Source organism: Garra rufa, chromosome 7, assembly GCF_049309525.1.
Source record: "Garra rufa chromosome 7, GarRuf1.0, whole genome shotgun sequence".
Lineage (NCBI taxonomy): Eukaryota > Metazoa > Chordata > Actinopteri > Cypriniformes > Cyprinidae > Garra > Garra rufa.
Genome location: NC_133367.1, coordinates 31,883,437 through 32,027,615, shown reverse-complemented (window position 1 = coordinate 32,027,615; position 144,179 = coordinate 31,883,437). Strand labels below are relative to the sequence as shown.

General features: G+C 38.6%; 1 protein-coding gene across 6 annotated transcripts; it reads left to right on the top strand.

Moving 5' to 3' along the window:
- Positions 1 to 34,686: 34,686 nt before the first annotated feature.
- ptprc (protein tyrosine phosphatase receptor type C) lies at positions 34,687 to 94,011 on the top strand. Of its 6 annotated transcripts, none has more exons than XM_073843896.1 (35): positions 34,687 to 34,821; positions 34,907 to 35,001; positions 47,396 to 47,470; positions 47,938 to 47,952; positions 48,130 to 48,198; positions 56,881 to 56,901; positions 73,174 to 73,188; positions 73,311 to 73,358; positions 76,404 to 76,421; positions 76,532 to 76,774; positions 77,105 to 77,299; positions 77,816 to 77,923; positions 78,048 to 78,179; positions 78,764 to 78,910; positions 79,031 to 79,180; positions 79,768 to 79,985; positions 80,101 to 80,161; positions 80,561 to 80,663; positions 80,777 to 80,808; positions 85,087 to 85,187; positions 85,274 to 85,364; positions 85,471 to 85,538; positions 86,594 to 86,630; positions 86,851 to 86,948; positions 87,048 to 87,173; positions 87,256 to 87,413; positions 87,780 to 87,915; positions 89,308 to 89,454; positions 89,561 to 89,651; positions 89,745 to 89,875; positions 90,071 to 90,205; positions 92,196 to 92,318; positions 92,412 to 92,578; positions 92,667 to 92,802; positions 93,091 to 94,011. In XM_073843896.1, the coding sequence occupies exons 2-35, from the start codon at positions 34,947 to 34,949 to the stop codon at positions 93,391 to 93,393; spliced, it is 3,753 nt and encodes a 1,250-aa protein (XP_073699997.1). In that variant the 5' UTR covers positions 34,687 to 34,821; positions 34,907 to 34,946; the 3' UTR covers positions 93,394 to 94,011. The 6 variants fall into 6 exon arrangements, with proteins under 6 accessions (XP_073699997.1, XP_073699996.1, XP_073700000.1 ...); XM_073843895.1 differs by having other exon boundaries at positions 85,084 to 85,187; XM_073843899.1 differs by lacking the exon at positions 48,130 to 48,198 and having other exon boundaries at positions 85,084 to 85,187.
- The last annotated feature ends 50,168 nt before the right edge of the window (positions 94,012 to 144,179 follow it).

Genomic DNA, 144,179 nt, shown 5'->3' with positions numbered 1-144,179 from the left:
GAGCGTGGACGGGGACCTGCCCTTGTCCAGTAGCTCTTGTAGGAAGGAAAGTACATCTGTCACACCACAGTCTGTGGGTGTGGATCCGCGGGCTGTGCACCAGTCCGCAAATATCGACCACTTCGATGCATAGAGCCGTCTAGTAGATGGAGCTCTAGCCTGTGTGATCGTTGATATCACTCCTGTGGGGAGTTCATCATATATTCCCTGGTGACCCATACATGAAGGGACCACAGCTCGGGATGGGGGTGCCAGATCGCGCCGCCCGCCTGCGAGAGGAGGTCTCTCCTCACAGGTATTGGCCACGGTGCGATGCTCGTCATCTGCATCAGCGCTGGGAACCAAGTCTGGTTTCCCCAAAACGGCGCTATCAGCAGTATTGCACACCTTTCCTCTTTCACCCTCTCTATCACCTGAGGTAGGAGAGAGACTGGGGGAAAAGCATAAAGAGGACGGCGGGGCCACGTATGGGCTAGCGCGTCCTTGGCTTTGGAAAAGAATTCTGGGCAATGAGCGTTGTCCTGAGATGCAAATAGATCTATCTCCGCTCTGCCGAATGTTTTCCATAATAGCTGCACCGTCTGAGGGTGCAGCGACCATTCGTCCGCCGGTACATTGTTCCTGGACAGTCTGTCTGGTCCTACATTTAGGGTCCCCCGCACGTGCGCTGCCCTTAGCGAGCACAGGTTGCGATGAGCCCATACCAGAAGGCGTTCTGCGAGTGCATGTGGGTTTCTGGACCTGAGTCCGCCCTAGCGATTTATGTAAGCCACTACCGATGTGTTGTCGGAGCGGACTAAAACATGACTTCCCTTCAATAGGGGAAGAAAGTATGTCAGCGCATTCTCCACTGCTATCATTTCGAGGCAGTTGATGTGCAGTGACTTCTCTCGTTCTGACCATAGGCCGAACGCCGGTCTGCCCTCTAGCAGTGCCCCCCATCCCAAGGTGGACGCGTCCGTGGACACTACTTTCACCCTCGAGGGTCTCTCTAGAGTGACACCTTTTCGGTACCAGTCGGCTGCTCTCCACGGCATCAGGGCTGTAACGCAACTCTGATCGATCGTGAGACGGAGTCGACCGGACGCCCACGCTCGGCGCGGCACGCGCGCTTTCAGCCAGAGCTGCAGTGGGCGCATGCAAATCACCCCTAACTGTAGAACTGATGATGCTGAAGCCATAAGACCTAACACACTTTGAAAGGTCTTGAGCGGGGCAGACTTGCTGCGGCAGAGCGCGCTCACTGCGCTCTGAACGCTCAGCGCGCGCACTGACGAAAGCTTCGCTTTCATTGCCAGCGAGTCTAATTCTATGCCCAGGAAGGAGATATTCTGGCTGGGGTTCAGCGAGCTTTTCTCCCAGTTGACTTTCAAACCCAAGTTCTCGAGGTGATCGAGTAACATGGTCGTGTGTTCCCTGAGCATTGAGTGAGATTGCGCTAAAATCAGCCAGTCGTCCAAATAGTTCAGTATTCGCACGCCTTTCTGTCTGAGCGGGGCGAGCGCTGCATCCATGCACTTCGTAAATATACGGGGTGCTAGGGACAAACCGAATGGCAGGACTGTGTACTGATATGCTTGGCCCGCGAAGGCGAATCTCAAAAATCGCCTGTGACGCGACTCTATCTGTATTTGAAAATACGCGTCTTTCAGATCCACTGACACAAACCAGTCTCCTCGGCACACTTGCGCGAGGATTTTCCTGGTTGTGAGCATTCTGAACTTTCGCTTCACTAGAGCTTTGTTCAGTTGCCTTAGATCTAGTGGTCACTTCGGCTCGTAGCAGGTGTGCTGCATCTGCCTTTATCGTGGTCTCGACGCGCGCCGTGTAACGGCGAGGGCGTCGTCGAAACTGGAGCGAATAGCCTCTCTTTATAATGTCCAGCACCCATTTTGAGACCCCTGGGAGTTTTTCCCATGCATCTGCATGTAATGCGAGGGGGTAGGTGCGAAGCGCGCTCCGATCTGTTACTAACGGAGCCGCTTCGGTGTCTGTGACATGCAAGGCTTGGGGTACGCTGACCGCGGGGACTGCTTTCTCTGTGTGTATATGTGGTTGCGTGGTAACGGGCACATTTAACACACTCGATGCAGCTTTTAGCCGCGTAGACTGGGCGTCGTCCGGTTTACAGAAACCGTAAGACCTGCCTGATGTAATATGTGTGGGCACTCTGGGGTGGGCACATATACCACATGCGAAGTCGGTGAAACTGTAGCGAATAGCCTCCTTTAATAATGTCCAGCACCCATTGTGAAACCCCTGGGAGCTTTTCCCATGCATTTACCTGTAACGCAAGGGGGTAGGTGCGAAGCGCGCTCCGATCTGTCAATAACGGAGTCGCTTCGGTGCGTTGTGACGCACGAGTGACTGTGACATTCGAGGCTCGGGGTACACTGACCGCGGGGACTGCTATCTTTGTGTATATATGTGGTTGCGTAGTAACGGGCACATTCAACACACTCAGCGCAGCCTTTAGCCGTGTAGACGGGGCGTCGTCCGGTTCGTTTTTACAGAAACCGTAAGACCTGCCTGATGTGATATGTGTGGGCACTCTGGGGTGGGCACATTTATCACGTGTGAAGCGCAGCCGATTCGGGTCGACTTTATGTGCGCGGGTTTTGTATGACAGGATGTGCTCATGTGTATGCGCATGCGAGCTACACACAAAACACCTTCGGCTATGGCCGGAATACCCGAAAATACACTCCTTTGAGGATTTAATTGGGTAGCCGTGAGAACGGCTCTTGAGTGCAGACAAGCAGGCTGCAGCGCCGGCTTGATGACTGCGGATAACGCTGGAACAGCCACATTTCTTGGAGCTGAGCGAGCGAATACTTTCGGTGGGAGTCTGGCAGCCGCGGGACTCGCGCACCGGCGTTCAACACTCCAAACAGCGTTCGCCTGCATAGAGCGAACGCACTCCTGGTTTCGTTTTTACAGAAACCGGTTGACGTGCATAATGAGGTGTCTGTGAGCACTGTGAAGCGGGCACATTTAACACTCCAAAGCATAGAGTTAATGCACTGTTGGTTTCGTTTTTACAGAAACCAACAGTGCATAATGTGGTGTCTGTAGGCACTGTGAAGCGGGCACATTTACCACGTGTGACGCGCAATCGATCTGAGTCGATTTTATGTGCGCTGTGCTTGTGTGTAGAGATGAGCACTGGTTAGTGGGCATATTCTTACAACACGTGAAACACCATCGGCCGTGGCCGGGACACCAGATAATACACTTTATTGGGAGTTTATCTGTGTAGCCGTGGGAACGACTTTTGTGTGCAGGCAAACGGGCGACGGAGCCGGTTTGTTGGCTGCAGAAAACACTGGAACAGTCACATTTCCTGGGACTGGACGAGCGAATAACTTTGGTGGGGGACCGGCAACAGCGGGACTCGTACACCGTCGTTTTCCTAGTTGCTAGGATGATTTCGGAGGCTCAGGTTTCAACTCAATCCTGGGCCGCGGGCCGCGTCTGGCGGGGCGGCGGCCGGACGAGAAAAACATCAGAATCCGTTAACCACGGGTGCCTCTCAGCAACGGTGAGAGGCCATGGTACACAGCGCTGCGTCTGAGCAGAATGCGCGTTCCCGCTCTGGCGGGAAACGGAAATCCTCTTCCTCCTTCATGGCCCCCCTCGTCAGCGGCGTCGATGGAAGCGGTGGCATACAGCGGCCGCTTTACGTCCGGAACAGAGGCTGACGAGGTCGATGAAGCAGGCGGGCGAACCGGCGAGCTTTGTCGGCTGGAGGAAGGGTCCGGGGCCCGCTGGGCACAGCGCTTTTTACGGCGCGACACCGCGCGGGCGGGGGAGCAGTCTCAGTGAAGAAGGCAAGGCAAGTCCTCAGAGTCGCCATTGGCATCTGCACGAGCCGTATGAAAGCATCTTTAAAAAGACACTTTGCTCTCTTAGAGAAACAGTGTGTATCGCAGCGGCGACACACACTGTAGATTATAAAAGATTATAAAGGATATAGGCGCCGGAAAGCGCAGCAGGAAGGCACGGAAGGCGGCGTGGCCAGCAGCTCCAATGGCTCGTCCCGCTGAGATGCTTGCAGTCGACGGCGGCTTCTTCTCCGGCTCCAGCGATGCGTGAGCTTCGCTTGAAGGATGAAAAAATCAGAGTGTAGCTACCTGCGAGCGATATTTATAGGCTGGGATCACGCCACTTTCGGCGGGAGATGACGTATCAGGCGCGAAATGCTCTCATTGGAGCTGACATCGCGCCAAGCCTCGCTCGATAGGTGCTGCAGTTGCTGCGGAGCAGCCAATAGGCACGCAGTACGCCTCGCCTATGTCTGCTCACCGCGGCAACGCGTTTTACATTAATACAAAATTAAGGATAATTTTTCGGCTTCAATATCTCTCGCGGAAAGGATTTTCCCCTAGCGTAAGCTACGCAGTAGGAGAGACCTCTCGTAAGAGAACCTACTTTTTCGAACTCGTCCTAGACGGTTTGTATGATTTTCACCAAAATTGGCTCAGATCATCTTTACATCATGCTGGTAAAAAGTTATGGAATTCAAGTTCTCGAATTGTGAGACTTTATTTCCGCAACGATTTGGCGTATTAAGACCAAATTTGGTGTGTGCGATAGCAAGTATGACCTGAGGCTACCTACAGTGTTTCGGTGCAGTGCCACCTAGTGGTCAGGAGATATGAAAAATGGGTGTTTTTGCTTATAACTACTGAATGGTTTGGCCAAAAATCTTTGGTCTCAATACATTCAGAAGAGCATGTCGAGTTGAACAATACCAAATTTTCATGTCAGCCATTTTGGCCATCGGCCATTTTGAATTTTGTCAAAAAATGCTATATGTTATGAACGCATTGACGTATGGTTAATAACTTCTGATGAAAATTGCTTATTGTAATGAAAGTTATCTCAATATATTCAATGGGTCATGCAGAAAGCACTGATACCAATTATGCCAAAATTTGCCAAACTTTTTGTACGCCATTTTGATTTATGTTGAAAACCTACTTTTTCGAGCTCCTCCTAGACCAGGGGTCACCACACTCGGGCCTGGAGTTTAGCTCCAACCCTAATCAAACACTCCTGAACCAGCTAATCAAGGTCTTAATATGTATACTTGAAACGTCCAGGCAAGTGTGTTGAGGCAAGTTGGAGCTAAACTCTGCAGGACACCGGCCATCCAGGACCGAATTTGGTGTTCCCTGTCCTAGACCATTTGTCTGATTTTCACCAAATTTAACTCGGATCATCTTCAGACCATGCTGACAAAAAGTTATGGATTTCATATTGATAGATGAAACCGTTTTCATACAACGTCGATACAAATTTTAGGCTTGATGCCAAAAAGGCTCTGAGGCTTTATCTCTGCAAAGCTTTGACATAAGGACACCAAACTTTGTGTGTGCCATTGTCACCACACACTAAACACACCACATTCGTTTTACAACAGCGTCACCTGTTGGTCAAAAGTGATAAGCCATTAAATCATATTACTAGGAGTTCTACATAATTTTTCTGTCATTTTGACTAAAATTATTTTAAAATGGCTTCATTTACTCATTGTTGCATTTGGTCTGGTGCTACATGCCTCCTAATTTTGCCCTTGGTGTGCTTGGCACCGTAACTGCTGCTTGCAGCTATATTTATAATGGCATTTGGTTTCAATTGTGATTTTAGTGGTAATTCATTTAAAAGTTTTTGTTTTTGTAATAATGTATATTTTTACAATTTATTACAGACATTGCACTTGTTTGCTTGTGTTGTTGAGGACATGTAGTTAGCTTCTTATAAATTGTGAATGTTTATATCCACTTGCATACAGATCCGTGCAATCCTACGAAGAATGGAGACAAAACAACAGACCAGGGGGTGACTATGAATGGCTACAATTTTATGGAAAAATACTGTGTTAAAACCAGCACACCATCAGTATAGATGACTGCATATCTAAAGAAAGGACAACTTATAGTTGTGTTTTACCCTAGCAAAACATTTTTGCAAAAATAGAGGTCATTAACACAAAACTGCGGACAAAAATAAATTAAATAATAAAAATGTATATATAAATTTGTAGCAATTTGTAAGCGCAGACTGGACATTCTTTACAGCAAATGCAAAAAGTATTGTGATGCTTAAATCATACCTACAAATTACCAGTTTGTTCACACTTGATTTTGTTACATTATGTAATGATACTCATTGTTAAATGTGATTAAATACATCCAAATACTCTTTGGGGAGAGAAGAGAGGGTTTTAGGGTTTCTGCATCCTCTTTACATGTCTAATGAAATCTTTGGTTGTCTGAAAAGTTGAACAAGATTTGTTATGGATTGACACAAGTACAGAAATTACATTCAAAATCACAGTTTCCACATTGTTTGCATCAGTTCTATAGGTCAGTGGTTTTCAATCCTGGTCCTGGGGACCCACTGCTCTGCACATTTTGTGTGTCTCTCTTATTTAACACACCTGATACAGATCGTCAGCTCGTTAGGAGAGAGATCCATGTACTTAACTGAGTGTGTCAGATAAGGGATACATACAAAATGTGCAGAGCAGTGGGTCCCCAGGACCAGGATTGAAAACCACTGCTATAGGTATCTATATGTCAGGATCATGTCTGTGTTTTGTCCTGTTCTGTTGTGTTTCCCAAGTGTTTTTCCCCCCATGTTTCTAGTTCATTTGGTTTAGTCCTTGTTTTCCCCCTTTTGATTTAGTCCTTTTGGTTTGTTCTTGCCCATATTTGTATTTCCCCCTCGTTATCTTGTTAACTTGTTTATGACCATGCCCATGTCTCTGTGTATTTAAGTCTGCTTGTGATCACTCCCCGCTGTCCGTCGTTAACGTTACATGTCCTCGCTTTATGCTCCCGGTTTTGTTTATTTGTATCATTTTTCAAGTGTTTTATTTAATAAACTTATATGTTTTCATTTACTCCGGATCTCCTCCTCATTCTCCACTCCTCCACTCAGCCAGATTGTGACATATAGTAATATACATACTGTATTTCTTATTTGTATTAGTATGAATGTATTCAAAATCATACAAAGAAATAGATTTAGCAAGCATAATATAGGTCATATAGTCATATAGACCTGCATTATTTGTTTTCTTCCATGTAACAAAAATTTAGATGTCAGAGTGTCTAAATTAAAAAAATAATAATAATTTTTAGGTAGGTCTATTAATATAATCTGTTGACTTCCTTGTTGCATTATATGCCAAAGCCATTTTAGGCTTTTTTTCTCCAAAATTTGGAGAAAATGCATGCCTGTAATTAACGAAGTAATAACAATATCTTAATATCCATTACATTTTGGTCCTTAAACATTTATTTTTTGGTGTTTTCATTTTTTAAGGTTCTATATGGTCAATTTCCAGAGATATTGGGATCTCAACATGGCTCCATGATGAAAATTGTTGAATTGTACTCAATTTCAGTGGTCAAAAATCAAATGTGGATCACTTTGCATTGATATTGATATTTTTTTCTATTAAAGAACAATGTCTGAAAACTGTTGAACTAAAAATGTTAAAACTAGAATCTTATCTTGTTTCTCTCCATGAAAACAATGGCACAAGGCATTCAACAGTAATGTTTTTCCAAAGAATGTGTGCCTGTAACTCAAGTAACAAGTATTAAACATATCTCAAAATCCTGTTAGATTGCTCCAGAGTCTTAATCAATAACCTGGCTGTAAAAACTTATTGGATAGTTGTTCAGGAAGACTATGACTTCCTCAATGCAGAACTCATCAATTCAGAAGCGTAAGATACAGTTAACTCAGTGAAGGGTTGAAAGACCCCTGGGCCTGACTGATATCCCAGTCCAAGTGTTCGCTAATATAGCCTAGAATTGCAGAAAGCTGAATATTAAGACTAAGGGGGTAAAGACAGCAAGGCAAGAGACATGTTCGAGGCCCAGAAAAGTAGTAAGGGCTACGGTAGCTTCATAATATTATGATTAAACCACTGATTCCACATGGACTGTTATACCATTGTCCTTACCAAAGTAGTAGTTGAGTTGCTCTCAGATTTCATCAAGAAACGAAGGTTTTACAGCTTTGGAACGACATGAGGGTGAGTAATTAATGACAGAATTTATTTATTTATTTTTTAAATTGTGTAGTAGCATAAAATTAAAGCTATAGACTGAAATTAAACTTCTTTCATTCTTTCGTATCATAACTGCTGACTGATTTGTCTGTTTAGCCTCTACCTTGTATTGTTGTAATGAGCAAATGTGCTTGTAGATGAGAAACAGACTTCCGGAGGTGGTTGATCACCCTTTGAGACAGCCAGCTACCCACCAACTACTGTAGGTACAATGTCTGTTTGAGGTTTTATACCTTGTTTTACACTTTCATAGCATGCATTTCTTTAAGTTCTCATCAAAGCAGATGTATATAGTCTGTGCACTTTGACAGGTTTTGGCCGGAAGTTGGTTTTGTAGTCTCACGTCTTCTGAACATTTAAGTTATGCGGCTGATTAAAAAGGACACTATCTGTGCTACTTTCTTAAACAGATTGGAAACCAAAAAAGAGAGGAGAGAGAAAAAAAAGAACAGACAAGGAAGTGGTATCTTGCAGCGCTGCCTACATGCAAGACCTTGGCTAGTAGTTAGAAACAGTCAAGAAGCAAGAAGTTCAAGTTTAGTAGGCAATGCCAGAGTTGAATGACGTATTAATATTACAATGTCTTATGATTTGTCACATGATGATGTGAAGTGAATAGTGCAGCAGTTAAAAGTTTGTGGCAGCCTTATTGTCTTAGTTGTCTTGTGTTCCCCTTGCTACTTGGATTCACCCAGTGCTACACAGCAGACGGACTCACAATTATAAAAGACAACAAAACAGATCTTGGCAAGGTGGGTTGAATACTTTGAAGTCTTTCTTAACCAACATATATATAGGATATAGGTTTTCCAAAAAAAAAATAAAAAATTTGATAATTTTCTGATTTGAAGGACATGACACTGATGTGTGGTACAGTGTGTGGTATAGATGCAAATACAACTTCCTGATGAGAAAGGTCCTTAACACAAAGCCGAAAGGGGAGAGTGTCTCTGACACTGCTCTGCTGTCAGCTTAAGGATCTTTTTAAGGGTGGAATAGGACCGACTGACTAGACGCATAAGAACAGGTAACATTAAAGGGAAACTGAGCAAGAGAAACCAAAAAGTCTGTACACTTTCTGATGGTTAACCCAGATCTGTGTCTGTTTCAAATAGGTCATATACGGTGTCTTAGAAGCAGCGTTTGAACGCTTGGATATGGCAAGATATTTTACACTAGAACCCTTGGTCCTATGCTTGGTTTCCCACTTGGCCCTATGCTTGGTTTCATGTAAGTAAAGAATTTAACAGAATTTATTATTATTTTATTTTATATACAGATTTTTTGCAGATGAATTTGTGATTTTTGTATATATACTGTATGTCTTAAGAGAAAACACCAATATTTTAGGAATCTAAAAAAAACTAAAACTTGTATTGCCATTTATAGACAGCTTCATCTATAGAAATTTCCTAAAAGCTGTTCACTCTGTTGATTCTCAGAAATACTTTAGTGATTAAAAGTTTAGTTGTATAATGTACCATTCTGATGAAGGTAATATGGTTTTATCTCACACTTTCCACAGATGCAAAAGACAATGCTGCAGGTAAGTGTTGCTCTGTTTCTGTTGTGCTGTTTGTGATTTAAACATATTGGTCAGAGAATATATATCAGTGAAAACTTGATATGCTTACATATTGTTTCATGGTGTCGATCCATCATTATAGACTCTCAGTCTGACTCTTCCACTTCCACCACTTCACCAAATATATTTGCAGATACCTTCCAAGGTAAAGCTGAGCTCACCTCATCAGACAATATTATACAAAACAAAAACAAAAAAAAAAAATACAGTGCCAACGTGTGGTTCCCTCTTTTTCTCTTTTTGAGCAACTCGTTCTTCTCTCTTTTCACATTACATAACACTTTTAGAAAAGCATTTATATAAAAAAAAAAAAAAAAATTAAATGGAGGAAATAATTGAAAAGTGGAAAATAAAGTGACTCACGGGTGTTTATCAGGGTAGGGTTAGAGCTAGGGAAGACTTTATTGTCCCAATAAGGCAGCATCCATTAAATAAATTTATTAAATGATAATTTACACTCAATATGTTATTATTGTGTACTGTTTTATAATGTACTACAATACTGAGGTGCGGATATCTGCCACTATTTGCATTGAGAAGTATAAACTACTGTATAGTATAACTACTATCTCTGTAAAGAAAATACTCCTGTTTTTACATAAATATATCTATCACTATTTGCACTTACTTATATCACAAAAAATATTGACCCCCATATCACCAGGTCAAGATAACAATTTCTAGGTAACGATTGCCATCAAAATATGTTATTCAATCATTAATTGAGCTTTCGAGTACATCTGACGTCTGTTCAGCCAGATTTACCTCTTCTGTCATCAACTAGCAACTCAACCAAGTGCAAGGAATGACACCACCTCACCTCCAAACGCAACCATCACACCTCTTACCTTCACGCACCCCAGCTCAACCTTACATGCATTCACCAACACACCATTTGTGCTCTCTGAACAAATGATTAAAGTTTATTGGGACAATATGTCTTGATTTATGATTAACTTTTTAGTATGTGCTTTTCTCAGGTCCCCCAGAAAGCCCATGTGAGTATTTGTTTTTATCGTGCATGTTGTGTGAAGTCAACTTTGATTGTGTTGTTCAGCACAATTTGCTTCTTATACATTTATGAATGTTTATATGCACATACACACAGGTCAATACAACCTTATAGAGATTGGGAACGACAACAAAGCAACAACCCATGTGGTGAATATCATTGGCTCTGAGAGCCAAACATACACAATCAGGATAAAGGAGAAGCACAATGACATCCATGTCCAAGAAATATCTTACCAAACTGCCTTTAAAATACCATTTGAATGGTTAAGACCATGCACTGAGTACACCGTCAATGTGGATGACTGCACAACTAATGGAAACAACACCTTTACATCCAGTCGTAAGTGTTTTACCTCAACAGAAGATTTTTGTATGAATTAGAGCATACTCAAATAGACATACTTTACAGTTACCTTAAGAAATATTAAGATGCTTTAGAAGTCACACAATTTCCAGTTTGATATTTTGTTACATTTTGTTACATAATGCAATGTTAGTCATTAATTGATAGAGTGATTTTTAAGTCTCCAAATACTCTTTGGGGATCTTGTATTATTTCTTTTGACAGTATAGAGAGCAATAACTATTTACATATGTCATTTTTTGAGCTATGTATTTGTATTATGTTGCTGAATAGATATTGAAATGTAATATGTGTTTATATTTGTTTTTTAACTTTTGTACAGAAGGAGGAGGAACTGTTCCAAAAACTGTTGTGGAAAGCTTAACAGATAATGAAGTGTGTTTGAAAGGAGAATTCACTGATATTCAATGGAATCTGACTGAATGTGTTAAAATAACTGAGAAAAACTCTTGCACATCCACACACACCGTTAAACTGGACACATGTACCTATACAATGAATATTGATATGCCCCCAGGTTAGTATTTAATAACTTCAACAGATGTAATGATATTCAATTTCGTTTTTTTTTTTATTATTGCTCTTTAAACAAATGTATTTAGAATAATGCTTAATAAAATGCTGTTAAACTGACTTTTTTTAGTTCCCGAGTGTGAATTTGAATTGGTCACAACACACAGGAGGCAAAATTAGAATTTTAATGACATTAATTGCAAAATTAATGTATTAAATATAATGATATACATTAAAGGAGAACTCCGGTGTGATTTTGACCTAAAGTGTATTGAATCATGATACCGAGTGTGAACGTACCTTGCATATCTCATCTCGGTTTGTGTCCAGCTGTCCGAAATCTGGGGTCAGTTAGCCGATGCTCACAACAGGTTGTCAATGAAAGTCAACAGGGCATCGGAATAGCCATGTAAATAAATCACTGTTTTACGCCATTTACGAGGCACAAAGTAGCTCCACGCTTCATTGGTAGACTTCCAAGGCCCCTGACATTTAAAACGAGACATTGAGAACTCAGAAAAAGCACCGGTAGTTTATTTACAATAAGATTTATACAGACAGTACCTGGAAAAGAAAATCCGGTCGCCGCCATCCTGAACTTAGTCACGATAAGTCGAGTGTCGAGCACCAAGGAATTTATCAGGTTATCAACGTATCAGGTTGTAGTTTCCTTCGTGCTCGACACTCGACTTATCGTGACTACATTTAAGATGGCGGCGACCGGTCTGTTCCTGGTGGAAAATGTCTGTATAAATCTACTTGTAAATAAACTACCGGTGCTTTTTCTGAGTTCTCAATGTCTCGTTTTAAATGCCAGGGCCCTTGGAAGTCTACCAATGAAGTGTGGAGCTACTTTGTGCCTCGTAAATGGCGTAAAACAGTGATTTATTTACATGGCTTCTTCGATGCCCTATTGGCTCTCATTGACAACTTGTTGTGAGCATCGGCTAACTGACCCCAGATTTCGGACAGCAGGACACAAACCGAGATGAGATATGCAAGGTACGTTCACACTCGGTATCATGATTCAATACACTTTAGGTCAATATCACACCGGAGTTCTCCTTTAAATGTGTTGATTAGATGTTGATTTCAAACACTGGTCATTAGTATCTGTTTCTGGAAATCACATGTTTTCTGTGTGAAAAAAAAAAAAAAGATTAACAGAGCGGTTGAATTTCATGCCATTTTGACTTTACTTGATTTTGAATTCTGCATCCTATTTGCTACCTTAATTCAAATTAATTGTATTATTATTATTTTTCTGGAATGAAGTCTGTTATAATGTCCTAGCATTTGTTGTGTATGTATGCTGTGATTTGAGAAGTTTGACCTGTATTTTTTAGCAACTGAATGTTTCTGTTTCAGTCAAACCTGAAATACGGTTCAATGCAACTATTCCCAACTATTCTCAGTTTGAATGGACTAATAAACCAGCACAATGTAATGATACATTTAAAGTCATTTGCAGTAAGTAATGCAAATTTTCCCATGACACTGTAAATACATAATTAGATATTTTTTTCTTTTAAATTGCAGCCTCATAAATACATTGATGATTAAACAGATGATGAATGAGTTTTCTCTTTTTTTTTTCGCCAGATGGGAAAGAGACTTATCGTTTAAATGACAAAGTGTTATTATCACTCAACAAACAGTACACCTGCATTGGAGAATACCCTTATGAGAAACTACTCATTAAGAGTCATGTGCTCTCCTTTCAAATACCATGTGGTGAGTTGCAAAACAGGTTACATTATACTTTACATGTACAATACATTGATCAAAAAAAGCATTTAGACTATATTAAACACTTCAAAAATTGTAATCGTTATAATATTACTATATCATTGGTTTCGTCCCATTACCTTGTCACAACAGTTTATAAGTTCTATTCAGTTTTCTTTTCTTTTACGGAATTTATCACTCTTGTACAGCTTTGCAATCCAAATAAAACCACTGTAAAATGTTTGTGTTGTGGACAGGGTCTTGTAGACAATTGATTATGAATTGAAAAGATTTGTTTTGGATTGTTTGTAATTTCTCTTTTTCTTTCTTACAGATGGGCAAAAGAATGGAGGATTTCAGCAAAGCACCAGCACCTCACTTAAAATATCCTGGAATTCACTTGAGGGAGATCAATGCTCAGGGATTACATGGGACGAGTTTTCAGCAAACTGCAGACTTCATGATAGTGATGGAAACAGTCAATGTAAGAGCTCACACTTAACTGTTGTTTTACCTAAATAGCATGATTAAAATTAATAATCTGCACATTTTCTGTATAAATACTCCAAGGTATTTTATGATATTAGTAGGTATAGAAGTTTAAAGTCTTATTCAGGTATGTTTTGTCTTTTCAGTTGGGAATTGTGTAAAACACAGCGGCACTAGGACAGTCTGCAGTATTACAAACTTATTGCCATATAAAAATTATAAATGCAGGGTTATTGGAACAGTCAACAGGAGAGATTATGAAATTTACACTGGTGTGGATACAACACTTTCTGACAGTAAGTCTTTTTCTCTTTTTCAATTCTGATTTTTGCTGCCCCATTTCACAAGTGCCCTTCGCTCTGTTATTCTTCATTTTGAAGTTATTTTCTGAATATTAAGATTTTGTCCGAATCAGCTTTGGACTTTTTTACCCCCATGCATTTTCTATCCAAAATGTTTATTGTTAATAATATAATCTGTACAATCAATTAACAGTTAATTGCTGAATGTAATTTGTCATAAATGTCATTGTGTGTCTAAAATATGTTTTGTTTGATTCGGTTTGATAGAGCCTATTTTCAGATCACAAATTGAAGTAAATCACCCTTCTCACAATTCTCTTGAAATAAAATGTGAAAACAAGGAACCAAAGATAGAATGGAATGGAGGAAAGGGAACATTCAGGGCTGAAATCACGTACAATGGAGAAACTATCTCTAAAACCAGCCCCACATGCTCATTTACATTTTCAGATCTTTACTACCGTACAACATATGATGTGAAGGTATTTGAATCCCATAATATCTTTCAGCATCTGGTATTCATTAATACCAAAGAGTTGTGTGTGTTGGAATTACAATTTGGGTGAGATTGCAGTGTTTCATCATTTCAGATTACAGCCGAGAATACAGAAGGACATTCAGCTTTTCTTAAAAGCGAAGCTGCTACTAAATGTAAGAAAACCTTTTTCTTATTCTGGCCCAAGATATTATTTTGGTAAATAAACCACTTTTATTAGGCTGCTGACATGACATTAATTTCTTTGTGCAAACCTTTTTAATGAAGAAAACAACTGAAGATTGCTCTTTTAAATGTACAAATATACCAGTTTATATATACCAGAAGCAGTTTATTCACACTAGTTTCATGTGTTCCTTCCTTAGACAATGACAAGGCTGTCATTGGATCTCTAATCGGATTTTTTATCATTGTGACGTCAGTTGTGCTCCTCAAAATTTACCTTGTCAAAAGAAAGCGGTCAGTGTCACAGTTTCTCACAGCTGTCCCAACTCTTTAAACACAATGTTTTCTGTGAACGTTCATCAAATGTTCATCTATGTTTTCTCACCACAGGATTTCTCACCATAGGGATGACAAATGTGAAGGTGAAGATGAAGACTGTGTTGCTCAAGCCATATTCACTACTTCTGAATATGTGAATGTTCCTATGCACTTACACAGAATGAAGACAAAACAACAGACCAGTATGTGAATATGAATAAGTGCAGTTTTATAGACAAATATTGTGTTAAAACCAGTACACCATTAGTTTAGATGACTGCATATACAGAGGAAGCACACCTTTTACTTCTAGTTGTAAGTGTTTTACCCCAGCAGAACCTTTTTTGCAAGAAACAGAGGTCATTAAAGGGAACCCTGGGTATTAAGACTTGCATGGCTTTATATAACATAAAATATGTCTCTTACTAAAATAGTGTAACACGGACTCAGGGAAGCGTGTAAGATCCAAACGCTAGCTTTATTCAACAGATCGTAGTCAAGACAGGCAGGGCCAAAACACCAGCAAACAGGAACATCCAGGGCAAGGCAAAAGCCTAATCCAATAATACAGGCATGGGTCAAACTCCAAGAGGGCAGTCCAAAGTATCAAAATAAACAAGACAATGAAACAAGGAAAAACTATGGCAATGGCAAAATTACTATGACAATGACAATGACACAAAACCATGGCAAAAACAAGGCAATGAAACGAGAAAACGCTTAGTAGAGTCCGCACAGCAAAACAATACTTTGCGGGGCCTGTTTGGTGTAGGCCTCCTTAAATGGCCACAAAACAGGAAGTAACCAATGAGGCAACAGAGGGAGCAGCAACAGTCAGTGAGGGTAAGGGCTCCGTCTGCTGGCGTGGCGTTACAAATAGGTAGTAGAAAACCTATGAAAGATTTACTGTATTTTAAAACTCTACATAGTTTTATACATACAGTGGGGGGAAAAAAAGACCCCCTGCTGGACTGTGGGAAGCCCCATTATTTTAATTGGGTAAAACAGGTTCACTCGGTGAGCCATTGGCACTACCTGCTGCTATTTTTACCGCAACACAACTCGGAATAAACAACTTGGATACTTTACTTAACTTAAACACTGATACAATGCCACATTGTGTGGCTTTTGGTTGTAATTTTCAGTCGAAGGCCAACAAGAAAAGCGAAGAAAAGTCTTTACTGCTTTCCTAAAGAGGAGAAAAGAATGGGAAGTTGCCTGTGGATGAATAAAACTTCCTAAAGACCCGCGTCTTTGTACTTTCCACTTTAGCCCTGATGCCTTTGAGGCTTTTAGTAGACCACAGCTACTGAAAGAGCCTACAAACGGCAGAGACAAGAAACGCTAGATGCCATTCTGGCAGGATATACATTATACATATATATATATATTTTTTTGCATGGATTTCAAGTGATATCCAGGAGCATTTAGACTCTTTGTGGGTAAAATCGATGGCACAGCATGTGGTTTAAGTCTACGCTTATATCCATCCCCACCTGTAAGCTTTTTCAGTAGCTGTGGTCATCGTGTCAGTATTTTATTTTCCGAGTTGTGCTGCCGTAAAAATAGCAACAGATTTTACATAATTAAAATAATGGTGCCCCCATAGTCCAAAATATGTATACGATATGGATTTTTAAATAATGTAAATATTTAATGGATTTTCTACATATTTTAGTAAAATACATAATTTACGTTATATTAAGCCATACACGTCTTAATACCCAGGGTTCCCTTTATGTCTAATGACATTTTTGCTTGTCTAAAAAGTTGTACAAAATGTGTTATGGATTGACATCAGTACAGGAATTACATTACAACCATATTTGTTGTTCCATTATATGCCAAAGGCCTTTGCACGCCCTGTAACTGAAGAAGTAATAACAATATCTTAATCTCTATTTAGATTGTGTTTTTTGTGTGTGTGTGTGTGTGTGTGTGTTTTTGTTTTTGTTTTGTTTTTTGTATTTGGTCATTTTAAGGCTCTGTATAGTTCATCTCCAGAAATATGTAGATCTCAATGAGTAAATTGTTAAATTGTACACATTTATTAGTGGTCAAAAACCAAATGTGGGTCACTTTGTAACTGATATTTTTTCCTTTAAAAGCAATGTCTGAAAACATGTTAAAACTAGAATTGTATCTTCTTTCTCTCTATGACTCTATCAACAATATTGTTTTCCCAAACACTGTCCCTATAGTGAAAAAGTAATAGATTTTAAATGCATTTACTTTAAGTATAGTTTAAGTCTATTAACATTATTACTGACATATCACTCGAGACTTACATATATACAAATTGTAATTAAACCTTATTTGGAGTACTACTTGTTCACAATGCACATTTCTTAATATTAAGCCTAAAATATGTTTTAATGTCACTATTGATTAGGATTGTACAAACTTTAACTAATATTGGTCTTTAAATGCAAAACATTTAAAATGGAAGTATACTTGTAATAGTTCCACTTTAGCACATTCAAATATACTTTAGTATACCATCAGATGGACTTCCACACAATTAAACTGCATTAAGTTTAAAATCAGTTCAAATGTATCACTTTAAATATACTAGTTCAGTATACTAAAAGTACAATTGCAGGGTATTTTTATTAAGTACATAATAAGCAAATGTATTTGTAGTATATTCAGCATGAAATAAATGTATTTTAAATACATGTTAGTATATTTATTTTTCACTAGGGGTTTGCCTGTAACTCAGCAAGTATTAAACATATCTCAAAATAGTTAGAATAGTTTAAGATTCTGGTTGTATGATCACTTTGTTTCTGAACATTTCCTATTTTCCCTCTGAACAAACCAGACATCTCTCAATTTACATATTCAGGAACTGAGGATATAAAGACTTTTCAGTCATTATTCTAAGCTAACTTTCCCCCTCTAGTGGCCAAACTGCAACAAAGTATTCTATTTTGGAGATCCCCCTCCCCCCTATTTTCTTGTTATGAAGGGTTAATGTTTTTGAAAATTTTTATTTTTGCCTAATATATATTTTTTCCTAATAATTCCTTTTTGTGGGACTTTAGAGCCCACAAAATAAGTAAAACCCAATTTTGTAAATCTAAACCTGACTGTGAAATGGCTCTTCCAAAATTCTCTCATTATTATGCTTCTGCTCTTCATACTATTATAATGTGGTTAGTGGTTGTTCTAGGTTTCAGTAAAAGAGAATGACTCATCATTCACTGTAGAAATACTTTAAAAGGGATAGTACACCCAAAAAATAAAATAACCCCATGATTTACTCACTTTTGACTTTCCACTTTTAGACGAATACAATCAGAGTTATATTAAAAAATGTCTTGGCTCTTCCAAGATTTATAATAGCAGTGAATGGCTGTTGAGATTTTGAAATCCAATAAAGTGCATCCATACATCATAACAAGTGCTCCACAGTTAATAAAGGCCTTCTGAAGCGAATTGATGCGTTTGTGTAAGAAAAATATCCATATTTAAAACTTTAAAAATCAGCTCATTGAATTCTGGATTAGATTAAGTCTAGGACTATCAAAAACCATGACAGAGAATCCAGATTTCTGTTCAATGGTTTAAAAAAACATTTTATTCAAGGATTAGATTTCCTTGAATAAACTGCCCACAAAAGTTATAAATCATTTTATGAGATTAAAGTTTTAAAAATAAAGTTTTACTACAGTATACAGTTTAATAAACCTAAATTGCCAGTAGGTGGCAGAAAGTTTTAAGTGAATCATAGAATCATTCATTTAGCTGAGGTCCTTTATTTAGCATTGTGTGGATCAGTTTGAAGGGGAAGAGAGAAAAGTTACCTCTGATTGACATGACTCTGTAAAGTCATCAAACTTGCCGGTTAACATTTCACTGAATTTGGAAGATTAGGCCTTCAAAACTGTATGACTTTCATGCATAATGCAAGGGATGCTTTGCAGAATGGTGAGCCATCTAAAGTGTGAATCACTGTGCACTTTATTTGTTTTTAAAATATAGCATCTATCTACGTAACTAAACTACCCCATTGGCAGTTGTAGACCACAGTAGTGGCAGTTTTGTTTATAGATCATTGGTATCATAATCATGTATTTGTAAAAGCTGTATTATTTTGTATTTCCTTGCAAACACATCAAATTCTTTAAGATTTTGGATTCAATACTGAAAACACTCCTGTTGCTCACTCTCTCTCAAATGTTTTTTGACCAACTTAAGAGTGGAGAAGCTCCTTTTACAAGAAGCTGTACTGATTGGAATTGCAACAATGATTTTGCAAAGTTTAATACATGCAACGTCTAATATAAGCAGTAGTGGATATTTGGATAGTTTGATATTATTTCTTACAACATGAACATGACTGGAATTAAATATTTATGTCACCTGCATCTTTTTTTTGGTTCCTCTGATGAAGATGTGAAACTTTCTCTTTGAAGCACGTGGTCTTTGCAGAAGTCTCGCTTTGAGTAATTTCCTCTTGCCATAATTTTTTTTTTTTTTTTTTTTTTTGGCACAATTACTTTTTTCATCTGGACCACCACAGGACAAACATCGCATTGCACCCAAAATTTTTTGGGGGGAGGGGGGGCATCTCATGGGAAAAACACTGCAGTGTCATTAGAATGAAGTCGTTTCTGACTTGTTAGCTGTTGTGAAGTGAAATGAAAGTGACATGTAGCCAAGTATAGTGCTCTGCATTTAACCCATCCAAGTGAACACACAGCAGAGAGCAGTAAACACATACACAATTTTACAATGTGTTCTTCGTGAGCACACACCCAGAACAGTAGGCAGCCATTTTGTGCTACAGTGCAGGGAGCAATTGAGGGTTTAGTGTCTTGGTGTCAAGGATCTCACCTTAGTCATCTTATTAAAGGTGGAAGAGAGCGCTGTACATTTACTCCCTCCACCTACAATTCCTGCCAGTACCGAGACTTAAATCCGCTACCTTTGGGTGACAAGTCTAACTCTCTAACCATTAGGCCACGATTTGTTCAAATTAAAGCAGAGTTATGCGCTACCAGACAATTCATCTCAGGTTAAGTATGTAACCTGATTCCCTGAGAGGGGAATGAGATGCTGCATCATGGTATTGACACTATGGGAACGTTTCTATGTGACCTGGTGTCTGAAGCGCATGTCTAAACACACCAATTTGGTTGGCTGAAGGTATGGACTACATAATGTACCGTAGCACACACAAGGCAACCGAGCTTGCCCACAAGACTGGGTATAGGCACAGACACTTGTCGAGCACAGGCTGGACTTGGGCCAATGCTAAAGGACTCAGGATCTTGAAGTCCGACATGTTTCCAAACTATAAATCCTGACAAATGTGTGCAGAGAAGACCGGCCTGCTGCAGCACCGAGATCCTGTGAAGGTGTCTCGCCCCCTGCAAGAGCTTTGGAAGATGAAACACACCTGACCACTAGAGACAAAGTCATGCGCCTCATAGGACAGAGTGATAACAGCTGTAATCCCATGTGACATACACTGCTCTGTAACTGCGTTTTTGACCACTGAAGCATAGAAGCTGAGAAGCTGAGAGGGGTGGACATAGACCCTCAGATCATGGACATAACAATCTTGCTCCAGCGTTTCAGAAGGCATAGAAAAGAAAACCTGCAAAGTAACTGACCGAGGAACCACCAAAGGCACCTATGGGATAAAGTCCAGTCTGGGGTGTAAAATAACTCTTACATCACCAAGCAGGAGGAGGCTACTGAAAGGGCCTGGAGGTCTCCTACTCTCTTGATTGATGTAAACACTAACAACAAAAGTATTTTAAGGGAGCATTTTCTCTGAGACAGATTTAGAAAGGGGCTTCCGTTAAGGCATCTAGGACCAATGATAGGTTCCAGGAGGGAGCTCACAACTGCCAGACAGACCTCAGCTGTCTAGCACCTTGCAAGAACCGAGACACCAAGGGGAGTGTTTCCAACCAAGACTCCATCCAAAGGTATGTGGATAGCGGAAATAGCAGCCAAATATACGGTCAAGGTAGTTGGAGCCAGCCCTACTGAGAGACATTCTTGAGGGAACTCTAGCACTTGACTAATCGGGCATTTAACTGGGTTTACCTACTGCTGTCTACATCAGTGTTTCCCAAACTTTTTTTCTGGGGACCCACATTTTAAAGTCGATAAATCCTTGTGACCCAATAAACATTAGGCCCATATAGTTCATATATCACGAAGAGAATTTATGCATTAACAAAATATGTATGACCATTTTTAAGGTCATACTTCCACTTAACTATTTAAAAGAGATACAGATATTTGACAAAGCACATTTTTTTTATTTAAGTAAACTGCAGATTTGCAGAAAATGTTGTTTACCACAAACACAATATTTATCCGTTATTTTGATATCAAATCAAAAAGTGCTTTTTCAGCATTGTGATCCTCTTTTATCACAGTACACTAATACAATAACAGACATATTCACGTTTAAACTCAATAAAAACAACGTATTATTCAATGCACTTGACTTCTAGATTTGTATATTAAGTTGCTCAAGCAAGTTGCAACACATTTAAACACAACATAGGGAGGCTATAGCTTCCTTTTTTTAATTAAAAATTGGGCTATCAAAAAATATTTTAATTAAAACTTACAGACAGAAACAGTCGGCTCTCATGCTTTTCTTTCGCATTAAATCTTTATTAAAAACAATCCTTTTAAAGAACTTTTCTACCTGGACAAGTGCACGTATTATGTTCCCTTTTTCTTTAAAACTGCATTTTTGCTTATTTTAAACCTAGCCAAAAAGCCACGTGTTGACTGTGAAAAAGTGGATTTCATTTATATGCATTTATGGGACATTTTCGTGTCAATCCATGTTCATTTTTACAGCGAACAATGCACTGTCACTTTAATTCAGCGCTTGCAGCACAGCAAAAAAATATGGAACGCCGTTGGGGACAATACCTATTTTATACAACGCGTAAAATTTGGACGCATTAACACGCACAGTTTGTACGCGTTAATACGAAGTATATGTTCAGGTGTCACGTCAGGCCGCTCAACAGCCAATAGCGTTGCTCTATTTAGGATTTCATTTGCATTTGTGATGCAATGGCACGTTGCTGTATACATATATAAACATCAGACGACATTTCTTTTTGTGAAGGATGATGTGCTGTTAGGTAAGCAAATACCTATGCAAACGTCACACGTAACATTTGTTCGTGAATAAGACGTTGGTATGTACATAAGCAAGCGTAAAACTTTAGAGTCAGTGATGCATTTATACGTTGGTTGTGATGTCAGTGCTGTGTCATGCTGTGGCATCTCATCCCGTTTGTACTCATGCAGGGTTTTTTTGTCTCCGGTAACGTGAAAGGGTGAATTTATTATAATAACATATAACAATAATATAGCTGTATATGTCAGATAAAAATAATATAATAACAACAATATATTGTAACAATCACAAATTTAACAATTATATTATAACAACCAGGCAAATCCAAAAGCAGAAAACAAAGCACCATTAGCCTATGACAATTTACAAATCTTTATTCAACATTTAAACCCAGACACAATCATACGACACATAAACATTACAGAATCACTACAGCAGGCGGACCATAAAACGTAAACTGTGGGGCAGCCAGTCCAAGTCCAAGTGTAAATAGCAATAGTTGTGGATTCAGTAGACATTTAGATGCTATACTTATAAATAGTGACGTTACTATTTCCTCCTCAGTATTGTTGTGCATTAAACATCCTGCAATATAACTGACAGTAAATCATTATATTTATAAAACAGTATTAAAATCGTGGCAACTTATTGAAACATTAAAGACCTAGAGCTACCCCTAACCTTACCCTAAATGTAACTTTTATGAATTAAAATGAATTTTAAGTGAAATCATTTTTATTGAAAACAAATGCGTTTATTAAGTAATTAAAAAAAGCGCTGTCAGTGGGAATAGAACCCGGTCTCCCATGCACTTTTTCCACATGTAGGGTTATATTAATCAGAGGGGAAATCTTTGCTACTGACCCCCCCGACACATTCATTGTTATTTATTTATATTTGTGGCAAGTTTTAGCATATTGTGTGCGCTTGAAGATCTCTTCCAGCTGCGCTGCCAGAGCCAGTCTCCAAAATGAAAGCGAAAGTAAAGTCTCCTGTTGTTTCCAGTAGCGCGGCATTTTTTTTCTTCACCATAATTGATGGATGTCTAAAATATAAAAATAAGGAGAAGCCTAAAAGAGATAAAACCCATGCCCGCCCGCCTCTGAACTGATGTGAAAACTGGCCCGAAGCCCAGTCCTAGAGGTGTAAAAAAAAAAGTTGTGCCCGTCGGCCGAGGCTGAAATGCACTCTTAAAAATAAAGGTGCTTCAAAAGGTTCTTTAGGCGATGCCATAGAAGAACCATTTTTGGTTCCATTCAGTCAAAGGTTCTTTAAATAACCATTTCTTACGTTTTTATAATCTGAAGAACCTTATTTGCCACAAAGAACCTTTTGTGAAAAGGTTCTTCAGATGTTTAAGGTTCTTTATGGAACCATTTAGACAAAAAGGTTCTTCTATGGCATAATAACGTATCTTTATTTTTTAAGAGTTTAATTGACTGCTTGTTTTAATGCTTACAGCAGAAAAATTAATCTTTTTTTTCTTGTCCTGACTCAAGTCTCAGATGTTATGCTTAGTGCGATCTCACAAAGATAGACTACAAACAATGAAGTTCGAATCTCTCTTATTTACACCACGTCTTTGTTGTTATAATGAGATGATTCGTGCTTAACACAATAACATTACCTCAACAAAAACTCCGGCGATTTGAACGATGAGTGGATAACGCCGCTGATTCGAGAAATCAACAGATATGTGCGTGGTTGGCTACATTGCTTAACTCAGCAAAAACATAATAGAAATAGACCTCCAGAGCGCAAACCATAACGCACTGGATTGGTCTAAATCTGCAATAAAATGCCATTTATTACAGATGTAACTGAGGGTGCTATTGATTTCGTTTAAGAGTGCTTAGCACCCTCAAGCACCCCTGTAGAACCGGGCCTGCCTACGGGACACATTCCTTTAACGTTACAAAAGAATATAATTTTAATTATGGATTCATGCAGTCATTGAATGTATTTAAATTATCACCAGTTCAACTAAAACAGAAAACTTAAGATGTCGCAAATCAAATAAGACTCAGAAATATTACACATTCAAAAATGTCGTGTTTATACGACGAAAACATTCGTCTAGAAACACACGGTCAAAAATGTTGCGTTAAGGCGATACAAACTATCGTGTCATTAAATAACATGACAAAAAACTTCGCGTACAGACGTTCAAAGCGTTCGTGTTTACACGGACCAAAAAGACGCGTAAAAACTGTGCGTGTCAATGCGTCCAAATTTCACGCGTTTCATATAATAGGTATTGTCCCCAAGTGCGTTCCATAAAAAAATAGACTGCCGAAATGATCGCTGCTCTGCTGCAAACGCACTGCTGACGTACTGCTGGACAGCAACCGCGTGCAGTGTGAACGCTCCAATAACATGGGTGCGAAAAAAAATATGCAATGCAGACGGAGTATGTGTGAAACAGGCGATGCAGAGCGCGGCTAAAGAACAACAACAAAAAAAGAAAGCAGAAGAAGAAGAAAACGACGAGCTCCCTCGTGCGGCTAATAGGTGAACTACACATATAAATTTTAATCAAGAGTATATAGCGCACTGAAAAAGAGTGCTCGACTTGGCGACCCATACAAAATCTCCCGCGACCCACTTTGGGAATGACTGGTCTACATCATGACACAACTTCCTGACAGAAGGATTGTCCCACAAACATTGGTTGAAAGACCAGATACTATGAGCTGGTATTCCTCAGGGCCCACACCTAAAGCTTTCAGATCTTTGGATAGGGATGAAATATTGTTCCCTGCACTTGAGATATTGGGATTTCGCAAGGGATGCCATCCAGGATAGACAATAGGCACTTTTGCACCGCATAGTTCTAAGAACTTAGTTTTGAGAACTGGCCAGCATGGTGGTTTCTAGAGAACCAAATTCCCCCTTGGGACGTTTTCCTGGTGCATTCACAACGGCAGCCGGTTTTGTTGTGTGTCGTGGGTTTTGTGATAACAGAGATGAAATGTAAATGCACAATGTAAATGTAAAAGTTTGACTAGATCTCCTATCATAACTTGCAGTGTTATCATTGAGGCTGAGAAAGCCTAAGTGGTAGTTCCTATAGTTATCACAAATGGAGTTCCTAGAACTAAATATGTTCCTAGTTCTTCCAGCCATAGTTCTAGGAGCTATGAAAAGGTTCCTCAATTGCAAAAGTCCCTATTATGTCTGGAAACCAAACCTGGGAGAGCCAGAATAGACCCATTAGGAGAAGGTGAAGGTTCATCTGCTGTTGAACCGGAACTAAAAAGTTCTCATGTTGAGGATACTCAACATGGATTTTAATCTCCAATCTGTTATTTATCAGGTTAGATAGTTTGTTTATGCTTCGCAATCCAGCAGAAGACACTAATCGGTTTTAAATTCTAGTCGCACAGATGGGGAAAGTTGTAACATTGCGTTACAATGCACTATATTAAACTATGCTATTCTGTGATATTAGCGATATAATTAACACTATTTACTTTCATGGATTTTAATGATAAACCACAAGAATAAAGACTAACCATATATATTCAATGTTCACAAATTATTATTTCAAAAAATGTAAAGCATTTTAGTCTCGTGTTTTGAACTATACTGTATAGTTGTGTGATGTAATCAGGGATGTCCCAAGCATGGTTGCGATGTGTCCATTTTCAAACTCCAAAATTAGATTATTTTTAATTCTTTAAAAAGCCATTATTTTAATTGATCTTAATTTTTTTTTATTGACAAAATACTTTAGTTTGTTGTGGATATTTTTTCAGTCGATCAGATAACATTTTAAGCTGTCATATGGTCATGTTACAACATGCCCCTCACATGTTAGAATGTACCCCACCTATGGGGCATGTTGTCACACTACACTTATTTGTAAAGTGACAAAAAATTAATAATTATACTCTGAATTCCACGTGGATTTACACAAACTGAGAATTTAACAAGTTTAACAAGTGTTTGGTTGTGCCCTGCACTCCCCTACTCAACCTGATTTCAGAACCACCTTTGGTATTTGGTATTATGTCCCCAAACTAACAATTGGCAAAGCACAAACTTTCAGTGTGCATTGTAAGTATGGGTCATTAAATATCAGTGATGTCAAAACTAATCTATAGTGTATATAACCATTTCTCCCTTGTACTGTATGTCATGATCAGCTGATAATCTAAGGCACGCGAGCTTGGTTGTTCTTGTCAATCTATTTGAAGAAAGAACGAAAGTCTCAAGATCACTGGTGTGCCGTGGCTTATGAAGTCTCTATTTTTAAACTACCAAGCATTTAAGTATGCAAAACTTAAGAGGTGTGGCCTAAGCGTGCTGCAGCTGTAGTATGAGCGGGAGGGGCAAGTCTGAGAAACCACAAAATTAAGCAAAACTGTGCACTCTTCCTCTTTGCTCTGCTTCTCTATGGTGAAATCTTTGGATTTACACTGTGGAAAGTGAAAATGTGCAGTTGTTTTCTTAACAGCTTTTGGTTCACAAGTAATGACCCATTTATGCTGTCAGACTGAATCATTGACTGATTGGTTTTATTTTGTTTTATTTCATATCAGCTTCATTTCTTACGTTCCAAAGACATCTGGAAGTTCCTGACAATGCAGCTGGCATCATTATGAGGTCATGTGGAGAATCAAGGTCATGATGGGGCGTAAAAAACACGCTGGGCTGCCACCACAACCTGAGCGCCAAAAAGTCACAACAGCAATGCAGAAAACTTCAGTCGAAGGATGCAATATTAAGCTCTGAGGTACCTTAATCTTGCATGCCATAAAGTACAGAATTGGGATGCAGCCATCGGGAGCACATGGCGCTATGCCCCTGAGATGTTTATTTAAACAGGCTGTACAACATCATGTGGACCAGTGCCAGACAGCCACAAAACATGAGAAATATGGTTGCAAGTGCAACAAAGATTTCTTTTAGGTTTTTTCCTAAAGCAGTCCCTTGAAAGATGCTGGTGTAGGTTGAAAGGTCAGAGAAAAGCAGGGAATGTAACCAGCAGGATTAATTAGTACATGCGTATTTATTTTCTGTCCACAGACTGGCAACAGCTTTTCAGACCGAATACACCCATCAAATCTGCATTTTGATCAAACGCTACTTAGCTTAGCGCAATTTGTGTTAGCCTAAAATTGTTATTCTCCTTGCTGAAAAAAACAGCATATGCTGGTTAGGTAGGTTTTGGTGCTGGGATGCTGGTTTTAGCTGGTTTATGCTGGTCCTTTGCTGGTCCTTTGCAGGTTTATGCTGGCCATTTGCTGGTTTATGCTGGTCCTTTGCTGGTTAATGCTGGTCCTTGACCAGCAACATGACCAGCATAAACCAGCAAAGGACCAGCATTAAGCAGCAAAGGACCAGCATAAACCAGCTAAAACCAGCATCCCAGCACCAAAACCTACCTAACCAGCATATGCTGTTTTTTTCAGCAGGGCTCACTTATTTAAAAACTTAACAATACGATTATTTCTGTCAAAAAGTACTTAAACTAAAGACTAAAGGGTCTAGGGTCTTAGTTTATAATGTTGTACAGATAAAGTCTTGTTACACAACCAAAAAACAACGAAATGTCAACGTCAGTTGACTTCGGTATTGGACATAAATTTAATGTTGATATTAGACGTTAAATTGACATTGAATTTTAGTCACCCAACGTTGCAACTGAAATTTAACTAAATATCAACACCGGACATCCATATCATGTCAGCTTGATGTTGGACATCGGTTGAGAATGAAAACCAGGTTGACATCAGTATTTGGCATCAATTTGACATTGATGTTGGATTTTGGTTACACAACCTAAAAACAACAAAATATCAACATCAGTTGACGTTGAAATTGGAAATCAAAGTAACGTTGATATTAGACATTAAATTGAAATAAAATTTTAATCAACAAACGTTGCAACTGAAATTTAACCAAATATCAACACCGGACATCAATATAATGGCAGGTTGATGTTGGATGTTGGTTGAGAACGAAAACCGGGTTGACATCAGTGTTTGACGTCAATTTGACGTTGACGTTGGATTTTGGTTACACAACCAAAAAACAACAAAATGTCAACGTCAGTTGACTTCGGTATTGGACATAAAATTAACGTTGATATTAGACGTTAAATTGACATTGAATTTTGGTCACCTACAGTAACGTTGCAACGGAAATTTAATTAATATCAACACCGGACATCCATATAATGTCAGGTTGATGTTGGACATTGGTTGAGAATGATAACCAGGTTGACATCAGTATTTGGCATCAATTTGACATTGATGTTGGATTTTGGTTACACAACCTAAAAACAACAAAATGTCAACGTCAGTTACACATAAAATTAACGTTGACATTAGATGTTGAATTGACATTGAATTTTGGTCACCCGACGTTGCAACTGAAATTTAACCAAATATCAACACCGGAAATCAATATAATGTCAGGTTGATGTTGGATGTAGGTTGAGAATGAAAACTTTGATGTTGAAAATGAAAAATTTGATGTTGACATTGGATTTTGGTTACACAACCTAAAAACAACAAAATATCAATGTTAGTTGATGTCTGTATTGGAAATCAAATTAACGTTGACATTAGATGTTGTATTGACATAAAATTTTGGTCACCTGACGTCGCAACCCAAATTGAATCAAATATCAACACCGGACATCAATATAACAGGTTGACGTTGGAATTTGGTTGAGAATGAAAACCGGGTTGACATCAGTGTTTGATGTCCATTTGATGTTGGATTTTGGTTACACAACCTAAAAACAACAAAATATCAACATCAGTTGACGTTGAAATTGGAAATCAAAGTAACGTTGACATTAGACATTACATTTTTATTAAATTTTAATCAACGAAAACATCGGACATCGGTTGAGAACGAAAACTGGGATGACATCGGTGTTTGACGTCAATTTGACGTTGACGTTGGATTTTGGTTACACAACCTAAAAACAACAAAATGTCAACGTCAGTTACACATTAAATTAATGTTAACATTAGATGTTGAATTGACATTGAATTTTGGTCCAAATTGAACCAAATATCAACACCGGACATCAATATAACAGGTTGACGTTGGACTTTGGTTGAGAATGAAAACCGGGTTGACATCAGTGTTTGATGTCCATTTGATGTTGGATTTTGGTTACACAACCTAAAAACAACAAAATATCAGCAGCAGTTGACATCGGTATTGGATATCATATTAAGCTTGACATTAGACGTTGAATTGATATTAAATTTTGATCAACCAATGTTGCAACTGAAATTTAACCAAATATAAACACCGGCCATCAATGTAACGCTAGGTTGATGTTAGACGTTGGTCTAAAACAACAAAATATCAGTATTTTTGGTATTGGACATCAAATTAGTGTTGACATTTGATGTTGAATTCACATTGAATTTTGGTCACGAGGTGACACAACCGAGATTTAACCGAATATCAATGTCTTATGACATTGTGTGCCTGCTGGGTTATTTAAAAAATATTTTTTATGATATTTAGAGTGTTACATTTTTGTCCATATTATTTGTATTTGTTTCGTAAGGCATCGTAAGCGTAGTTTCTCCTGGAATAAACTGTACAGGGAATTAATTCTCCAAAACACTAGCGAGTTTTGCCAATTTAACCACTCCTATTTTCTTCCAAAATGTAAAATTATTCTTATGGTTTCTTGTTAAATACACAATCAGTGAAAAAATCAATTGACGGCGATCAAGTTGTTAGAATATGTTGCGTTATCCCTGCTGTAAAAAAAACCTCCTAAAATCAGCTGGTTGGCTGGTCTTAGCTGGTTAAAGATTGAAGTATCTGGTTTTAGCTGGTCTCCCAGCCTGACCAGTTAAAGTAATAGTCAAAACCCACCTAAAACCAGTATACAAACTGGCTAAGACCAGGCTGGGTAATGTGCCACTTTTACATAAATTTTACCAAGTAGATTAGTGGGTCGAAAGGTAAGTTTCTTTTTAAGGTGTCAAACTGCAGTACTAGAATTAGTCATCGGCTATTTTTTTTTTTTTTTTTTTTTTTTACAATGTGTGTGGAGTTTATGTGTCTGATTGTGCATTTGCTTGTGCAAAATTGCAAATGTGCCTTTGAGAGAGAGAACATATTTCCGGAAGTGGTTGATCACCCTTTGAGACAGCCGGCTACCCACCTACTATTTTATTGTAATGCCTGTTTGATTGTTTTATACCTCGTTTTACAGTTTAATAGCATACATTTTCTTTATTTTATTGTTTTGATGCGTGTAATGTGATGAAACCATTTAAAAACCTGAAGCTTATCATAGCAGATATACAGTATTAAGCCCAAGAAAGTTCACACTAATACTTGGTATCATCACCAAGTTTTGCCAGGAAGTTGATTTTATAGACACCACCATGCATCTTCTGAGTAGTGATGTGACTGACAAAAAAAGGGGAAAATAATGATTAATTTTGCTTACGGTTTCTCTTAAAATGCTAAAGAGAAGTAAGAAAAGAGGAATTCACATATGCGTGTACTTTTCACACCCTATATTTTTATACACAAGTAATTCTCATCTTGAATAATTAGTCTCTTTAAGCTATAATTAATCGATATTTGAAGTTCATTACTATCTCACTCTGTTATCTGTTCTCATACAGTCAGTAGGTTGTCACTTTGAGTTTTCATATCTGCATGCCTCTCTCTCTGTGCTATACTTCCTCAAACAGGCGGGAAACCAAAAAAAGAGAGGAGAGAAAAAAAAAGAACAGGCAAGGAAGTGGTATCTTGCAGCGCTGCCTACATGCAGAGTAGCTTGGAAAGTGAGAAATAGTCAAGAAGAAACCAAGTTTTGTAAGCCGGGCGAGAGAAGAACATGTTTAAGTTTGATGTTACCATCAAGTCATTTATGTAAAGTGAGGATAAGAAATCAGTATCACAATGTTTTACGAAACCGTTTTGTGTGTTCATGAGTGATGTTTAAATGACACTGAAAATGACACTTTTAACAAGACATTCAGAGATTAGTTTAGTGACATTAAGCATGCAAATCAATGCATTTAATATATCTATCAAACCTTTTGGCCATGATTGTTTTTTATGAAATTGTTAGTGTATATAACCACTGAAGTCACAATATGACATGTACATGTTAAGAAAATTTAAACATTCTTTCTTTCGGTAAAATATATGTTGGTATTAGTGGCCTTTAGTGGGTGTACAAAGCGAGGGAGCAAAGTCACTTCACTGGGTTTGGGGTTTTTTCATTTTTAACTTTTTAGACCATAAGTCAAATACTTGCAGGCACAGAGGTGTAGCTTTCATTTGAAAGTGCTCGCTAAAAACCTTCTCGCTCACAGATCATTTTATAGTTTGTATGCGTCTATTTTCACTCAAGCCATTCAGGCTAATTTGGATTTTCAACCTTCTCACAATTTTATGACAGGTTAAAATCTCATTGAGAACACAATGACTAAATTCTACCTGATCTCATGACAAAAACGTATCTGTGGGAACTTTTTTGCAAGATGTGAAATACATACTAACAGAACCAACAGAAATGAACTCTAGAGGCGGTAAAACAGCAAGCACTTGTAATCGTTTTCATACACAGGTATGATAGCTCCACATGTTTCACTTTCCGGATGTAACAACCTTGCTCGGTAGCTCAGCTTGCGATTGCGATTTACATCACATTCGTTTTTGTTCATACTCTCGAGTAGGTTTAGGGTTTGTGCAGATGTTTTTTTTCAAAATGTCACAGATCATAATGTACTATATGTACATTCATCTGTTCCGGTGAAAAAAAAAAAAAAGATGAACACTCTTTTAGTGAAACTCAGTGGACAATCCACATCATATATGTCACAAAACTTACATGGCGGTACGTATTTTGCATCTTGTGAAAACATTCCAACAGGTTCTTTTCCAACATGAGATCAGATTGACAAAAATTTGTTATCTAAACAGTATCTGTCATGATACGCTGTCTTAGGAAACACGCTGAAAGCATGGAGAAGCGTCAATTGTCTTTTAATAGGAAAACACAAGGGATAATCCACAATAAAGGCTTGAGTAGACACGTAGAGAAGGAGTAGACCTGACACACAAGTACACAAAGACAGAAACGTAAATACAAAGGCTAATTGGACGAACACAGGTGGGAGGAATAATCAATCAAACTAAACAAGGACAGGAACATGACCAAATAAGGGAAAAAACAGGAACAGAGACAGGGCCAAAAGCAAGGCAATACAGGTCCATGATCCTGACATATCTCCCCCATGTCCCATCAACAGAAGGAGAGGACGGACACCAAAGAGGGGGTTGGCAGGCAGAGTCAATGGAGGAGCCGAAGGAGGGAGGAGCCAAGAAAGAAACTGGAGGAGCCAGGGAGACATCAAGAGGAACCAGGGTGGACCAGACGGAGGGAGGAGCCAGGGAGATAACAGGAGGGACTTGGAACAGGAGAAGCCAGGTGAGACCCAGGCCACAGCCATGATGACAGCCCACGGTGGAGGAGCCCGGGGGAGATAGAGATCTGATGAGCCAGGGACGAGGAGGATCCGGAGGGCCAAGGCGTAACTGATGGCTCCGGTGACCGTTGCAGAGGCATGGATCTGGGAATCCAGAGGTGCAGGATGATTGACGCCAGACCAAGGCGATGCCGAATGGACGAGGGAGCCCGGTGGAGCCAGTTTACTTCCTGGCCATGGTGGAGAGGAGGGAGTTAGAAGCCATGGTGGAGCCGCTGGATTGATAGGCAGAGGCGGAGTCCTGGACTCCGAGGCTAGAGGTGGAGACAAGGGAATCCTTCAGCCACGATGCCGATGGAGACTGGCAGACCCGCATAGGGCTCACCACACTGATGTAGGGCTGAGGGTGAGCAGAGGGGCTGCCAGACGACAGCGAAGGAGGAGGCAAGTGCAGGTGGCAGGGTAGGCATTTGAAAGCCTCCTCAGGGCTGAACTCAGGCAAGGGAGCCCAATCAGGGCTGAGCTCGGGCATGGCAGTTCCAGTCAGTTCCAATGAAGAGGAAGTAAGTGAGGCAATTCCTTTTTAAAGTATTAAATGATAAAAAAAAATGTAGTACAAAATAAAACAATGCCAATATTAAAAAATAAAACATTAAAAAGTGTATACATCACTGAAACAGTGTTCCACAGCGACACCAGCATGTACAGCTGGAGTCTGCGTCTCTCTTCCCTCCCCTGAGTCCATTGAGTTTTAACAGACCAGATCTCATGGCAATTCATGCATAGTCAAATTTGTATGACTCGTATTTTAAAGTTTTTAAAATTTTAAAATTGTAAAGATTTTTGCTAAATTGAACAAATTTTCCGAGTTCCCCAACACCACCCCTAAACTTACCAGTCATTGGGGTGTAGACAAATCATAGAATATCTTACCACTGACGTCGTATGAATTAGCCACCTCATAAAATACATCTGAATTGGTTGTGAGATAGCGTTGGTTTGCCCCTAAACCTACTTGTCACTGAGGTCTAGACTCGTACAAAATCGTACAAGTGAGGTTTTACGAATTTATATGAATTAGCCACCCCATAAAATGCGTACAAATTGGTCGTAAGATAGCGTTGGTTTACCCCAACCCAGCCCCTAACCCTTCTCTTCACTGGGGTCTAAACAAATTGTACCAAATTGTATAAGAGAGGTCGTACAAATTAGTTTGAATTAGCCACCTAGTAAAATACATACAAATTGGTTGTGAGATAGCGCTGGTTTTAATAGACACCCTAAAGCATGCAGTGAGTTTGGTGGGTATTTGAGAATGAATAGGGGAAAATCATGTGAAAGGAGGCAATGCCTCCATCGCGATATGATTGGATATGACTGGTTATGATCGGCTGTGATCGGTTCATGCGATAAATCCCGCCTTTTGTATTTGTGCACGTTCCACGTTTGCAAGTTAGTCCGAATGTACAATTTAATAGCATTAAATTTTTTTTTAAAAGTAAACAACTTACACACTTAGATATAATTTTTTTTGGTATGTCAAAATAAGACTTAAAAATAGCATGAAATCATGATCTGTGGGAGTTTTTAGTGAGTAATCAGCTTGGTTACGTTTTATATTAAATCTCCATGTCTGTTACAAATATTTAGCTAGCTTTGATGACTGATGATCAATAGTTAAAAGTTAAAATAGAAGCTGAACATTATTTATTGAATCAGTTCCAATCCTTGAACTAGACTTCCAAGAATGCTGATATTTATAGAAATAATACTGTGCCTGTCTAATCTAGGGTGATGCTGTGATCCATATGATGTAACACTTTAAAATGTTAAAATGTTCACACATTCAAGTAGAGGTGATTTTTGTTTTAAATGTGCATCTTCTGAAGGTACTGCTCAGACAATGGATGCAGGCCACCTAAAGGAAAAAAAAACTGTAAAAATGAGATCATTTTCTCTCATTTCCCATTCGAAGGACATGACACAGTACAAGGCGATAGATGTGTGGCGTAGATGAAAATGCAACTTCCTGTTAAGAAAGGGCCTTAACGCAAAGCTGAAGTGGAGAGTGTCTCTGACACTTCTCCGCTGTCTCTAGACCCAAAAAAGCAGCTTAAGGATTTTTTTTTTTGAAGCTGTAAACTCACCGGCAACAGACCCGACTGATTAGACGCATGAGAACACGTAAGAATACATGAAAACAGAGCAAGAGAGACCAAAAACCTACGCTTTCTGATAGTTAACCCAGATCTGTGTCTGTTTCAAATAGGACATATGGTGTCTTAGACGAGGCGTTTGAACCTTTGGATATGGCGAGATTTTTTGCGCTAGGACCCTTGGTTTTGGTCCTATGCTTGGTCTTATGTAAGTACTAAATTTTATTCTCAAAGTAAAAAAAAAAAAGAATTTGCGATGGTATATGTATAATTAATGTGAAAATACATTTTAATATTTTTTTAAAATATATTTACAGCTGTGGTTTGTATTATGTGGCATTTTGTGAATTAATTGTTCACGTAACTTACAGAAGGTCATTGTCGTGGTGTAGATTCATTCGTATTTTGACCCAGTTTCTGTGTTCTGTGTTATTACGTATCTCATTTGTCTTTACGAATTTTAACACTAAAATTATAACATGAATAATGAATTAGTGTTTGTGAATGAGTGTTTTCTCAAATCTTGACAAGGATGTCAATGAGAATTAAATCCTAATGTGTACATGTAGGACAAACTTATTTCGCCGCCTAAGTCCTTAGTTTTTTGTCAAAACATTATTATTGTATTGAGAATCGCCGTCATTGTTCACCAAGAAGAAGGGGAATTCTTTAGACTCTTTAGACGCCAAAAAGTGAGAAGTGGTTGCTTTGTAAAGCATCAGAGTAAAGTTAGAGCTCACGCAATATTGTAAAAGAGCGCTTTGCAAAATGTCAAACGTGATTTTTTTTGAAAGGTTCCGTGGCGGGATGCTTGTGAGAGGTGTGTTGGGTTCTAGTTTGTGTTACCTGGTAAAAGAACTGTCAAAGATCAGGCTGGTTTGGGCGTGTCCTCTTAAACCCGCTTGAGGTTCTGCTAGATTTGACCGGTGCGGAGGCCGAGCTGTCAATCAATCAGCCTTGCTTTTACTAGATACATTCTGATGGACGCCATTGAGGATCTGTTTTATAGAGTGCTGTGCTGTTGTAAAAGTAATTGTTCTTTGGTTCTTCTTGTGAAGAATCATTTTTGATTTTTGAGTCCTTTGGAGCCTTTGAGCTTATTGTAGGAAAATTGCATCAGGCTATTGCATCAGCAACTGAAACTTGCTTTTTTTGCATGTTTAATATAATATAATATAATATAATATAATAATTAACATTTTTAACTGTATATAATATATTTTTCTAATTTTCAACAAAATTGATTTAACTAAGTAAATTAAAATTCCTATTTTGTTCCAATCTTACATATATAATAATATAATATAATATAACAATTTTTAATATTTTACTACATAAAAATGGAAATTAAAAAAAATAATACTAATACTAATACTAATACTAATACTAATACTAATACTAATACTAATACAATACTAATAGGAAATCTTAAACAAATAGTTCCAGCCTTGTGAATGGCCTTGTGAATCTTGTACATCTTGTACAATCTTGTGGGCGGTGCCTCGTCTAAAAAAATAAATAAATAATGAGAAAATGATCGACCCAGAATATTAAGTGCAAAAATACTATGAGAAATATTATAAATATACAGTTCCTATGCTTACTATAACATAATATTGTGTAATATAAAAGGATAGAAACTTGTGAGTTATTTTAGTAATTTATTTATTTTTATTTTTTATAAATATTACATAAATATGTAATAAAAAATGTGAATATATTATATTATATATCACTCTGGACCACAAAACCAATCATAAGGGTACATTTTTTTTAAAACTGAGATTTATACATTAGCTTTCCATTGATGTATGGTTTGTTAGGATATGACAATATTTATCCGAGACACAACTATTTGAAAATCTGGAATCTGAGGGTGCAAAATAATCAAAATATTGAGAAAATTGCCTTTAAAATTGTCCAAATGAAGTTCTTAGCAATGCATATTACTAATCAAAAATTACATTTTAATATATTTACGGTAGGAAATTTACAAAATATCTTGATCATGATCTTTACTTAATATCCTAGTGATTTTTGTCATAAAAGAAAAATCAATCTTTTTGACCCATACAGTGTTTTTTTTGGCTATTGCTACAAATTGCTACTTAAGACTGGTTTTGTTGTTCTGGATCACATATGTAAAATAAAATGTGCATATTATATTATATTATATTATATTATATTATATTATATTATATTATATTATATTATATTATATTATATTATATTATATTATATTATATTATATTATATTATATTATATTATATTATATTATAATTCATAAATGTTATTTAGGTGTCACATTGCACATTGCATGATGCTTTTGAACATGCATAGGCCTCTGACCACTTCCTCGTTCCATTTTGAGCCGGTTTCTGCATCTCGTAAATTTTGCCGGCTAAAATGGTGCTTGCGAGAGTCGCTGAAGAAGTGATGTGAGACGTGTTGCATCGAAATGTCTTTTTGCTATATTTAACAGTATTGTGGCTTGAGACCTGATGAGGATTCTTGTGACTGCACTGTACATGCAAATCACATAGAAAAGGAAGAAAGGCATCAAAAGATGGGCCTACGTGTGAAATTAAGTGTTTCGAGTCAGTACTCAGGGGAATATGCATGAAATTGCTACTTGTCAAGCTTATTTCAATGAAAACCCTGTCACTATTTGCTCATCCTCATGTCGTTCCAAACCTGTTGGACTTTCTTTCATTTATAGAACATAAATGTAAAGAATTTAGAATGTTCATGCTGCACTTTTCCCTACAGTGAAAGTTGTGACCATGAGGTCCAAAATGACTAAAAGTAGTTCTTCTGAAGTCATACAACAGTGTGAGGAACAAGCTGAAATTGAAGTCTTAAAAGAATTAAATCCTCATACGAATCTTTCATATAACTTCAGAAGAGTAGGAATATGCTTTGTGGACTTTGACGTTTTTTTTTTTTTTTGTTTTTTTTTTTACATATGTGGAGCTTGACAACTCATGGCAACCAGCAGCATAAACACACAACATCTCCTTTTGTGGTCAATAAATAAAAATAAAAAAAATTGAGTAAATGATGAACCAAATTTCTTTTTTTTTGCAACTGACTATTCTTTTAATTAACAATCACCTCACAATTTTGACTTTTTCTCTTGCAATTGTGAATTTACATCTTGCAATTATTTTTTTCCCAGAATTGTGAGATATAAACTCTCAATTCTGAGAAATAAAGTCAGAATTCTGAAATAAACTCACTGAGAACATTTTTTCCTCTCAAAACTGGACTTTATAACTTGCAGTTGTCAGTTTGTATCTCTCAATTTTGAGAAAAAGAGTCAGAACTGTGAGGAAAAAAGTCAGAAATTTGCATTTGCGAGAAAAAGAAAAAATTCTGAGAAAAAGTCAAAATTATGAGTTTATATCTCGCAGTTATAACTTTATAACTGTCAACTGCAAGTTTATATCACACAATTCTGACTTTATAACTCACAAATGTGAGTTTCAATCTAGAAATTCTGACTTTTTTGCTATTTTAAGGTTATATCTCGCAATTCTGACTTTATAACTTGCAAATGCATTTAAAAACAAACATTTAAAAACCTGACCAAACTAACCTGACTCCATTAGTTTACACCGACAAAAGTAATTCAAGGTGTCAAATCAGATCAATCGATCTCCTCAAAGCATCAACTGCACAATGTGTGTGAAACCACTAAGGCAACAATTAAATAATTGTTTAAGCATTTCCTTCACAGCGCCTCGCATTAAAACAACTCATAACAAGCAAGTTTCTAAAACTTCACACTTTTTTATTCGAAACATTTTTATAATAAGCAGATATTTGGTTATTATCAGCGTTATGCTGTATATAAACACAATTAATATTAAGTCTTGTCATTGTTGATTTCATGTCTGCATTGATGAATGAGCCGTTAAAGGTTTCCGTTTAGGTCATGAAAACTGTAGATACATGAACTCTGCGGTGTATATCTAGGCCTGTGTTGCATTGCATTGACCCAGAGTGCATTATTTTCAGTTGTGGCTGACTGCTTTGGCTTTATTAGTCAGGAGACTGAAAATACATGGCACAGTTTTTACAAACAAACTCATTTTTTGACTGGCATGGTCCTTTAATTCGATTTCAAAGTATCTGCAAATCTTTGTGTGCTTTTAAAGATGGAAGACACATGTCGCAACATTGGTGTTAAAAGTAAAAATAGTGATTTGAACACCATGCAACTTAAGTCTGATATGTCAGCAAAGACAGTTTTGAGTAGCTTCATGGCTTTTAAATAGTTTTTAACGATTCTGTTTTTGTCTTTAGGATTTTGTAAGGAAAAATGATACACTTAATGATAATAACTTGTAATAATAGTAAACGTGCTGCTTTAAAATTGTAAGCAGGGCTGCCAAAGTCAGATTTCAACCATTTTGAATAAAGAAAATCACGTTTGAACTTTGAAATTGATTAGAAATGACAATATATTGTAACAAGCTAAACTGATAAAACCAGATAATGTTTAAAGCATCTTTTACAATGTTTAGGAAACCATTTTAAAGTTTTAAAGGAGTTATTTGTACTTTTATAGTCTAAAAGTGAGTTTTTAAATACTGTTTTAAAGCCAGTGTATTTTATTACACTGTTATTACTGAATATACGTGATATGCAAAGTTTAAATAGTAAATGTTTGTGAATATAGCACAGTTTGGAGATTTAGATCAAGCTTTGAAAGCAGGTTAAATATCAGATCACTGGAGATTGATGTTCTGTGTGAATCTCATTGTGATTACTGTGATCTATGTCAAGACAAAATACAGCAAATCTCTTAAAACGACAATAAAACTAGATCAAGCTGGACGTTTAAAGTTTCTTTTCTCATTCTGTCAAGTTCCATGTAATGGGTGGACCTGCTAAAACAGCCACGCTCGAGATGCATGCACTTCAAGTTGTGAACCAAGTCGAGCAAAACCACATCCGGCAAAGAGAATAAGTGAAAAGTACTCTGAGCAACTCTGAGCTAAAACTACAGTTAGTCAAAGTTAAAAGTTAAGGAAAGCTCTTGTGAGATTTTCAGAATTATAAAAATGACACATCTTAGCTATGTTAGCATTAATAAAATACCAAATCGTTCCAAAAAATACTTTATCTTGACACTTCCTTAAGATTAGTGGTCTAGTTAACATTTAGCAGTTTAGATTTAGTGTTTTACTTGTGTTCTCATATAGAATATTTAGAAGAGTTGCATAGATATCATTTACATATCCATATTCTATCATCTATAATTATCTACCCACACCCCCATGCGTACATTTGACCCCTCCCTTTTCCGCACACATACTGCGTATGTGTTATATGGCTGTATCTATCTATGAGAACAACATACACGCAGTATGTCGAGCTGAACAAAAGAAAAGTAAGCAAAGCACCAGAGCCTTGAGAAGGGGGAAGGGTTTTGTCGAACTACAGGAAGCTGTGGTTGAGAAACTGAAATAGTTTGTGTGCGCGCTGCGTTTCCATGGCAGCCAGGTCGCGCCACATAGAGACCACTGCTAGTAACTCCCTTCCCCTTTCTGACCAACGCAGACAGTTTTTCTAAGGAGCCCGTTCGTGGGTTAAAAAATAAACGAGATGCTGAATGTAAATCGAAAGTGTTTTTGATGCTAAATAGTTGAATCGTTTTAAAAATAAACAGAGCTTTTAAATTGTCAGGGAACTAAATCCTTTGTATTTAGCAAATTATAATTGATAAATAATTGAAAATATTGTCATTGCTACTGTGGTACTTGCTTTCCTTTCGTAATTATTTGTGACATTTGCTAGAAATTTCTATGGAAGCCCTATATTCTGCCACTGAATAAAAAAGGCAACTTTTCAATTCTGACTTTAGAACTTGCAAATGAGTTTATATCTAGAAATTCTGACTTTTTGTTTTTATATTTTCAAGTTTATATCTTGCAATTCTGACTTTTTAACTCGCAAATGTGAGTTTATATCACACAATTCTGACTTTATAACTAGCAAATGCTAGTTTATATCTAGAAATTTAGACGTTTTTTCATCATTTTAAGTTTATATCTTGCAATTCTGAGTTTATAACTCACAACTGTGAGTTTATATCACACAATTCTGACTTTATAACTAGCAAATGCTAGTTTATATCTAGAAATTTAGACCTTTTTTCATCATTTGAAGTTAATATCTTGCAATTCTGAGTTTATAACTCGCAAATGTGAGTTTATATCACACAATTCTGACTTTATAACTAGCAAATGCTAGTTTATATCTAGAAATTTAGACCTTTTTTCATCATTTGAAGTTTATATCTTGCAATTCTGACTTTTTAACTCGCAAGTGTGAGTTTATATCACACAATTCTGACTTTATAACTAGCAAATGCTAGTTTATATCTAGAAATTTAGACGTTTTTTCATCATTTGAAGTTTATATCTTGCAATTCTGAGTTTATAACTCACAACTGTGAGTTTATATCACACAATTCTGACTTTATAACTAGCAAATGCTAGTTTATATCTAGAAATTTAGACCTTTTTTCATCATTTGAAGTTAATATCTTGCAATTCTGACTTTATAACTCGCAAATGTGAGTTTATATCACACAATTCTGACTTTATAACTAGCAAATGCTAGTTTATATCTAGAAATTTAGACCTTTTTTCATCATTTGAAGTTTATATCTTGCAAATCTGACTTTTTAATTCGTAAATGTGTTTATATCATGAAATTCTGACTTTATAAGTCGCAAATGCAGTTTATATCTTGCAATTCTGACTTTATAACTTGCAAATGTAAGTTTTTATCTAGAAATTCTGACTTTTTTCATAATTTCAAGTTTATATCACAAAATTCTAACTTTATAACTCACAATTGCGAGTTTATATCTAGAAATTCTAACATTTTTTCGTAATTTGAAGGTTATATCTTGCAATTCTGACTTTAACTCGCAAATGTGAGTTTATATCACACAATTTTGACTTTATAACTCGCAATTGCAAGTTTATGTCTAGAAATTCTGACTTTTTTCATAATTTGAAGCTTATATCTTGCAATTCTGACTTTTTAACTCGCAAATGTGAGTTTATATCACAAAATTCTGACTTTATAGCAATTGCGAGTTTATATCACATAATTGTGACTTTATAACTCGCAAATGCGAGTTTATATCTAGAAATTCTGACTTTATAACAATTTCAAGTTTATATCTCCCATTTCTGACTTTATAACTCACAAATGTGAGTTTATATTTAGAAATTCAGATTATAACTCACAATTCTGAATTTATAACTCACAATTGTGTTCATATCTTGCAATTCTGACTTTGTAATGTGCAAATGTGAGTTTATATCACAATTCTGAATTTATAACTTGCAATTGAGTTCATATCTTGCAATTCTGACCTTTTTTCACAATTTCAAGTTCACATTTCTGACTCTATAACTCGCAATTGTGAGTTTATATCAGGCAATTCTGACTTTTTTTGCTATTTGAAGTTTATATTATGCATTTCAGAGAATAAAAAGTCAGGATTGTGAGACAAAAAGTCACAATAACCTTTTTGCTTTGTTTTTTATTCAGTGACGGAAACAGGCTTCTATAAATGTCTGAGTGAAAGTTTTTTCTACCACAAGTTTTTTTCCAGACTGTCCAGTTTCAAAGGACAAAATTCTTGAAATCAATCAAGGCATTATTTAAGTTTTAGTGTATGTTTCAAGTGTACTGTTGTTCAAATAATTGAGATGGTTTTTATATTTCCACATTTTATCATATGAGACATTGGCTTCATCAAAAGAGATTTAATTTGAAAGTGTGCGGCTTGCTAAAAAAAACTGCTTTGGTATTTAGTGTGTTTGTAGTGAAATCCTGTGCTGGACAACCTGAAATGTACTTGCTTTTCCCTCTAGACTTAGGCCCCTCACCCTCACACACGGCTTCACAAGGCACAACCTCAAAAAATCCAGGTAATGGTTAAACTCTTTTGACATGCTCTTCTGCAACAGTCAGAGAATAGAAGGGATGTACATGATGAATAAAAGGAGAAATGTTTACAAAATCTAGTTTAAAACGTGTGAAGATTCACAGTTCTTAGATTTAGACATTCGTTAAAACAGATTATACCATTTTCTACTAAAAACAAACAAAGTATAGGCCTAATTCAATTCTTAAAATGTGAAGTGGTGTCAGTATTAAGTAAAATGTATATTCTACTTTTGATTGTTTTTAAAAAGTTTTTAAATACATTTTGAAGCAAAAAAAGAAAAAAACAATTCCATATATTTTTATCACTGATAATACTAATATGTGTACAATCAATAATAAGTTTGAGCTTGGCTTCAATACATCTATTATTTTTACATCTTTTTATCATGCAAGATATTGACTTCATCACAATGTAATTTAAACATGTGCAACTTGCTAGAAGCAGCTTCTTTGACCTTTTGTATAAGTTTTTAGTTTGTAGTAAATCCTGTAGTGGACTACCTAAAATCAACTTGCTCTCCCCTTTAGACCTCCCACCCTCACACACGGCTCCAAAAGGCACAAATTCAAAAGAACCAGGTAATAGTCAAACTCTTTCGGCATGCTGTTCTGCAGCAGTCGGAGAAAAGAAGAGATGATTGAATGGAGAAATGTTTTTAAAATCTAGTTTTAAAGACATGGCAAATTCTTAGATTAAGACGTTTGTTAACACATCTACTTTTTATCATGCAACATATTGACTCCATCATGGCTTAATTTGAATATGTGCAACTTGCTAGAAGCAGCTTCTTTGACCTTTGATGAACTTGCTTTTCCTTTTAGCCACAAGCCTCTCACCCCCACACATTCCTGCCAAAAACTTAACTCCAGAAGCAACAGGTAATGATCGTCCTCTTTTGACACGCTCTCTTGCAGCAGTCAATGAAAAGAAGATATGTGAGATTCTTCTGTCTTTAAGGAATTTAATATGAACGACTTGCTAGAAGAAGCTTCTTAGGTCTTTTCTATGAGTTTGTAGTTTTAGTGTGTTTGTAGTTGAATCTTGTAATGAACTACCTAAAATGAACTTGCTTTTCCTTTTAGCCACAAGCCCCTCACCCCCACTCATAACTCCAGAAGCAAAAGGTAATGATCATCCACTTTTGACAGGCTCTCTTGCAGCAGTCAATGCAAAGAAGGAATGTGAGATGGAGAAATGTTTTCAAAATCTGGTTTTAAACACATGTGGCAAGTTCTTAGATTTAGACGTTTATTCGTTTTTTTAACACTTACTTCCTGTATCTTTTATTGTTGACATTGAAGGTTGTGCACCCAGAACTTTATTGTGTTTTGGTGCAAATTCTTCTCTCATTTAATATAGCTAATGCTAATACTAATACAATGGTTAATAAATCTGAGATTGCCTTAAATAATTCTACCTTTTATCATGCACGGTATTGACTTAAAGGGGTCATCGGATGCCCATTTTCCACAAGTTCATATGATTCTTTAGGGTCTTAATGAAAAGTCTCTAATATACTTTGGTTAAAAATTCTCAATAGTACTGTAAAAAACAGCCTTTTACCTTGTCAAAATCAGCTCTGCAAAAACTCAGCTTATTTTAAGACATGGCCCCTTTAAATGCCACCGAGCTCTGCTCGCCCCGCCCCTCTCTAGGATTATGAGACGTAATGTTTACTTTAGAGGCGAAACTTGCCAACAGGCACATTATTAACAAAAGGCCATTCACAAAGATGCATAAAAATCTTTATACTCACTTCTGCTGTGGGTGAACCTGCATCAGGAATGATTTGCTCGAACACAGAAGCATATGCAGACCGGGATCGCGCTTTCTTTTTGAAAGCGAAAGTAACGTTTTCCTCTGCATCTTCAGTAAATGACGACTGCTGTGTTCATTATTACATCCAACAACAGAACACCTCAATCAATAAATTAGAGTCTTCCTCTGCACCTGAGTTGACACAATGGCAATCGTATTTTTGGACTGTTTCAGCTCGGTGAGGGTTTATGGTAAGACGCTTATTTCAATCAACTGTGTTTCGTCTAAACGACAAGAACCTGAGAATTACCTGATTTTAAAAAGGGGATATTACTTTTAAAGATTTAAAAAATACCACTGGGTGTATTTTTATCATTGTAGGGTGCTTGTGTACACAAACCAACACACATTAATGTGCAAACAACATGTAAAAGTTAGTTTTGCATCCGATGACCTATTTAAACACCATTTCAGTTGAAAGTGTATGAATAGAAGAAACATCTTTGGTATTTTATATAAGTTTGTAGTTTCAGTGTGTTTGTAGTAAATCCTGTACTGGACTTCCTAAAATGAATTTGCTTTTCCTTTTAGTCTTATACTCCTCCCCCCACTCACTACTTACCAAAACATAAACGCAGATGAACCAGGCAATAGTTTTGCTTTTAAGACATGCTCTCCTGCAGCAGTCAGTGACTGATGGTGTTTTGGTGGAAATTCATCTGTTCTATGATGAATAAAATCATTAATTTCTTTAACGTTTTACAATAACATCCCATTAGTTTTAATGCATTAACTAACATTTAGCATTACAATTGTTCCATTATTTATAAATTTTTCCTTAATGCTAGTTATAACAAAAACAGCTGTTCATTGTGAGTTCATGATGATAGCTAACAAATGATTTAGAAGTTTTTCATTGCTAGTTCATGTTAATGAATGTAGTTAACTAATATTAGCCTTGTTGTACATTGTTACCATGACTTAAATATTATATTGTGTGTGTGTGTGTGTGTGTGTGTGTATCTGTATATATATATATTTTTGAACAGTAAGATTTTTAATGTTTTTTTTAAAAGTATCTTCTGCCCACCAAGCCTGCATTTATCTGATCCAAAGTACAGCAAAAACAGTAACATTTTGAAATATTTAAAATAAGTGAAAGTGTTTTCTATTTGAATATATTTTAAAATGTAATTTATTCCTTTGATTTCAAAGCTGAATTTTTAGCATCATTACCCCAGATCCTTCAGAAATCTAAAATTCTGATTTGCTGCTCAAAAAAAATATTGTTATTGTTCTGTTGAAAACAGCCCAGTAGATTTTTTCAGCTTTCTTTGATGAATAGAAACTTTAGAAGAAATGCATTTATCTGAAATTGAAATCTTTTGTAACATTATAAATGTCTTTATCATCACTTTTGATTAATTTAAACCATCCTTGCTAGATAAAATTATTAATTATTATAATTTCTTATAGAAATTTAATTTCTACTGAGTCCAAGCTTTGAATGGTATAGTGTATAATCCCACAAAAGCATTTTATTTCAGATAAATGCTGATCTTTGGTAGCCTGGAAAAATCCAGACCCTAATCTATTAAGATTATGGGTCTGGCATCGAGCAATGAAAAGGACCTAACTCGAGGGGCAGCACCAAGCATGCATTTGAAATTCTCACTGCACGTAATTGGATAACTCCAGACCAATCACAACAATACATGGTGTGACGTATCCAGAGCGATGGTGAACATATAAGAGTGGATTTCAATGTTATAACATAAACAATGAGACAAGATTAATAACTATTAATTACGACAGCCAAATCAACCTCATTAAAACAATTAGGTCCGATCAAACTATTCATTAACTATCAACTAATATGTGGATAGACGCTAGCGTTTCATTCAGCAGCGAGACATATTGTCCTGTTCAAGTTAGGCTACTGTATTACTATTGAATAGTTCCGTTTTTCGTTACAGTAAGTTTACCAAGTGACTCTTACCATTTGTAAATGAAATGGACCTCATCCACCACAATCTCGATCAGGTTGTCCTGGTAGACCTTGTTCGATAACATTTGTCGCCACTTCTTTTTTAACAGCCAGGACTCGAGACTGCCGAATGCTATCTGGCATTGTCCGCTTCGGATCTGTTCCCCTTCATGGTCGCCCCATACGCTTAACTACCAGCGGAGCTAACTGATAGATTAAACTCTTGCCGTATCCAGTCAGCAAAACAGCAAAAACATCCTTCTTGCAAAGGAACGATTCGAGCGCGGCTTTCTGTTCCTCTTTTGTAGCGGCCAAAGCCGTTTCAAACAACTGATTTTCATCTGTAGAATAGATCTCTTTCAATGTTTACTAAATGATTCCGTACGTCGCAGCGCTGTCGTCATCAGGTTAGCTCGCCTCTGGCCCGCCTACATCAGATACACCGATTTGATTGGTTCCCAGAATTGCTTACGTATTGCAGTAACATGCATCATTGCTCAATACCAGAGTGTCTTGCAGAGACAATTCAAATTGTGCTCTCGTGAGACCTCTGGATTTCCAAGGTAGATCTTTGGATCTTTCTAGTCATCAGAGGATCCTGAAAAAAATGTACTCAACTGTTTTAAATATTGATAATAATAATAAATGTTTCGTTTGACTGGTAGTGCCTATATTTATAGGTATTGATTGTTTTTAATCTTGTATTTCATTTCCAAATACAGTTTACACTTTTTCAGTTAATGAAATCGCAATTTCTGTAATTTAGCTTTTTGTAGTTAGTGCTCTTTTAGTTTGTTAATCCAATGGACAATGTGTCAACTTTGTGCATAGTCTGTTTTTGGATCCAGTTTAAACTATATAATTATGTCAATTAGGTGGCAATTCTGCCGGACAAAACAACCCCTCCACGCAACCCGCTACTCTTGCCCCTGCCTCACCTACCGTTAAAGGTAACCACTACAACATGCATCACTACAGCAGACACACACTCCAGCATTATGTCTCTCCTCTCAATCAATCTGTCCCACTCATGACCTCTGACCTCCATCCTTCCTTCATGCTGCACTGCAAGCCCTCCTTCAAAATCATGTCATATGTCATATGTGCTGCACTCATGGAATAGTTATGTCCACAGCAGTGTTATATTTTTACAATGTTTCTAATCTTAATATATTAGAAGTGTTTGTTGAAGGCATGAATTATACAGTACATAAATAGTACTGTTACCATATGTTTGTTGAGGTAATGTGGGTAAGTATCAGCACATCATACAGTAATTTCAGTCTAAACATCACCCTTTGGCACTAAAACTGTTCACTCTGTTAATTCCTAGAAGTAATACATGAAATAATGAAAAGTTCAGTTGCTTAATGTAATTCTGATCAAGTAATACAGTGTTATCTCACACTTTCCACAGGTTCAGATACGGCAGGTATGTGTCACTCTTTCCCTACACTATTTCTGTTATGCATTATATGCAACTATTGCTTTTGTATGTGTGTGTCACAGTTTTCCTTTTACATAAGGCTATACTTATGGTCAGAAAATATATATAAGTGAAAATTGATAAGCTTACATATTGTCTCATATTGTCAATCCATCATTACAGTCTCTCAGTCAGACTCCACCACCTCCATCTCCATCACTTTATCAAACTCACCTGCAGTTACCAGTAAAGGTAAAGCTAACGTCAACCTCATCAAACTCACACTCCTGCATTATTATTCTCTCACGCACAATCTCTCACACTCTGACCTCCAGCTACAAGTACACTTCACTGAGCTAGTACTTTATTTTGTCATTTTGTATGCCTTTTTTTATTATTTAGTTCTTTAGATACTCCAGCAAGCACTTTTAGGCTACACTAGTCTTCATATTTAAAGGGCTAGTTCAGCCAAGAATGAACATTCTGTCATGCCAAACCTGTAAGACCTTCATTCATCTTCAGAACACAAATTAAGCTATTTTTGATGAAATCCGAGAGCTTTCTGACCATACATAGACAGCAACTACCATGTTCAAGACCCAGAAAGTTAGCAAGGACATTGCTGAAATAGTCCATGTGACATCAGTGGTTTTATCAGTGGGAATATTTGTTATGCACAAAGAAAACAAAAATAACAACTTTATTCAACAATTTATTTTCTTCCTTGTCGTTCATTTACGAGAGTACCACAACTTTCCTGAGTTTCCTGGACCCGTTGTACTCTTTAATACATATCCCTGGTACCTTGTCCACTTTTTTCCTGAGTGAATTAATTCAACTGAAACTTTTTCAAAAACAAACAAACAATGGAAACCATCACAGACCATCGTTTGTAATGATTTTACTGGTTAAATTGGAATTGTATTGGGTTTAATGGAAACAGTAATTGTGCCTGTTGCTCTCTACTGGTAATTGGTCACCTTCTATTGGTTGTTAAAAACACTAAATCCTAACCGAATATGTTCCAAAACACACTACAAATTTTGTAATGGCTTTAATAGTTAAAAGTTAAGGTTTGTAACGTAATGATATGTGTAGTGGAAACCATTAGAATTTATGTGATGGACACATCATCAAATAGCCCAACGTGATCTCATGATAATTCGTATGTATTTTACGTAAAATTTTGTTCTACAAAACGTACATATACTTACGTTTTTCCAGACACTAAAACGTACAAAACTGACGTATTAACAGCATCTAAACGTACAAATACATACGTATTTTTAGCATTTTAACGTACAATACTGACGTATTGACACCTAAAAACAAATCCTTATGAAAACTGAAATCGCGGCATTAATTTCATTATTATTGCTTTTAGTTGTCATACCAATGTCCTTGTGTTTTCAATTGCATTATTGAGTAGTTTAATCGTTTATTTAATATGAAATTATACCATTTCATTCTGTTCTGTGTGATTTCTGCTGCCAGCTCGTTTCCAAGAATAGGTCTAAATGTTAAACAAGACTACACTTTAAACCCTTTAAATAAATAACATTTCTGCAATCGTTTAACCATTCGTGTAATATTAACTTCTTTTGCCGTGGTGGGAGTCGTGGGACACAAAATGCGTTTTCTCCGACATGCTGTGAATAACAATAGAACCATAAAATACACCAAACAGACATCATAATTATAAAATGAAACAATTTTATTTGAGCGCTGTAACCCGGAACTTCAGAATCCATACGATTGCGAGGAAGAGACCCAAGTTCAAGCCTTCATCTCCATCCCGAGCAGCGAGTCCAGCAGCAACAGCAATAAACCTGCTCTGAAGTGCCTTTTTCAAATTCAAATATTGCCGCATTAAGAAACGACAGGTTTTACGGCTGAAAAATCGAACGCCCATTGGCTCTCGCCTGCATTCGTCACAGATTACGACATGCCGTGTTTCTGGTGAGAAGTGTTTGAATGATGCGCGGGCAAAGAACTTATACTGATGCGGGTGCATTCTCGACTGGATCAGGATAACAATTTTCAGCGATTAACAATTTAAATTTTGCTCTGCACCTCAAACAAACCTACTGTATTCCGCCAGAGAGGACTGCGGCTGCAAACGCATCGTCATTCGGATCACTTTTTGGTACAGCTGTTGACAGTTTTGCATTAAATAAATGATTGTGGTTGCACTTTTACGTCTGTCATGTTTTTCTTTATTACTGTACAGAGATGTTTAACGTTAGGTTTAGGTAACGTTTTGGAGTGGGATTAGCGACTATAAAAATATATATTTTATGCTATATTATTGCTCAAATGGTAATTTCCCTGTATATTTTGGTCAGTTACGTTTTATATCCTTTTACATTCGCTATAAAATGGGTAACTTAGGTTTAGATTTGGTGGTAACGTTAGGTTAAGAGGGCTAAAAATCTAAATAGCTTATTAATAAAATGATAAGAATGCATATTCGCTATAAAATGGCTAGGTTTAGGTTTGGGGGTAGGTTAAGGTGGCAAAAAGTCTAAATCGCTTCTTAATAAAATGATGAAAAAAGCATTGATACGAATATCTTAGTAAAATAAAAGATACGTAAATATTTTACGTTTTTTAGCTAAAAATACGTAGCTATTTGTACGTTTTAAAAGTTGAAATACGTCTAAATTGTACGTTTTAGCATCAATAAAAACGTACAAAAATGTACGTTTTGTGCCTCAAAACGTTACGTATAAATACCTACGTATAAACAATGAGACCAGGCTGAATAGCCATACTGGCGGCACTGAACGTGACCAGTGCCACTGAACCAAACGCATATTTTGCTGATTATTGCTGCTGAAAATGGTCAATTATTGTCATGTTTTGGACTGTAGTAATCGGACAGACTGGGAAAAACATTTGGAGTACTATAGAGTGGCAAAAGTTATAACAAATCAAGGAGAAGAGTGCAAAAAACTGGTAACTGAAGGCGTTTGTGGTTGGCCAAATTTAACCAGGATTTCCAGAACAAGAATCTTGACTACAAAACTTCTGTGTTCAGGAAAAAGGTGGATAATGTTACATAAATTGTCAGTGCATGTTATTCCGAAGGAAAAAAGATGGCTTTGTAAACATTCATTAATATAAGTTACACATATGGGCAGCAATACAATATTAGCCAAGCCATTATTTTAGGCAACAGTTGCAGGTAATGTAAAAAGTAAATGACATTTCATGTTAACCTCAAAGTCTGTAAAGACTTGATTCTTTTAAATGAGTGTCCTGTCCTGTGAACAGATGCCATGGCACATCGCATTCCCACACGCATCCCGCAACAACACATTTTAAAGTGCTCAGGTTACTAGTAGGTGAATAGATGCAGATCGTCTTAATCAAACATATTAATTCGTTTCTGGAAACATTTGAGTAAAAAAGAAGTCATATTATCTATAACAAATTGCTTTTTTTTACAAACTTAAGTTAAAATATCACTACTTTAGAGGATTTATTGAAAAACTTTACAGTACTTGTAAAATTGTACAATTTGTTTAAATGTTTAAATTTAGTTCTTTTATATGATTGACATCTACATGTTTTTTTTCTGGGAACAGAGGTAAAAACAACACAAAACATTTCTGCACTCAGCTCACAACAACAAACCATACAGTCTTCACCTCAACCAAGTAATAAAGTGCCCGGGTTCCCTATCATTGGGGAACTGGGGATCTCGTCTAGAGAGACCAATCTACTTCGTGTGTATACAAACGAGCCAATGAATATTGGCATGCATGATTGCAGCCAGCTGCAGCTGATCACAGCGTGAGCATATAATGCGCAGCAGGTGCATGCATTAGACAAGCTTTCGCTTCGGAGCTGGACCAGTCTACACAAGACGAGTCATCGAAGCTGTTTTTTCTTCAAGAAAACCAACTTGAAGAAAAGGGTTCCTCCTTCCACCGATGCTCCGTCGCCACCGGAGCTTTCAGGGGAGCGGGTTGGACCTTCTTTAGGGGTACCGCCCGTTACCTTTGGGGCTACCCCCGACGAACAGATGTTGGTCGCGGCATCGGAGGGAGAGCCAGACTTCTCTGCGGAGGATGACGGCACACTGTCGTCCGCTGGGCGGTCAGCGGTGCCGGATACCGACCCGGAGATGATGGCTATGCTTGCCGGGGCCGCCGAGAGGGTAGGGCTTGAATGGAATCCTCCATCACATCTCGATCCCTCCCAGTTGGATGATTGGTATCTCGGGGTGGCTTGCGCTGGCTCTCAGCGCCCCACCCCAGTGCCCTTCTTCCCGGAGGTGCATGAAGAGCTCACCCGAACGTGGACGGCACCTTTCACTGCCCGAAACCGCTCAAGTGGGACTTCCTCCCAGACCGGCCTCTTCGGCGACGCAGTGGAGAGCTTCGCCCAGCAGTTCTCCGACGCCAAGAAGCAGACTGAGGCCATCAGTCACATCCCCGGCGTGCAGCTGCTGCCTCCACCCGGCCGCCGGCAGCACCTTAGTCTGCTGGTCGCCGAGGGCGGCCTTCGGCTTCCACCTCCGCTCCACAGCAGCCACGGCAGCAGCCTTCACAGCGGCGCCGTGGAGCCGGTCTCCGAGCAGCCGCCCAGCCCGTCCAGGCCCCCACAAAGACCAGTGGAAAGCGCAAGAGCAAGAGGCCCTGAGACGGGCGACCCAGAGATGGAGGATGCTGCTCTTCGGGAGATGGTGACCGCACCACTCCCTCCCCTGGAGGAGGGCCGGGCGGAGAATCTTTTGTTTGTTTTTTCCCCGCCCAAAATACTTGACAAAAGAGCAAATTTCTCTATCTCTGGTCATCCCTGCGCCTCACCCATCCTCCACCTTTGCCAGCGAGCGACGATGGGCGGTTCGAGAGTGCTGCGAGACGGACTACTCACGCACCATCAGCTCATGCGCAGGTAAGCGTCTCACACACACAACACACAGACGCTCTGATCCCGCTACGGACCGGCAACGAGACGACCGGAAGGGGTCCCTGCGCCCCCTATCGCTGCTCCCCTGCGGGTACGTCAGTGGTCCCCCTGCTGCCGCTTGTACATTTTCTGGGAGCCTGGATAGAGCTTCCAAGCCCATCTTGCTGGCTCCTTCGGATCATCAGACTCGGCTATGCGATTCAGTTCGCCCGGCGCCCTCCCAAATTCAGAGGTGTCCACTTCACCTCAGTCAGGGCCGCAGATGCTTCCATCTTGCGTGCAGAAATCGCAACCTTGCTGGCGAAGGAAGCGATACAGCCGGTCCCTCCAGCCGATATGAGGTCGGGCTTCTACAGCCCGTACTTCATAGTACCCAAGAAAAGCGGCGGGTTACGGCCGATCTTGGATCTGCGCCCTTCACAGGCTACCGTTTAAAATGCTCACACAGAAACACGTTTTCAGATGTGTCCGTCCCCAAGATTGGTTTGCAGCGATTGACCTGAAGGACGCGTACTTTCATGTCTCAATTCTTCCGCGCCACAGACCCTTTCTGCGGTTCGCGTTCGAAGGCAGAGCATATCAGTACACAGTCCTGCCCTTTGGGCTGTCCCTCTCCCCCCGTGTCTTCACAAAAGTCGCTGAGGCGGCCCTTGTTCCTCTCAGAGAACAGGGCATTCGCATTCTCAACTACCTCGACGACTAGCACAGTCTCGGGACCAACTATGCAAACACAGGGACTTGGTGCTCACACACCTCAGCCGGTTGGGTCTTCGGGTCAACTGGGAAAAGAGCAAACTCTCTCCAACGCAGAGGATTTCTTTTCTCGGTATGGAACTGTACTCGGTCAGCCAGACAGCACGCCTCACGCAGGAACGTGCTCAGTCAGTGTTGAACTGCCTGGATACGTTCAAGAGCAGGACAGCGGTCCCACTGAAACAGTTTCAGAGGCTCCTGGGGCATATGGCAGCAGCAGCGGTAGTTACTCCGCTGGGGCTGCTCCATATGAGACCGCTTCAACACTGGCTTCATGGCCGAGTCCTGAGGAGAGCGTGGCTATGCGGTTCTCACGGGGTTCAAATAACTCCGGCTTGCCGCCAAACCTTCATCCCGTGGTCAGACCTCTCATTTCTACGGGCAGGAGTACCCATAGAACAGGTCTCCAGGCATGCTGTGATACACACAGATGCCTCCACCACCGATTGGGGAGCCACGTACAAAGGACAGGCAGTATCACGGGTTTGGACGGGCCCCCAGCTAACTTGGCACATCAACTACCTCGAGTTGCTTGCAGTATGTCTCGCCCTGCTCCGACTCAAGGGGCACCTACGAGGCAACCATGTGCTGGTCCGTGCAGACAACATTGCGACCGTTGCGTACATCACCCGGCAAGGCGGTCTACGCTCTTGTCGCATGTCGCAACTCGCCCATCATCTCCTCCTGTGGAGTCATCTGAGGTTGCTTCGTGCCATTCACATTCCCAGGTTGCTCAACCGTGCGGCCGACAAGCTCTCATGAGCTGCGCTTCCCGGAGAGTGGAGACTCCACCCCCAGTCGGTTCAGCCGATTTGGAAACGCTTCGGCGAGGCTCAAGTAGATCTGTTCGCCTCCCAAGGGGTAGTTGACACTATCACTTTGGCGCGAGCGCAGTCTACTAGACATGCCTACGCCCTAAAATGGAACCTGTTCATTGATTGGTGTTCCTCCCATGGAGAGGACCCCCGAAGATGCCTGATCAGAGTCATGCTTTCCTTTTTGCAGCAAGGGTTGGAGCGTAGGCTGTCCCCCTCAACCCTTAAAGTCTATGTGGCTGCTATCTCTGCTAACCACGACCTCATAGAAGGTAGGTCGGTAGGGAAGCACGACCTGGTCACCAGGTTTCTTAGGTGCGCCAGAAGGTTAAATCCTACTAGGCCCCCCTCTGTGCCCTCTTGGGACCTGTCGCTAGTGCTCACAGCGCTGCAGCAGGCTCCCTTTGAGCCTTTGCAGTCAGTAGAGCTGAAGTTTCTTTCAATGAAAACTCTGCTGCTGCTTGCATTGGCTTCCATCAAGAGGGTTGGAGACCTGCTCGCATTTTCGGACGACAATTCGTGCCTAGAGTTTGGCCCGGCGGATTCCCAGGTAACACTGAGGGCCCCGGCCTGGTTATGTGCCCAAGGTTCCCACTACTCCCTTCAGGGACCAAGTGGTGAGCCTGCAAGCGCTGCCCTCGGAGGAGGTAGACCCAGCCCTAGCTTTGCTCTGTCCCGTCCGAGCACTATGATGCTACGTTGACCGGACACAAAGCTTCAGGACCTCAGACCAGCTCTTTGTGTGTCATGGAGGCAGGCAGAAGGGGAATGCCGTCTCCAAGCAGAGGATGGCCCACTGGATAGTGGATGCCATTACCCTGGCCTAACAGGTTCAGGGTGTGCCCTGCCCCATCAGGCTGAGAGCACACTCAACTAGGAGTGTAGCATCCTCCTGGGCGTTGGCTCGTGGCGCCTCGCTGAATGACATTTGTAGAGCGGCGGGCTGGGCGACCCCCAACACATTCACAAGGTTCTATAGCCTTCGTGTAGACACAGTCTCCTCCTGTGTTCTCACCTCAAATGGGTAGAAGCACAGAGAGGCCTCGGGTCGGCTTGCTATATTGCTCCAGAGTAACCTGAGAGTCGAGTTCCTCCGCTGAGCTTGACAGCCGACGTAGCGGAACGTCAGGCGTCAGGCCCTAACTCGATGAATCCTTCAGAACCGGTAGAGGGCTAGGCTCTACGTAGAGACTTTACCTCATCTCTTACAATTCCACACTACGCCCTAGAGGCTGTGTGTTCCCTGGTAGATCTTCTACCAGTATATGAGGGTTCAATCACCTCCAATCTTCCATATAAACCTGAATTGAGTTATATGTCAAGTCAAGTCAAGATTATTTATACAGCGCTTTTTACAATACAAGTTGTGTCAAAGCAACCTTACAGTATTAAAATAATAAAATAAAGGGTAGGAGTTCTTTCTTGATGATCTGTCTCTGGGGCTCATCTAGTTGACACGGTATCCGCTGACATTCGGCTGTAGGTGTTGATCCACCATCTGGTCAAGGTTTGGACTGGATCCGGGGGACTGCAGTGACCATCTGATCTGGATATGGACTGGATCTGGTGGCTATGGTGACACAATATGTGTATTGCTCCGAACCTCCTATTGGAAGGACGTGAGCTCCACATATTCCCAGTGCTCCAGCTTCACTAAAATGGGTGGTGCTATGTTATACGGTGACTGGCTCTCCTTGATGCGAGCCCCTGGCCAAGCCAGTAACGGGACCCAGGAGGCCCGCTCAGGACACTGGAAGGGGCAGCAGCCACGGTGCTTTGTTAGGGATCCCAATTCGTCGGTCTCGACGAGACGTCGAAGAGACCGACTGATAGGGAACGTCTCGGTTACGTATTGTAACCCTCGTTCCCTGAAGGATGGAACCGAGACGTCTCGTCCCGTCGCCGCGGCTCCTGTACCACCGCTGTACTGCCGGGCCAGTCCCAGCCTCTCAGCGAAACCTTGTCTAATGTATGCACCTGCTGCGCATTATATGCTCACGCTGTGATCAGCTGCAGCTGGCTGCAATCATGCATGCCAATATTCATTGGCTCGTTTGTATACACACAAAGTAGATTGGTCTCTCTAGGTGAGATCCCCAATTCGTCGGTCTCGACGAGACGTCTCCGTTCCCTCCTTCAGGGAACGAGGGTTACAATAGGTAACCGAGACGTTACTTGTTAATTAGTACGTTTTTAATAGGACTTTTTAATAGCTTTTTAATAGTTTTCTTTATATTTCAATTTCTAAAAATTCTTAAACATCATTCTCTTATACTGTATAACTACACCGTGTTTCTCTGTAATACTGGTTTTCAACTAATGGATCACATGTCTGTTCTGAAAACAGTTGTTCGCTCTGTTGAGTCAATCAATGTTCAAAAGCAGAGTTGCATAATGTAATTCTAATGAAGCTAATTAATATGGTTTTATCTCACACCTTCCACAGATGGAGCAAAAACTGATAAAAGTAAGTGTTGCTCTGTTTCTGTTATGCAGTTCCTGATTTAAACTTATGGGTCAGAAAATACTTATCAGTAAAAACATGATATGCTTACATATTGTGTTTCATGGTGTCAATCCATCATTACAGTCCCCACATCCACCACTTCACCAAACAAATCTGCAGACACCTCCTTAGGTAAAGCTGACTTCACCTCAGCAAACTCACACTCCTGCATTATTATTCTTTTATGCACAATCTCTTACACTCTGACCTCCAGCTTCCCATCATGTCATGCTACAAGCACACGTCACTGAGCAAGAGGTCTTCTTTATTTGTTTGTTTGTTTGTTGAGACCCAAGCAAGCCCTTTTAGGCTTTCCTGTGCTGCAATTATAAGCATTTCTTTCTTTTTTCCTTCTTTTTCCTTACTTCTTTCTTTCTTTCTTTCTTTCTAATATTCTAATATTTCCTTCTTTTTAATATACACAGTTTGTCAGTGCATCATCATATTTTAGATCCTTTTTTCTCATATCTAAACTTTGACTACCTTACTAACTATTAATAAACAGCAAGTTAGTTGTTTACTGAGATTAAAACTCATAGTTAATGGTTGGTTAATAGTAAGAATTGGTCTGTAAACTTAAATGTAAACTGAAAGATTATATTTTATGTTTTTGATTTCATATCTGTGAAAAAAAGTTAAGATAACCATTTTAATTGATTAAAAACTCATCACATAGGGAGCACTTCTATTCAACAAGAAACTCAAACAAGCACATCAATCTCACCCACACCCACCACTATACAACAACAAAACACCAACCCTACAGGTAAACGTGTATTTTATGCCATATTTCATGTTTTTTTTTTTTTCATATCTGTGAAAAAAGTGTAAGATAACCATTTGATTTGATTAAAAACTCATCACATAGGGAGCACTTATATTCAACAAGAAACTCAAAAAAGCACATCAATCTCACCCACACCCACCACTATACAACAACAAAACACCAGCCCTACAGGTAAACGTGTATTTTATGCCATATTTCATGTTTTTTTTTTTTTCATATCTGTGAAAAAAGTGTAAGATAACCATTTGATTGATTAAAAACTCATCACATAGGGAGCACTTCGACTCAGAAAGAAACTCAAAAAAGAACATCAATCTCACTCACACCCACCACTATACAACAACAAAACACCAGCCCTACAGGTAAAAGTGTATTTTACACCATATTTCATTTTTTTTTATTTCGTATCTGTGAAAAAGGTAAAAGATAACCATTGATTTGATTAAAAACTCATCACATAGGGAGCACTTCTATTCAGCAAGAAACTCAAAAAAGCACATCAATCTCACCCACACCCACCCTTATACAACAACAAAACACCAGCCCTACAGGTAAAAGTGTATTTTACAACATATTTCATGTTGTTGTTTTTTCTCGTATCTGTGAAAAAGTAAAAGATAATCATTTGATTTGATTAAAAACTCAACACATAGGGAGCTCTTCGACTCAGAAAGAAACTCAAAAAAGCACATACATCTCACCCACACCCACCACTATACAACAAAACACCAGCCCTACAGGTAAAAGTGTATTTTACAACATATTTCATGTTTTTTTTTTTTCTTGTATCTGTGAAAAAGTAAAAGATAATCATTTGATTTGATTAAAAACTCATCACATAGGGAGCTCTTCAACTCAGAAAGAAACTCAAAAAAGAACATCAATCTCACTCACACCCACCACTATACAACAAGAAAACACCAGCCCTACAGGTAAAAGTGTATTTTACGCCATATTTATTTATTTTTTTCCGTATCTGTGAAAAAAGTAAAAGATAACGATTTGATTTGATTAAAAACTCATCACATAGGGAGCACTTCGACTCAGAAAGAAACTCAAAAAAGCACAACAATCTCACCCACACCCACCACTATACAACAAAACACCAGCCCTACAGGTAAAAGTGTATTTTACAACATATTTCATGTTTTTTTCATATCTGTGAAAAAGTGTAAGATAACCATTTGATTTGATTAAAAACTCATCACATAGGGAGCACTTCGACTCAGAAAGAAATTCAAAAAAGCACATTAATCTCACGCACACCCACCACTATACAACAAAACACCAGCCCTACAGGTAAAAGTTTATTTTACACCATATTTCATGTTTTTGATTTGGTATCTGTGAAAAAGTAAAAGATAACCATTGATTTGATTAAAAACTCATCACATAGGGAGCTCTTCGACTCAGAAAGAAACTCAAAAAAGCACAACAATCTCACCCACACCCACCACTATAAAACAACAAAACACCAGCCCTACAGGTAAAAGTGTATTTTACAACATATTTCATGTTTTTTTTCATATCTGTGAAAAAAGTGTAAGATAACCATTTGATTTGATTAAAAACTCATCACATAGGGAGCACTTCGACTCAGAAAGAAATTCAAAAAAGCACATTAATCTCACCCACACTCACCACTATACAACAACAAAACACCAGCCCTACAGGTAAAAGTGTATTTTACACCATATTTCATGTTTTTGATTTGGTATCTGTGAAAAAGTAAAAGATAACTATTGATTTGATTAAAAACTCATCACATAGGGAGCTCTTCGACTCAGAAAGAAACTCAAAAAAGCACAACAATCTCACCCACACCCACCACTATAAAACAACAAAACACCAGCCCTACAGGTAAAAGTGTATTTTACAACATATTTCATGTTTTTTTTCATATCTGTGAAAAAAGTGTAAGATAACCATTTGATTTGATTAAAAACTCATCACATAGGGAGCACTTCGACTCAGAAAGAAATTCAAAAAAGCACATTAATCTCACCCACACTCACCACTATACAACAACAAAACACCAGCCCTACAGGTAAAAGTGTATTTTACACCATATTTCATGTTTTTGATTTGGTATCTGTGAAAAAGTAAAAGATAACTATTGATTTGATTAAAAACTCATCACATAGGGAGCTCTTCGACTCAGAAAGAAACTCAAAAAAGCACATCAATCTCACCCACACCCACCACTATACAACAACAAAACACCAGCCCTACAGGTAAAAGTGTATTTTACAACATATTTCATGTTTTTTTTTTTCTCGTATCTGTGAAAAAGTAAAAGATAATCATTTGATTTGATTAAAAACTCATCACATAGGGAGCACTTCGACTCAGAAAGAAACTCATAAAAGTACATCAATCTCACCCACACCCACCACTATACAACAACAAAACACCAGCCCTACAGGTAAAAGTGTATTTTACAACATATTTCATGTTTTTTTTTTCTCGTATCTGTGAAAAAGTAAAAGATAATCATTTGATTTGATTAAAAACTCATCACATAGGGAGCTCTTCGACTCAGAAAGAAACTCATAAAAGCACATCAATCTCACCCACACCCACCACTATACAACAAAACACCAGCCCTACAGGTAAAAGTGTATTTTACAACATATTTCATGTTTTTTTTTTCTCGTATCTGTGAAAAAGTAAAAGATAATCATTTGATTTGATTAAAAACTCATCACATAGGGAGCACTTCTACTCAGAAAGAAACTCAAAAAAGCACATCAATCTCACTCACACCCACCACTATACAACAACAAAACACCAGCCCTACAGGTAAAAGTGTATTTTACAACATATTTCATGTTTTTTTTTTTTTCTCGTATCTGTGAAAAAGTAAAAGATAATCATTTGATTTGATTAAAAACTCATCACATAGGTGTCACGACCACACACAAAGGGAGAAGGTGAGTATCTTTCAAGGTATTTATTAACAAACGTGCACAGTACAACACACGTGCAATCGGGTGAAATAAGGTCTCTGTGGTCAAATCTTCAAACAAACACAACAGGTGAGTTCAAGTTCATAAGGATCATAGCGTTAGCAATAGTCACTTCCCTTTAACACGATTAACGTGTATCACAGGAGAACATCAGAGCAATCCACGAGGAGCACAGGAGAACATCGGAAGAATCCACGAGGAGCACAGGAGAGACAACAGGAGGGAGAGAAGATCCACAGAGAAGCATCCATGCAACTTCGATACCAGCCGATGAGTGAGTGGCAGAGGTAGGTATATAAAGGGTGTGGTGATTGCTGGTGCAGGTGACGGTGATTAGTATTCTGGTGATGGTTCACGGGTGTGCTGTGGTGGTGATTGGCTGGTTGGTGGAGGATCGTGGTGATTGGGGCTGAGGGAACGTGCAGAGGGTGTGACATCACCCCCTCCTCCACGGGTGACTCCTGGCACCCAAGAACGGCGACGGGGACGACCACGACCTCTGGGAGCTGGGCGTTCGGGATGTTGGCGGTGGAATTCCTCGAGGAGAGTCGGGTCCAGGATGTCGTCACGGGGTATCCACGATCTCTCCTCGGGTCCGAACCCCTCCCAGTCCACTAGGTACTGGAGCTGGCCGTTCCGCCGCCGGGAGTCTAGGATTTCTTGGACTTGGTAGATGTTATCTCCAAGGATCTCTGGCGGGTCGGGAGGAGGAGGTGACTCCGACTCTGTGGAGGAAGGGAACAGGGGTTCAGTGTGGCGCTTGAGTAGGGAAACGTGAAACGAGGGGGCGATTCTGTAATGTGGAGGTAGGTTTAGACGGTAGGTGACAGGGTTGATCTGTGAGTGCACGGTGAAGGGCCCTATGTAGCGGGGACTCAGCTTCCTACTGGGCAGCCGGAGGCGTATGTCTCGAGTGGACAACCATACCTGGTCCCCGGGGAGGTAAACTGGGTTGGGTAACCTACGGCGGTTGGCATGTTCCGTATGCCTCCGTACTGCCCGCTGGAGATGGACGTGCGCTGAGTCCCACACCCTCTCGCTCTCTCGGAACCAGTGATCTACCGCGGGCACCTCGGAGGACTCTCCAGTCCATGGAAACAGAGCTGGTTGATAACCTAGAATGCATTGGAATGGGGTTAGACCAGTAGAGGTTTGACGGAGGGAATTTTGCGCATACTCAGCCCACGGTAGATACTGGCTCCAGGTGTTTTGATGTTGGGAACAGTACGTCCGAAGGTAGCGGGAGATTTCCTGTATTTTCCGTTCGGTCTGCCCGTTCGTTTGAGGGTGATATCCGGATGACAGGCTGACTGTGGTACCCAGAAGTTGGAAGAAGGCCCGCCAGACCCTGGAAATGAATTGGGGTCCCCGATCGGACACGATGTCTTCTGGGAGTCCGAAGTTCCGGAATACATTGTGGAATAGTGCCTCTGCGGTTTCTAGTGCTGTGGGGAGACCTTTGAGAGGTATTAATTTGCAAGCTTTCGAGAATCGATCGACTACCACTAAAATTGTGGTGTAACCCTGAGAGGGGGGCAGGTCTGTGGCGAAGTCAATGCCCAAGTGTGTCCAGGGTCGGCGGGGAATAGGTAACGGTTGTAATTTACCTTCGGGTAAGCGGCGTGGGGTTGTGTTGACGGCGCAGACCGAACATCCTTGGACGTACCGTTCCACTTCCCTGCTCATGTTGGGCCACCAATATTTCTGCTGGAGGAGCGAGAGGGTTCGCCTGCTGCCAGGATGTCCTGAGCCGGGGGACGTGTGCGTACTATCCAGCAGAAGGGGTCTGAGACGGCTTGGGACATAGACACGACCCGGGGGAAGCTCCGGTGGTGCAGGTTCCTCGAAGGTGGCGGCCCGTATATCTTCATCCAGCTGCCATAGTATGGGTGCGAGAAAGACAGATGGGGGTAGAATTGGATCAGGATCGTCAGAGGTAGGTTCAGGTGAGTGCATACGTGATAGGGCGTCTGCTTTGGTGTTTTTGTGGCCGGGTTGGTAAGTAATGTGGAAATTGAATCGGGCAAAGAATAATGACCAGCGAGCTTGGCGGGCATTTAGTCTCTTGGCGTTCTGAATGTACTGGAGGTTCTTGTGGTCGGTTATTACGGTGAAGGGGAACTGGGCTCCTTCCAACCAGTGCCGCCACTCTTCGAGGGCGAGCTTTATGGCCAGCAGTTCGCGGTCTCCAATTCCATAATTCTGCTCAGCTGGGGTGAGTTTTTTGGAATAGTACGCACACGGATGGAGGGATCGGGGTTCATCAGACCACTGGGACAGCACGGCTCCTACGCCCACGTCCGCCGCATCTACCTCCACCACGAAGGGCCTTGAAGGGTCGGGGTGCTTGAGGATGGGAGCGGTGGTGAACATTAGCTTTAGACGGTCGAAGGCTTGCTGAGCCTCTGGAGTCCACTGTAGTACCCGGCGACCTCCCTTTAAGAGGGAAGTGAGTGGAGCCGATAGGAGGCTATAGTTCTTTATAAAGCGTCGGTAGAAGTTAGCGAAGCCTAAGAAACGCTGAAGCTCCTTCACCGTCCTGGGCTCCGCCCACTTGGCCACTGCGTCCACCTTGCCGGCTTCCATGTGAACTCCCTCCGCAGTGATCACGTATCCGAGAAAGGAGATGGTGGGCTGATGGAATTCACATTTTTCTAATTTTAGATAGAGTTGGTACTCACGGAGGCGTTGGAGAACCTGACGGACGTGGTCTTGATGTTCTTTTAGGTTACGTGAGTAAATGAGGATATCGTCAATGTAGATGATTACGAATCGATGGAGGTAGTCGCGGAAGATTTCGTTCATGAAATTCTGAAATACGGAAGGACTGTTAGCCAGGCCATAGGGCATCACCTGATATTCATAGTGACCGGTGGGGGTGATGAAGGCGGTCTTCCACTCATCTCCTTCTCGGATACGGATCAGGTTGTATGCACTGCGGAGGTCGAGTTTGGTGAAGACACGGGCTTCCCGTAGTTCCTCCAAGGCAGCTGGCACTAGAGGAAGTGGATAGGCGAATTTCACCGTGGCGTCGTTGAGCACCCGGTAGTCAATGCAAGGTCTGAGCCCACCATCCTTCTTGGGGACGAAGAAGAAACTGGATGCTGCTGGGGACGTGGAAGGTCTGATGAACCCCTGTTGGAGAGCCTCCTGGATGTAATTCTCCATGGCTTCCTGCTCAGGACGTGAGAGGGGGTAGATCTTCCCGTGGGGTAGTTTGGCGCCTGGCAGCAGGTCGATACTACAGTCCCAGGGCCGGTGCGGTGGTAGTTGTGTGGCCCGTTCCTTGCTGAAGACATCGGTGAAAGACTGATAGACGGGGGGAATGGCGGTGGCGGATTGAGTGGCAGGGCTCTCTATGGTGGTGGCGTGCAGAGGGATAGGACGGTATGGAGACTCTGTATCTAACGAGGAAGGATGGTAGCCGTGGTCCTCACACGTTGCGCCCCACTCCAGGACCTCTCCTGTGCTCCAATCTATGCGGGGTTGGTGCTTAATGAGCCATGGTCTGCCCAGGATGACATCCACGTTGGCTCGCGGGAGTACTAGGAGGGTCAGATGTTCCCGGTGGTTGTGTTGGGAGACGAGGGTCACTTTTCTGGTCCGGCGAGATATCTTACCATCGCCCAATGGTGAGTTTTGGATTGTGGTAATTTGGTAGGTGACCTCATTTTGAACGGTGGGAATTCGATGTTTAGCAATGAAGTGTGATGAAACAAAATTGCCAGCCGCTCCGGAATCCACGAGCACATAGATGGGGAGAGTGCGAGAGTTTACTATTAGTTCAGCGGTAATATGGGGTAAGAGAGACATGGCCGGAGTAATAGATACGGTACTCACCATTGGACGAGGCGGGCGGACTGGACAGGCACTGATGAAGTGAGAGGCTTCTCCACAATATAGGCATAGACGATTATTAATTCGTCGTTTCCTCTCCGCGGGATCCAGGCGATAGGAGTCAGTAATCATAGGCTCTTCCGCATCTCGTTGGGGTGACGATGTTCGGAGTGGAGGGAAGCTGGGTACAGACTTTGTAGAAGGACACGCTGAGAGATGTTGAGAAATGCCTACTGCCTTCTTAATAAAGGTTTCCAGCGGTACGTCGTCATCGTAAATGACCATATGCTTGCGGATCTGGGGTTTAAGCCCCTTACGGTAGGCTGCTAGGAGAGCGACTTGGTTCCAACCACTGGTGGCCGCTAGAGAGCGGAAGCGCAGGGTGTAATCATGAATATTGGACGTACCTTGATTCAGAGTAATCAGTTCGTCGTGCACGGAAAGGGGAGTGAGAGCAGCTCCAAACACGTCCTTGAAGTGGGCAACGAAAGCATTATAGGAGATTAATGCATCGCTCCGTGAATTCCAGAGTGCATCCGCCCATTGAAGTGCCTGCCCAGTGAGGAGGGAAATCATAAAATATATTTTAGAACTTTCGTTTGGAAACTGGTGTGCGTTGGCTTCGATATAGAGGGAACATTGCAGGAGGAAACCATTGCAACCACCCGGGTCTCCGGAATAGTTCATGGGGCGAGAGAGGGGCGTGTTGGAAATCGTCGTTGGAGCAGCCGGTAGAGATTGACGAAGGACGTTTACCATATCCGAAAAGGAGTCGGGGGTATCTTCTGTGATAGCGGCGCTCGCCTCCATGAGTGACGTGGTGTGTTATTACTTTTGGGCTGGTATCCTGTCACGACCACACACAAAGGGAGAAGGTGAGTATCTTTCAAGGTATTTATTAACAAACGTGCACAGTACAACACACGTGCAATCGGGTGAAATAAGGTCTCTGTGGTCAAATCTTCAAACAAACACAACAGGTGAGTTCAAGTTCATAAGGATCATAGCGTTAGCAATAGTCACTTCCCTTTAACACGATTAACGTGTATCACAGGAGAACATCAGAGCAATCCACGAGGAGCACAGGAGAACATCGGAAGAATCCACGAGGAGCACAGGAGAGACAACAGGAGGGAGAGAAGATCCACAGAGAAGCATCCATGCAACTTCGATACCAGCCGATGAGTGAGTGGCAGAGGTAGGTATATAAAGGGTGTGGTGATTGCTGGTGCAGGTGACGGTGATTAGTATTCTGGTGATGGTTCACGGGTGTGCTGTGGTGGTGATTGGCTGGTTGGTGGAGGATCGTGGTGATTGGGGCTGAGGGAACGTGCAGAGGGTGTGACAATAGGGAGCTCTTCGACTCAGAAAGAAACTCATAAAAGCACATCAATCTCACCCACACCCACCACTATACAACAAAACACCAGCCCTACAGGTAAAAGTGTATTTTACAACATATTTCATGTTTTTTTTTTTCTCGTATCTGTGAGAAAGTAAAAGATAATCATTTGATTTGATTAAAAACTCATCACATAGGGAGCTCTGCGACTCAGAAAGAAACTCATAAAAGCACACCAATCTCACCCACACCCACCACTATACAACAAAACACCAGCCCTACAGGTAAAAGTGTATTTTACGCCATATTTATTTATTTTTTTCCGTATCTGTGAAAAAAGTAAAAGATAACGATTTGATTTGATTAAAAACTCATCACATAGGGAGCACTTCGACTCAGAAAGAAACTCAAAAAAGCACAACAATCTCACCCACACCCACCACTATACAACAACAAAACACCAGCCCTACAGGTAAAAGTGTATTTTACAACATATTTCATGTTTTTTTCATATCTGTGAAAAAGTGTAAGATAACCATTTGATTTGATTAAAAACTCATCACATAGGGAGCACTTCGACTCAGAAAGAAATTCAAAAAAGCACATTAATCTCACGCACACCCACCACTATAAAACAAAACACCAGCCCTACAGGTAAAAGTTTATTTTACACCATATTTCATGTTTTTGATTTGGTATCTGTGAAAAAGTAAAAGATAACTATTGATTTGATTAAAAACTCATCACATAGGGAGCTCTTCGACTCAGAAAGAAACTCAAAAAAGCACATCAATCTCACCCACACCCACCACTATACAACAACAAAACACCAGCCCTACAGGTAAAAGTGTATTTTACAACATATTTCATGTTTTTTTTTTCTCGTATCTGTGAAAAAGTAAAAGATAATCATTTGATTTGATTAAAAACTCATCACATAGGGAGCACTTCGACTCAGAAAGAAACTCAAAAAAGCACATCAATCTCACTCACACCCACCACTATACAACAACAAAACACCAGCCCTACAGGTAAAAGTGTATTTTACAACATATTTCATGTTTTTTTTTTTCTCGTATCTGTGAAAAAGTAAAAGATAATCATTTGATTTGATTAAAAACTCATCACATAGGGAGCTCTTCGACTCAGAAAGAAACTCATAAAAGCACATCAATCTCACTCACACCCACCACTATACAACAACAAAACACCAGCCCTACAGGTAAAAGTGTATTTTACGCCATATTTTTTTTTTCGTATCTCTGAAAAAATAAAAGATAACCATTGATTTGATTAAAAACTCATCACATAGGGAGCTCTTCGACTCAGAAAGAAACTCAAAAAAGCACATTAATCTCACCCACTCCCAACACTATACAACAACAAAACACCAGCCCTACAGGTAAAAGTGTATTTTACGCCATATTTATTTATTTTTTTCCGTATCTGTGAAAAAAGTAAAAGATAACGATTTGATTTGATTAAAAACTCATCACATAGGGAGCACTTCGACTCAGAAAGAAACTCAAAAAAGCACATCAATCTCACCCACACCCACCACTATACAACAACAAAACACCAGCCCTACAGGTAAAAGTCTATTTTACGCCATATATTTTTTTTTTTCCGTATCTGTGAAAAAGTAAAAGATAACCATTGATTTGATTAAAAACTCATCACATAGGGAGCACTTCTACTCAGAAAGAAACTCAAAAAAGCACATCAATCTCACCCACACCCACCACTATACAACAACAAAACACCAGCCCTACAGGTAAAAGTGTATTTTACGCCATATTTTTTTTTTCGTATCTCTGAAAAAATAAAAGATAACCATTGATTTGATTAAAAACTCATCACATAGGGAGCTCTTCGACTCAGAAAGAAACTCAAAAAAGCACATTAATCTCACCCACTCCCAACACTATACAACAACAAAACACCAGCCCTACAGGTAAAAGTCTATTTTACAACATATTTCATGTTTTTTTTTTTTTCGTATATGTGAAAAAGTAAACGATTATCATTTGATTTGATTAAAAACTCATCACATAGGGAGCACTTCTACTCAGAAAGAAACTCAAAAAAGCACATCAATCTCACTCACACCCACATCTATACAACAACAAAACACCAGCCCTACAGGTAAAAGTGTATTTTACATATTATTTCATGTTTTTGATTTCGTATCTGTGAAAAAGTAAAAGATAACCATTGATTTGATTAAAAACTCATCACATAGGGAGCACTTCTACTCAGCAAAAAACTCAAACAAGCACATCAATCTCACCCACACCCACCACTATAAAACATCAAAACACCAGCCCTACAGGTAAAAGTGTACTTTACACCATATTGCATTTTTTTCATATTTGTGAAAAAAGTATGAGATAGCCATTTAATTTGATTAAAAACTTATCACATAGGGAGCACTTCTATTTAGCAAGTACATCAATCCCACCCAAACCCACTACTATACAACAACAAAACACCAGCCCCACAGGCAAAAGTGTTTCCCTTTCTGTCGTTCACTATGTAGTGTGTTGTATGACCGTTCTTGGAAGCCCAGTCACCTCTGAGAATATCAGAAAAGGCCAATGAATTGCAAATGAAATTGGCGCGTGAAATTTCCAAGCGAAGCTGCGCCAACGTGGGTAGTTAAGGCAGATGCGTACTGCCAGATCATACTCAAACTTTATTCTTCGGAGTGTCTGGGTGTTGTGGTCGCAGCTCTCGTACATCTCGTAAGAAGCATTCGAGAGCAACCTCAGTTGCTTCCCATCCCGGTCCTCCTTCCCCTGGGACTGAGGCCGTGGCGGCGAGCAATGAGGGCGATTTAGGGACTTCAATGGAAGATAATCTGCTGGGTATGCCCTCGTGGACCTCCCATTCCCCAGAACGTTCGGTCTCTCCGGTGGAATTTCCGGGTGGGTTTGACGACCCACTTCAGGGCAGGTTTGATTTCGGGAGTACATGGACATCCACATTAGTAGCCCAGGAGTGCCACCTGTGGCTGAACCTTGCAGAGATGAAGGACGCAGAGAAGGTTCGCTTTCTCGACGCCCCAGTTTCGTAAGGCGGCCTCTTCAGTGAGACTGTCGAAGATTTCGCTAACCAGTTCTCGGCAGTTAAAAAACAGACGGAGGCCATCAAACAAATGGTCTTCTTGCAGACAGGTGGCACCACCAGCCCATCCTCTATGCTACTAAGAACACTTGTAAGGATCCTAAGCGTTCCTGAGACAGGTGACCCAGGACTGGAGAGACTGCAGACCTGCTTGCCCCTCACCGAGCGAGCCTCACTCCTTCAGGGGGAGTTTTACAACCTTAATAAATGAGCAGTTTCTCCCTCATCTGGATCAATCTCCTTTTTACAGTGTTTCCGACCCTTATTTGCACAACGGCCGGGCACTACATGGCAGCATCAGGACTTTGGTGGAAGTGACTCGGTCTTCATGACAGCACACCTCTCATCAGACGGTGCTCAGTCAATGCTGAATTGCTTGAGCTCCTTCAAGCACAAGACAGCAGTCCCACTAAAATTATTTCACAGGCTCCTGGGGCATTTCGCATCCACAGTCACACCACTCGGACTGCTTCACATGAGACTGGCTTCACGTCCGAGTCTCGAAATGGGCATGGTCCGTGGCACACATCAAGTGGTTATCACGCCGATTTTTCGCGTCTCTTCAGCCCTTGGTCGGACCTTTTTTTACAGGCCGGAGTGCCCTTACGGTGTGTTCACACGGGGCGCAAGCGTCAACGCTTAACGGAAGGCGTGGCTGACGTTTATGGTCATAGCAGCGTCAGCCAATAAAATGCTGCTCTTGAACAAGATGAACGTGATTGGCTGCCGTCTGGCCACTGTATTTGCATAGAGCGATCTGATTGGCTGACGCGGCGCTTCACTGGCGTTGCTCGCGGCAGAAGTTGAAAATTTCTCAACTTCTGTCGCGAGCAACGCGAGTGAAGCGCCGCCGACGGATCCACAATTCCTTTCGGCAAAGCTTGACGTCACCCATTCAAAGTCAATGGGAAGCGTTGACGCTTGCGCCCCGTGTGAACACACCGTTAGGCCTAGTGTCCAGGCATGTTGTTGTCACAAAGAATGCCTCCAAGACCGGCTGGGGTGCCATGTGCAGCAGGCATGCAGTTTCAGCGCCTCTCTGCCTCCATGCCTAAAGTTTATGTCGCTGCCGTTGCAGCAAGCCACGATTTAGTGGATGGCAGATCTCTTGGAAAGCACAATCTCATTATTAGCTTCCTAAGGGGCGTTCGGAGAATAAGTCTCATACCCTCTTGGGACCTTTCTGTAGTACTCTTGGGCTTACAGAAAGAACCCTTTGAGCCCCTACAATCAGTCGAATTTGTGCCCTCTCTATGAAGACAGTCCTTCTGATTGCGCTCACGTTCCTCAAGAGGGTAGGGGACCTACAAGGCCTCTCGATTAGTGATGAGTGCCTAGAATTCTGGCCGGCTTACTTTAACATTGTCCTGAGACCCCAGCCTGGATATGTACCCGAACTACTCCCTTTAAGGACCAAGTGGTGAACTTGCAAGCATTTCCCTACAAGGAGGGAAACCTGGCCTTGTCTCTGTTATGTCCGGTTCGCGCCTTGCACATCTATTTGGAACGGACACAGAGTTTCAGGCAAAACTATCTCTGACTCTGTGACAAAGTGCGCTTTATGTCTAGTTATGTCGTTTACTCGAGCTGCTGCCCTTTCAGGTGAGCCCTTGTAAAGTGGCTAGTGCTCCGTGTGTTATGGATGCCTAGACGGTCACCCTCATACGATGTATTCATACTGTTTAGTTCCCCTACCAGTGAACCCAGTGTCTTCCCCTCGACAGAGCCGGCTCTGTCTTCGCTCTCTGTGGGTTAGGTAGCCTCCCCCTTGTTGGTGAGTCCCTAGGTGTATTTACCCTTCGGGCAGGGTGTGGTCCCATAACATTTCTCTCCTCGGGGGAGAAAATGCTTTCAAATGTTATCAACCAGGTGCATAGCAACTGTTATATAGTAAGCTCAAGTGCGTATTCTTTTTAAGAAAAGGCCAACAACTGTGGTGACCTCTTGAGATAGGCTAGTAGTGCTCCCTGTAAAAATGGGAGAACTGAGACCATTTGCCCTGGACATTGGAAGGTTATGAGTTGGCATCGCTGCTCTGGTAGTTGGTACATTCATGCCTGCCCCCACTAGCTACTTTTGCCTCGTAAAGTGATACATCAATTGTGGCATTTAGTATAGGCCCCCATACATCGTCATACGACACACATCGTAGTGAACGACAGAAAGGGAATGTCTAGGTTATGTAGGGTAACCCTCATTCCCTGATGGAGTATTTTACAGCATATTTCTTTTTTTTTTCATATCTGTGAAAAACGTGTATGATAATTGTTTGATTGGATCAAAAACTCAATCAAATAGGGAGCAGTTCCACTCAGAAAAAAACTCAAACAAGCACACCAATCTCACCCACACCCACCACTATACAACAACAAAACACCAGCCCTACAGGGAAAAGTGTTTTTTTTTTCATATTTGTGGAAAAAAAAATAAGACAGTCATTTGATTTGATCAAATACTTACCAAACAGGAAGAATTTCTAATCAGAAAGAAACTCAAACAAGCACAGCAATTTCACCCACACCCACTACTATGCAACAACAAAGGACACACACCACAGGTAAAAGTGTATTTTTCATTATATGTGATAGATGTATAAGATAATCAATTGATTCGATCAAAAACTCATCATATAGGGAGCAGTTTCATTCAAAAAGACACTCAGACAAACACATCAAAATCATCTGCACACACCACTATACAACAACAAAACACACACACCGCAGGTAAAGTGTATTTTACATTATATTTCATGTCTTTTTTTCATATCTGTGATAAAAGTATGAAATAATCATTTGATTTGATCAAATACTCATCACATAGGGAGCACTTCTACTCAGAAAGAAACTCAAAAAAGCACATCAATCTCACCCACACCCACCACTATACAACAACAAAACACCAGCCCTACAGGTAAAAATGTATTTTACATTATATTTTGTGCTTTTTTTTTCATATCTGTGATAAAAGTATGAAATAATCGTTTGATTTGATACTCATCATATAGGGAGCACTTCTAATCAGAAAGAAACTCAAACAAGCACATCCATCTTACCCAAATATTTTTTAGTATAGTTTTTTTTTTTGCATTATGTGGTTATAATTCATTTTGACTTATGGACATTTGATCATGTGGTGTCCAACTTCTTTATATCCCATACTCTACTGTGTAAAAAAGTATTTATAAGACAAACATTTTATTTGATGTAATAACCATTATCATTTAGGGAATCGTATTCAAATGAATAACCAGACAAACACATCAGCCTCACCCGCACTCACCACCTTGCAACAACAAAACACCAGCACCACAGGTAACACTGTATTCAACATTATATTTAGTGCTTTTTATTATTCATAAGGTGTTCTGTTTTTCTTCAGTATATAACATGTAAATAAATTATCATTTCTAATGCTTCATTTGCATACAGCTTTATAGATAACTTTTTTGTTCCTGTTCATGCAATTATTTAAGCTCAGGTACGCTCTTAAAAATAAAGGTACTTTAAAAGGTTATTCACAGCAATGCCATAGAAGAACCATTTATGGTTCCACAAAGAACCATTGTGTCAAAGGTTCTTTAAAGAACCATCTCTATCTTACTTTTTTATAATCTGAAGAACCTTCTTTCACCACAAAGAACCTTTTGTGAAACCGAAAGGTTCCTCAGATGTTAAAAGTTCTTTATGGAACCATTTAGATTTAAAGGTTCTTCTATGGCAACGTGAAGCACCTTTATTTTTAAGTGTGTAATGCCACAGATAGCAGTATAACATTGATGTCTTTGAGAATTACATAAATACAAAATCATTGAATCAAATGATCATGAACTTTTTAGTAACTTCAGAAATAGGTCTGGACAAAACAAATTGAGCATCAGTTGTCACAACATCATAACTTTAACATCATACCATTACTTTAGATTATTTATTGAAATAGGTGTCATAGTACTTTGCTTTGCTAAAAACATTGCTTAATGCCAATAATAGAATAATCTAGCCACATGAGAAATGAAATAGCAAAGTCTTATGAACTTTTAAAAAGCAAGAGAAACTTCCCTTTGGCACAAAAGCTAAAAACAAGACTCTTAGAAATAATTCAATGATTAAAAGTTGAGTTGCATAATGCTCTGATGAAGGTAATTAATAAGGTTGTATCTTTTTATCTTTCCACAGATGAAGCAAGTGCAGGTATGTGTTGATCTATTTCTGTAATGCTGTTCCTAATTTAAACATATGGGACAGAAAATATATATCAGTGAAATGCTTGATATGCTTACATATTGTTTCATGGTGTCAATCCATCATTATAGACAACTCCTCCACCTCCACCACTCCAACAAACACAAATACCAATGAAGGTAAAGCTAACATCAAACTCACTCTCCTGTATTATTTTTCTCTCATGCACAATCTCTCACACTCTGACCTCCAGCTTCCCATCATGCCGTCCTGCACACATATGTCACTGAGTACTTTCAATAAAATATATATGTATATATGTATTTTGGTGTAAATTCATCTGTAATTAAACATTGAAATGAACTTATAAAATATTGAAATGGTTCATACTAATTCCTAATTATTAGTAACTTGATATGCTTAGATGTTGTTTCATGCTGTCAATCCATCATTACAGTCCCTCAGTCAAATCCCTCCACTCCCACCAATTCATCAAACACGCCTGCATTTACCACCACCAAAGGTAAAGCTGATGTCAATCTCACACTCCTGCATTATTACTCTCACACACTCTGACCTCCATCTACCCATCATGCTGTGCTATGAGCACACAATCACTAAGCTTTTTTTTAAATTTAATTTTGTTTTATTTAATATTATTTTAAGCGTGAGAGACCCAAGCAAAAAATTTAAGGAAAATCTACATGAAATCAAACTAGACTCTGTCCTTGTATAAATACATATTCTTGTTGATATTTTACACTATTTGACAGTGCATGTTGGCATAGTTGGCATAGGCTGTTTACACTATTGGGTTTTCATTACTGGGTTAGTCAATATTACAAAAGACGGTTGTCAAAAAAACGTTTGTTACGGTTTGGTGCTGGAATGACGAGACGAGACACGAATTACAAACAAACAGAGTCTTTTAATATAATCCAAGGAGCAGACTGATCAGGAACATGAAAACATTCCACACACGCAACGTAAACACAAAGCAAAGACCGACAATGTGAGGAACTCAAAGACAGGCTTATAAGGCTTAACTAATAATGACAGACAGGTGAAACAGATAACGGTGATGAGGGCAAAACCAATTAACACAGATCTACAGGGGGAGACAATGGGAAAAACCAAGTGCATGAACAGACATACGTATGACAGTTCCAGTGGCGTATAGTATTTTTACATAGTATAAATATAATATGTCTTGTTTTTTTCATTTTGTGTAAATAACATATCGCTAAAAATACTGCTATTTGCACTTAGTGTAAATAGCATCTTTCACTATTTTTTTCATTTATTTTTAATTTAGACTTGTGCGGCTTAATATAACATGTAAACAGTGTCTCTTACTGAACTATGTAGTAGAAAACCTATTAAAGAGTTAAGTTATTTAAAAAAAATCCACATCGTTTTATACATATTTTGGACTATGCGGGACACCATTATTTAGAAGATGTCAAATGGTTGCACTCTGTGAGCTACTGGCACTACCTGTTGCTAAATTTACCGCAACACAACTTGGTAAATAAAATATTGATAGGATGACCACAGCTGAAAGAGCCCACAGGTGCCAATGGATATAAGCGTAGGCTTAAAACAAATACTGTATTGGTTTTCCCCACAAGGATTGTAAATGGTGAGAAATGTAGAAAAATGTTATGTTCTGAGTTGTGTTGCAGTAAAAATAGCAGCAGGTAGTGTCAGTAACTCACCGAGTGCAACCATTTTACGTCATCGAAATAATGACGCCCTAATTAGTCCAAAATATGTATAAAATTTTATATGATTTTTTTTTAATAAAGGAAGTCATGGGTTTTAGCCTACATATTTCAGTAAGAGTCATTGTTTACATCATATTAAGCCATATGAGTATTAATATTTGTGGTTTCCTATAATTTGTCACACATTTTAAAATATTTAATAAACATTAAAAAATATTTAATTAATATCAAGTCGTTTTTTTTTTTTACTTCTACCTCCCATGAATGATATGGTTAAATCAAAGGTTGTGTACTCTCACTTTATGGTATTTTAGTGAAAAAACTGTAAATTGTGTAATTTACTCAGGGCCAGATTTACTAAACAGGGCAAATTAGCATTAGAGCGCAATTCCATGAAAGCGCCGACTGAAGACAAAAATTCTGTGTGTGATTTACAGTGCACACATTAAAGAGCAGACACAGCCAGATCATTTCCATAATGACCAGCACAGTCTACCAAGAGCAGAACAAATTACAACCTGATTTAAGAAATGCTTTTTGGGGTTGTTAAAAAAATGTCACAAAATACCAGTAATTTGACGAGTGCAAACCTTAGTAAATTGCATTGCGTGATTCGTTCAATTCAATATGGTCAGGTGCAAAAATAACTGTTTATAACTTTTCAGCACAAATTCTTCGCAGCGCGTCTTTGGTAAATCCTGACAGTACTTTTTTGACACCAAAAGACGGTTTGCGCTGGTGCAAGCTGTTAGTAAATCTGGCCCTAAATTGGCTAATGCTAATACTTATACGATATTTTATATGTTTGTGATTATATAAAATCAATATCAAATAATCATGATCTTGCGTTTCCCTTAGAACCAGGGCTCTCACCCTCACGCACTCCTACACAAACCCCACAATCACCAGGTCAAGGTAACAATTTGCCTATTGAATTTCGTTATTTGCGTTAATTGAACTTTGCAGTACATCTGTAGTCTGGTCAGTCATGTTTAACACTTCTGTTGCCAACTATAGCAGATCAACCAAGTGCAAGGAATAACACCACCTCACCTCCAAACACCACAACCACACCTCTTACCTCCACACACCCCATCTCAACCTTACAAGTATTCACCAACATCACGGGTAACACCACACGACAATGATTAACGTTTACTATGACAAAATTGAACTTGCATTTCCTTTTAAAATAGGCCCCTCACCCTCACACACTATTTTTGTTAATTGAACACTGCAATACATTTGTAGTGTGGTCAGTCATGTTTAACTCTTCTGTTGTCAACTGGCAGCTCAACCAGGTGAAAGGAAGGACACCACCTCACCTCCAAACACGACTGTCACTGATCTTACCTCCATGCATCCCAACTCAACCTTACACGCATTCACCATGGGTAACACCACACTGTTTGTGCTCTCTGAACAAATTATAAATGTTTACTTGGACAAAATTGCTTGATTTATTATGATTAACTTTTAAATATGTGCTTTTCTCAGGTCCCACAGAAAGCCCATGTGAGTACTTGTTTATATTGTGCATGTTGTGTGAGGTCAACTTTGATTGTGTTGTTCAGCAAAATTTGCTTCTTATGAATTTGTGAATGATTATATGCACACACATACAGGTCAATACAACCTTATGGAGATTTTGAACAACAATACAACAACAAACTGGGTGGTGAATATCATCAGCTCTGAGAACAAGACATACACAATCAGGATAAAGTATAAGCACAATGACATTCGTGCCCAACAAATATCTAATCAAACTATTGAAATACTGCCTGAATGGTTAAGACCATGCACTGAGTACACTGTCGATGTGGATGACTGCACAGCTAATGGAAGCAACACCTTTACATCCAGTCGTAAGTATTTAACCTCAGCAGAAGATTTTTGCATGAATTAGAGCATACTCAAATAGACAATTTACAGTGACCTCCAGAAATATTTAGATGCTTTAGAAGTCACACAATTTCCAGTTTGATATTTTGTTGCATTTTGTTACATATTAATTGATGGACTGATTTTTAGGTCTCCAAATACTCTTTGGGTACTTTGTATTATTTCTTTTGAAACAATAGAGAGCAATAACTATTTACATATGTCAGGTTTTTGAGCTGTCTATTTGGATTATGTTGCTGAATAGATATTGTGATGTTATATGTGTTTATATTTGTCACTTAACTTTTGTACAGAAAAGGGAGGAACTGTTCCAAAAACTGTTGTGGAAAGCTTGACAGATAATGAAGTGTGTCTGAAAGGAGAATTCACTAAAATTCAATGGAATCTGATTGAATGTGTTAAAATAACGGAGCAAAACTCTTGCACATCCACACACACCGTTAAACTGGACGCATGTGACTATATAATGAATATTGATATGCCCCCAGGTTAGTATTTATTCAAGAGAACAGGTTCAGTTAATATTATATCATTATTCAGTTTAGTTTTTAATGTGACAAACATTCTATTTTTTTATTGCTCTTTAAACACAAATGTCTGTAGAATAATGTTGAATGATTACACACAATCACACTTGCATTCATGTTGATGAATTGAATTGTTTTAGTTCATAAGTGTGAATTTGAATTGACCACAACACACAGGAGGCAAAATTAGAATTTTAATGCTATTCATTACAAAATGAATATAATAATATTAAAAATGTTGATAGACGACATTTCAAACATTGATTATTAGCAGCTGTTTCTGGAAAGCAAGTTTTGTGAATGAAAAAAGAGTGAAACAAAAAGATTCTTTTTGATTTTCCTGTAGCTTCCTTTTTTAAAATTTGTTCTAGTTTTTTGCTATAATGGAGTCAGTTGGCGTTTTTTGGAGTTGTGTATGTATGCTGTGATCTGAGAAGTTCAACCTGTATTTTTAGCAGCTGAATGTTTCTGTTTCAGTTAAACCTATAATACGTTTCAATGCAACTATTCCATTTGAGTTTGAATGGACTAATAAACCAGCACAATGTAATACCACATTGCTTAAAGTTGTTTGCACCCCTCACAGTAAGTAATGCAAGTGTTTCCATGGTATTGTAAATGCTTAATTACATATTTTTTTAATTGCATCATCATAAATACAGTGATGTTTAAACAGATGATAGATTATCTATTTTTTTATTTTTTTTAGGTGATACAAAGTCTTATGGTTTAAATGATCCAGTGTCATTATTACCTAACACACGTTACACCTGCACTGGAGAATATCCTCATGAGAAACAACCCATCAGGAGTGATCCTTTCCTCGTTCAAGTAGAATGCAGTGAGTTCCTATTGAACAGACAGCACTGGTTCAAAGCTCTTTCTTCTTTCTCTCCTCCACACCTGAGAATATTTACTAATAATGTCATGACTAGCAGTAGTTTTATTAGGCTACACTATACATTCCATGTAAATTACAGTAGCCTTATTTAGATACTTATGGCACATAGTTTATATGAATGTCTGTGCACTGCAATATATAAGTAACATATCAAATCAACACTAAACATGTTTTTATCATTGCTCTAACAATATCTTTATTTTCATCTCCTTAACTTCTCACAATCATTTGTCATTTCTACTAATCTTAGTACGTTTATACTTAATTTTCATTACCAGGATTATTATTTGAAGTGGTCACGAATCTGCAATTATCTTATCAGTCTAACCTAAAGGGACAATTCACCAAAACTTTTAATAAAACGTAGCTGTTTATTGATATTTTGTATTCAACAAAATGATGTTCAGACATATTTAAGTGAGACTGAGGAATACAAATATACAAATAAGGCTATGTTTTACTGCCTATGAATTTTAAAGCTTTGTTTTGCAGTGTTTGTGATTTTTTTATCCCCTTTTTTACAGATTTGGAAAAAAATGCACGTTTTATAGATATATCCAACAACTCCTTTCATATATCCTGGAATGCACCTGAGAATGATAACTGCTCAAACATTATTTGGACGAGTTATTCATTCACTTGCCAAACCAGTGAAAAGAGAGAAACCAAATGTATCAGCTGTTCCATTTTCACATTTTATTTATAAATACTAAAGACTCCAAAGACATTTATGATATTTGTGAGGGTAGAAAATATTTAATGTCTTATTCAGGTATGTGTTGTCTTTGCAGCAGGGAGCTGTACACAAGGCAAAGGCGACAGCACACAGTGCACTATTACAGAATTAGAGGCATTTACCACCTATACCTGCAAACTTGTTGCATCTCTTGATGGCCAGAAGTACCCCATTTTCTCCAGGCAACAAAAAACTATTTCTGCTAGTAAGTGTTTTAATATATTTGTGTGTGTGGTCCTGGTATTCCATACGTTATGGGGACCAGATATCCCCACAAGTAGTAATAGCAATAATTTGTATCTTTATTGGGACTTTTTTTTTTTTTTTTTTTTTGAAAATGTAAAAATGCAGAAGGTTTTGTGTGAGGGGTAAGTTTAGGTGCAGAGTTAGTGTAAGGGGATAGAAAACAGTAGAAAAGCCATTATACCTTTTGAATGTCCTCATAAAATATAGAAACTCATGTGTGTGTATGTGCCCATTATTTAATTCACATTTCGCCAGAAAATGTTTCACTGTTCAATCTCTACATGAGAAATTTTTTCTCACTGTTAGTTTTACTTTGTGGCAATTTCATAACAATGAATAGATAGTTTGTCTTCATCACCATCCATCATCATCATCCATTTTCAGAAAGTCTATAATGTGTACTGTTAACAAATTAGTCTTTGCTTTATAGCCAATTATCATTCTATTGCTGAATTGCATTCTTAAAAATTTTAATGTAAATGCTAGATGTCTGTAAATGTTACACCATGGTGTCTAAAATGTATTTTGTCTTTTTCTATTAACCAGATCCCAAACTGAGTTCAATTACAGTACAAAAGCCCTCCCACAATTCTGTCCACGTACAATGTTCTAATCTCACTGGACCAAATGACTGGAATGGAGAAACTGGGCAATTTGAAGCCGTAATTAAATACAATGGAGATCCTATAAAGCCTGCTGAAATAAAAAAAAAATGCTGGTTTGCATTCTCAGATCTCCACTATCTTACCACCTATGATATTGAGGTATTTATATCTTACTTATTATCTTGCTAAAGAGTTATGTGTTCCAATATGCATATGATGCATTGGATTGCAATGTTTTCTTTTGTGTTTCACAGTACATAATTTTTTATTTCAGGTTAAAGCCATAAATAAACAAAACAATTTGACTGTCATACGTCAAACCATTACTACTAACTGTAAGAACAACCTTTTCTTACTCTGGCCAACCTTAAGGAGATAATAGACAATTCAGTTAAATTATGTATATTTATCTGTTCAATGTACTGTATCATCTTTCTCAAAGTGCTTTAAAGGTGCACTCAGTAATTGTTTATGTTATACTTGCCAATATATGCAGACATCTTGGATGTACTATTATAAGTTTTTGCAATAACATGGAGATTGGCAAGATAATGTAAGCAGTATTCGGTTGGGCATGTGATCTCAAAATTTCAACATGCTTTGAAGCAAAAAAATTTAATAGAAAAAAAGTTACTGATTGCACTTTTAAATGTCTCTTAGATTTAGCAAATATTTAAAATACTGTAAAGTTTGTATTCAATCTAATTTAACCTGCAAATATTTTACTTCCTCAGACAATGACAAGGCTGTTGTTGGATTCCTGGCATTTCTAATCATTGTGACATCGATTGCACTCCTCTTCGTGCTCTTTAAAATTTACCTTCTCAAAAGAAAGCGGTCAGTGCCACAGTTTCTCCCAGCTGCCCTCTGAACTCTGTTATTATACCATGTTTTTCTGTAAACGTTTGTCAAATGTTCATCAATGTTTCTGATGGGATTTCTCACCACAGGACGGCTGAGGATGAAGAGATTCTTCTTACACGTATGTTCCCTATCAGTCGGTCTCTTCGACGTCTCGTCGAGACCAACGAATTGGGATCTCGCCTAGAGAGACCAGTCTACTTCGTGTGTATACAAACGAGCCAATGAATATTGGCATGCATGATTGCAGCCAGCTGCAGCTGATCAGTCCGTGAGCATATAATGCGCAACAGGTGCCATGCATAGACAAGCTTTCGCCTCGGAGCCGGACCAATCATACTGACGAGTCAAGAAGCAGTTTTCTTCAATTCAACGTCTCTTTTTCTTTTTGTGTTGGTGACACGGCGCTTCAGCGGCGGTGGTCTTCCGTGTCGAGTGGAAGCACACAGCTGGTTTGCACCACCCACCTTCTGTGTTGCTGCGGCCATCTCCCCTGTGCGCTTCAGCACTAAAAGAGCAAATTCCTAAAAGAGTGAATTTCAAAAGAGCTTTACGGGTGAGCGTCTTTATAAAGACGAGGCATTTACAACATGCCTTTTTCCCCGTGCATTTCTGGATGTGGCCGTTACCTGGCGCCGGGCGATGGCCATGACCACTGCCTCGCGTGTCTGGGCGTTCAACACGCTGAGGCAGCGTTTGTGGATGAGTCATGCACCCACCGACGGGAGGACCAGACTCCGCTTCCTGCAAAGGGGTGGGGTTCCAGTTCCTCTGCCCAGATCGAACGTTCCTCCCAGCAAACGCCGAGGAGGCGTGACGTCTGGAAGCAGGAGGCTGCCCGGTCTGACGGTGAGGAATTCCTTCCACCGACGCTCCGTTGCCACTGGAGCTCCCAGGAAAGCAGGCTGGACCTCCCATAGGGGTACCGCCCGTTACTTTTGGGGCTCCACCCGACGAACTCTGGGGAGGATGACGGCACACTCTCGTCCGCTGGGCGGTCAGCGGTGCCGGATACCGACCCGGAGATGGTGGCTATGCTTGCCCGGGCCGCCGAGAGGGTAGGGCTTGAATGGAATCCTCCATCACGTCCCGAGCCCTTCCAGCTGGATGATTGGTATCTCGGGGTGGCTCGCACTGGTTCTCAGCATCCCACCCCAGTGCCCTTCTTCCCGGAAGTGCATGAAGAGCTCACTCGGATGTGGACGGCACCTTTTACCTTTTGCCCGAAACCACTCGAGTGAGACCTCCTCCCTCACCACCCTTGATGGCGGACCAGCGCGGGGCTATACGAGCGTCCAGCCGGTGGAGCGTGCTGACGCGATGCAACTGTGCAGACCCGGCGCCGCTTCCACTTGGCGGGAAGGGAGTCTGATCGGCAGTGCCTATTCGGCCTGTGGTGCCGCTGGTTCCGCCTTGCACGTCATAGCGTTGCTACAGGTACATCAGGCTCAGGCACTGAGAGATCTGTACGAGGGTGGTCACGACCCAGAAGTTCTCAGAGACCTCGAACCTTGCGCCTCGGACCTCGCGCTACGTGCGACGAAGGTGACCGTGTGACAAAGGTGACCGCGCGGTCTCTGGGTCGTGCCATGTCTACTATGGTGGTCCGAGACGCCCGGGCGCTGCTCCCCCGCGGGTTTGTCGACGGTCCCCTGGTGCCGCTTGTACATTACCTGGGTGCCTGGAAAGAGCAGATGCTCCCAACGTACGTGCAGAAATCGCAACCTTGCTGGCAAAGGAAGTGATACAGCCGGTCGCTCCAGCCGATATGAGGATGGGCTTCTACAGCCCGTACTTCATAGTACATAAGAAAAGCGGCGGGTTACGGCCGGTCTTGGATCTGCATGTGTTGAACCGGGCCCTTCACAGGCTACCGTTCAAGATGCTCACACAGAAACAAATCTTCAGATGTGTCCGTCCCCAAGATTGGTTCGCAGCGATCGACCTGAAGGACACGTACTTTCATGTTTCAATCCTTCCGTGCCACAGACCCTCTCTGCGCTTTGCGTTCGAAGGCAGAGCATATCAGTACACGGTCCTGCCCTTCGGGCTGTCCCTCTCTCCCCGCGTCTTTACGAAGGTCGCGAAGGACTGGCTCATTCTGGCACAGTCTCAGGATCAGTTATGCAAACACAGGGATCTGGTGCTCACACATCTCAGCCGGTTGGGCCTTCGGGTCAACTGGGAAAAGAGCAAACTCACTCCAACACAGAGGATCTCTTTTCTCGGTATAGAACTGGACTCGGTCAGTCAGACAGCACGCCTCACGCAGGAAAGTGCTCAGTCTGTGTTGAACTGCCTGAATACATTCAAGAGCAACTTATGCTCCTCGTGACAGCCCCTCCCTGGTAAATTCCTCTGAGGAAGGATCTTCTGACTCAGAGACGGGCACCCTATGGCACCCGCGTCCAGACCTCTGGAAATTACATGTCTGGTCCCTGGACGGGACGCGGAGGTTCTAAGTGACCTACCCCAAGGGGTAGTTGACTATTAATTCGGCATGAGCGCAGTCTACAAGACATGCCTACGCCCTAAAATGGAACCTGTTCATTGATTGGTGTTCCTCTCATAGCGAGGACCCCCGAAGATGCTCGATCAGAGCCGTGCTTTCCTTTCTGCAGCAAGGGTTGGAGCGTAGGCTGTCCCCGTCAACCCTTAAAGTCTATGTGGCTGCTATTTTAGCTAATCATGACCTCATAGAAGGTATGTCGGTAGGGAAGCACGACCTGGTCACCAGGTTTCTTAGGGGCGCCAGAAGGTTAAATCCTACTAGGCCCCCCTCTGTGCCCTCTTGGGACCTGTCTCTAGTGCTCACAGCGCTACAGCAGGCTCCCTTTGAGCCTTTGCAGTCAGTCGAGCTGAAGTTTCTTTCAGTGAAAACTCTGCTCCTGCTTGCATTGGCTTCCATCAAGAGGGTAGGAGACCTGCACGCATTTTCGGTCGACGATTCGTGCCTATAATTTGGCCCGGCGGATTCCCAGGTAACACTGAGGCCCCGGCCTGGTTATGTGCCCAAGGTTCCCACTACTCCCTTCAGGGACCAAGTGGTGAGCCTGCAAGCGCTGCCCTCGGAGGAGGCAGACCCAGCCCTAGCTTTGCTCTGTCCCGTCCGAGCACTAAGATGCTACGTTGACCGGACACAAAGCTTCAGGACCTCAGACCAGCTCTTTGTGTGTCATGTAGGCAGACAGAAGGGGAATGCCGTCTCCAAGCAGATGATGGCCCACTGGATAGTGGATGCCATTACCCTGGCCTATCAGGTTCAGGGTGTGCCCTGCCCCCTCAGGCTGAGAGCACACTCAACTAGGAGTGTTGCATCCTCCTGGGCGTTGGCTCGTGGTGCCTCGCTAAATGACATTTGTAGAGCGGCAGGCTGGGCGACCCCTAACACCTTCACTAGGTTCTTTAGCCTTCGTGTAGAAACAGTTTCCTCCTGTGTTCTCACCTCAAACGGGTAGAGGCACAGAGAGGCCTCGGGTCGGCTTGCTATACTGCTCCAGAGTAACCAGAGAGTAACTCTGTCGAGTTCCTCCGCTGAGCTTGACAGCCGACGTAGCGGAACGTCAGGCCCTCACTCAATGAATCCTTCAGAACCGGTAGAGGGCTAGGCTCCACGTAGAGACTTAACTGCATCTCTTACAATTTCCACAATGTGCCCTAGAGGCTGTGTGTTTCCCCGGTAGATCCTCTACCAAGTATATGAGGATTCAACCACCTCCAATCTTCCATATATCCTGAATTGAGTTATATGTGTATTGCTCCGAACCTCCTATTGGAAGGACGTGAGCTCCGCATATCCCCAGTGCTCCAGCTTCACTGAAATAGGTGGTGCTATGTTATACGGTGACTGGCTCTCCTTTATGCGAGCCCTGGCCGAAGCCAGTAAAGGGGCCAGGAGGCCCGCTCAGGACACTGGAAGGGGCAGCAGCCGCGGCGCTTTGTTAGGGATCCCAATTCGTCGGAAGAGACCGACTGATAGGGAACGTCTCGGTTACGTATTGTAACCCTCGTTCCCTGAAGGAGGGAACGGAGACGTCTCGTCCCGTCGCCGTGGCTCCTGTACCACCGCTGTACGGCCGGGCCCGTCCCGGCTCCTCAGCGAAACCTTGTCTATGCATGGCACCTGCTGCGCATTATATGCTCACGCGCTGATCAGCTGCAGCTGGCTGCAATCATGCATGCCAATATTCATTGGCTCATTTGTATACACACGAAGTAGACTGGTCTCTCTAGGCGAGATCCCAATTCGTCCGTTTCGACGAGACGTCTCCGTTCCCTCCTTCAGGGAACGAGGGTTACAATACGTAACCGAGACGTTATTCACTCCTATCATCAATCAATATCTTACATTCCAAAAGTAAATTGCTTTTAGAATCTGATGTTTTACATCCTCCAGCAGAACCCTTGCGCAGAGTTGAGCCCATCTATGCTGAAGGTTTAATAGAGGCTTACAAGACTAAGGTCGCTGATGAGAACCGTCTGTTTATGGACGAGTTTCAGGTGATTCTCTATTGCATGCATCCGCAAAAACTACATTTGCCGTTTTAATATAATGAGAAGTACATTCAGATTCTGTTCCTTCTCAGAGCATTCCCCGCATTTTCTCCAATTACACCATCAAAGAAGCGAAGAAACAAGAAAATCAGTCCAAGAACCGCTACGTTGACATTCTGCCCTGTAAATATCACTCCAGTTTTCATAAAGAAACCAGTTTACTCACAATTCCTTGTGTAGCTTTTATATTTCAGTTAGAGAATTGATTTTTTTGTACATGAATTTGCAGATGACTATAATCGCGTTACTCTCTCAACTGGAGGTGACGACGACTACATCAATGCCAGCTTTATCGAGGTACGGGTCATATATCCTCTATATCATGCCAGTTTACCTCAATTAATTTTAATGTCATTTTAATTGTAATATACTTGGGTTAAAATGTAATTAAAATTACATTGCAAGTGTTGCCTCATAGTTCAAGTGGAGGTGATTGATTTTATTCACTGATTTATTGGTAATACATTTCGTATGTCACAGCAGATTTGAGGTATTATTAAAAAGCCTATTTTAGTCTAGATATAATATTTTTAGCATTTTAAAAATATTTTATATAAAATTAATGATACTAATAAATTTGTTAACAATTAAAAAATGCATTTAACAATTCATTTAAATATATATTTAATTATTTGATCTAATTATTTAATTTAGTTAGAAAATTTAAATACACTACCAGTCAAAAGTTTTTGAACAGTAAGATTTTTAATGTTTAATGCATTAATGTTTGTTTGTTTAAAAGAAGTCTGCATTTATTAATAATAATAATAAAAATAGCAGCAAATCAGAATATTAAAATGATTTCTGAAAGATCATGTGACTGGAGAAATGATGCTAAAAAGTCAGCTTTAAAATCACATGAATAAATTACATTTTAAAATATATTCAAATAGAAAACAGTTATTTTAAATAGTAAAAATATTTTTAAATTTTACTTGCTTTGCTGTGCTTTGGATCAAATAAATTTAGGCTTGGTGAGCAGAAAAGGCTTCTTTGAAAATCATTAAAAAACTTTTGACTATTAGTGTATGTATTTAACAATTTATTCAAATATTTAATATCTAATCATTTAATTTTGATTCATTCATTTAATTAAAAAAATACCAATTAATTGGAATTATAGTCATTTAAAATTCATAAATATTTTTAAAATACCTATATAAAATAGTAATTTTAATTTTAATGTACTTGGGTTAAAATGTTATTTTTTTAAAATTAAATAATATAATTCAATTGAAGTTTTTATTCACATTTCAAAACATCAGAAACACCTTTTTGTTTGTTTGTTTTTTGTTTTTTTGTTTTTTTGTTTTTTTTTTCTAACATGTTACGTAACTCTTTTACCTGTACAGGGATATCAAGAGCCAAAGAAATACATTGCAGCCCAAGGTAAAAACCTCTTAAACGGATGGTTATGATTCTAAATTATGATTGGCTAAGCCACATTTAAAGCAGCCAATGAATACACACTTTGACCCAACATTCTATATTACTGTGACCTGACAACCATAAAATGCTGCAGAATTGCTCACACCAACAATTAAGGTTATTAAAAGCAACAAAGAACTAAGTTTCTAGATTTAGATTTTTTGTTGGCCGTGTTTTCCAGGACCCAAGGATGAGACAGTTTGTGATTTCTGGCGAATGGTTTGGGAGCAAAAGTCATCCATTATTGTCATGGTCACCCGCTGTGAGGAAGGAAACAAGGTAAGTTGTTGTGCTTGGTCCAGTGTTGTTCTAGAATTATAGTATTGCTCATATTTTTTGTGAATTATTTCCACTGAGTGTTGCTGTTTGTCCTCTCAGATCAAGTGCGCTCAGTATTGGCCATGTCTGGACAGAGAGACTGAGATTTTTGAAGATTTTGTGGTGAAGATCCGATCTGAGCAACACTGCCCTGATTATATCATTCGGCATCTGGTCCTGAGCAATGTAAGTGTGTGGTCCTCTCATTCTCATGTGCTTCATTCAGACAGTTTTAACTTAATGTGTGTATGTCAATGTGTGTGTACAGAAGCGAGAGAAGGCCTCAGAAAGAGAGGTCACTCATATCCAGTTCATCAGCTGGCCTGACCATGGAGTCCCTGGAGACCCCAGCCTTCTTCTGAAGCTCAGGAGAAGAGTCAATTCCTTCAAGAACTTCTTCAGTGGCCCAGTTGTGGTCCACTGCAGGTAAGACAGGACCAGACATTGTCTAAAGGGTTATTTGAAGTCGTTGAGGCTGAATGTGAATTATGTCATTAATTACTCACCCTCATATTGTTCCAAACCCGTAAGACCTGCATTCATTTTTTTAAAAATCACAAAGATATTTTTGATGCAATCCAAGAGCTTTCTGACCCTGCATACACAGCAATGCAACTGACACATTTTATGGCCCAGAAGGGACATTTATAATAATCCATGTGATATTAGTGGTTCAACCGAAATGTTGTGAAGTTTTGAGAATACCAACAAAAAAATAAAAATAATGACTTTATCCAACAATTTCTTCTCTTCTGTTTCAAACTAACATGAATGTTGTTGTATCTTCTATAGCGCAGGGGTTGGCCGCACAGGAACATATATTGGCATTGATGCAATGATTGAATCTCTTGAGGCGGAGGGCAGAGTGGACATCTATGGATACGTAGCAAAACTACGTCGCCAGCGTTGCCTCATGGTTCAAGTGGAGGTGATTTTATTTTATTTGCTGATTTATTGGTAAAACATATGGTATGTTGCACCGAATTTGAAGTAGGCATTATTAAAAGCCCAATTTGGTCTATATATATATATTAATGATGCTAATTAATTTGGTAATAATTAAAATATGTAAACAATTTATTTATATAATTTTAAGTCATTTATTTACTTACAAATGACCAATTAATTGGTCATTGATTTATAGTCATTTACCATTTATAACTTGTTTTTTAAATACCTAAGTGAAATTTAAATGTCAAACATTTTGTAGTATTTAGATATCACATGGTTATTTACATTTACATGTTGCACGTATATATAAATGTAAATTAAACCTATGCAAAAAAAAAAATCTTAAATCTTTTAAGATTTATTTAAATATCTTTGAAAATGTTTAAACTTAATGTTCAATCTTAAGTTTGAGCTCAATATGAAAATCTAATAATATAATTTATATTTACTATTAAAAAATAAAATGTTACATTTTACATTGTACAACTTAGTGTCTTAGAGTCTTAGTGCCATGTTAAAACAATTTATATTCTAAAATTATGAGATTAAAGTCTAAATATTTTGAGAATAAAGTAGAAATTATGAGAAATAAATTATAGCAATTAAAGATATAATATTTTTAGAGTATAGTTTATATTGCGCATGGATTGGGAACACCGGGAGAAGTTGCCAGGTCTCCGGAATTTATTTGAATATATATATATATATATATATATATATGGGATTTTTAGCAGAAATCATACCATGTGTTATGCTCGCAGGGACAGTATGATTGGAAATAATATTTCACGTCTTTGATTGCATTCATTAGGCCTATTTGTAGTGCACCAGCCACCCAATAATAGCAATGAGCTTTGAGGTTTTGGTACTTTTAAAATAAAACTTAAAATAAAAGTCTCAGCTTTCAAAATCTGTCAGTTTTAGAGTGAAATACAGTATTTGCAGTAATGTGTTTTTACTCTCTTTAATGTGGCAGGACAGACTGGTGTATTTTAAAATTTTGACTATTCTTAGAATATTTTAACTTTATTCTCGGAAAAATTTAGACTTTAATCTCGTAAAATCGACTTTATTCTCAAAATATTACGACTTTAATCTCGTATTGTAGATTTTCTTTTAATGTGGCACTAAAATGCCGTCAAAACATTTACATATATTTTACAATAATATTATGCCATAGACATACTGTAATTTTTTTTTTTCCTTAAATGTGACCAAATCCTCCCACATCCTTTATTTTACACTTTAAAACTTTGAACAGTTTTGTTTACAAAACTCTTGACTGCACATTATGTTGTAACACCTGATCTTTTACATTCGATGGATGTGTTTATGCATATTTAACTGTATGTGTTGTTGATTGTGACAGGCCCAGTACATACTGATCCACACTGCTCTGATAGAGCACAACCAGTTTGGAGAGACAGAGCTCTCACTGTCTGAATTCCACTCAGCGCTCAACACCCTCAGACAGAAGGACAGCAATGACCCCAGTTTGCTTGAAATGGAGTTCCAGGTTTGTCCTTCCTCTTTGCTTTTCAGCTTATTGGTTATTAGGACACTGAAGTGTTCTGTACTGTGTGTATCTGATTGTTAATGCTGCATGTTTTTCCTTTATAAAGAGACTGCCCAAATTCAAAAACTGGAGAACATTTAATACGGGAAGCAGTGACGACAACAAGAAGAAAAACCGCTGCTCAAAAGTCATTCCATGTCAGTGACCAACGGCAACTTTATTAATCTGAAATGTATCTATTAATTGTAAATTAGCATCAGATGAGTTACCAGCGAACATCTCTGTTCCAGATGACTATAATCGAGTCCTGTTTAGACTGGATATTGAGGGCAACCAGACCAGTGACCCTGAGGATGAGGAGGATTATTCATCAGACGAGGAAGAAGAATCAAATGAATACATCAATGCCTCATTCATTGATGTACAAGACTTAATTTACTTAATTTGCATTATCTAATATATCATTATTTTTAAATGCAGTTATTAGAGTGATGGAGAAAATGTTTAATTGTCATGAAAATAATGTAAAATAAGCTTTCCCTAAAATAAGCTTTACAAGCAAGTGATAGGAACATCTAAGTCTCAATCAATTATGCTTGTTATTGTTTTCCAACAGGGCTACTGGTGCTATAAGAGTCTGATTGCAGCACAGGGGCCTTTACCAAACACAACGGCAGAGTTCCTGCTCATGCTGTACCAGCAACAAACAAAAACACTGGTCATGCTCACAGACTGTCAAGAAGACGGCAAGGTACGACCTCCCACAATAACAGATAGATAGATAGATAGATAGATAGATAGATAGATAGATAGATAGATAGATAGATAGATAGATAGATAGATAGATAGATAGATAGATAGATAGATAGATAGATAGATAGGTAGATAGATAGATAGATAGATAGATAGATAGACAGAATAGATGGACAGACGGATAGATAGAACAATAGGCAGAGAGTCTGATAGATAGATAGATAGATAGATAGATAGATAGATAGATAGATAGATAGATAGATAGATAGATAGATAGATAGATAGATAGATAGATAGATAGATATTAGACAGACATTTAAAGAGACAGGTGAAAGGAAAGATAGACAGACAGACAGACAGACAGACATACAGATAGATAGATAGACAGACAGACAGACAGACAGACAGACAGACAGACAGACAGACAGACAGACAGACAGACAGACAGATAGATAGATAGATAGATAGATAGATAGATAGATAGATAGATAGATGATAGATAGATAGATAGATAGATAGATAGATAGATAGACAGACAGACAGACAGACAGACAGACAGACAGACAGACGGATAGATAGAACAATAGGCAGAGAGTCTGATAGATAGACAGACAGACAGACAGACAGACAGACAGACAGACAGATACATAGATAGATAGATAGATAGATAGATAGATAGATAGATAGATAGACAGACAGACAGACAGACAGACAGACAGACAGACAGACAGACAGACAGACAGACAGACAGACAGACAGACAGACAGACAGACAGACAGACGGATAGATAGAACAATAGGCAGAGAGTCTGATAGACAGACAGACAGACAGACAGACAGACAGACAGACAGACAGACAGACAGACAGACAGACAGACAGACGGATAGATAGAACAATAGGCAGAGAGTCTGATAGACAGACAGACAGACAGACAGACAGACAGACAGACAGACAGACAGACAGACAGACAGACAGATAGATAGATAGATAGATAGATAGATAGATAGATAGATAGATAGATAGATAGATAGATAGATAGATAGATAGATATTAGACAGACATTTAAAGAGACAGGTGAAAGGAAAAAAAGACAGACAGACAGACAGACAGATAGATAGATAGATAGATAGATAGATAGATAGATAGATAGATAGATAGATAGATAGATAGATAGATAGATAGACAGACAGACAGACAGACAGACAGACAGACAGACAGACAGACATACATACATACATACATACATACATACATACATACATACATACATACAGACAGACAGACAGACAGACAGACAGACAGACAGACAGACGGATAGATAGAACAATAGGCAGAGAGTCTGATAGATAGACAGACAGACAGACAGACAGACAGACAGATACATAGATAGATAGATAGATAGATAGATAGATAGATAGATAGATAGATAGATAGATAGATAGATAGATAGATAGATAGATAGATAGATAGATAGATAGATAGATAGATAGATAGATAGATATTAGACAGACATTTAAAGAGACAGGTGAAAGGAAAGATAGACAGACAGACAGACAGACAGACATACAGATAGATAGATAGATAGATAGATAGATAGATAGATAGATAGATAGATAGATAGATAGATAGATAGATAGATAGATAGATAGATAGATAGATAGATAGATAGATAGATAGATAGATAGATAGATAGATAGATAGATAGATAGATGGATGGATGGATGGATGGATGGATAGATAGATATTAGACAGACAGACAGACATACAGATAGATAGATAGATAGATAGATAGATAGATAGATAGATAGATAGATAGATAGATAGATAGATAGATAGATAGATAGATAGATAGATAGATAGATAGATAGATAGATATTAGACAGACATTTAAAGAGACAGGTGAAAGGAAAGATAGACAGACAGACAGACATACAGATAGATAGACAGATCTCTCCCCAGATTTTCAGCCCATATCTGTATTTTTTCAGGATTATTGCTATCAGTATTGGGGAGATGAAAAGAAAACGTTTGGAGACATGGAAATTGAGGTTAAAAAGACAGAAAGCTTCCCAACGTACGTGAGACGGCGTCTGGAAATACAGTCCACAAAGGTAACCAATTCCTTCTCCTCAGTATGAATATCTGTGACGTCTTTAACTACAGACATTTTTTCTGAGACATGAATCCGTCTTGAATCCTAACAGAAGAAAGAGATCTTGGAGGTGGATCAGTACCAGTTCCTGAAATGGCAAGGCCGAGTGCTCCCAGAGAACGCTCAGGACTTGGTAGAGTTGATAAAGATCATCCGAGAGAACGGCAATTACAACAACACCAAAGAGAACAGGAATGTCCCCATGGTGGTGCACTGCGAGTAAGTCCATTAACAACAGTTTTTTTTCCTTGATGAAGATGAATGGATTTTGGGTTGGATTTTTAACTTCCTTAAACCTTCATTTCAGCAATGGCTCATCTCGTACCGGAATCTTCTGTGGCTTATGGAATCTCTTGGACAGTGCATACTCAGAGAAGTTGGTGGACATCTTCCAAGTAGTCAAAAACTTGCGAAAGGAGAGGCAGGGAATGGTTGAAACAGTCGTAAGTTCTTGCTTTGTATGCAAAACAACAAGTTTTACGTTGACACCATTTTGAATTCAACCCAGATGAAAGCTAACAGCTTTATATCTTACAACTGCAACTTAAAACTCACAACTACCTTTTTTACACCAAGACTTTTTAAATCTGTACCATTTCTAAGTTTAAAGAAAATATAGTTTTTGGCTTGTTTGTCTTGTTCCATGTTTAACACCACATATTTTAGCCTGAGCTAATTTAAGCACTTCTGTAGCATGTTAACATGCTAAAGTACCTCCAAACTTCCCACAGGAGCAGTATCAGTTCCTCTACACAGCTCTAGAAGGCGCTTTCCCGGTGCAAAACGGCGCCGTAAAGACGCCACCTGCAAATGACACCGCGCAGGTCATCAACGAAACGACGGCGCTTCTAGACGAGCCCAAACGCACTTCCGGTGCTGACCAGAAGGCGGCGGAAGAGAGCAAACCCGCAGAGAGCGGTGAGCAGGAAGCCAAGGAGAACAGCACTGCTGAGGCTCCACCAGCAGAGGGAGACGGAGAGAAAGCCACAACTGAAGGCACGACCAACGGCCCTGCCGCCACCGTAGAGGTTTAAGCCTTTTGGGGGCTAAAATGTTTTCGCTAATTTGACACCGAGTGTCAAGGAAAGATCTGGAAAAAATGATTTTGGTTTTTTGTTTTACATTTGAGTTTACTGTACATTGGATGTTAGATGAATGAGGTGTTTTTGTGGAGAATTCAGGTTGGGATCAGACTGATCCATTAAAACGGGCATGTGTCTCAGGTTTTCGTTTTGATTTTTTGTATAATGATGCTGTTCGTGTGAAATCTGTGCATATTGATAGCGTTTATTCTCATGTGTAAAGGTTTTGCTTTATGATTTGATTTTTAGTCTATTAAATTGCATACTGAATGTATTGTAAAATAAGACCTTACAAAAAGACGATATTTTCTGTTTTTATTATATATATTTTTTAGTTTGAAAACTGTATCAAAGCACAGCCTTATTGCGTTTAAATTATGGTGTCCAAAATGATGAAAGTGAGTGCTTTTACGTTCGAGAACAACCAAAATATGGGCAAAGATGACTTTGCACTACAGGGCTGTCATCAAACTATCTTTCATTTCACTGATTTCTTTCCGAATCGCTTAATACATGTTTCATTTTAAGCTGATGCAACTTAAAAAACAATAAAGGATGGCTTTAACAACAGATGTTGTGTTTTACCTCACGCTTCAAACTGATTAAATAAACACGAGCAAAAGTGTGTCACTCGTTCGCGAACCAGGTCAGACACTCTTTATGGTTTTGTCAACCCGTTTGTGTCCTCTTCAGGTGCAAGAACCTGGCCTAGAAAATGTAAATAATGTAAAACCAGAAGAATATGCCTAAACGAGGATTTGTAGTGCAAACACTAACCACAAGATGGCGCTTGTTAACAAAGAAGCGAACACACGGATACATCCTTCAAGCCGGTGTGCTTTTTTGGGGGGTATGAATAATAGATATATATATTGAATTCAAAATGTTTGTGATGATAGACTGGTATAAGGAAAATATGTAAGTTATTGTCACTATCGAGAGATATATAGCATATATACCTATAATAAAAATACGTAGTTAAATATTTTGTAAATGCAGGAATGCAAATGTATTTTAAACCTTTTAATCAACTAACATAAAATCTTTGAAATTGTCAGGAGGGGAAAAAAACGACAGAAGCGGTTTTATTGACTGAAATTATGGTTTGTTGGCTGAGGTCTCCAAAAAACTATTTGTCTCACTTCATTTCACTTTCCCCTTTCAGTCAGTAAAAGAAAATGGGGCATCGGTGGCCCTGCAGTGATTCAGAAGAGAGAAATAATTGTCTTCTCATAAGACACTGGAATAAATAAATAAATATATTTTTTAAAATCATATTATTTTAGGCCCAAATCCAGAGGCTAATTGTGGGTGAATCGTGAAAGGAGACTTTAAAGCTCACTATCTTCCTGTTTTGTTTTTTTATTATTATTTATTGCTTAACCACCATATACAAAAAATAATACTATTTTTGTTTTCTTTTTGTTGTTTATAATTAGGTTTGAAAATAAAAAAGGGACAATGTGTCAGAATTGCACTGAAATATAAACCTTAAAATTATCTAATTATATCTGCAGCCATTTTGACCTTCTCACCATAAATGTGTGATCTTTAAAGAAAAACTTTGAACGTTATATAGAGCATCGTGAGGTGAACGCAAACGGGTTTTACTGTGAGCCAAGTCTGTACGGGTCAAAGAGGGAAATTCCCTTTAAATAAATCATCAGTGAATCTGCGGAGCAGCATTTGCATTCAGCTGTCACACGTAACTCCACCCCAGCCTTGCAATTATCATACCATCTTTCATGCAACATTTGTGACGGATGTTTCCCTCTTTTAATTTACTGTTGTGTATTTATGTGAAAGTATCAAAATCAGGCCTCCGTTCTCTACTGTACGTTGAATAGTTTGTGAAGCTGCCCTTATACACTCTGTAATTAGTGTGTTGCTCTGTGACGGGTTTCGCCTCTAATTGAGCACTTCAAGCTCACACTAAATATAGCAAATGAATTCAGAGATGTTTAAATGTTCACTGCGGTTACTCGTTATGCATGTTAACATGCTATTGGCTACGCTGCGTATCTGTAACTGGCAGAAAATGCATGAAAAATGGGCGCAAGATTTGATGCTTTTATTCACAGCCACTTACTTGTTGTTGTTGTTTTTTTTTTCAATTTTAAGGGGACTTCAATGCAACAAAAAATTTATTTTTTATTTTATTTTTTATGCACACAAAAATGTGCACATTTTAATACAGTAGGCTACTCTACATAATGAAATTTTGGTTTAGTACGTCTAATCCTAAAATTATTTTGGGCTAATATTTATCATTCTTGTATTTGCTAAACACCTTTATTTTTGTTTGTTTGTTTAGGATGGGTTTTTTGTTTTGTTTTTTTGTTTGTTTGTTGTGTTAGTCTGTAGGTGGAAGAAACAGTTTTGACTGATAAACAAACAAGTGTAAAGAAAAACAGCTTATTTTTATGCTGCTATAGTGTGAACATTTTAGAAAATGTTTTCCAAACATTCCCTCATCTGCTATTGGCCAAAAAAAATAAATAATAATAATAATAATAATTTAGTCCCGCCCCAAAAATCAGCAGAACTAGATTATTTATTTATTTATTTTACATTTGTCTATTTATCAATTTTTTATTATACAAATTATTTTAATATTTTTTAAATTATAAAAAAAAAACTTTTTTTTTTTTAATAAAACAACTGTTGTTGCCCACTTTACAAAATGTTTTATTCCAAACTGCAATTATAAGATAATATTTGTGGTTTACATGTGCAAACAATATTTGTATGTTTTTATACAGTAGTTTACACAATGAGATTGTGTTCTTTGGCATAATAAACATTTGAAATTAAATACAATTATAATAATTATGCAATTTTTTTCTTAAATGTGCAAGTAAACCGTTCATTTTTTTCAGTGTTCGTTTTAGGATAAGCAGTTTTGTTCGTTCGGCAGTTTGTTTCGTTTTGTGAATCTGTGGTTAAACGAACAACAATCAGCTCACATTCACTTTAGAAACAAAATTTTTGATTGCAAACAAAAAAAGTGTAATCATAAATTTACGTTGTTTTGTTTTTTTGTTGTTGTTGTTGTTCTTTTGTTTTTTGTTTTTTATGGCAGTAGTGTAAATGATTCCAACTTCAAAGATATGTGTTTTCAAACAAAAATTTTGGTTTCCCAAATATTCTCCCATCCACTATTAGTCGAAAGAAATTTTAGTCCCGCCCCCAGACTCACACTATTGGCAGAGAGCTACAAAAAGTTCGGCAGTTTGTTTTGTGAGTCTTTGGTTGATCGAAAAACAATCAGAGGGGAGTTCCATAAAACAAATTTACCAAAGAAGCCAGGCTTATTTTAGTTAGTCTGACTTATTGTCACTTGATTTGGCTCAAAATAAGTCAGACTAACTGAAATTGAATTATTTGGTAAACTTGTTTTATGGAAGACCCCCCAGCTCACATTCACTTTAGAAACAAAAGTTTTGTTTGCAAACAAAAAAGTGTAATGATAAACATGTTTTTTTTTTTTTATGGCTGTTAAATGATACGAATTTCAAAGATATTTGTTTTCAAACAAAGATTTCCATTCCCAATCATTCCTCCATCCGTTATTGGTCAAAATAAATGTTAGTCCCGCCCCCAAACTCACACAGAGAGCAACAATAACAAGTTACAAGCAGACATTTTTTTTTACTACCTCAATCTCATAACCAGTTCGTATGCATTTTACAAGGTGGCTAATACCAAAAAGTATAGAATAACAAGAGGCGAAACTCTTGTTTATGCTTTTGTTTGTAGCAGCCACTAGGTGCTTTTTTTTTTTTTTTTTAAAGGGATAGTTCGAGCATTTAAGACATGAAGTTGTATTCAATCCTTATCAGCACTATAGTGTATACACACTGACCCACACTGCGTTCACCTCCCTGGTCAGAGTTCTGGCCGCTGGAAGTTTTTCAAGAAAGTAGTCACGGTTAGTTTCCGGGGCCTCAAAACTGTGCGTTTTTACGTGAAAAAAATATATGCGTTTCAAAGCTTGATTAATTTACATCACAAAAAACACTCCTGACAAAAATCATACCTCAGTTTTAATCGGCACTATATTCTTTCCGTTTCCATCAATCCGCGCTGCTGTCAGTTCGCACGTTCCGATCAGCTGTTCCATTACACACTCGAATGACAACGACGTAAAAAGTAGAAAATTAACAATGGTGCGAACTTGTAAATTCCCAGGTTGTGACCACAAGAATGTGCAGGGATCGCCGTTCAGATTCCATCGTTTTCCTGTTTCTGATATAGTTATGAGACAGCTTTGGCTGGTTGCCATCGGCTACTCTGCGGGAGCTAAAATATCCAGTATCAAGGATTTTCGTGTGTGCAGTGCTCACTTCAGCGAAGACGATTACATCCCCAACCAAGGAGGAAAAATCAAAAAACGGATTTAAAAGAGTTCTGTTGTACCAGTACCACGGGTAAGCTCTATTTACTAACTTTATGTCGCATACGACAGGTTTATTTTGAAGCTAACGTCGGTTTTTAGGCTAACGTTACACTGAGAATATTCTAACCGGGGCAGTGATAGCATCGACAATAATCGACTGTCTATGTGGTGAGAAAATCGGCAAATGTCATAACTAATGAATTTAATTGAATCTATATAACACAACAAAATATGATGCTTTGCTATATTTGTTATTGTCTGTAACTATGCGGAACGTGTGTCGGTATCATTGTGTTTATAAGTGTGCTTGAAGTCACATACAGGTAGGTCTAAACCAGGTATCTCCAACTCCGGTCATCGTGAGCTACATTCCTGCAGCTCGATGTTTTCCTATGACAGGACACCTTTATCAAATTAGACATTCTGTACAAGCCTGCTAATTACCCGTTGATTTGAGTCAGGTGTGTTGCATCAGAGAAAAACTAAAACCAGCAAGACAGTAGCTCACGAGGACTGGAGATCCCATGTCTAAACTGTACAGTAAACAATCTGATGTTTAGACTCCTGTGGAAATCACGTGAAACGAGGTCTCATATAAAAATATATATATCGTCTGTTCCGTCTGACATTGTGCTAAAATTGGTTTCATCATCAGAAGTTTCGTAGTCAGACATGTTGTCAGTGAGTCGCGCTATCAACAGCTGATCGGAACTGACAGCAGCGCGGATTGATGGAAACGGAAAGAATATAGTGCCGATTAAAACTGAGATATATATGATTTTTGTCAGGAGTGTTTTTTGTGATGTAAATTAATCAAGCTTTGAAACGCATATATTTTTCTCACGTAAAAACGCACAGTTTTGAGGCCCCGGAAACTAACCGTGACTACTTTCTTGAAAAACTTCCAGCGGCCAGAACTCCAGGGAGGTGAACGCAGTGTGGGTCAGTGTGTATACACTATAGTGCTGATAAGGATTGAATACAACTTCATGTCTTAAATGCTCGAACTATCCCTTTAACAAAGCAGCTGGAATTTGCTATAGCGACAGCAAGAAGCTAGCGGACTGCCGAGTCGCTTTCACTCCAAAATGGTGGAAGCGTCGGGCTGCTGCTGGGCGCCGCTGTTCCAATGGACCTTTCTATTGGCTTTCACTTCTTGTCAATGTAAGTTATTTGCTAATAAGTGAGGGGTGTGTTTAGGGTCGGGTTTAGGTGTGGTTCTTCCTATGTATTTGAAAATACATAGCCTACAATTTTTCACAAATTGTATGAATTCATACCATTGAGGTCGTCCCTGGTGAAAAAAACAGCTAAAACCAGCCTAGACTGGTTGGCTGGTTTTAGCTGGTCAACCAGCCTGGTTTTAGCTGGTCATAGCTGGTCGCCAGGCTGGTTTTAGAGGGGTTTTGGCCATTTTTCCAGCCTGGTCAGGCTGGTCTTAGCTGGTCAGGCTGGAAAACCACCAGCTAAAACCAGCCTGACTAGCCTGGCCAGGCTGGGAGACCAGCTACTTCCAGCTTAAACCAGCTTAAACCAGCTAATACCAGCCAACCAGCCTAGGTACTACTAGCGATAATTATGTTCATTAAAAAAAAAAGAACAAAATGCTAGTAAACCATTTATTTTTTCTGTTTGTTTTAGCATTCACTTAAGAAACACACGTTTTGAAAAGTATAATGATAAACATGTATTTGTTTATTTTTATGGCACTAGTATAAACATTCAGAATTTCAAACAAAGATTTTAGACAGTGGGCCGAGGGTCCGTATCTGCTTTACTTTTCGAAATGGATGAACCTGGATTTGTAAAGTTGGGACGGTTGTTTTATTCTAAACGATATGAAAAGTGTTGCCACTCCCATTTATTGCACATTTTCCACGAAATCATAATTCGCGACCCATAAATATGCAGGCAAACGCGGTTGCCTACTATATCAGTTGAGCCAATAGCGCGGCAAGATATTGACACGGGATTATTATTAACCAATCAGATGTAGTTTATTTAGAACAGCTGTTACACGAATGATTTAGCTATCAGACACGAGCAGCAGCAGCAGCGCATTGATCATCGTCAAGGACATTCTTTGTGTGATTGGAAGTATTCATTTAATTAGAATATGATATCTATATAAAATGTTTGTTTTGTACACTGTGTTGTTCAAACGTGTGTAAGCGTCTCGTTAGTGTCGTTTTAGTAGGGTAACGTTTCAGTTGGCGAACTAGTAGTAGCCATAGCCGTTGTAGAATATCATATTTAATATCTATTTAATATTTACTATCATATTTTCGGGCTAGGCCTTTTCAAGCCAATGTAAAAGTTTGCCAACAAATTTTGTGTAGTTTTTTGTACTAATCTTATATTGTTACTGCAACTACACTGCACATATCTGTATATGTTGTTCATACTGTATATCTATTCTGCTCTTATATATAATATATTTAATTTATATTATTGTAAACCATACTATCTTAACTGTATACTACTGTCCATACTGCACTGTACAGTACAGGTCAAAAGTTTGGAAACATTACTATTTTTAATGTTTTTGAAAGAAGTCTCTTCTGCTCATCAAGCCTGCATATATTTGATCAAAAATACAGAAAAAACAGTAATAGTGTGAAATATTATTACAATTTAAAAGAATAGTTTTCTATTTGAATATACTTTAAAAAGTTATTTCTGTGATGCAAAGCTGAATTTTCAGCATCATTACTCCAGTCTTCAGTGTCACATGTGACATCCAGTCTATCACATGATCCTTTACAAATCATTATAATATTCTGATTTATTATGAGTGTTGGAAACAGTTCTGCTGCCTAATATATTTGATGAATAAAAAGTTAAAAAGAACTGCATTTATTCAAAATAATAAATAAAAAAATTCTAATAATATAAATCTTTAGTATCACTTTTTATCAATTGAACACATCCTTGCTGAATAAAAGTATTGATTTTATAGCAGCAGAACTGTTCCCAACTTTGATAATGAATCATATTAGAATGATTTCTAAATGATCATGTGATAATGATCCTAAAAATTCAGCTTTAAATCACAGAAATAATTTAAAGTATAATAAATTAAAAATCAATCATTTTAAATTGTAATAATATATAACAATGTTACATTTTTTTCTGTATTTTTTTTTACAAATAAATGCAGGCTTGATGAGCAGAAGAAACTTCTTTCAAAAACATTAAAAATAGTAATGTTTCCAAACTTTAGACCTGTACTGTATGTCTAATACTGCACCGCCTGTCTATACAATATAATACCAACCTTCCTTTGCAGTTTCTTCAACTAATACTGCCTTCTCTCTTCTCCTTTGTGCTCGTTTTATCTTCGTGATATTTGTGAAATGGCTGTAGCACTCCCTGTGGTAGCCAGTGTTAGCTGGTTTGACTAACTGGTTTGTAGGTTCATGGCTTTGTAACTTGTATGCCTGTACTGCCTCTTCTGCATTGATACCTTCTCTGCCCTCAAGGTCTTTCCACAGAAACACTGATTTAATACATTTCTCCCAACTTATGTCTGTGAAGGGAATGGTGGGTCCACCACTTCCCTCAAATATATGCATACAGCACTTCATGTTTTGCCATTTCTTCCAAGTAAACATGGGCGGGAAAAAGAGTATTGTCTGTCTCGTTTCCAAGCAATACCATTGTCAAATGTGTTAAATCAGAAGGGTGTATTTATTAAAGATTACAAAGAAATGACAGGACCTCGTATGACAAAAGGTGATTACATACAATAAAAACAGTACAAATGGATAACGTTACCTCTACGTACTCATTTTGTGTCAAACTAAATATGTAGCAAAATTAGGTAAAATATTTCTCATCTTAAATAACACAATCTTAAATCCTGGGCGCGAAGCGCGCCAGTGTGTTCACAAATGCGTCACCAACACCGACACTTTCCATGCACGCTATTGGATGAAGGCATCAAATACGTCATGCAGGTCGGACCCCGCACGTAGTTGCTTGCTCTATTCGCCGGGAAAATAACCTGGAGAAAGTTATCGATATTATAGTAATGGACAAAGTGTGTGAGTGGCAACAATTTTTATTTACTTTGTTGAAAAGCGTAGCGGTTACATATAAAAAACTGGGTTATCCCTCACCACAGATCGTTTGAAAACACGAAATCTCAACTCGGTCCACCGTCTATTTCTGTTTCCCACGCCGGCAGGAATTGAAGGTGGGGATTGTGAATGAACAGCACTCTTTCCACCTTCAATACCATGACTGAAGTGCCCTTGAGCAAGGTACTGAACCCCCAGTTGCTCCCTGGGCGCTGGAGCAATGGCTGCCCACTGCTCCGGTGTCAGTGTTGCCAGATTGGAAATGTCCAAGTATCGTACCAGAAGCTCAAAATTATCGTATTTGGGAGAAAATTATCGTATTTTAGTCAAACGTTCAAAATAGAGATATTTATCTAGATGTTACAGCTATTTCTCCTTTTTAGCACTCATTTTCTATACCTTATTGCAATGCTAAACTAATTATCTTACCCGAGTCAAACGTTCAAAATACAGCTATTAACCCTCTGGGCCTCTTCGGTCATTTTTGACCGAAAAATTTTATGTTTTGAATTTTTAAAAATCGTAGCTTCATCAGAATGAGATGACACTTGGTGACTTTTGTTGCATTAGCCAGTCCCTCCAGGATTTCACGATTTTTTTTTGTGATTTTTGCGATGAAAATTATAAATTTTGTGGTGGCAAGTCCTAGAAATTTGCGAAAAATTTTGCGATTAATTTAATTATTTAATTTATTTATTAATAATTAGGATATCACATTTACCATATTAGGTATTATGTTAGAGGCTCAATTATCATACATAACACAAATCAAACATAAAATTTGTTTATTCTGATACATTTTGTCACACCCCCGGACTTTCTATTTGGTTTCTCCCAGTTTTCCCCGCAGTTCAGTGTGTTTTGGTTTCTCCCTCATCGTCTGCACCTGTGTTTGTAATTAGTCTGTGTTTATAAGGTGTATGTTTTCCCCTGTACTCTGTCGGTCTTTAATGTTACCCTGATGTTTCCACTCGATGTTCCTGTGTCTGCCTGTTCCCATTTGGATTTATTAAATGTTCGTTTTTATCTACGTCGTTGTTCGTGTGTTCCTGCCTGAGTTGTGACAGAAAGACCGACCGATACAGTTTTTTTTTTTTTTTGCGTTTTCACCTCCGTTTTGTTTTCCGTTTGTTTTCTCCAGTCTTTTGTTTCCGTTGTGTTTCCTATATGCATCACCTTCGACCTGAAGTCATCCTCCTCCGGCTGAAGCAGGGGGATTTACCGCTCGAGGGATTTACCGTAATGTTCCAGCTAGTAGCTAACACCACCAGCTACCCGGACGACGCGCTCTGTGCGTTCTATGATGCTAGTCTAAACGCATCATGCAGAGCGCCGTCGTCCGAAGACGGCCCTCGAGCGGACTTCGCCGCGTTTGTGGAGTGGACACTGGCGAGAAACAGACCGTCGTTTCCCGCCTGTTCCCAGGACTATCTCGTCAGTGTCACTCCAGACCCAGAGCCCAGCCAGCCACCCCGACCGACGGATTATGAGCCCATCGTAGACGGAAAGCCCGAGCCCGGAGCGACAACTGTATGGAGTGCCGAAGAGGTCAAAACTGCTGATCAGGTGCGTGAGCCAACCATTACATCCGCGACGGTGGAGTGCTGCGTCGAGCAAGAGGGGGCGGTAGAGAGCCCCGCCCACTGCACCACCACTGAGGGTGAGCTGGAACAAGATTTTGGGGATGTAATTGACTGTGTCATGGAAATGCCTATCTGCCTGGACTTCCCACCCACCCTCCCTCTTCTGCCTAGTCCTGAATCTCCGCTGGTTCCGCCCAGCCTTCCTGAATCCCCGCTGTCTACTGTCTGTCCCCTTGCTCACCCTCAGCCCACCATCTGTGCGGTGGGTTCGCCGCGGGTCTGCCAGTCTCCATCGGTGTCATGGCTGGAGGATCCCACACCATCGCCTCCAGCCTCAGAGTCCTGGACTCCGCCTCGGCCCTCCGACCCTGCGGCTCCACCCCGGCTCTCTGCTCCCTCGTCTCCGCCGTCGCCCGTCGATCCACCAGCTCCACCGGGCTCCATCGGCCCTCCGGCTCCACCCTGGTCAGTCGTCGCCCCATCTTCGCCTCAGGACTATACTCCTCCGGCTGTGCCTCGTCGCTCCGTCCCACCGGCTCATTGGACCTCCTCCCTCCCGCGGGCACAGCCTCGGCCCTCTGTCGCTCCGGCTCCGCCGCGGATCTCCGGATCTCCATCTCCGCCTTGGTCGCCAGAGCCTTGGGTTCCGCCTTGGCCCTCCGGATCCGCGGCGTCACCCAAGATCTTCGGCTTTCCGTCTCCGCCTCGGGCTCCACCACCACCTGCTCCGCCTCCGTCGGTCGGATCCATGGAGTCGTCAGCCTATCCTCCACCATGGCTCCTCCCTCCATCGGCTCCACCGTGGATTTACATCTTGGCTGCGGCCTGGGTCCCACCTGGCTCCTCCTGCTCCAGCCCCCTCCTGTCACCTCCTTGGCTCCTCCCTCCGTCATCTCCTCCATGGACTGTTCCATCACCTGTTTGGACTTCATCTCTTGCCCTCCTCCCGGGAGTCCGTCCTCCGCCGAAACCCCCTCCTAAGACTGTTTGTTGTTTCCTGTTTGTCGGCGTGAGGACACGCCTTTCCGGGAGGGGGAGGTAATGTCACACCCCCGGACTTTCTATTTGGTTTCTCCCAGTTTTCCCCGCAGTTCAGTGTGTTTTGGTTTCTCCCTCATTGTCTGCACCTGTGTTTGTAATTAGTCTGTGTTTATAAGGTGTATGTTTTCCCCTGTACTCTGTCGGTCTTTAATGTTACCCTGATGTTTCCACTCGATGTTCCTGTGTCTGCCTGTTCCCATTTGGATTTATTAAATGTTCGTTTTTATCTACGTCGTTGTTCGTGTGTTCCTGCCTGAGTTGTGACACATTTGAACTTTTAAAATAACCTATGGGCAATATTCTTATGTGACCTTTGTAAACATTAACAGCAGGTGTAGAAATTTATACTGTACACAGCCTACTTCATTTCAGTCGCATCTCAGGTGCTTTTTACATTTTGGTAGCCCAAAAATTAATTGAACTAGCCCAAATAAAAAAGCTTTATATATATATATTTTTTTTTTAAATATAGAAATTCAAACAGGAGTCTAAATGTCAATCAAATATGTTTTCAATACACAAATATAAACAAATATCAAGGAAGGAATTTTATTTCACTCTTTAGTGTATCTGCATAATTTTTTAATATAAATTTAAAGCAATGTATGATCCTTTTTAAGAGCTGCACAAGTAAAATGAACAGAATGAGTGGGGTTGGACAATGTAAGGTAGAATTTTAGGTCATAAAATTACATGATTTATAATTCAGATACAGATTCACACAAAAACAATATCTTATACAATGGCATTTCAGCCTTTATACCATTAAAAGGGATAAATCAAGTATATCATTTATCATATTTAAAACAAATTACTGTCTTAATTGTTTAGATTTTTTAGAAGGCACATTAAAAACCCTATGTGTTTGCTGCATAAAAACAAACAGCTGAAAAATGTATTGGAAAAAATTCTAAAAAATTAAAATTAAAAATTCTGTCACAAGGGGGCGCTTTAGGAGCGCTGAAATATTATCGTTTCCCTAGTAACGGCTGTATACAAATCAGCTTTAACGCTGTTTTATCAGCATGAAATGAAAATGACAACGACACGTTTCTGAGGACAGTCGGTTCTTCTCAGATACATTCATTTAAAGACATCAGTGCTGCGTTTTGACTTTGAAATGTGCAGGGCTCATATTTATTCAATGACATCATTGCTTTTAGAAGTTTTATCCAGCCCTATCGTGATTCGTCTTTCCGTCCCTAACTGACTTTTAAAATTATAATTAAGACTTTTCTTATACTATTTAACAAATTCAAAACTTTTATGGCGTTCCATTTGCAACAACAGAAGCCCTCTACTGTACGATAGCGGGTCGGCAGGCCAGTGAAACATTTTAGTAGCTCGACTGAAAAACACAATAGCCCCCGGGACATCGATCTTGCGAGCCCTGCAGACAGACAGCTCACAGACATCACGTGAGCAGCGTCTTTATCAACATGATATATATATATATATATATATATTTATCTTTTTATTATTGAAATATTTGAATAACCATTTTTTGCGATTATTTTGCGGTTAAATGACAAATTATGCAGGATCGCAAAAAAATGCGACATTTTGTTGATTTTGCATTAAATTCAGCGATCGCAGAATCGCGAAAAACTGGAGGGACTGATTAGCTATGTGAGTACAAAAAAAAATCAGTGACATGATTCAGATATGTTAAAGGGTCAAAAAAAAATAGTCACACTTGGCTCCTTCGCGGTCAAAAATGACCGACATAGGAAATGAATGGGAAATACGAAAAAATGTGATAATTCAGATAATCTTTTGGTAATACAAGCTACAAATGAGCAACTGTGCTGAAAAGAAGTGTTCAGCAAGCAAGGACTGACACTCTAAAATAACAAAAGTACAGAACTGACACACACACGCGCACACACACAGAGACACACACACAGACACACAGAAATAAGCAGAAAAATGCAAAACCTGATATTTATCCAATCAAAAAAAAATCTAAACCTTGCCAAAATTTATCTTTTAGAATGTCTGAATATATTTCTAAATGCAAAGCCTAATAAAATGAAGAAACAATAAAAAGAAAAAAAAAACAATAGGAATCCCAAAGCCCCTGTATATATGTATATAGGGAGATACAGGAGTTTACATGGCATTACACAAGTTTTTATTTTTTATGCCACTAGATGGTGCAATTTTCACTTAAAAAAATGGATTTTAAATGCTTTTACTCTATTTTAATGTGAAATGTTGTATTTATTGAAAAATAATAAATACATAATTAATTAAAAAATATAATATAAAATATAAATCTACTGGGAAAAAATTGCTCATTAAAACTGTATAAATATTGCATAGATTCATAAAAAATGCTCAAAATTCTAAATAATAATTACAAAATATTATTGAACAAAAATATATTTAATTGATTTTCCTGAAGAAAAAAAAAGTTACTTTTTAAGGCTTCGGTCACTTTTGACCGCGAGGGAGCCAAGTGTGACCCCTTAATGAGGAGGCCCAGAGGGTTAATCTAGATGTTACAGCTATTTATCCTTTTCAGCACTCATTTTCTATACTTTATTGTTAAACTAACAACCTCAGTTTTGAAACAACTGACCTAAGTACAACAGGAACGTTAACTTGTGCTTGTGAGAGAGAGCCATTCTCCACGATGATTGGTTGAGAAGACGTAAGATTGGATGAAAGGCATGTGTAACGCACGTTCACGTCTCCTCACAATCATGAAGGTAGACGTAGTATCCACACAGCTAGATCTTTGAGAATAGAAGCTCTTATAATTACAACGACCATGGAGTCACAAAATTCTGAAATTATCGTACATTGTGGTATTATTGATCGTACATCGTACAGAGGTCAAAATTATGGTACAAATACGATAATTATCGTACGTCTGGCAACACTGTCCGGTGTGTGTTCACAGTGTGTGTGTGTGTGTGGGTGTGTTCACTTCTCACTGCTGTGTGTGTGCACTTTGCTGGGTTAAATGCAGAGGACCAATTTCGAGTATGGGTCACCATGCTTGACAATACGTCACCACTTTTTTAACGACTTTCACACTATTAGCAGAGAGCTACAATAATAATCCACAACCAGACTTTTTCTCCAAGCCACCTCACAACCATGTATTTTATGCGGTGGCTAATACCTAGAAATGCATACAACATTGCACGATTTTGTATGGTTTTTGTAGTGGGTAAGTTTAGAGGGCGGTTTAGGTGTGGCCCTTCGTATGTGAAATATTTTTCACAAATCGTACGAATTTGTGGTGAGGTCATACCAGCGATAATTATGCTGTTTTTTTTTTTTTTAAATGCTAGTAAACCATTCGTTTTTTGAGGTTGTTGTAGCCTAAACAGTTTTTATTTGTTCGGCTGTTTGTTTCAGTTTGTGAGTCTGTGGTTGAACAAAAAACAGCTCATGTTCACTTTACAATGATAAACACGTTTTTTTGTTTGTTTGTTTGTTTGTTTGAAATTTCAAAGATATTTGTTTTCAAACAAAGATTTTTGTTTCCCAAATATTCCCCAATCTGCTATTGGTCAAAATAAATGGTAGTCCCACCCCCAAACACACACTATTGGTACATTTTGCAGTGCTATCTTATGACCAATTTGTGCATATTTTAGGAGGTGGCTAATACCTACAAATTCCTACGACCTTGTACGATTTCTGCGAGGGGTAGGTTTAGCGGCACATTTGCAGTAGGTGTGGTCTTTTGAACGAATTCCTACAAATTTGCCACCTCATAAAATACGTAAGATTTTTCACAAATCGTATGAATTCGTACAAGTGAAGTCATACGAGCAGTAATTATTCTCTTTTTTTTTGTTAAATGCTAGTAAACCATTTATTTTTACCATGTTTGTTTTAACGTAGGCACTTTTTGTTTGTTCGGCAGTTTCGTTTTATGAAACAAACAGCTTACATTCACTTTAGAAACAAAAGTTTTGAAAACAAAAAAGGTGCAAAGGTAACATACGTTTTTCTTATTGCACTATTGTAAACAATTTGAATTTCAAAGATATTTGTTTTCAAACAAAGATTTATGTTTCCCTATCTGCTATTGTTTAAAAAAAAATGGTAGTCCTGCCCCCTAAACTCTACTGGCAGAGAGCTACAATAATGTTCTACAACCAAGGTGGCTAGTACGTGTGAATTTGTACGACCTCAATTGTGCGGTTTTGTACGATTTCTGTGAGGGGTAGGTTTAGGGCATGTTTAGGTGTTGTCCTTCGTACAAATTCAGAGGCATTTGCCACCTCATAAAAAGACGATTTTTCAAAAACCGTATGATTTCGTACTCGTCCTGCTTTGGTTTCGTACATATTTTACAAGGTGGCTAATATGTACGAATTCATACAACCTCATTCTTATGATTTCTGTGCGCAGTAGGTTGAGGGGTGGTACTTTGTACAAATTGCTATTAATTTGTCACTTCATAAAATACATAAAAGTTTTCACAAGTTGTTTGAATTTGTACGAGTGAGGCCGTACAAATCCGTACGAATTAGCACCTCGTAAAATATGAATTACCATTAGATCAAGTTGTTTTTTTCTTAGCGCAAGTGCTAATATCTTTCATGTGAGTTATTCCAAAACTAATAACTTAAACCAGCCTAAGACATTCATTATTCTCTTTGGACATATCAAAGATTAATTTATTGATAGGTCTATGACTGTAAATGTCCTGACACACATGTGGCTCCGACAGAGTCATCCCGCTTCGGTTTCTGAGACGGACAGGCCTCAGGTGACTCTCAGCTCCACAGCTGGAGACTCATAACATCAATAACGGCATCTGACTGTGGCGATGATGAGCAGCTCTGGGTTTGAGGGTCTGCACTTACACCTCATTTTACATTCGATGAATGAAGTGAGCCAAGAAGCTAGCGTAACTCTGTTTTCGCTGAGCTCGCCGTGAGTGTGTTTTGGGGTTTCTGAGAGAGGTGTGCACGTGACCGTCCGAGACGGACCAGCCCCAGACTGAGCATTCTAATGCAAACAAGGTCTCTTGGTACACAAAGAGGCTACATATCTCATACAAAAGATGTGTTGAGCACGGACACAACCCACACAGTGTCCAATGTCCTCATACAGTCATGTTTTGTCTCTCTCTCTCGGTCTGTATGAGTCTTGAGTGGTACAGGCCTGGAACAATGAGGAATTCACACACAAACACACACTTAATCACACTGAGGGTGTGTTTTCGTCTCTTTGGATCACGGTTGGTATTATCTGTGAATCCAAGATGAAGTTTTCAACGTCTTTTTATGTTTGTCTGTTTTGTGCAGTTTAATGTTGTATGAGTTATTTACACACCTGTAAATGCATCCCACACTTATACATCCAACAATACAATTTAAAGAATTTTTTTAATCTAAGTATTATGTATTTGTGACTTTTCAACATGGTAACATTTTTTTAAACATGTTTTTTACAGTTACATGCAAATGACATGATCAGTTAATTTAGCAACCATTAAAGTATCATGGTAAAAATGCTTTTTTTTGGGGGGAGGGGGGGTGGTTTGTATCATGGTAAATACTGGTATTTTGATGACGTACCATGGAGTACTGTACACATACTATGGTAAATAATTAGGGCAAACGTTTAGCATGTATAAAAGTGCGATAGTATTATGTTTTATAGCCCATATAAACATGATACAGTATTAGTAATATCATGGTAGTTTGACATAAACCAAGATGCCGAAATTCATGTACACAGTAAAAAAAATAAATAAATAATAATTGTTGAGTAAACTTAAAATAATTTGTTACCCTGCTGCTTTAAAATTTTAAGTTGAATCAATTCAAATATCCAAGTTGTGGCTTAGTACAATTTAACATTTTAAGTTGACTTAACTTTTTTTTTAGTTGACTGTACTTAAACTTATAAGGCAGCCAGGTAACAAATTATTTTAAGTTGATTCAACAAATAGTTTTTTACAGTGATGGTAAAATCTCGGTGACAGACTTTTTTTTTTTTTTTTTGGTTTTGTCTTGGCTAGTTCCTTGCTTTTCTCTTGTTTTCTTTTTCGTTTTGCTTCTGTCTTGTTTTGTTTTGCTTTTTGTTTTATTTAGATTTGTCTTGTTTTTTGTTTTGTTTGGACACAAAAACATGGAAATAGAATTATTTTGTTTATTATATTGTTTTGTGGTGCTGTGGAGTATTGTGTAAACATTTACCATGATTGACAGCAATTTTTTTTTTTTTTTTTTTTATTTCATTCCATTATTTAACAATTTGGATGGATGTATTTGCTACATCTGAACAAATTCAGGGCACGTTTTTTGGGTCATTTTTGTTTATTATTTTGTTTTGTGGTACTGTGGAATATTGTGTAAACATTTACCATGATTGGCAGCCATTTGTTTTTTATTTTATTTTAGTACTTTTATTAAAATAAATAAACAAACAAATAATTATTTATAAATAAATAATATAATTTTACAATATAATTATTATACTTATTTCTTATTTTATTGTATTTCATTATTTACCTTTTGTTTTTGGACAAATGTACAGTATTTTCCATACATTGTTTATATAATAATGATATAAAAAATAATACTGAATAAGAAACTTTTCATACACGATATAATTATTCTGTAATAGTGAAAACACCACTATAATATTTTTCAACAATTATAATGATCATTGTTATTAGTATTAATATTATTATTACATAAGATGGTCATACAGATGTGTGTCACATATAGTGTAATCATTTTTTTTTTGTTATATTCTGGCCTTTACAGCTTGTATACAAGACGTTTTGAATTGAGTGTGGCTCACAGGACATGGCGGCAGTAAATGATACATGTGCTGGACTAATTCATGATTGTATGTGTAGTGAATGGGTGTGCCTGGCAGGGCCACTGTCCCAAATAACTGTGACGCTCTATTGCATGGCTCATTGTTGCGCGATAACACAGTGGCGGGACGACAGACGCCCCCGCCCCCTGGAACACCAATCAGATTCCCTGTTTCCAGCATATAATTCCCCATGTAGGGGCCATTTATGAAGCATTATGGGAGCACTTTAAAATCTCATTAGACGGGACAGCTGCACTTCGATACTGCATGCTGCTTTAGCCATTTCTATTATTGCTGCTGGGGATAGCGCTACCCCCTCTGTTTTGAGATGAGCCCCATTTTGGGAGCTTAAATGGAGCTAATTGTAAGCTAAGTCAAGAGTGTGCGTCTTTGCAGGCGGTGTGATACATAGTATAAACTGTAATGCTGCAGGCAGAAACGAGGCAGTAAAAAATGATTTATCTGAAGTGTTTGTGCATGTACAGTGTGCATTGGGGACGAGATGAGAAAATATATTACTAAATTCATCAGCAGCATATGAATAAACATGGTTTCTTCGAATAATTAGCACAAATATTGTGAATCAAGCTCTCGTCAATTCACTGGTGGCTTCATAATCTAATATTAACACATTAGCTAAAGGCAATACAAAATGAAGTAGAAAACTTAGTAAAATAACAAATATACATTTTGTATTTCTCTAATGCTCTCATGTAATTCTCTCATTTCTCATGAAATGTGCTTTTTTGTTAATTAACATATAATAATCTAATAATCTAATCGGCAAATGAATTTTTTTTTTTTACTCAATCTGTCTTTTAAGTCTAGCCTGATATATAATAACTGTTACAAATATAATTTATTAAATATTACATTTATAGTTATATTGTATAGTTATATTTGGCAACTGCACCGTTTTTACATTATAAAATAATATTTAAAAAATACAAATGAACATACAAAATTTAATTAATCTGTAAAGGTGCAAACATATCTAATAATAATAATATTTAATATGTTTTAATATATTTTATTATTATTATTGTCACACCCCTTTGGACTGTTTGTGTTGGTTTTTCCCTTTCTTGCCCATATTTGGTTATTTCCTGTTCCTGTCCTTTGTTAAGTCGTTATTAGTTAATCACCATCACCTGTCCTTGTATCATTATCCTCTTTAGAAGTTGGCTTCAGTACTGTGTTCAGGGGCTGTATCCGAAATCGCCCCCTATACCCTCATTCACTATTCCCTACATTAGTCCACTCATTCAGTCCACTTGAAGGAGTGAGTGAAAACGAGTGAGTGAATTCGGACACTGAGTGCACCGGAAGGACTGCCGCTTTTGCATAGTATTGCTTACTGTTTAACAATCATTTAAAACGGACAGTTCGAGTAGTTAGATTAAAGGATTTATCTTGAACTATGTCAAGGAGTTTACATATAAACCCTGGTTAAACAATTTAATAATCAATTTACAACGAATTTGTACCCGTGTTGTATGCTGTATTATGCCGTGGACAAGCGAATGGATGGATGATTCAGCTGCGGGCGCCATCGTCTGGCGAGACGCGGGAATTCAGTCGGCGCGCGACTCTCACAGTGCATTATGGGTTATCTCTAGCTGTTGAGTGTACATCGTTGTACACTCGTTTTTGCGGTGCATTGTGGGATTGAATGAGTGCACTCGGGAACGTTCACTATGGTTTCGAACACCACTTAAATTGGCTGTCCCCTCAAATAGTGCACTATTTAAGGGTATAGGGGGCGATTTCGGATACAGCCAAGGTCTGATCTTGATGTTTGTTTTCCTGCCCTTCTTGTGTGGATTTACCTGTTTTGGATATTTTTTTTTTTAAGATATTATCAACACACCCATTACTTTTATTATTATGAATAATAAACTCATAAAAAATATAATAATAAAATAATAATAATAATAATAATAATAATCATAATGATGTTTAATTTTTACAATGATTTTTCCAAAGCACTAATAAAGTAAAATATAGGAAAGAACTTAATTTTAATATAACATTTTATTTTTATGTAATAATGTTTGTTTTATATATGTTTTATATTTTAAATTATTTTATTTAGTTTAGTCTCATTAACAATATCCAAATGATCTAATCCAAATTTAACATAACATTCATAATATGTGTTTGTCATGCTGGGCAAGCAGAAAATAAACAGTCGTTGTGCTATTTTCAGAAAAAAAAACATATTGTTGGTAACGCTAATGCTAGAAAGATGAGCCAAGATAACATGGAGTAAAACATACATTTTCTTCTAAAATTGTTGATTCGCCTACATTTAAGTGCTACAATGTTTATTCTTCAATCTATTATGTTGTTTGTCATGAGATGGAACAAATATGGTGGATATGCTATGTTTAGGAAATGTCTGAGGTAACATAATGACCCTCCTTAAATGAAAATATAATGCTTTTACATTCAGGTTTGAAGGAATGTTGTGTGTATTGTGTGATGCGTTCATTGGTTTTGTGTAGAACAAACCCTCAGAGAGTGCCGTCGGTGTGTTAGGAAAGACACGCGCTTCAGTCGGAGGTGAGCACACTGGTGTTCTCTGTTCACACCTGATATTTTTGGAGCTCTCTTGTTCCAGATCGTGAGGGGAAAAAAGGAGGAGGGAAAAAAAAAAATCATCAATGTTTATGTGGAAAGCTCAGCGCTCAGATTCGCCTGCCATCTGAAGCCAGTGAGAGAGAAGAATTTGGCGGAGAGTATTTTTAAACCCCAGAGAAACCTCAAAGGCTGTACTTAGAGGGGGTCAGGCGAGGCAAGATGGAGGCGTGCCATACAAAAACCTCCCAGGCAGATGGGCCTTTCAGAATTGGTTTTCTACTGATGTCACCATCAGACCTATACCTGTGAACCCATGCTCCTATTTTTCTACAGTATTCTTCTTAATGCATCATTATTTCTAGACAAACCGGCCCTAGGTCAAGTGCCATTTTGTAAAAGGTGTACTTTTCTTGGTGAATAGTGGCAGATTTAGTCAAGGTCGCATGCTGAACAAAACGGGTTTGATTTGAACTCAAAGGGCGGCACGTATGTAATAAGGATTATCTGAGTGAGGAGATGTACTGTGATCGCTGCTGCCGCGTGAGACACTTTTAGGATATTGGAGCAGACGTTCTCATAACGTCACATCAGATCATTCCCTCTCAAGCTCAGACATGAGGATGAGAGAGAGAGAGAGAGAGAGAGAGAGAGAGAGACAGACAGACAAGTGATATGACTGCAGTTCAAAAGCAGCTACTTTTAACAGCTATTTTTATGCTTCCAATCATCATACATTTAAACTGACCCTGTTTAGTTTTATAATAATCATTCCTGGTGTTATTGATGGTGATGAATGTTCAGATTCACAAACTGCATATGAATTTATAATGAACGTCATTATAAATAGAGCTGGATATTGATAGACATATCCTGATTCAGTTCTGAAGCTTTCGGTTTGATTTTGATTCATTTGTTACATTCTGATTGACAAGCTCTCGCAACCTTAGTTAATATTGAGTACCTTACACATCTGACATAAAACTGCAAGTCTATCCCAAGAAAAATAGTTCCAAATGAAGAAAAAAAATAGTAGTTGTGTTTTATTCCTGAATGAATCAGTGGTCGCCACCTACTGGTAACCTGTTGTTGATTCAATAAGAACATTGATGAATTCAGTGAATTTGTTCAGTTATAGACGTTTTTCCTGAACACGGAAGTAAGTCCGACTCTTAACTGAAAGAATGCTTTGCATTTCCGGTCTGCATTGTTTCTAGTCAAATTAGGGAATATTCCGAGCTAATAATCTAATGTTAAACCTATTCAAATGTTTTTAAAAAGCACATGGCTCCATAGCGCCATCACTTGGCAATGTCACAATGACCGTCAGTTGTCAGTGCCTCACTTTAATGAGTGTGTAGATGACACGAAGCATCGGACATTAGCTACATTAAAAACAGATGGACGCTATTTGAATGGGTTCCTATGGAAACATGAACAGAAAAGCATTCAATCTGACGTTAGAATTCGTAATGGCGGCGCTCATCGTTTACTCAGGAAAAAGGTCTATAGATTTATCAGACTTATTCAGTAAATGCTTTATGAGCTCATGGCTCTTTTTGAATGAATTCTTAAAAAGACCGGCTCAAAATGCTTTTATGAATCATTTTATAATAACACTGGTTGTGCTGTATGTAAGGAAACTGTTCATAAGAGTGGATTGGACTACAGTAGTCAACATTTGAAGTGGATCAAAACCTTTCATCAAATTTGTCCTAAAACCAAAAAGAATACCCGTTCTTATCTTAGGACAACTTTGATGAACATTTTTGATCCACCTCAAATGTTGACTACTGTACATTTGTTTTATTCATATGAAGTTGATTCACTAAAAAGAACCTGTTCATGAGAGTCATTTGTTTGTGAATCGTACTACACTTGTTGCCATGTGTGTTGTTGAGTTATTAAAAAGAACATGTTCATAAGAGTCATTTGTTGGTTTAATAAAAAGAACCTGTTCATGAGAGTCATTTGTTTATTAATCAGACTGCACTTGTTGCCCACCCATGTTGTTGATTCAGTTAAAAAGAACCTGTGCATGAGAGTCATTTGTTTGTGAATCAGTCTACACTTGTTGCAGATTCACTAAAAAGAACCTGTCCATAAGAGTGATTTGTTTGTGATTCGGACTACACATGTTGATTCATTAAAAATAACCTATTCATTAGAGTAATTTGTTTGTGAATCAAACTACACTTGTTGTTAATTCACTAAAAAGAACCTGGGACCTGTTTCAGAAAAAAGGTTAAGTTAGAACTCTGGAACTCTGGGTTTTCTGTTTCAAAATGGGAGGTTTGTCAAACCCGAGAAAGCAGGGTAAGTTAAGCCTGTTTCTGAAAGAGAGGTAACTCAGAGTCAGTTACTGTGGTAACTTATGCCGAGTTCAAAATGCAAGATTTTAGCCCCGATTTTGACTCGACGACAGGTTTTGAGAAATCACAGACAAATGCCCGAAATCACAGGCAAATCGGTGCTTGTTCACGTGAGTGACAATCACACAGTGTGAACTATCAAAGACGCGATCTGAGAAAATTCAAAATCATGCCGTGTGAAATGTGTTCTGACTGAAAATATCATCGGCGATTACCTACAGCCAATGAGAGAGCAACATCCAGGCTAGCTGAAAGTTGGGGGAAGAGCATGGCTTCGGTTCAGAAAAGGGCTTCTTTTCTTTTTCTTCTTTTCGCTGCAAATGAGTGCACATGCAATTTGTATGGAAAGCTTCTTGCGGGCTACCATTTTTAATAATAATCCCAGTCTGACGTGAGAACTCCGATCTTGCACGCATGACCTTGCGTGCGTTTGGTTGTGAGACGTAGTTTGCGGACTGGGACAAAGTTGTCTGTGATTCTTTCTATTGTAAAGTCATGCAGTGTGAAACCCCCTGCCGCCGATCCATCTTGTAGTGTGAACACAGCAGCGACGGAATGCTACCCCAGATAGTCATGCAGTGTGAAAAGATCTGTGACGCGACTACTTTGAAAATCGTGCAATCTGAACTCGGCATTTCTCTGTGAACCTAACCTGGTCGGGAGCAGGTTTTAATCTAAATTAAGTGCATAAGAGTATTACATAAGTGGCCCACGTGTGTTGTTGGTTCATTATAAAGAACCTAGTCATAAGATTCATTTGTTTGTGAATCTGACTACACTTGTTGCCCACGCTTGCTGTCAATTCACTAAAAAGAACCTGTTCGTAAGAACCACACTACACCCTCAACATTACCATCAGTCGGAAACATCTTTACATCTGAATTATATTAGGAATAATAACCAAATACAACATCCCCCACTTTGTCTATCAGATCATATTTGGACTCATACACTTGATACCCAGGAGTATTGTTGATCTATTAAAAAAACAAATCTGTTACTTAAAGTCATTTGTTTGTCAATCGGAATACAGTGGTCACGCTGTAGTTTTTGAGTGCAGCGCATGAGGACAGCTCAATAGAAATACATGTTTTTTTGCCTTTATTTCACGGTAAATGCCTTTTGTTTTGTCACATTCAATTCAGACTGTAAACTCGGGTAAAATAGATTTTTTGTGCTGTTGGGGTGTAAACTAACAATGGGGAATTTACCACACTTCTTTAGGTGTTACTGTCCTTCACATTACCTCTTCAGATATGGAACTGACAATATATAGCCAATATACTGTAGCCTACGTTATTTGGGTGTCAAAATATATCATTGTAACCAAAAAGAAAACCAAAGAACATTTTCAGGAGATCCTTACTAGATCTTCTAGCTATAGGAAGTGACCCAGATTTCACAGAAATGCATCCATATGCGCAGCATGCCTACACATTTGAAAGAGCACGTTATCTACATGCTCAATGAGCAGTGACCTGTAACAAGAGCACGTGAACTGTATCGTCCAGCTGACATTCTTCGCCATATGTTTCTTTTAGACACGGTAGATGGATCTGTAGCCAGCTAAGCACCAATTCGTAACGTCACTTTTCACGAGGGACATTAAAATCCATTAGCGTTCGCATTGACTCCCATATACCACGAGCAGATTAAATCTGGACATGCGGTGGCTGTGTAAATATTGCATAAACATTTTCCCACCGTACATGCAGTACAGTATGAATGAGAATGAACTAATGGCTGGGATTTATGCTGCCCGCTGATGGTTCACAGTAAGAGTTTTGTTCCATTTACCTGCTTGCGTTGGAGTATTTTGAATAAAAAGCCAATAATGTGTGTGCTGGGAAACATCCAAGAAATTACATGAAATGACTCTTGCGCTCAGCGCCTGCAATTCAGCCAAATGAAGTACATTTTTACCATAATGAAAAAGGCCGTTGCATTAAGTCAGTAGAGCGGTTTATAGACTGGGAAACTGATGCTGATTTCGAAAAGCATGTTGAGATGACGGTATGCAGATCGGCACACACGCACTGTTGTGATTTCAATCATAATTACAGTCATTTAATAGTATTGCAGTTCACAAATGAAATGACCTGTCCGCGCATTTGCTAAAGTTGCGACCCCTCGACCAAATTGAGCATATAATGGCTAGGCAGCTATCTTTTCTAAATAGAAATCGCTAATGTTATTCACTAAAGTGATTTCCAAGGCAAACTATTTTAAACAAGCCAAACTATTAATGCCCGTTTCCACCAAGAAATAAAATTAATACCAATGGTAAAGTGTGATTTTTATTTATTTTTTTAGATCTCACAATCCATACTTTATATCTCGCAATTCTCGTTTTATTTTTCTTCTTCAGAGGGCTGAGTTTATATCTCGCAATTTTGACGTTTTCCCCCTTCTGAGTTTACATCTTGCAATTCGGACTCTCTCTCTCTCTAGGCTATCTCACAGTTCAGCCCTTTTTTAAAAGATGCCTGTTTATATCTCACAATTCTGACTTTTTCCTCTTCAGAATTCTGACTTTTTATTCTGAGTTTACTCTCGTAATTATCAGTCTTTTTCCTTTGAATTCTGAGTTACCATCTCGCTATTTTAACGTTCTCAGAATTCTATTGAAAAAAAAGGTCATTGCGTCTTTTTATCTCAGTTTTGATTTTTGTTCTCACACTGCGAGTTTATATCTTACAATTCTGACATTTTTCTCAGAAATGCTAGTTTATGTCTCACAATTCCGACTTTCTTTCTCAGAATTAGAGTTTACATCTAGCAATTCTTACTCTTTTGCTGAACTCTTAGTTTATGTCTGGCAATTTGGACTTTCATCCCTAAGAATTTGGAGTTTACTGCAATTAATTTTTTTATCTCCCAATTCAGATTTTTTCCCCCTCATTTTCCTGACTTTATATCTCGCAATTCTTTTTTCTGAGTTTACATCTTCTGATGTTGTTCTTCAAAATTTTGAGTTTACATCTTGCAATTCAGACATTTTTCTTCAGAATTCTGAGTTTACATCTCGCAGTTCTGCACTGTAAAAAATGACAGTGAATTTAACGGTAAAAAACTGTAAAAATGCTACGGTAAAAACCTGTGAAATGGTTAACGGTAAGTTCCCCTTCCATATACGGTGAAAAACTGTGTTGGACATTGCATTTAATTTTACGGTAGTATACCGTTTTTTGAAGTGAAAAAGAAATTGACATTCCCAGAATTCCCTGTATTTAATTTTTTTATTTGATGTTTTTTTTTTTTTTTTTTTGTTGAAATAACTTTTTCATCTTAGTTTTTTTCATGGCAGTTTTGTACATTAGGGTTGTATGTTACATCTAATGTTGTTAAATTAATTTTTTTTGCATTATTTAAGTTTTATGTGTGTTACCATGATGGTGTTTAGTGTTTGTGTGAATGACACTGTGCATCTTCTATATATGTTATTATTCAAAACCTCCGTGCCATGGGCTTTGGTTCATCATGTGATGTTGTCATCACCACCTGCTTTTGGTGGTTATCATTGTATTACAAAGGTACAAAACAGATTTCAGTACTTCAAAAAGTTGGTACATTACCATTATATCAGTTACGGTTTTTAGTATGATGTTACGGTATTTACCTGTAAATTTAAGTGAAAACCGTAAAATGTAAAACATTGTTACCGTAAGTGAAAACCGTAAAATGTAAAACATTGTTACCGTATTTTTTACGGTAAAATTCTGGCAACCACAGCTGCCAGTTTTTTACCGTAAATTTTACGGATTTTTTTTTACAGTGTGACTTTTTCATAATTTAACTTTATATTTCAATTCTTACTCTTTTTCGGAATTCTGAGTTTACAATCTGGCAATTCAGGCTTTTCCCTCCGAATTCTAAGATAACATTGCGCAATTCTGACCTTAATTTCTCACAATTTTGACTTTTTACCTGCAATTCTTACTTTTTTCCCCTCAAAATTCCAAGTTCACATCTGGTAATTCTGATGGTTTTCTTCAGAATTCTGAATTTACATTTTGCAATTCAGACATTTTTCCTCAGAATTCTGAGTTTACATCTGGCAATTCGGACTCAACCCACCCCCACCCCAAATTTAATGCAATTCTAACTCTTTCTAGTCAGTTCTAAAATTACATCTCACAGTTCTGACATTTGTCTCATAATTATTGCCCATATTTTTTTGTTGTTGTTTCCACCATGACAAAAAAAGTAATCGGTAATTGCGACTTCTTATCTCAGTCTTCATTTTTGTTCTTGCAATTGTTTATCTCACATTTTTCTCAGAAATGCGACATATCTCGAAATTCTGACTTTTGAATTCTGACTTTATATCTCGCAATTCTTATTTCCCGAGTTTTCATCTCTAATTCAGACGTTTATTCTCAGATTTTTGTTTCTTTAACTCAGAATTCTAGGATTACAGTTTGCAATTCAGATGGGTTTTTGTTGTTGTTGTTGTTGTTTTTGGGGGTTTTTTTTTCAAAATATTTTTTCCTACCACAAAACAAAAAAGTTAATTCCGACTTTTTATCTCACAGTTTATACTTTCGTTCTCGGAATTGCGAGTTTATCTCACAATTCATACACTTTCCCCTCAGAGTTTGGAGTACATTTCGCGCAATTCTGAATTTTGAATCAGAACTGCGAGTATGTATAAAATGCTGTTCAGTCGTGCTGAGCGGCAGTGGTTACCATTGTGCATTTGATTTATTCAACAGATTTATTCCATAGACTTTCAAAAGCAAATGAATTACAATCCAAAGAAAAACAGATTCAGGATTTGATTAATAGACTCAAGTGACACATAAAATACCGGGTGTAGATGATTAGCGACTGGTCAATAGCTTTGGCCAGTCTCTGCCGTGCTACCTAATACTCCCAGCAGTGGTCAACGTAAACACAGCTGTTTAACACCCTCCGTGCGCACCCGTGATAAATCTCAGCTTTGTGTGAGGTCACGGGGCTACCTTTCTCCGTTTCCTCTCGTTTACCTGGAATTGCGGGTGAATTCCTTTATAAAACAGTAAATTAGTGATCCAGGGACGAATGTAATGACAAGTAATTATAGCTATATTACATTAAAACTAATTAGGCAATTATGCATGAATACAAACACAACGATGCGACCGTTACACAGCAGTCAGATTAACGTCAAAGGCGCTGTCAGGCTTGTCAGAACCTTCAGCTCCGTTTACCACATCTGGCAGTCAAAGCCACATTTAAGTTCGTCTTTTGGACAAATAATTATTCACAGGCATTGACAAATCCAAAGCAACGTTTAAACAAGTGTCTGTGGTGATAGCCATGAAGTGCCTCCTGGCTCATTCTCATTGAGTGTATTAGTATGTACGAGATTCAAGTAGCTCTCAAAAACTTAACCAGCTATATCAGCTATTTCTGTTTAAATAGTTGATGGAGCTTCTAAAAATTAAGAGCTATGAGTTGCCTGTAATATATTCTGGCTGCACTTGATTAGTAAATGAGAAAATGCCAAGCAAGTACTGATCTTTTATATATATATATATATATATATATATATATATATATATATATATAGATAGATAGATAGATAGATAGATAGATAGATAGATAGATAGATAGATAGATAGATAGATAGATAGATAGATAAAAATGACTTTTGCTTACCCTCATATTGTTCCATACTGAAATGATTTTGAGTGTGTGAAAAAGAGTTATTGTGTAGAATGTCCTGGCTGCTCTTTTCCAATGAAAGTGACTGGAGAGCATGAACTATTAATGAGCACCTGAAATAACATAAAACATTAATGCGATGTTAAATTCTCATCTAATAACTAATTAAAATTCAGACTTTTTCTCACTCATGCTGTCATAAGACTCCAGACTATGGTATTTTGTCTTATGTTTGGAGCCTCACAGCTCCAGTCCCCATTCACTTTCATTGTGTAGGAAAAATGTAAACAGGATTTTTTTTTTACAAAATAACTACTTTTTGCACTGAAGAAACAAAGTCATATAGGTTTAGAAAGACATGAGGGTGAGCAAATGAAGAGTTTTCATTTTTAGGTGTACTATCCCTTTTAAGACCACAGTGACTAACCATTCATAATTCTTTTGGGATGAGTGTTAGCAAGTTTATACTCGTTTATAAAGGGAAATTTATTTTCAACTCTCTCTCAGGAGTAAACACAAGACGCAGCAGGCCCTGATGCCGAAAAAGAATATCCAACTAATTCAAATAAACAGCATGTCGTCCAGCAGAGGTCAAGCAGGTTTAGGTCAACTCCACCGCTAATGCTCTAGATGCAACGTGTGTGTCTGAGGTTCTGTAATTGAATTCATGTGTTCTGATGTGTATATACTTGCATTTCTAATCAGATTTTGTGGAAATTACACCCAGAGACTGCAGCCAAAAGAACACCGCTTATACTATTACGGTATCACACCAGGAAAACAAATATTTTTTATTTTAGTTGGTTGTTTTTTGGGTTATTCGCAATGTGGACACAGTGGGCATTAATGTTAGGTTGAGATTCTGTATCAAAAGGTTGATGGATTTTTAGAAACGGCTTAAAACTGTAAAATTGTAGCTTCTATTAAAGAATTAGTTCACCTCAGAAATAACATTTCCTGATAATTTACTTACCCCCACATCATCCAAGATGTTCATGTCTTTCTTTCTTCAGTCGAAATGAAGGTTTTTGAAGAAGACATTCCAGCACTTTTCTCAACATAGTGGACTTCAATGGGGATCGTTGCCGTATCAATGCAGCTTCGGAGGGCTCTACACGATCCCAGCCGAGCGAAACGATAAGTCATTTTCTTAAAATAAAATTGAAATGATTTACTTTTTAACGACAAATGCTCCTCTTGCACTTGAACAGTTGTCCACACTACATAAGATTATTATTAGTCAACAGCTCTAGCGGTGTAGATGTTAAAACGCATGTCGTAGTCTTTTATAACGCGATCGATCCGAGTTCGAATCTGCCTTTTGCTGAGCTTTTTTCTCCCCCTTTTTTAAAGCTCATATCACATCAGAAAGGCATTTATTTTCAATAAAACTGAAGGAAATGATCAAAGTTGAAAGTATCAGGTAGGGTTAGGGTATGTGTATTGAGGGATTAAGTGTCCCAATAAGGTGGCATCTGTTTAATCATTTAAATTAAAATTTGCTCTTAATACGTTATTATTGCATTTTGTTTAATGCACTACAGTACTGATCTGCATATAAATAGCCACTATGTGTAATAAGTAGTAGAAAACCCTGCTATTCTAAAATGGTGTACATAGAATCTATAGCTATTTGCAAATCTAAGGAATTTAGTGCAAAGAGCATATAGCTAAAATAGCTAAAAAAAATTCCATAGCTATTGTAAATAGAACCCATTGCTATTTGCACTTAGTGTAAATTGCATCTATCGCTATGCAAGGCGCTGCCAAAATAATTGTAATGATTGAAATTTGGTAGAGAAAGAGAGATTGTAAACGTAGCGTTTTCTTTTTGTAAAAATGTATTTTCTTAGTGATATAAAATTCATTCTCTCAAAGTAAAATAGCACAGTAGCTGAGTCGAGTGTAGTTTTATCTTATTTTAATGCTGAATTCTTTAAGTAATGCTCTCGGGAAGCTACGGTCCATTTCTTTAGAAATAGGCAGAGTAAGTAAACATTTCGCTGCCAAGTTCCCACACCTCTAACAGCAGCGTTTATCTCCCTCTCTTTCTTTTAGCAAACTTATAACACTTGTCAGTAATGAGAAGATTCCTTAGCGTCTCCTGGACCATGAAGAACCCTCAGAGGACCGCTGATCATCCTCCGACCTCAACTCGCAGTGATCAACCACTCAATAATTGTGTTACTTTGGTCAGGAACAGACACAGTGGCTTTTAAGGTTATAAGATTATTTTTTCGAGTCGACAGGCCAGCTTTGATTTGAAATATGCATTTAATAGTAACGTCTAAATAAGTTTTGCTGACCATCCGAGTGCGATTGAGCTTTGAACGTCAGTCATGTTTTGGTAATATTAACGGCTTCCCAGTCTATTAAAACAAAGAAAGGATTACAAATTGACACTAGATATAAAACTACGTGACCCCGTGTACCGCATACGTGTCTCTGATGTGCCGTAGCTACAGGGCTCTCCGGAGACTTGTTCCAAGTTATTTATGATTCAGGAATTAATCTCACTTAGCGAAAGCTCCCGAAGAAGCGATCGTCTTGAAAAGCGGAGAGGGGGAGGGCTGCGGCAGGGGTAGGGGTAGAGGCTGAAACGCGATTCAAGACTTATTTAAATCCCCCTCGTAGATTAGAAACCAGTTTGACAACCCTTTCACCACTTGTGATATCCGAGGGTTTTTTTATGCCACGGCAAAAGGAGGTAATCCACTCGGAATTTACAAATGATTTGAAGCAGAGCGGGAGACAAACTGCGCCGGCTGTTTCCGGGGAAATATTTCCATATTAGCGATAATTTGTCAACAGAAATGCAAATAAGGGCTGCATTTGAGCCATTGTACAGCTGAATGCCATATTTCCCCATTGTTGGGGCTGAATCGCCCAAGGCTTTTCTTCCCGGGGCTCATCAACATTTCAAATATGGATTATTATTTATGGCTGGGGATATATCATTGGCACATCGCAGAAATAAATAAAGAAATATGGTGTTGTCTTGAAATAATATAGGGAAATGTATGGCTCGTCGAAATGAGCTGTAATGATTGTATTCTACTGGCAGAGGCTCAGCTGGGCAGGATTTCTGCGTAAAATTATGTCTGCACAGACTTATAAAAATACATTTATTTATTTTTATAAAAACAAATGCCTCTAGTCATTCTGTTCATCTGTGCAGGAAATGGAAAGAGACTTCACAAGGCCCCAATTAAATACAAGATATCAAATCTTGTTAATTTCACCGTTTCTGATCCTGACCTGATTTTGCATCTTTGATTGCTCATTATGATCATACAGCTTATTAATTAAATCATCATTCTTGCTGCGGTGCATTTGAGTCACAAGAACAATCCAGTTTGATTATTAGGCCTATATTTGTTTATTGGTTGGATGGTTGATTGTCCATTGCAGTATAGCTAATGCACAGATATGATATTTGCATATTAATGTACTAAGATGTTTGCCATAAGCTTCATTTGACTTGAGCTTTAGAATGGAAAACATTGAAACGTGTTTCTGATGACATTTGGTTGTCTCTGTTTATATGTTGATTTAGAATAGAGATTTCCTATCTGCCCTTATGAAAATTAACCATGGTTTTACTACAAAAAAAAAACAAAAACAAAAAAAACTTGGTAACTATAGTTAAACCATGGTAATCACAAATTAACCATGGTTTTGCTACACTAACCATATTTTAACCATGGTATTTGTAGTAAAACTCTAGTTATACAAATGGTAATAAATACGGCACAAAAAATGGTTACTACACTTTTACAACAACAAAATCATGGTTAATTTTTGTAAGGGTGTTGAGCATAGGTTTAAGAAATTTTATGTGTATATATGCGTATTAAAATTGTCAAAGAAATCAATATTCACATTATGTTGTGCATAATTTCCAGTCAAGCTGTGTTAAATATGATTTATTTGTGTCTATTTAGGATACGTAAAATGCTAGTGATGAATTTAGCAGTATCAACACAAAAGAGTCAGCCATTTTGTTTCAATAATTTCAATTCAAGACAGAATTGTATTAAATGCAATGAATATGCCCATTAATATCTTTATTAAAATGTCAACAGCCTTTCCTTTTTTTACACAATATATTTACAGGACAGATTATCGACTAAAAAAAGACTTGCACAATACTATATTATGACCTCAAAATACTTTTAACATAGTGCATGATTTGTAAACTAACACATTTTGATGTTTACATCACATAACCAGCTCCATATGTGCGGCTTTTCTAATTTAGTAAACTTGCCTGGTAGCACACCCGATAAAGCATTGCATTTGTGATGCCGAGCATCAGGTACAAGCAGTCAAGCACAAGTCACAATAAAATAGCTCAAACTTGCAGAAACAAGCTAATATGGTGTTCTTGCTTTGGCAAATATGCTTTTATGTCACATTTGCTATTGATAAAACTATTGGCTGGGTTTGTAGGTGTTTTTTTATATATATATTTTAGCGCCACTCACAAGACATTTCATTTCAGAACAGCTGCAATATGTACAACAACCAACTTAAACAACACCAGATTCATTAATTAGAGTGACTGATAAACATGTTGGTTGTGTAAAGATGTTTTTTTTTATCAAATACACATAATAGACCACAGTTCAAAATGAGTTAAAATGAACACTAGTGGTTTTAAAATACCACAACTTGTTTTTTTAGACAAACTATATATTTACGGGCAGATTATCAATTAAGAAAGACTTGTTTTTTCTTGTGGTTCCTTGCGCAATACTATATTATGATCTCAAAATACTTTTAATATAGTGCACTAATACATTTTGATGTTAACATAACATAACCAGCTCCATATGTATGGCTTTTCTAATGTAGTAAACTTGCTCGGAAGCACACCCAGTACAGCATTGCATATGTCAGGTAGAAGTCAAGTGAGTTAGGTTTAGAGTAGGATTTATTGTAGGTGCTATGTTATTTGCTGTATTAATGCCAGTCCTTAGACATTTCATTTCAGAACAGCTGCATTACATACGACAACTGATTAATGAATCAGAGTGCCTGAAAATGTGTTTGTTGTGTGAAAATGTTTTAATCAGTTACATATAATTTACCACAGTTCCCAGCTAAAATAAACACTAGTGGTATTAAAATTCTAACAATCTTGCTTTTTTGACACAAGCTATATATTTACAGGCAGATTAATAAAGACTTATTTGCCTGCATGTGGTTCCTAGCTTAATACCATATTATAACCTCAAAAATACTTGTAACATAGTGCTTTGTAAACTAACACATTTTGATGTTTACATTACATAACCAGTTCCATATGTACGCTTTTCTAATGTAGTAAACTTGCTTGGTAGTGCACCCGGTACCGCATTGCATATGTGATGCTGAGTGTCAAGTAAAAGTCCAGTGAAACACAAGTCACAATAAAAGAGCTCAAAAACCTGCAGAAGCAAGCTAAAATGTCCCATTTGCTTTTGATAAACTTGCCGGACAGGTTTAGAGTAGGACTTATTGGAGGTAATAGATTATTTTCAAATCTTTTAGCACCACTCACCAGACATATTTCAGAACAGCTGTAATACGTACAACCGCCAATGTAAACATCGCCAGATTTTTGTTCATTCGTTTCAGGAAGAAAAAAAAAGTGCTTTTAGCGCTACTCACTGGAAACTGAAATGCGGTTTTCTGAAATGAGGAGACAAACTCCCCAGTCCTCAGTTGAATGTATATGTTCAGCTATTCTTGTTTAATAGTTACCTTTTAGCAGAGGTTGCGTTAGACTAACAGGGTCGTACAAATTACGTCATAATCTATTATTACCCATCATTTAATTTTCATATTTTAATTACCATAACACATTATATTGTATTTATTTTTGTTTTACATTTAATTTAATATTCTCATTTTTAGAACCAATATCGATTCTTAAATACCAATCTATCTTTTGGTCTATGCTGCTTTCAGTTGATCAATGAACAGAATAAATCGCAATAGGCTAAGTTCTGTGTTACTTTTGATATGAAAGTCTCAGATTTCAAATTTTGGTAATTCAATTAGAAAATCCATGCAATAAATACCATTTTGGCACTCTGTAATGTGGCTTGATAGATCGCTGTAGCTTACACTGGGTACTTGTGCTTAATCAAACGCATAGCAAGAGATTTGTGACAGTTTCGTTTTTGTTTTGGATCCAGTGCTCTGGAGGGCACTCGCCACCAACTGGACAGGGGTGGGAATTACAGTTAAATTACAATATATCACCCTCAATTCAATCTGTCAAAGTGACGGAGAGCCTCCAGATTTTTCCATCACTGCTAAAAAAATTGGGTCACTGACGGACAATTTTCGGTTAACGCGACCTCTGCCTTTTGGGTATTTTTCGGATCATCAGTCTTCAAAGCTCGGTAAATATTGGTCACAGACACAGAGATTTACTTAAAATTTTACCAAGCTGGTCACTAAAAACTCCCACAGCTCATGTTTTCATGCCATTTTAAGTCTTAATTTGATGTAACAAAGTGGTTATATCTAAGTGTGTGAGTTGTTTACTTACCTTAAATTAGTCTTCCCATTAACGCCATTATATTGTTCATTCAGGCTAATTCGTGAATAAGTAACACTCACAAACACAAGAAGTGGGATTTATTGCATGAGCCAATCACAGGCGAACATAACCAGTCATATCTAATCATAACAAGATGGAGGCCTTGCCTCCTCTCACATGACTTTACCCATTCATTCTAAATTACCCCTCAACAAACCCACTGCATGCTTTAGGGGCATCTGTTAAAACTTCAGTGGGCTAAGGGGAGGCAAGGCAAGGCGTTGTTTTATTTTTGTACTACAAATTTTTTCCTCATCCTATATTTTGAGGAGGCACTGCCTCCCTTGCCTCCTCGGAGGAAATGCCCCTGGCATATACCAACAAAACAATTTCCTTAGGTAGCAACTACACAGTTTTCCTTTTACAGTTTATAATAGTCATTTGTAACATAAACGTATGCCGTTTTCTGTCGGTCACCCTTATCAGCTCGTCTATCACTCACATCCCCTCTTTTCATCCTCTCTTTCCCCCCAGGGTATATGTTGTCATTCTCATGTTGGTTAGAGGCCAGCTTCCTCAAACACACATTACATGCCAGCGAGCTTCAGGGACGGCTGCGCCACGCCACAGTGGCCTTAAAAGTGTGCCTTACGTAATTGCCAACTGTCTCGAATCATTAGGGGCAGCCTTTAAAAAATACATGTTTCTGCCGACAGCTGCGTACTCTCGACTTTGCTTGCCTTTCAGATCCGATTTGCTTTAGAGGTTCCACTCAGTTATATTTAACCCTGGGCACAATGAGAGCTTTGGCGGCGAGGACCTCTGCTATCTGTTCCTTTCTCCTTCACGAACCAAACAAAGGAATTGTGGGTATTAGGATGTAATTATTTTCTGAATTTGATAAGGTCCAGTGGTGTACTTGTTTGGGGTCAGTTTTGAAGCAAATGCTGGAATTGTGTGACAAAATTAGCATTGCTGTCGTTTGGAACTCGAATGACACTTGAGCAAATCTGAAGAGATTTCAAAGAGGCCTTTCAGCTGTCATATTTTTAGTTATTGTCCTCATGGTTTTTTAGTATTAGACGTTTTATGTAATAATTAAAGCCGGCTGCGTGTGTTTTTGTGCGTCTAAACATGTTCTGTGTAGCATATGAGTGATGAGCACACACTCCGACAGCCATGTCACATCCTGTAAGAATGGGGGCAGTTCAGACGCAGCTGCCCCGCAGACACACTTCCAAAAACAACACACACAAACTCGCACGCACACATCTGTGAGCCAAGCTGGAGCTCAGAAATATCTGTTCTACTTTAGTCTTTTTTGTTTTTTGACAAAATAATAAGATCAATATTTGGTGGCCTTTACAAAGAATGATCAAAAATGATGAATTATATGATTTTGTGGCGGAAAAAAAAATTGGAAGTTCACACTCAAACAGTTTTAATGTTTGATGTGCTATCCATCTCAAAACCCCCAAATTGCTATTGCAATTTAAATGGTAGAGCATTCATAATTATAAATTGTAAAAACATAATAAAGTAAAATTGTAAATATATATTATTCAGTGAGAAATAATATTTTTTGGGGGTAATTATGAAGCATATTTTTTATATGAATTTTTTATATAACACATTAACACATTTGTCGAATTTATATAGTAGAAATTTGTATAAATTGTAATATATACAATTGTAATATATATATATATATATATATATATATATATATATATATATATATATATAATTGTAGAATATAATTTATTAAAGCATTTCTGAAACATAAATTAATATAAATTGTAAATATACAAATAATATCAAATGAAAACAATATAAAAAATTATAAATATAGGTATATATATTTACAGTGTATATATATATATATATATATATATATATATATATATATATATATATATATATATATGTGTGTGTGTGTGTGTGTGTATGTATGTATGTATATATACATATATGTGTGTATTATTAGTATATTAAATAATTAAACGTTTTTAACAAACATTTTTATATAACATTAGCACTTCTGTAGAACTTATATAGTAAAAATGTCTATAAATGGTAAAATATATTTGTATATGTGTGTGTGTGAGTGTAACTGTTTTTAATTTATATAGCACATAACTATTAGTATATTATTAGTATATTAGTAATAATAATAATAATAATTTGTATATATTGTAAATATAATCGTTATATAAAACTACAATTTTCAATGCTATAAAAGACATGCATTTTAATTAAATAAATGAATAAATATAAATATGGAAAAATGAATAAATAATAAATATGAAAATAAACTAATAAATAAAATGATTGAATATAAAAATGAATGAATGAATGAATGAATGACACATGCATTCAAAATGGTTCTCCTTATCCCATCCGCACATATTGCAGATTGTGTGGTGTTGTTGTTGTTTTTTTTGTTTTTTTTACAGTGACTCAGACATGTCTCTTACCTGTTTGAAGACTTCATACATTGACACACACTTTACTCCAGTTATTGTCGCTTGAAGGCACCTACCACAGAAAGAGGTGCTCAGTCAAAGCCTGAAGGTCACACAAAAGGGGCCCCACGTTCCCAGGGTCAGATGATGTCACCAGACTGAGACAAAGGGAGGTGTTGGGCAGGTGGCGGCCTCGGAGGTCTCTGTGTCATTTTCATTCACCACAGGGGCGAATGGTGGCCGTGAGAAAGCAAAGGAAGATCAATACCATTCAGCCCGAGGGGGCCGCAGCCAGCAAGACCCCCAAAAATTATTTAATTTAGATGTAGAACTTAATACACTTGTTGGCTTCAAGAAAAAAAAAAAAAAAAAAAAAGAAATAAAAAGAAAAAAAATTGTGTCATTTTTTTTATCATTGGCAATTTATTCCAGTGTATTTGTTTATTATTTTTTCATTTTTAACAACAGCAACTAGATATGAAACGTTGGCTGCTTGTGGAGGAGTGTGAAAAAACATCTAAGTCACCAAAACAATATTTACGTCACATATCTTTGTTGCTGGTTGAGATGAAAAGCAAGCAGTGGAAAGATTTTTTTTTTTAGACACCTAAAATGTTTCTAAATGAAGATCTCAACCTACACACATACACAAAGTGGTAAACAAGAAAACAAACTTACTTTGAAAGTCAAAACAGAAAAAGAAAAAAGTCCTCCACGTTCTTTCCTAGTTCATAAAATTTCCTCCACACATTCAATCCACCCAAAAAATTCATTTTTGAGGACATTTCTTTTTAATTGATGTGTTCACATATATTATGTTATAATTTATTTAAAAAATGTTACAATTATATATATATATATATATATATATATATATATATATATATATATATCATTATTTTGATAAATTATAAAAAAAATTATAAACTATATTTAGGTAATATTTACACCATTTTAAACTAAAAATATTATATATATATATATATATATATATATATATATATATATATATATATATATATATATATTATTCACAATCACTTTTATTTTCCAAAAAGTTGCTAAATATATATATATATATATATATATATATATATATATATATATATATATATATTAGTTTTTAACAACAGCAACTAGATATGAAACATTTGCTTGTATATCTATAGTTTTTTATGTATTCATTAAAATATTGATTACATATCGAATATACAGTTAATTATTTAATGATTTTTATTTATTTAATTTATCTATATTTTTTGATTATTTTTATTGTTTTATTCATTTATTTCTTTTTAATTTACTAGTATCTAGAGTAATCTAGTATCAATTTTTTTTAAAGAGCCAAAATATCTGGAGTCATTTTTCAAAAATGAAATGTGAATGCTAATATCTCTGTGAATGCGATGTCTCTGCACCTTCAATGTTTTGACAATGGCTGAGCAATTGTCATGCTAAAGAGGTCTCTATATTTGAAAATAGCATCTAATTATGGGTGAGGGGTCTCGGACGCATCATAATGACAGAACAACTCCCTGTAGCAAAGGGCTTGTTGCTCTGGAGTTTTATAGCGACTGGGTCATAGCGCTATTAGCCCTTATAGGCAACAATGAAGCGGCTAACAATAGAAGGTCCATTATTGCACTTGTATGTTTGAGTTGGCTGTCGAACCCTCTCGTTCGTTCTCTCTCTCCGCGCTCTAAGTAAGAGGAGGCGAGGCGTACTGCTCACAAAGGCACAGTGCCTGGTGGGAATAAGGGGGTTGGCTGGTTAATCACTGGCCTTAAACTACAGGAAGTTGTCTATTCAAAGAGCCCCTCGGGCAGCAGCGCAAACCTTTAATCAATGCTGGGATGAGCCCAGCCTGGTGCCGAAGGCTGGGACGGGAAGCTGTCGTGGTGCTTGGTTAGTCACGGAAAGAGCAATTGAAACCCCCTTTTTAAAGATCTATATTTGTGTGACAGGAAGTATTAGCGATTTAGCACGTCAAGTAGTTCAGAATGCACTTAGGGTTAAAGATTCGACCCCTAAAGGCCAGTTCAATTTGATATTTATAATATTTAAAATATAGTATTTCAATCACAGAAAACTCATGAAAGATTTACGTTAGTTACAAAATCCACATTGTTTTATTCATACTTTGGACGATGAGAGGCACCATTATTTCGATGACGTCAAATGGTTGCACTTGGTAAGCTACTGGTGCTACCTATTGCTATTTTTACCACAACACGACTCGGAAAATAAAATACTGATACGATGACCACAGTTAGAGAAAGAGCTTACAGGTGGCAATGAATATAAGCCTAGGCTTAAATTAAATGCGTACTATTGATTTTTTATTTTATTTTTTTCCCCACAAGGAGTTTAAAGTTCCCCGGATATCGAGAGAAATCCACGCTGAGAAACTCCTTCAGTGGCAGTGGTGTCATGACAAGCGTCAGCATGTTTACATCCTGCCAGGATGGCATCTAGCATTTCTTGTCTCTGCCATGTGTAAGCTCTTTTAGTAGATGTGGTCTAATAAAAGCCTCAAAGGTCATCAGGGCTGAAGTGGAGAGAACAATGACGCAGGTCTTTAGGAAGTTTTATTGGTTCACAAGCATCTTCTCCTTTAAAATCACGTAATTGATGTCTCTTACTAAAAATGTAGTATAAAACCCATGAAAGATTTACGTTATTTAAACGTACGCTATTATTACGTTACTTTGTACATATTTTGGACTACGGGGGCGCCATTATTTCAATGGCATGATCTTTCATGGGTTTTATACTACATTTTTAGTAAGAGACATCAATTACGTCATATTAAAGGAGAAGTTCACTTCCAGAACTAAAATTTACAGATAATATACTCACCCCTTTGTCATCCAAGATGTGTAAAATTATGTTTTTTGAGGAAAACATTTCAGGAATTATCTCCATATAGTGGACTTCTATGGTGGACTTCCAAAATGCAGTTTGAATGCAGCTTCAAAGGACTCTAAGCGACCCCAGCTTTTAACCTTAAATGCTAATCTTTATTTTTATTTTTTTGAAAATAACTGATCGTTTAACTGGGTAAGACCCTTATTCCTCTGCTGGGATTGTTTAGAGTCCTTTGAAGCTACATTTAAACTGCACGGAAGTTTAAACTTGCGGGAACCATAGAAGTTCTCTATGAAGAAATATCCTGATATGTTTTCCTCAAAAAACTACATTTCATTATGACTGAAGAAACAAAGACATAAACAGCTTCGATGACAAGGGGGTGAGTCCATTATTTGTACATTTTTGTTCTGGAAGTGAACTACTCCCTAAGCCATACAAGTCTTAATACCTGGGTTCCCTTTATTGTCGTAATTAAAACATTGTTTAAAGGTTATAATAAAGTTTCTCAGAACATTCATCAAGTACAAATAACATCATAGAGACATTTTCTAAAAACATTTTTAGGGGCTAACTTGCTATCATAAACAAAAGCTGGCAACACTTGCCCCACCTCCAGAGTCTTCTGATTGGTCCACTGTTTTTGAACCGACATCGATGAGCGGTGCTGCGTGTAAAAGTTAAATCTTTTAACTTGACGTAAGTAGCAAAGTAGCGCATTGGAATGGAAAAAAAACGTTCTGTCTACATTCTCTTGAACTCTTCTGATTGGTCCACTGTTTTGTAACTGACATTGAGTGTTTTTTTTTTTTTTTTTTTACTTGACACAGAGTCTTAGAAACACGGCGCTTATGTGTGACATGCTACAAAAGAAACAAGACGCAAGTCCAACCTTCCATCTAGCGCATGTTTATTATTAATAAAGAAGATTCCATAAACTTAAAAAATTACTTTAAGGACAATTTGTCCTAATGTTTATATAGCTAGAAAGTTCCCTGTTAGCTGCGGCAGGAATCATTTTCAAGACTATTTTTCCAGCTCATGAACAATAAAAACATTGACAGCCAATCAAAATCTATCGACAAAGTCTTTCATTTCGAGGAAAGCAATTGACCAGAATATCGTAGAGACTCTAAATTGGGCTTTAAGTTGTGGTTAGATTTACCATTTTTCCATTTGTAATGGCATAATCTGTTTGTTTTTGTTGTTTTTTTTACCGATGGGAATCCATGCAATTCACATGAAAATCCCAATTGCTTGGTGATTTCCTCATGATTCGACGTGTTGACTGCATTCACTCTGCCTCATGTCATTCTCAAAACTGTATGACTTACTTTCTTCTGAAGCAAAAAAGAAGATGTTTGAAAGAATTGTTCAACTGTTCTGGACCCCATTGACTTTAGCTGTATGGACAAATGACATGCAGATGACTAAATGATGACAAACTAACTATTCCTTTAAGTTAACACACAGCTCTTTGTCAAAGACTTTGAATAATTATAACTGTCTGTGACCCTGTCATAAAGAAACAGAAGAAGTCTTAAAAGCAAAACAACAAAATGAACCAGACTCTGCCACTCTTGTTCTGTGGGATAGGAGAAAATATGTTTGTGACGTTACTGTTCCCCCAAACGCCCATTTGGAGATCCTTTTAGTGTCGGTAAAGATCATTTGAGCAAGCATTTTTTCAAAGTCCTGCTGGGTGAAACGGTTTTATTCTCACATTAAAAATTACGAGCATGTGGGGGGATTGGGCTCGAATCCAAAAGCTTTTCCATAAAGGCTATAAATACATTCCATACATTTTCTGCGGTAAACATGTAAAAAGCACATGTATAATTTGACCTGGTATATATAGAAAATCATACAGTACATGAGTCAGGAAAGACCACCAACTGTAGTCTTATAGGAGACCCTTGTGTGCTGCAAACCTAACCCAAGACTACATTTAATAATAAATATAAATACAGTGCATTGACTCACAGTGGATTATGTAATCAGCAAAACAAAATGAAGAAAAAAAATAGTGTTTGATTAGTGAATCAAAGAAAACATTTTTTCTTGGTTATACAGAAAACATTTGGAAATGTTCCATTTTATATTTTTTCTACGAACATTATGGAAAAGTAACTTTAGAATGTTCTATGAACATTTCTAAAACAAGTAGTGACGTTTAAAAAATGTTAGACAAACATCCAACTGAAACTGACTAGAAAACTTTGAATGGACATTCTTTTTTCACTACTGTTCTTAACAAACAGGACATTGTCCAAAGTTCTGAGAATGTTTCCACTTATTTATATATAAAAATGTATATAACAAATTTTCATTTGTTAAGAATACATTTATACATCCCATCTTATATTATGTGTAAAAATGTTCTTGCCTTAATCTGTTCATTTACCAAAAAAAAAAAATCTAAATGCATATCTTCTCCCGACTAACCCCTGCCATAATGGGTGGTATGAGATGAGAGCGCCCAGAGGCCTGAGAGCCCACAGAACAGGAAGTAAGTTTCAGGACGAGTGGGTCCGTTGGCCCCGGAGCCTCTGAGCGAGCACATGAAAGCAGGCAGCCATGAGAGGCAACGACCCAGAGCGAGATCTGCGCAGTGCATCTGAGGGCTGCTGTGAAAAGCAAGAGGTATTCAGCTTTTCAGTATTCGCCATATAAAGCTCATAAAACCCTGCATCGGAACGGTTTTAGTTGGTTTGTGTATGTATACATTTATTTATTCATCAATCATTCATTCATACAACAGTTATTTCTGGTTCTGGAATTTAATTGGCTAAAAGTCTTTTCCAATTGTGCGATATTCTAGAGATTACAGAACTCTAAGCGTCACAATAATTTCATAAATAATGCTATATTTGTGTCACGGAATGTAGTAATAAGAGTTTTTTAGGCTAAAATTGACTTGTTTAGACTTCAAATATGCTGTTTGTTGACAAAAGTAACATCTGTTAAGAAATTTCAGCACTCATGAACCCGCCGAGAGCAGCCTTACCTCGGCCAGATCTTCTGTAATTTGCCACTGGCTCTGATGTCTCTATAGTGGTTAAACATGAAATATAATTAGTTTTGGGTAAATCAAATGGGCAGTCTTTGGTCTCATTAATGCATTATTTGTTCCAGAGCAAATAGTTTTGGCTGAAGGCAAACTCTCATCTAGCCTGGGTGTCCCCATACTGCCTTGCGCAGCGCGATTTTATTCACGCTTCTAGTCAGTCTGGAAACCATGGACCTAATTTTCACCTAAGATAGGGAACCAATCACAGAACGGGGAGGGAGCAGCAAGACGATGACGCCTTCTATGCGACTCACCGAAGGATCCAGCATGGCAGCAGACGCAAAGTTATCTTTCGTGTCTACACTGGACGCGAGCGGCGCGACCCGACGCGACAAATGACATTAGAACGCAAGTTTATTTTGAAAAAAGAGCAACTTTTGGCGTTCGCTCTACATACGTCATCCGGTATAATTGAAACGATTGGCTATGAGCTACGCACAGGCGCATTTGATAGACATTCGTATCGCCCAATAAACGGCTCTGGGCATTCGTAAACCACGCCTCAAATACGAGAAAATGAACATGTGGTTCCCAGACCACGAATCATGACGAAGTCATAACGTGGTCTGGTGATAGCCAGGCTAACTCTCATCATGTTATATTTTATGTTCCTTCAATGCTGTATATCAGAGCGATGCCTTTGTACTTTTGACTGAATTGCCTAGCAACTTGTATGATGATAAATAATATTTTATATAAATAATAGTAGTATTTAATAATAGTATTTAGTATGGAGAATTGGTTTGTGTGTGTGTGTGTGTGTGTGTGTGTGTGTGTGTGTGTACCTGGTATTCATCACGTTATGGGGACCAAATGTCCCCACAAGGATAGTAATACCAGTAGATTTTGACCTTGTGGGGACATTTCTTAGGTCCCCATGAGTAAACAGGCTTATAAATCATGCACAATGAGTTTTTTTTTTTTGACGAAGTAAAAGTATGCACAATCTCCTGTGAGGGCTAGGTTTAGGTATAGGGTAGGTGAAGGGCCATAGAAAATACGGTTTGTACAGTATGAAAACCATTACGCCTATGGAATGTCCTCATAAAACATGTAAACCCAACAAGTGTGTGTGTGTGTGTGTGTGTGTGTGTGTGTGTGTGTGTGTGCGTGTGTGTTCGTGATGGTGATTTTAGTTACATTATTCTGCCATAAGACAGTGACAATAGACTGTTTTTATGAGAGAAAGAGACTGAAACAAGGTTGTAAACAAGCAATTATTTTTATTTTCACAGTCAGCAAATGCACTGAGCAGTGCCATCATCGGAAATCACCTTTAACCCTTTTAAACAATGTAAATCAAACAAAGCTATATTCATGTTACCTTAACTCAAAAAAATTGCTCCTGACAGCAGTCAACTTGTGCTTTTCGGCAATATATGGCTTATTACGATAATTTCTTGCGCTCCGTCGGCAAATGACGGCAGATTTTTCAGAGAGCGGGAAGAAAGGAATTTGAATGATGAGATAGGGAGCACAGAGTTTTGTATGCATAAAATTACAAATGAAAAGAAACAAAAACACGGCGGAGGAGGAGTAAACATTACAAGAGGCGATTGGGATGATTTTTGTTGAGACTTGGGAGCAGGCTGAGTGAGACTTCTCCATATGTAGTGTGTGCATGGCTAAAATAAGTCCATGCGTGTAAATGTATGGGTGTATGCATTACAATTTTACAGTTAAATAAAAAAAATGTGAAAATTATCTATTTTACCCTCAGGTCTTAAAGGGTTAACAGATGAAAGGATAGTGTGACAAAGATATTGCTTCCTCGGCGGACATTCAAACTAATGTTTTATTGTGAATATAGGATTGAGCTAAAGAATGAATGCTGTATCAGATGCAGGTAATCACATTCACTCAGACCATCTCTCTCTCATAATACTCTACATAGAACAGTGAGCTTCTAATACAGTAATATAATGCGCTTTTAATGAAGCGACTCAACTCTCCTCAGCTGTTCAACTGTTAGAGATTTGAATCCATGGCGGAAGGAAGTAGTTCTGCACAAAAGAGGATTTTTAAAGACACTACATGGTTGCTTCTTATTTATTTACACACTTGTGCCATCAAACTGTTGTATAAACGCAATATCACACTCGTACCCATGTGATATCGCACTGCCTGTGGCTGAATCACATCCATGCTGATATATTAGAACGATATCACACGGCTACTTGTGTGACGGATAGTTGTGCGTGTGTGTGTGTGTGTGTGTGTGTGTGTGTGTGTGTTTGCAAGGTTTCTTCCCACAAAGTGGGATTTTATAAGCTTATTTTTGACACTTATAAAGATATGCAATAAATACTGGCACATTTAGCAAATGCTGAACACTCTTTGCCTTGTTTTAGGGCCACAATGTGCTTTGCTCGTTAGGCCAAATATTGAGCTTCAACACAGAGAGAATTCTGTTCCTGCTCTGGCAGCTGGCAGAGTATAACCATAGTTGGATCATCCGATCGCTCTGCCATTGACTGTCTATAGGCCCTTTTACACTGCATTGAATTGTTGGTGTAAAGTGGGAGATGGCACTGATATCTTCCTCGGCCCGCTGGACTGACTTTTGTACTGAGAGAACAGAATGTGTAAGGCTACTGTGGCCTTCACTACTTGGACTATATCTGGATGGGATGTTAAAGAAAGTACTTTTTTACTTTAGTGTATAAGATTCAGAAAATATCTGATCCACTAGCATTAATCATTTGCATTTGCAGCCATGGATTCCCAATTATTTCACTGCTGCCAACAGATCATTTTAATTGCATGTAAGGCAGAATTAACAAATAAAATGAAATCATTTTTGCAATCCATCAGAATAATTGACAGCACCCAATTTTTGGTCCATAAACTGGTTAGTTAGCTAAAATTAATGTCTAAATATAATTAAAGCTTGTCATGACCAGGGCATGGGATTTAATCAGTCTGCCTTGTTATTGTGCAAGACGTCTTGTGCTGCAGTTCGTTTGTGAGCTTATTCTGTGGTACAGACTTTCAGTTTCAATAAGCGTTTTGTTTTTTTTACTTCAGGAGATAAAACTAGGAGACAAATATAGTGAGAGATATGAAACTATATACAGTGAAATAATCAAACGAACAATAAATATAAATCAGTTTGAGCAAAACAAAAAAACAGATTGATCATGTGACTTTATTTTCACTGTGGATGTGTTTAGAGTGAAATATTAGCATTTTGCATTTAAAAAAAATAGCATTTTGAAGCAGTACAAATAGTTCACTCAGAAAAAAAGGTACAAAACTGTCACTGTTGCAGTAACCTAAGGTACAAATGCTAATTGGTAGTAAAATTTACTTTTTTAGGGGTAAAAAATTGTAAAAAGATCTACATTTTAGCTTTTGTACTATGTGGTACCACCCTGGTAACAGCTTTGTGCCTTTTTTTTTTTTGAGTGTGTCAGCCTTAAAAAGAAAGGTAGTGCAACATTACACATACTTTACACAATGTAAATAATAAGATTAGCATGCTAGTTTGAATATACTAACTGGGAGTGTGACTTGTCTGAATTGGGAGTCTTGAACTGTTAACTGTTGAAGTTTTATCAGAACACATACACAACAAATTTGAAGAAAGCTCCACATGATAGCAAAGCCAGTTGATGTATGCTAAGGTAAGCTTAGCTAAGCTAACTGAGCCTGTGGCTAAAGCAGGTGGTTTTCTAGTTTACATGAGTCAGGTGCAAAATGAAGCTCCGCCGCAGGCTAAGCTGTCACTCAGACCTGAGGTTAATATAGAAAGATCTCCTACCCAAGGCAAGGACAACAGCGAGAGGTTTAGATGTGTTATGTCATGCCTCCCAGACGGAGAATAACGGCAATGTTATTTAAAGAGCAAATATGATTCATTTAGTCTTTCAACTATAGTTGTACATACTGTACAAGAGGCTGTGGTGACAAAACTGTTTGATATCAAACATAAAGTTTACACCAAAAATACTATAGTGATTATTGTTAAAGAAGTTAAAGGGATGATTCAACCAAAAATGAAAATTCTGTTAATAATTACTCACCCTCATGTTGTTCCAAACCCGTAAGACCTTCGTTCATCTTCAGAACACAAATTAAGATACTTTTGATGAAATCCAAGAGCTTTCTGACCCTGCATAGACAGCAATGTAACTGACATGTTCAAGGCCCAGAAAGGTAGTAAGGACATCATTAAAATAGTCCATATACAATAGTCCATCAGTGGTTCAACCATAATGTTATGAAGCTATGAGAATACTTTTTGTGCGCAAAGAAAACAAAAATATGTCAGTCTTCAATACACGTTCATGAGAGTAGGTTTGGAACAGCATGAGGGTGAGTAATTTTCATTTTTGGGTGAAAAAAAAAAATCACTTGAAAAAAAAAACATGAGAATACTGTCATGGATTGGCCAGGTTCTTCCACGTCACTCACCCAACGATCACTTTCACCTGAGTTCTAATCACCAGCACCTGCACTTCATCAATCACGGCACCTTCATAAGGCACACACACACACAGTCACCATTGTCCGGGCTCGTTGCTGCGAAAGCGGACTAACTCTATTCTCCTTCGCGGATTCTAGAGGTGATCTACAATACTTACCTGTGATTACTTACCTGTCTTGTCTTGCATTCCAGTCAGTCTGTCTCGTCAGTCAATCCCTGCATCCAGTGTGTGTGTGCCATAAGTCAGCACCCAGTCTGCCTCTTCGACATCCTCCCACGATCGTTCATGCCAAAAGGAAGAAAAACCACGTTAACCATTCATCGCCATCCTCACCATCATCTACTATCTGGACAGTTAAACTTACCCGGTCCTGCACGCCATCTTCTTCATCTGCTCTGCTATAAACAAATAAACTTTACCTGTTGTATCACTCACCTGTTTGTCAGTCTGCTTCCCTAACAGTAGCCCGGACCTGCAAACAGCACCAGCGGAGCGATGGATCCGTTTCAAGAACTTGTGGATTCATTACGCAAAGTTTTGATGGGAACAACCACCAGCAATCCCTCAACACCGCGTCCCACCGCTCCACCGGCACCCAGCACTTCTTCGACACCCGTTCCATCCAGTCCCATGGCCCGACCAGCGCCCTACTCAGGCGGGGCGGAGGAGTGCAGCGGATTTCTTCTTCAGTGCTCGTTAATCTTCACTATGCAACCTGAGTTATACCCTACGGATCAGTCTAAAATAGCCTTCATTACTTCTTTGCTTACAGGACCTGCTCTGAAGTGGGCGGACACCATCTGGCGCCAAGCCGGGCCAGCGACCAGCACCATCCAAAATTTCATCGCGCACTTTAAAGAGGTCTTTGGAAGTTCGGACGAAGCGATCTCCGCCGGAGAGCAGCTCTATCATTTACGTGAAGGGAGTATGACAACTCAGGAATATGCTTTACGTTTCCGCACCTTAGCAGCTGCCAGCGGATGGAATGAGAGATCGCTCTTAACGACATACCAGCTCAGCTTGGAACCGAAGTTAAGACTTCAGTTGGCAGCACTCGACGATTCCATGGGGCTAGAAAAATTCATTCACCAGTCACTTCGTTGTTCAGACCGAATACAGTCTTATCATCACAATGCTGACACCGCAGCTACTGCACTCCTCCGTTCGCCTGACTCAGCCGCTCTTCCAGAACCAGAGGCTATGATCCTGGAGTCTGGAAAATTGTCATCCGCTGAGCGACAGAGAAGGCTGACCCGGGGTCTATGTCTGTACTGTGGGGCCAGCGGACATGTCCGTACTGTGGGGCCAGCGGACATGTCCGTTTCAACTGCCCCATCCATCCTGTTCGTTCCTTGGTGAGTGGTCTGTGCTCCGAAGTAGAAAATCTTTATCCCCTAACTACCAATGTTCAGTGGTCCTCTCTGTCATTCTCTGTTTCAGTCACGGCCCTCATCGACTCCGGGTCAGCCGGGAACTTCATCTCGGGCACCCTCTGTCGCCAGCTCCAACTCCGAACCAAAGCCTCAGCCTCAGTATACCAAATAGAGCCTATAACCAGCAAATCCACCAGCCGCACCAGAGTACATCGTAAAACTGAGAGCATCAGCCTGCGTATTGGAGTCCTCCACAAGGAAGCCATTCAGTTTCTGGTTCTGGAGGGTGCCTCAATGGACATCATCTTAGGGCGCCCGTGGCTGGTGAAGCATGATCCCATCCTCTCTTGGGGCAACGGCGAGATCTTGAAGTGGGGGCCCGAGTGTGCAGCTACTTCTTTCCCAGAACTTCCACGTCCTGTCCGAAAACCCTTACCAGTCTACGTCACGTCAGTCGAAAGTCCAGTCGAAAAACAGTCCGTCCAGATCCCAGAATGCTACTCGTCCTTCCAGGATGTGTTCTGCCCCAAGAGAGCTTCCCAGCTACCTCCACATCGGCCATGGGACTGCGCCATTGACCTGGTTCCGGATGCTCCACTGGCCAAGGGCAAGATCTACCCGTTGTCGCTTCCGGAGACTAAGGCTATGGAGGAGTACGTGCAAGAAGCTCTGGCCCAGGGATACATCCGTCCATCTACCTCACCCGCAGCATCCAGTTTCTTCTTCGTGGCCAAGAAGGATGGAGGGCTGCGGCCATGCATAGATTACCGGGTCCTCAACCAAGGCACCATCAAATTCCGGTACCCACTTCCTCTCGTCCCAGCGGCCCTGGAACAGCTCCGATCGGCCAGGATATTTACTAAGCTGATGAGAATACGTGAGGGGGACGAGTGGAAGACCGCGTTTGTGACCCCAACTGGCCACTATGAATATCTCGTTATGCCCTATGGTCTGGTCAACGCCCCCTCCGTATTTCAAAACTTCATCCACGAGGTGCTCCGGGAGTTTCTACACCGTTTCGTCATCGTCTATATCGACGATATTTTGATCTACTCCCGGAGCAAGGCCGACCATCGCCTCCACATTGCGGAGGTCCTCCAGAGACTGCGCGAGCACCAACTGTACCTCAAGGCCGAAAAATGCTCATTCCACCTCCAGTCTGTTCAGTTTCTTGGGTACGTCATAGATCGGAAAGGGGTCCGCATGGACGAGGGGAAAGTCTCAGAAGTAGTTTCCTGGCCAGAACCCACCAGCATCAAGGAGTTACAGAGATTCCTCGGTTTCGCAAATTTCTACAGACGTTTCATCCAGAACTATAGTCTCCTCACAGTCCCACTCACGAATCTCCTCAAAGGCAAGTCACGGACACTCCAGTGGACTCCCGAAGCTGCCGCAGCCTTCCAGTCCCTCAAGGCCGCATTCACCCAAGCTCCACTACTCATTCACCCAGATCCTGATCATCCGTTCATCGTCGAAGTGGATGC

What these genes read in the sequence shown, in the direction of transcription:
- ptprc (XM_073843895.1), top strand. Translation starts at nt 34,947, where the DNA reads ATGGCGAGATTTTTTGCGCTAGGACCCTTGGTTTTGGTCCTATGCTTG. An exon ending in CAACACCTTTACATCCAGTC is followed by an intron (nt 76,775 to 77,104) that starts GTAAGTATTTAA and finishes ACTTTTGTACAG; the next exon opens with AAAAGGGAGGAACTGTTCCA. An exon ending in CCAGTTGTGGTCCACTGCAG is followed by an intron (nt 87,414 to 87,779) that starts GTAAGACAGGAC and finishes TATCTTCTATAG; the next exon opens with CGCAGGGGTTGGCCGCACAG.